The sequence below is a fragment of the Nycticebus coucang genome, chromosome 22 (assembly GCF_027406575.1).
Source record: "Nycticebus coucang isolate mNycCou1 chromosome 22, mNycCou1.pri, whole genome shotgun sequence".
Classification (NCBI taxonomy): Eukaryota; Metazoa; Chordata; class Mammalia; order Primates; family Lorisidae; genus Nycticebus; species Nycticebus coucang.
The window spans coordinates 20484701-20627580 of record NC_069801.1 but is presented as its reverse complement, the minus strand read 5'-3'; the positions used below and the strand labels follow the sequence as shown (position 1 = coordinate 20627580).

Genomic DNA, 142880 nt, shown 5'->3' with positions numbered 1-142880 from the left:
TGGCCACATATACCAGGGCAGGCAGGAAACTCGTACCAGGCCTGCTAAAAACAACAACTACAACAAAAAAATAGCCAGGTGTTGTGGCGGTCGCCTGTAGTCCCAGCTACTTGGGAGGCTGAGACAAAAGAATCGCTTAAGCCCAAGAGTTTGAGGTTGGTGTGAGCTGTGACGCTGCAGCACTCTAGCAAGGTTAACGTAGTGAGACTCTATCTAAAAAAAAAAAAAAAAAAGAAGAAGAAATCTGAAAGGGTAGTTATCAACAGGGAGTTATTCTTCAAAGTTTACTAGTAAAGCTCTATTTCTGGAGTCCTGGAGCAAATTCGACAAATAAAAGATAACATTAGTAAAATAATCTAAAGTGAAAATTTAAAAAACATATTGCCCACTATATTTTTAGAGAACACCTGCGAAATAGAGGCTTGAGCCTCAGTACCTGTAACTCAGTGACTAGGGCACCAGCCACATACACTGGGGCTGGCAGGTTCGAACCCGGCCTGGGCTTGCCAAACAACAATGACAACAACAACAACAAAATAGCTGGGTATTATGGCGGGCGCCTGTAGTCCCAGTTACTTGGGAGGCTGAGGCAAGAGAATCACTTAAGCTCAAGAGTTTGAGGTTGCAGTGAGCTGTGATGCCATGGCACTCTACCAAGGATGACATAGTGAGATTTTGTCAAAAAAAACAAACTAGAGGCTTGAGTAATGAGCAACTGATTTGTTTATATTTGATAAGGGACTTTGTCATATCTCAGCATTACCGTATACTATGACTGTACTCTGAAATAAATACTGTATCTTTTCTGCTGTAGTTATCTAACAGAAACAAGTGATAGCTGGAGAGAATTTTGCAAGTCTGTAGGTGATAATATTAGGGAACTAAGTATTGCTATTTTTATTAAGATAAAATCATAAGAACCATATACAATTATTAACAGTAGTTCCATTACTCTAAAGAGGTCCTTCTCTTCTACTTTTTGCAAATCAGATCTATTGATAACAGAGTAATTAGAGCTTGAAAAGGAAGAGATACATACCTATCTTTTCTCTCCAAAGGACCTCTATATCTTTGCCACAAAGGCTTAGTTTACATTTAAGAAGATGGTGGAGGGTTGGGCAGTGGTTTAAGCCAGTAATCCAAGCACTATGGGAAGCTGAAGTGGGAGGATTCCTTGAGTTCAGGAGTTTGAGACCAGCCTGAGCAAAAGTGAGATTCCCATCTCTGTGAAAAAGAGAAAAACACCTAACAGGGCGGGAGGCTGAGACAAGAGGATCCCTTGAGTCCAAGAGTTTGAGGCTGCTGTAAGTTTCGACACTGTGGTACTCTACCCAGGGTGACAGAGTGAGACTGTGTCAAAAAAAAAAAAGGAATTGAAAGTTAAGAAAAAGATAAGATGCGGGTGGCGTCTGTGGCTCAGCGGGTAGGGCGCCGGCCCCATATGCCGAGGGTGGCGGGTTCAAACCCAGCCCCGGCCAAACTGCAACAAAAAAATAGCCGGGCGTTGTGGCGGGTGCCTGTAGTCCCAGCTACTTGGGAGGCTGAGGCAAGAGAATCACCTAAGCCCAAGGATTTGGAGGTTGCTGTGAGCTGTGTGACGCCGCGGCACTCTACCGAGGGCAATAAGGTGAGACTCTGTCTCTACAAAAAAAAAAAGAAAAAGAAAAAGATAAGATGAAAAAGAGAGAGAGTGATAGACAAAAGTCCATATAATTGGTCTGGGCTGTAGAAAAATGAAGGGTCCAGACAGAATGTGGGTGCTGAGACAGAAAGACCACTACACTGGGAGTCAGAATATTGCATTCTTGCCGCACCTCTGAAATACCAGCTTTGTGATGCTCTGCAGGTTGTTCAATCTTTCTAACCTTCTGTATCCTCATCTGCCATATAAGGAGATCAGTCTCTGATATTCTATCTTTAACTTTCTATGAACCCCTGGAAGGCTCCCAGGTAGTGGAAGCTAATATGAGCCAAAATGGGAATTTGGAGGAATCTGAAGCCTAGCAAGAGTCTCACAGACATTGTCAGGATAGAACAGCCAGGGTAGGAAAAGAAAACTGAGAAGTTCAAGAGTTAAGAGCAGATGCCACGGGCGGTGCCTGTGGCCCAGTGGGTAGGGTGCCGACCCCATATACCAAGGGTGGGGGGTTTGAGCCTGGCCCCAGCCAAACTGCAACAAAAAAATAGCCGGGCGTTGTGGCGGATGCCTATAGTCCCAGCTACTCGGGAGGCTGAGGCAAGAGAATTGCCTAAGCCCAAGAGCTGGAGGTTGCTGTGAGCTGTGATGCCATAGCACTCTACTGAGGACAATAAAGTGAAACTCCGTCTCAAAAAAAAAAAAAAATAATAAGAGCAGATGCCACATGAGCCATCTTTTTTTTTTTTTTTTTTTGTAGAGACAGAGTCTCACTTTATGGCCCTTGGTAGAGTGCCGTGGCATCACACAGCTCACAGCAACCTCCAGCTCCTGGGCTTAAGCGATTCTCTTGCCTCAGCCTCCCGAGCAGCTGGGACTACAGGCGCCCGCCGCGACGCCTGGCTATTTTTTTTGGTTGCAGTTTGGCCGGGGCTGGGTTTGAACCCGCCACCCTCGGCATATGGGGCCGGCGCCTTACTCGCTGAGCCACAGGAGCCGCCCCACATGAGCCATCTTTAAGTGCTTCTACCAATGCAGTAAGAGAAGAGAAAATCTGCCATTGCCTCACAATATGATTATTGCTATTAGGTTGAACCATATAAAATTGCTGATATTCCATTTTTTTTTTTTTTTTGTAGAGACAGTGTCTCACTTTATGGCCCTTGGTAGAGTGCAGTGGCATCACACAGCTCACAGCAACCTCCAACTCCTGGGCTTAAGCGATTCTCTTGCCTCAGCCTCCCGAGTAGCTGGGACTACAGGCGCCCGCCACAGCACCCGGCTATTTTTTTTTTTTTTTTTTTTTTGTGGTTTTTGGCCGGGCTGGGTTTGAACCCGCCACCTCCGGCATATGGGACCAGCGCCCTACTCCTTGAGCCACAGGCGCCGCCCCATCCGGCTATTTTTTTGTTGTAGTTTGGCTGGGGCTGGGTTTGAACCCACCACCTCTGGCATATGGGACCAGCACCCTACTCCTTTGAACCACAGGAGCTGCCCCTGATATTCCGTTATTACAAAACTGGCGATTTCATATTGTTCAACTGAAAATTTTACATTATCTCCTTTGGAGACAAGGAGTCCTTACACTGATGACAGTTAATAATTAGCTGATCTACTACTTGGGAGGCTGAGGCAAAAGAATCACCTAGGCCCAGGAATTGGAGGTTGCTGTGAGCTGTGTGATACCACTGCACTCTACAGAGGCAATGAAGTGAGACTCTGTCTCTACAAAAAAACACAAACAAAAAAAAAAACCATTAGCTGATCTACACGGTAAGTGATAGATTTGATTTCTTAATTTTTTTGTTTTTTTTGTTTTTAGTCAGAATCTCACTCTGTCACCTGGGTTAGAGGGCCATGGCATCAGCCTAGCTCACAACAACCCCTGTACTCCTGATTCAAGTGATCCTCCTGTCTCAACTTCCCAAGTAGCTGGGACTACAGGCACCCATCACAATGCCCATGGCTAATCTTTTGTATTTTTAGTAGACAGGGTCATGCTGTTGCTCAGACTGGTCTCAAACTCCTGTGCTCAAGTGATCCTCCTGCCTCAGCCTCCCAGAGTGCTAGGCTTACAGGCATGAACCACTGTGACCACTTTTACTTCTTCATTTTTTGACAGGGGCTTGTATCACTTTACTTGTATTACTAGTAAAACTATTACCATCTATTACTGTGATTAGATTAATCTCTCTCCTTTTTTTTTTTTTGCAGTTTTTGGTCGGGGCTGGGTTCGAACCCACCACCTCCGGCATATGAGGCTGGTGCCCTACTCCTTTGAGCCACAGGCGCCACCCTAATCTCTTTATTTTAAGAACATAATTCTGAAATGCCATATTCTTCTTTTATTCAAGTGTTTTCTGTCTTTTCTACCAATTAAGGAAAATGAGTCACAGAATCTCAGAAACAAAATTCATACAATTATCTTAAGAGTAGATAATATTGAAGAGACCTTGAAATAGGGTGGCCAATGGAAAGTTTAAACAATAACACACCAGTCTATGGGAGAGAGGGGAAAAATAATATCATATAAAAGAAATCAATTGTGTGCAGGAAAAAAGTTGCCAATAAGAAAGATATTGAACCTGAAAGAGTAAAGGGATATTCCAAACTACGCAGCTCAAAAACTTCAAACCAATCCTTGCCTAATCATGAAGGAACTGAAAGAAGTATTTAGTTATGTTGCTAGGGTTCTCTAGTATAAGGAACTAGCTCTAAGGAACTAAGAAACTGAAAAAGAGAAGTAAAAAGGGGTGGCTCAACCTTTGCCATCCAAACACAAATACCAAAGGACTGATCTGGGTTTGAGCCCTAACCCTTCCACTTACTTGTTATGTGAGCTTGAGCAAATCATCATTTCAAAAACCTCTTCAAAGATGAGGGAGTAGAGCAAATGATCTAAGCAATATTATTTAAAATTTACAGAACATTTTCAAGAATAGTACAAGGAACTCCCATAAGTCCTTTATCCAAATTCATAAATTATTTACATTTTGCTCCATTTACTTTCTCTCTTTATATATAGTTATAAATATATGCACATTTTTTCCTGAACCATTTGAGACTATGAGACATCATATTCTTTTACCCCATGTGTATTTCTTAAGAACAAGGTTATTCTCTTATGTAACCACAGTATAGATATAAAAATCAGAACATTTAACATTGATATAATACTGTTATCTAATTCACAGCCCATATTAGATTTTTTCGGTTGTCCTAAAAACAATATTTATAGTTATTTTTTTTCTGGGCCAGAATCAAATCCAGGATCACACACTCATTTACTTGTGATGTTTCTTTTGTCTTCCTTAATCTGGACCAATACCTCAGCCTTTTCTTTTTGTTTCCTGACCTTGATATTTTTGAACAGTACGGGCCAGTTGGACTCAATTTGAATTTGTCTGACATTTCTTCATGATTAGATTCAGTTTGTGCATCTTTGGCAGAATCACTACTGAAGCAATGTTGTGTCTCAGTGCTTCTTACTAGGAGACACATGTAAGTCAGGTTGTCTCAATATTGGTGATGTTAGGTTTAGTGACTTGGTTAAGGTAGTGTTAATGAGGTTCCTTCAATATTTTTCCTTTGTAATTATGAAGTAATTTATGGAGAAATACTTTGCCATGCAAATATCCTTCTCCTCATCAAAAAAAAATTTGTTTTGTCGCCCTTGGAAGAGTGACTTTGCGTCATGGCTCACAGCAACCTCAAACTCTTAGGCTCAAGCAATTCTATTCTCTCAAGTCTCCCAAGTAGCTGATACTATAGGCACCCACCACGATGCCTGGCTATTTTTAGAGATGGCGTCTCACTCTTGCTCAGGCTGGTCTCAAACCCGTGAGCTCAGGCAATCCCCCCACCTCAGCCTCCCAGAGTGCTAGGATTACAGGTGTGAGCCACCACACCTGGCCCTCCTCATCAAATTTTCAACCACTAGTTTCAGCATTCATGAATGAGTTTCTCATTCCATCATTGTTTTTCTTGGGGGGAAAGGGGAGCAGAGTTTCACTTTGTTGCCCAAGCTAGAGTGCTGTGGCATCAGCCCAGCTCACAGCAACTTCAAACTCCTGGGTTCAAGTGATCCTCCTGCCTCAGCCTCCTGAGTAGCCAGGACTACAGGTACCTGCTACAATGCCTGGCTATTTTTTTTCTTTTTTTAGTAGAGATGGGGGTCTTACTCTTGCTCAGGCTGGTCACAAACTCCTGACCTCAAGAAATCCTCCTGCTTCAGCCTCCCAGAGTGCTAGGATTACAGGCATGAACCATTGCATCCAGCTCCATCTTTCTATTATTTATTAGTTGTCATCCTATTGCAGGGGTCCTCAAACTATGGCCCGCAGGCCACATGTGGTGGTGTGATTGTATTAGTTTCCGTTTTGTTTTTTTACTTCAAAATAAGATATGTGCAGAGTGCATAGGAATTTGTTCATAGTTTTTTTTTAAACTATAGTCCAGCCCTCCAGTGGTCTGAGGGACAGTGAACTGGCCCCCTGCTTAAAAAGTTTGAGGACCCGGGTGGCGCCTGTGGCTCAGTCGGTAAGGCACCAGCCCCATATACCAAGGGTGGCAAGTTCAAACCCGGCCCCGGCCAAACTGCAACCAAAAAATAGCCGGGCGTTGTGGCAGGCGCCTGTAGTCCCAGCTACTCGGGAGGCTGAGGCAAGAGAATCGCTTAAGCCCAGGAGTTGGAGGTTGCTGTGAGCTGTGTGAGGCCACGGCACTCTACCGAGGGCCATAAAGTGAGACTCTGTCTCTACAAAAAAAAAGTTTGAGAAAAAAAAAAAAAAGTTTGAGGACCCCTTTTGTAAGGAAAAACTTTCCCTTTTCCTATATTTACATAATTATTCACCTACTTATATCAACTCACAAATTCTTATATTATTCATTGGTTTACAATGCATTACTATCACTTATTTTTATTAAACAAAGGGTTTTTGTTTGTTTGTTTTGAGACAGAGTCTCACTATGTCACCCTTGGTAGAGTGCCATGGCGTCACAGCTTACAGCAACCTCCAACTCTTGGGCTTAAGCGATTCTCCTGCCTCCGCCTCCTGAGTAGCTGGGACTATGGGCGCCCACCACAACGCCCGGCTATTTTTTGTTGTTGTTGTTGCAGTTGTCATTGTTGTTTACCAGGCCTGGGCCGGGTTTGAACTCGCCAGCTCTGGTGTATGTGGACAGTGCCTTAACCGCTGAGCTACAGGCACCAAGCCAGGGTTTTTTTCTTTTTTTTTTTTTTGAGACAGAGCCTCACTATGTCACCCTTGGTAGAGTGCCATGGCGTCACAGCTCACAGCAACCTCAAACTCTTGGGCTTACACAATTCTCTTGCCTCAGCCTCCCAAGTAGCTGGGACTACAGGCACTTGCCACAATGCCTGGCTATTTTTTTGTTCTTGCAGTTATTATTAAAGGGTTGTTTTTTTGTTGTTGTTATTGCAGTTTTTGGCCAGGACCAGGTTTGAAACTGCCACCTCCAGTATATGGGGCTGGCACCCTACTCCTTGAGCCACAGGTGTCACCCAAAGGGTTCTTTATTTGAGACAGAGTCTCACTTTGTTGCCCTCAGTAGGGTGCTGTGGCATCATAGCACACAGGAATCTCAAACTCTCTTGGGCTCAAGAAATTCTCTTGCCTCAGCCTCCTGAGTAGCTGGGATTATAGGCATACACAACAATGCCTGGTTATTTTTAGAGATGGGGGACTCACTCTTGCTTAGGCTGGTCTTGAACCTGTGAGCTCAGACAGTCCACCTGCCTCAGCCTCCCAGAGTGCCAGGATTACAGGCATGAGCCACCACACTGGTCTAAACAAAGGGTTCTTAAACCTTTTTTGTACTATGGACCTCTATGGCAGTGTGGAGAAGCCCATAGACCTTTCCTCAGAGTAATGTGTTTAAATGTATAAAATACTTATAGAGAATATTACATAGGTTTACCAAGGAAACCCATTATGCTAAAATAGTTATCAAAATATTTAAAAATTATGAATAATAGTGTTACTCATTAGTAATTCAATAGTAAACTATTATGAATAATAGGGTTTTTTTTTGGGGGGGGGGTTTGGTGGTTTTGGCCGGGGCTGGGTTTGAACCCACCACCTCTAGCATATGGGACTGGCACCCTACCCCTTTGGGCCACAGGCACCACCCCTGAATAATAGTTTTTTTTTTGTTTGTTTGTTTGTTTGTTTTTTTGAGTCAAGAGTCTTACTCTGTAACCCTGGGTAGAGTGCCATGGCCTCCTAGCTCACAACAACCTCAAACTCTTGGACTCAATCAATCCTTTTATCTCACCCTCTTGAATAGCTGAGACTACAGCCACCCACCACAACGCCTGGCTGTTTTTTCTACTTTTAGAAGAGATGGGTCTTGCTCATGCTCGGGTCTTGAACTCCTGAGCTCAAGGGATCTTCCTGCCTTGGCCTCCCAGAGTGCACGCCTGGCCAGTGCTTCTTTATTAACACATTAAAAACCAAGGTCTAGTAGTGATGAGTGGAAATTGGATCAATGTGCCTGTAATAACTGCAATGTGATGTGATTTCTATTGGTGATAAGTACTGTACTGCTAACACTGCTGTAGTTTGTTGCTTACACTTATACTAAAAGGAAATGCTAAATTTCAATTATAAATTAGTGAAATGAAGATGTAATTTTTCTCCCCACCCATGTTCATGGACCAAATTAATTCTATTTTAGGTGATGAGTTAAGAGCCCCTGATGTAGTCTCTTTGTGCTCTTACCTCTGTAAGGCCCTAACTTACCATCACATTATTTTTCAAGTCCAAAATTTCAATTCTCTAGTGTAAAAGGTCTCTCATCAATGTCTAAAAACTAAACAAGACTCAAAAGGATACAGACTTGAGTAAAAAAAAGAAAGTGCTTTGAAACTTCAGAGTCCAACAGGACGAAGGCAAAATGCCACCACTGAAGCCTTCAATGATCAGGAGCTAATTGTGAGTCCAGCAAGACCCAATGTAGAGAAACTAGAGCCCAAGTAAGAGGAAGGACTTCCGCAGGATCCCACAAAGAATGGAGTCAGAGGTAGTGGCTAGGAAAGTCTTCGTTCAAAGGCTTGGAGATGAATAAGCTTAATTAATGGGTGTCTACTCAAGACATGGCTTCTAGAATGACTGAAGATTTGAGCTTGAAGATTTCCAGTTTGGGCTAGAAGCAGTGGTTCACATCTATAATCCCAGAACTTTGGAGGCCAAGGTGGAAGGATTGCTTGAGGCCAAAAATTATTATTATTATTATTATTTTGAGACAGAGTCTTACTACATCACCCTCAGAGGGAGCGCTGTGGCATCACAGCTCATAGTAACTTCTAACTCTTGGGCTTAAGCGATTCTCTTGCCTCAGCCTCTCAAGTAGCTGGAACTACAGGTGCCCGCCACAATGCCCAGCTGTTTTTATTTTTTGTTGTTGCTGTTGCAGTTGTCGTTGTTGTTTAGCAGCCTGGGCCGGGGTTGAAACTGCCTGCCTCAGTGAATGTGGCTGCTACCCTAACCACTCAGGTACGGGCACTGAGCCTGAGGCCAGGAATTAGAGACCAACCTAGGTAACGTAGTGAGACCCTGTGAATGTTTAAATTTAAAACATTTAAAAAGAGATGGCTGGGCGGGGAGGCTCTTGTCTGTAATCCTAGCACTCTGGGAGGCTGAAATGGGAGGATCCCTTGAGCTCAAGAGTTTGATACCCAGACTGAGCAAGAGTGAGACCCTATCTCTACTAAAAAAGTAGAAAAACTAGGCAGGCATTGTACCAGGCACCCGTAGTCCCAGCTACTTGAGAGGCTGAAGCAGGAGGATCACTTGAACCCAGGAATTGGAGATTGCTGTGAGGTAGGCTGACATCAGGTCACTCTAGTCTGGGCAACAGAATAAGACTCTATTTCCAAAAATTTAATTAATTAATTAATTAAATCAGGAGAACTGGTAATCTTTACACTTAAATTTCTCTTTCCTATTATTCCTAAACTCTTATTTTTCAATACTGGACTGCATCATTATTGGTTTTTTGTTGTTGTTGTTTTTGAGAAAGTCTCACTCTGTTACCCTGGGTAGAATGCGCTGGCATCACAGGTCACAACCACCTCTAACTCTTGCTCTTGAGGGATCCTCTTGCCTCAGCCTCCCAAGTAGCTGAGGCTGCAGGCATGTGCCACCACACCCAGCCTCCATAATCATTCTTTTTGTTTTTCTGTATTTGTGGGGGTTTTGTATCATCATTCTTTTTTTTTTGTAGAGACAGAGTCTCACTTTGTGGCCCTCGGTAGAGTGCCGTGGCCTCACCCAGCTCACAGCAACCTCCAACTCCTGGGCTTAAGCGATTCTCCTGCCTCAGCCTCCTGAGTAGCTGGGACTACAGGCACCCGCCACAACGCCCGGCTATTTTTTGGTTGCAGTTTGGCCGGGGCCGGGCTTGAACCCGCCACCCTCGGTATATGGGGCCGGCGCCCCACCGACTGAGCCACAGGCGCCGCCCGCATCATTCTTTATATTCCTATTAAATCCTCGCCCACTCCTGTTTCTTCCTATTTAAACACTTCTTAGCTATTCATTGTTCTCGTCTCTTAATCTTTACGTTCAGAACCTAAGAACTGCACACAAAGAGAAAATAGCATTTGGGGAGCCTACAAGTTTGAAGCTGCAGTGAGCTATGACCATGCCACTGTGTTCCAGCCTGGAGGAAAGAGCAAGACCCTGTCTTAAAATACAGTGTATATATACATACACTGTGTATATGTGTAATTTAAGTGATAAAATAGTGAAATAACAATGAATTTTCACTAATTTTAGCCTGTGGTGAAGAGGAGTTTCATCTCTACAGTTTGCTTCTTAAAAATTGTCTTGTTCAGGCTGGGCACGGTGGCTCATGAATGTAATCCTAGCACTCTGGGAGGCAGAAGTGGGTGGATTGTTTGAGCTCAGGAATTCAAGACCAGCCTGAGCAAAAGCGAGACGCTTGTCTCTACTAAAAACAGAAAAACTGAGGCAGGAGGATTGCTTGAGTCCAAGAGTTGGAGGTTGCTATGAGCTATGACACCATGGCACTCTACCCAAGGCGACTGCTTGAGTCTCTGTCTCAAAAAATAAATAAATAAAAAGAATTGTCTGTCTTGTCTAAACTGGCATACTGGTTCACACCTGTTATCATAGCACTCTGGGAGGCCAAGATGGGTGGATAGCTTGAGCTCACAAGTTTGAGAACAGCCTAAGGAAGAGTGAGACCCTATCTCCACTAAAAACGAAAAACTGAGGCAAGAGGATCGATGGCTTGAGCCCAAGAGTTTCGGGTAGCTATGAGCTATGAGGCCACAGCACTCTACAGAGGGTGATAAAGTAAGACTGTCACAAAATAAATAAAGAACTGTTTTGTCCAACTTTAGATACCACCAAAGACCTAACATAGCGCTATGCTCATACAAAGGTCCATTTACAGAATCAGTGTTCAGAAAATGTTACTGTGCAGTACTCTGTTTACTCAAGAAAATCATCTTGTAAGGAATCGAGACTGTTGCTTCACAATATCCTCATGCTTAAAAGACATCAGCCCAATAAGTGAATTGGGGACATTTACAGTAGAAAAAAATCATGATTTAAAAAATCCTGTCATTTGGGCGGCGCCTGTGGCTCAGTCGGTAAGGGGCCGGCCCCATATACCGAGGGTGGCGGGTTCAAACCCAGCCCCGGCCAAACTGCAACCAAAAAATAGCCGGGCGTTGTGGCAGGCACCTGTAGTCCCAGCTACTCGGGAGGCTGAGGCAAGAGAATAGCCTAAGCCCAGGAGTTGGAGGTTGCTGTGAGCTGTGTGACGCCACGGCACTCTACCGAGGGCCATAAAGTGAGATTCTGTCTCTACAAAAAAAATCCTGTCATTTAAAACTAAACAACACCGAACAAAAACGGACCCACATGTACAATGTTTGGAATGAGATCCTCCAAACATTCAAATCTGAAATAATGGATCTCTGAACGTACATAAAATAACACGTCTCCTGTTTCCTGGAATTCCCGGTTATAGTTTTTAAGTTTGTGGTACACAAAAGGTTCACAGGGGAGGGGTTTCAAGATTCTCTCCGGCATCCACCAGCTTCCTCTTTCAAAGCTCATGGCAGGTAACTTTAATCAGAGATGAAGCCCAAGGAAGAATGACTTAGGGGGCTGGCGGGGAGAATTCAAGATAAAACTGTCAACCCTATTAACGAAAAAGACCCGTATGGCTTTCAAAATAAAATGGCAGGGCCTCTTTCTGCTTTTTGTGGATGGGACAATTTTGTGAAAATATTTTGAAAATCGAAAAAATGGTCTCGAGTGGGAAGAGGAAATGAGAGACTCACAGGCTCTCAGAGAAGGCACTGCGCATCGACTTCGCGCTGAACAAATAACCCGCCTCACCTCCGAAAGCCTGCGGGCCAGCTACAATCTCTAACTGGCCCTCTAACGTAGTCACCGCCACGGGGCTGATTTGGGGTAAACGGTTTCTATGGTTTTGGTAACTGGGCTGTTGTGGTTTGGCCTGAAGGAGGGTCCCAAGAGGAAAGGTGTGGGGACGGCTTCCCAAGGGTGCTGGAACTGCCCCAAGCCGGGGCTTCTTCCTGCCAGCAGCAGTTACCGCGCTTGATCTGGGGAACGACTCTAAGAACCTTTTAAGGGTCAGCCCGTCAAAGCACCTGTAAAATGGAGCAAGCAGACGCTACCCCGAGGAAGGCAGGAATACAGGACTAGAACCCGGGGCCACGCCAACGTGCGAGCAGCCATCCAGCCCGGGCGAGGAGGCTGAGGCGCAACGAGGAGCGAGAACAGGGCAGTTTGCAGGAAGTGCTTCAGGGTTGGGAGGGGAGACCACGGGCGGAGGCGGGAATGTGAAAGCCGAGCTCTAGCAGCGGAGTTTGTACCGAAGCTCAGGAGAGGCGGGGCGAAACCGGGGTGAAGGGGTTAGTCAGTGGATGGGCAAGACGGGCCACCTCCCCCGGAAAAGAGAGAGCTGGGTGAGGGGGAGGCTCTGAGGTGGCGGATGAGGAACGTGGGGGGAGGGGAAAGAAGAACACACTCTGGAGAAGGGCGGAAAGCGCGCGTTCACAGGACGCATGCGCGCGCCAGCGCCTCCAGCCCGCAGGCCCGGGCTTCTGACCGCGCGCCCAGCGCCGACGGTGCGGACGTTAGAGCTGGAGGAGCCGCACAGCCTCCCCCGGCCCGCCGGGATCTGAGCGGCGGCAGCGCGCCCCTCGAGGTGGTGGGCGGTCACCCGTTTCTTCCGTGGTGATTTACGAAGCTGGGGAAGGGTACACGTTCTTCGTTCCCCTCCCCGACGAAAAATGGGCCAGGAGGTCCTGGGCGTGTCGGACAGAGTCCGCTCCGGGTTTTCCCGCCCACTTTAACTCTGTGAGAGCTTCGACCGCGCGGCGCTTCACTCCACCGGGCGCGCCCGAACCCTCCGCCGGAACTCGTTCCGCCTCCCCCACACATCCTTCTCCAGGAATGGAAAGTGGGACCTCGGACTTCTTTCCCTGGGAACCTTCTAGCCGGGCCGCTACTCTCTATCTCTTCGTGGTTCCAACTCCCATAGCCCTTGGCAGCTCGGATTCCCCTCTAACACGGTCGCTCTGAGGGACTACTTGATGTCTCCGTGCGCTGGGTGGTGCGGCCGCGCTCTGAGCTCTTCCTGGAAACTCCCGCCTCGGGGAGCCAGGAGAGCCGGGCTGGAGGGGAGGGGTGCGGAGGAGACGCGCACGCCCCCAGTCCCGGGGGAGGGCTGCGAGCCCCCGCCCTTCTCCCCGCGGAGGGGAGCGGAGGCGCGAGCTGGGGGAGGGGAGGGCGAGGGGCGCGGAAACCGGGGGGGCTGCTTCCCGCTCCACCCCCTGCCTCCAGAACAACGGGTTCCCGCTGCTGCCCCCTGCCGCCCACAGCGGCCCGCACCCCCGCCGCGCTCCGAGAGGGGCGTCTGGGGCGCCGCTGCTGCTGGGGCCGTGGGAACCCGAGCTGAGATATGCTGGAACTGACCGGTTTCCTGTTAGAAAACTTGCAGTTACTTTAGAGAAGCCCGTTTCTCTAGCTTAGTGACCTCCCTTCTACTTTAAAACGGGGAGAAAGGTTGGGGGAAGCAGTCGGTTGATGAGACGAAGAGCAACACCACGGTGCTCTGCCTGACGCAAAGGAAATGAAAATACTGATTGTGGGGAATTTTTAAAGAGCTACCAACAGAAAGAACTCGGGTTTTTCGAGTGCTAGTTCCCCCACCCGTATGTACACAAAGATGTAAGTCATGGGAGTTAGTTACAGCAGTACATTTGCTCGTAAGCTTACTTGAGTTTGTGGTTTAAAAAACCTCGTGAACTTTTAAAAAGAGAGGCGTTTGTTTACGAATCCAAAAGGAAAAAAACCAATTCGAAAGAGCCTGAAAAAGTTCACTTAGAATAGCAGCCACATTTCAACATTTCCCAGATTTTGCAATATTAAACTGTAAGGGTTTGTGCCAGATTTTAAGGCAAGAATTCTTACTGCCAAATTACAAATTTCTCAAAATGAGGGGTGATCAACCAAATTGCTGCCAGACCCCATAACAGGCACTAACAGCACTGCTATAATTACACCTTATTATCTCCCTCGAAGCCTTATTTGATTCACTGCCGGATAAAATCCTCATCCCGGGTGTCAGTAGCTGGCCTTTTTTCTGGGGCTGAACAATCACACACCTCCCATGCCGCTGTTCATCCAACAAGCTGTATAACCCATCACCCTCTCCAGTCCATCTCTTCCTCAAATGCAACACAGATGGATGATTTTCACCGCAGCCTCTACAGGGGCTGAAAAATGAAGAAGATGAAAACAAACCTATCAGAATCACAAAAGTTGCTTTGAAGAAAAAGGTTTAGGCCAAGAAACCAAATTTGTTGTTTAACTTGAGCCCCCTAAGGGGATGTAGCATAGTGGGTTGAATGCAGTTAAACCAGCTTAATCACTTTCTTTGTTCCGGGCGTTTTGCATTTATTTAATGTTGTATTTTAACACGATTTGACACAACCTAAACTGATTTTTAGGTTAGTGTAGTGTCTATACTGGTGTAGACCATAAAACGCAACCAAACATGACTTTATGTGAAACCTGACATTTTGTAAAATTCTGTGCTAAACTGCTAGTTAACCAAGATTTAAAAAGTGGAGTGGATGTGGTACTAGGAGGTCTTGTTTTTTTGTTTTTAATCAGAGATATTAAAAGCACAAAAGATTGGCTATGTAGACCACTTAATTCTTCTGGTAAGATCTGTTGGGAGCCACATTTACTCATTTTTATCTGCAAGACTTTTTTTCAGTGGGGAGAAAAGGAAGAGATCATGCTGGATCTCATCTGATAGATTCTAATTCTTCTAGCCTTTACTCTCCCTGTTAAATAACAATTCTACCCAGCTTCTCACCAGCCACAGATTGAGGGGCATTCATTCACAAATGACTCTTGAGCCCCCTTCTGAATGTCTGCTTCCTAATAAAGCCAGAACCTCAATACTAATGCTTAATGAATCAAGGCTTGTGAAGATGCAGACAGAAAACCCAAGTGCCTGGAAGAAATAATCTCTTTTCTTTTCTACCTTTAAATTCTCTTACAACATACAGGAGTTGTGGGCGGCGCCTGTGGCTCAGTCGGTAAGGCGCTGGCCCCATATACCGAGGGTGGCGGGTTCAAACCGGGCCCTGGCTGAACTGCAACCAAAAAATAGCCGGGCGTTGTGGCGGGCGCCTGTAGTCCCAGCTACTCGGGAGGCTGAGGCAAGAGAATCGCTTAAGCCCAGGAGTTGGAGGTTGCTGTGAGCCGTGTGATGCCACGGCACTCCACTGAGGGCGATAAAGTGAGACTCAGTCTCCACAAAAAAAAAAAAAAAAAAAAAAAAAATACAGGAGTTGTAATAATAGCTGTTCTTTACTATGTGTGAGCCAAGCGCTGTTTGTTCTAAATTAAACCCTTTATGAATTAACTCCTCACAACAGGCCTAAGAAGTGGATACAATTGTTGCCACTATTTTACAGATGAGGAAATTGAAGACACAGAGAATTAAGTAACTGGTCATATCACCCAGTCTGGAAGCAGCAAAGCTAGGACTTGAATCCAGGCTGTTTCCATTATGCTTTTCATCACCCAGGCTGGTTATAAGTTTAACTGACCGTGGCGTATAAAATCACCTTACCAGTAGTTCACCACATTTTGTATTCAGAAAGTCCTTCATGTGACCAAGTCTTGGGCCATATTTTTCTCTCTGGAACTCCAGTAAAGTGAAATTTGTTGAGATCTACGTAGGGAAAGCATTCCCAAATCAGATTACCATCTTGAAAGCCAGCCTCAGACCATCAGCATATGTACTGCAAGTGCTAACCAGGACAGACAATCCAACCTCACTGGATGTGAATGTTTCAGAACATTCCTACCTCATGTTATAAAATGAGGCACGATGGCTAGAAAGCAATCTGGATTCTCTGATGTTGGACAAGGTAGAAACCAGGAGGTGAAGTGGGAAGAGAGACAGCAATGGAAGGAAGCCGAGAGAAAATAAATGTAACACATGGTGCACATGGAGAGATCGGTACCACACTGCAAAGAATACTGATCGAGGTCATGCAGAAGAGGAGTGTGCAACTGTCTGATGACAGAACTAGAAAAGGAGCATGAACATGAAAACTGAGTACATAGCAAGAGGAGGTGGTGGGGAGTAATGACATTTCCCCGCACTCCCCATGTAGAGCATCAAATAAATTAAGTACAATTTTACGCTGGATCAGTAGAAATACAGCTCCAGTTAATTCTTTGTCAGATTACATCTAAGTGTATCTCTTTTATATCTAAGGGATATAATAAACAGAACAACCGGGGCGGCGCCTGTGGCTTAGTCAGTAAGGCGCCAGCCCCATATACTGAGGGTGGCGGGTTCAAACCCGGCCCCGGCCAAACTGCAACCAAAAATAGCCGGGCGTTGTGGCGGGCGCCTGTAGTCCCAACTACTCGGGAGGCTGAGGCAAGAGAATTGCCTTAAGCCCAGGAGTTGGAGGTTGCTGTGAGCTGTGTGAGGCCACGGCACTCTACTGAGGGCCATAAAGTGAGACTCTGTCTCTACAAAAAAAAATAAACAGAACAACCAACCAAGATCATGAGGGGACTTGCAACCCTAACTTAAAAAGTAGAGTTGAGGGTGGTGCCTGTGGCTCAGTCGGTAAGGCGCCGGCCCCATATACCGAGGGTGGTGGGTTCAAACCCGGCCCCAGCTGAACTGCAAAGCAAAAAAAAATAGCTGGCCGTTGTGGTGGGCGCCTGTAGTCCCAGCTACTCCGGAGGCTGAGGCAAGAGAATCGCTTAGGCCCAGGAGTTGGAGGTTGCTGTGAGCTGTGTGATGCCAAGGCACTCTACCGAGAGCGATAAAGTGAGACTCTGTCTCTACAAAAAAAAAAAAAAAGAGAGAGTTGAAGAATTCATGAGCCATTGAAGAGCCGTCTTGAAACACCTCATAGGCTATTGTGTAAAAAAAAGGAATAGACTTGCACTGGAAAGCTCCAAGGCTGTAGAAGTGATGGGTAGGAATTTCAGTGACACATCTGGAATATGGAAGAAGTCATATAAATATGAAACAGACTGCCTTAGAATGTAATGAGCTCAACATCAGTGGAGGCATTCAAAGTGCTCATTGTTACTGGCTTATATAATGTTTAAGGTGCCTTTCGTCCTTCCTTTGTTTTCCACCTAGACAGAAAAGCACTTAGCATGGCAATAGTGAGCACTTTGTAAAAGTAAGCAGTTAATAACATTCCTGAATTTCGAAGGTTTAATCTCAGTAATTATATCATCTTATGTTTTTAGATCACTTTTTTTTTTCTTTTTTTGGTGAGACAGAGTCTCATTATGTCACCCTCGGTAGGGAGCTATGACGTTACAGCTCACAGCAACCTCAAACTCTTGGGCTTAAGCAATTACCTTGGCTCAGCCTCCAGAGTAGCTGGGACTGCAGGTGCCCACCACAACCCCCAGCTATTCGGGCTGGGTTCGAACCTGTCAGCCTCAGTTTATGTGTCTGGCGCCCTACTCACTGAGCTACAGGCACCAAGCCTAAATCACTTTTTTTTGCCATTATCAATATTATCCTGAATGGGGGCTTTGGTATCATGTAGCATCCTTAGATACCCTTGTGTACCTAATACTTATTTAGTAGTGTCCAGGGAGCAGTATTGTGATTTCTACACCACTAGGATCTTTTTTTTTTTTGAGATAGAGTCTCATTTTGTCAGCCTTGGTCCTTAGCTCATAGCAACCTCATACTCTTTTTTTTTTTTTTTTTTTTTGAGACAAAGTCTCACTTTGGGCTTGGCACCATGGCATCACGGCACCACGCCCAGCCCACAACCTCATACTCTTGGGCTCAAGTGGCTAAGGTGCCAGCCACATACACCTGAGGTGGCAGGTTCGAATCTAGCCTGGCCCGCCAAACGACGACAACTGCAACCAAAGATGGACCTTGTGGCAGGCGCCTGTAGTCCCAGCTACTTGGGAGGTGGAGGCAGGAGAATCGCTTGAGCCCAGGAGTTGGAGGTTGCTGTAAGCTGTGATGCTACAGCTTCACCCAGGATGACAGCTTGAAGCTCTGTCTCAAAAAAAAAAAAAAAAGTCTCACTTTGTAGCCCTTGGTGGAGTGCTGTGGTGCCATAGCTCACAGCAACCTCAAACTCTTGGGCTTAAGAGGTTCTCTTACCTCAGCTTCCCAAGTACCTGGGACTACAGGAGCCAGCCACAACACCTGGCTATATTTAGAAATGAGTTCTCGCTCTGCCTCAGGCTGGTCTCGAACCTGTGAGCTCAGGCAATTCACCCGACTCGGCCTCCCAGAATGCTAGTATTATAGACATGAGCCACCGCACCCAGCCCATAACCTCATACTCTTGGGCTCAAGCGATTCTCTTGCCTCAGTTTTTCTATTTTTAGTAGAGACGGGGGTCTTGCTTTTTGCTCAGGCTGGTCTTGAACTTGTGAGCTGAAGCAATCCATACGCCTTGGCCTCCCAGAGTGCTAGGATTATAGGCGTGAACCACCACACCCAGCCAACACTCAGCTATTTTTTTTTTTTTTTTAAGAGACAGAGTTTCACTTTGTCACCCTCAGTAGAGTGCTGTGGCATCACAGCTCCCAGCAACCTCCAGTTCTTGGGCTTAGGTGATTCTCTTGCCTTAGCCTCCCGAGTAGCTGGGACTACAGATGCCCACCACAATGCCTGGCTATTTTTTTGTTGCAGTTTGGCCAGGGCTGAGTTCGAACCCGCCACCCTTGGTGTATGGGGCTTGTGCCCTACTCACTGAGCCACAAGCGCCACCCAACACCCAGCTATTTTTTAGAGACGAGTCTCACTCTAGGTCAGGCTGGTCTCAGAATTGTGAGCTTAGGCGTAAGCCACCATGCCCAGCCTGAGTTGATAGTTGAAAAGCAATAGCAACTGAGGTCAGTCTTATATTTCACATATAAGAATCAGATGAGGGGCGGCGCCTGTGGCTCAGTGAGTAGGGCGCCGGCCCCATATGCCGAGGGTGGCGGGTTCAAACCCAGCCCCGGCCAAACTGCAACAACAAAAAAAAAATAGCCGGGCGTTGTGGCGGGCGCCTGTAGTCTCAGCTGCTCGGGAGGCTGAGGCAAGAGAATCACGTAAGCCAAGAGTTAGAGGTTGCTGTGAGCCGTGTGACGCCACGGCACTCTACCAGAGGGCGGTACAGTGAGACTCTGTCTCTACAAAAAAAAAAAAAAAAAAGAATCAGATGAAATCTTGCATCTTGGGCAAAAAGTGTCTTGAAGCCCATGAAACCAACTGGAAAAGCTGGGCACTGGGAGATGAAGACAGGCCAGCCAATGAGTTGGTTACTAGCTCACTTGGGGAAACTAGTTCTGTAATGACTGCTATTCCATGGAGAATAAGGCTTGAAATCAGTAGCATCTTCGAACAAAAACAAAATACACACACATGACTGTTAAAAGGGACAATGAAGGGGCGGCGCCTGTGGCTCAGTGAGTAGGGCGCCGGACCCATATACCGAGGGTGGCGGGTTCAAACCCGGCCCTGGCCAAACTGCAACAAAAAAATAGCAGGGCGTTGTGGCGGGCGCCTGTGGTCCCAGCTACTCGGGAGGCTGAGGCCGGAGAATCGCCTGGGCCCTGGAGTTGGAGGTTGCTGTGAGCTGTGTGACGCCATAGCACTCTACCAAGGGCGATAAGGTGAGACTCTGTCTCTACAAAAAAAAAAAAAAAAAAAAGGGACAATGAAGTTGTCTTAGGAATCAATCATTTAATCTTGGTTCCTCAACTCAAAAGGGAAAACTGAGAGGAGGCAGTACGGCCTGGCTACTGCTGAATGACTAGAGCAAGTGGCTTTACCTCTCTGGGCCTTAGTTTTCCCATCTATAAAAGTAAATAATATCACTAGACATTAAGAGGCTTGGAAAGGCTCGGCGCCTGTGGCTCAAGCGGCTAAGGCGCCAGCCACATACACCTGAGCTGGCGGGTTTGAATCCAGCCCGGGCCCGCCAAACAACAATGACGGCAGGAACCAAAAAATAGCCAGGCATTGTGGCGGGTGCCTGTTGTCCTAGCTACTTGGGAGGCGGAGACAGGAGACTTACTTGAGCCCAGGAGTTTGAGGTTGCTGTGAGCTGTGATGCCATCGCGCTCTACCCAGGGCGACAGCTTGAGGCTCTGTCTCAAAAAAAAAAAAAAAGAGGGTTGGAAGGCTCGGCGCCTGTGGCTGAAGCGTCTAAGGTGCCAGCCACATACACCTGAGCTGGCGGGTTTGAATCCAGCCCGGGCCTGCCAAACAACAATGATGAATGCAACCAAAAAATAGACAGGCATTGTGGCAGGCGCCTGTAATCCCAGCTACTTGGGAGGCGGAGGCAGGAGAATCGCTTGAGCCCAGGAGTTGGAGGTTGCTGTGATCTGTGATGCCACAGCACTCTACCCAGGGTGACAGCTTGAGGCTCTGTCTCAAAATAAATAAATAAATAAAAATAAGAGGGTTGGAAAAAAAAGAAAAAAGTGAATGATAACATGTTATTGCATTGACCCAAAAAATATTTGATATATTAAGTGTAAAGTATACTTAGCACTGTGGCTGATGTAGTGCTCAGGATATTATCAGAATGAAGTTTTATTGGAAAGAAGGAAGAAAGTATGGCTATATAAGTATTTGTGATATAGACTCTGCCATATAGAGGTAGCAACATTATACAAAGGGAATAGAAAACCATGACCCCCACAGAAGCCTCTTGTCTTGAAGTCCAGCTGAAATGGAATTGTAAGTGTCCTTGCTCCAAATGCAAGGTAAATTATTTCCCTTCTTTCTCCTTTGGTTCTGTTTTTCTCTTCATGCTTTAATCATTTTGACACCAAGCTGTACAAAAGTTAATTTAAAATTAACATGTCTGACACTTGGTAGCTAGCAGAACCTAATTCTGAACCCTGCCTCCTCTCCAGGGCAGCCAAAAGTTATTTTTCATTGGCTACTGGTCTTGCAGCAGCTGATCAAGGGCCCAGGAAAACACATCCAACAATTAATTTGCTAATTTAGTTTTCTGTTTAATTTGAAACCAGAAAATCCTCAATCACCAAGGAGCTTGGTTTTCTGGCTAGAGCCCTGGCTTCTGAAACTTCTTGTTTAGTAGTGAGCAAAAGAAACAGAAGAGAGAGAAAAAGCTTACTTTCTTAGATACAGAACCATAGTCCCTGTGTCCTTATGTCCTCAAAATGGTTTTTCTATAAGATCACAGTTCACAAATCCTTTCACCAGGAGAATTGAGAGCAATATATTTATACTCAATGTAGGTAAACTGCTCCATGAACTATGAGGAATTTCCAGACCAGTATGTGTTTAGGGTTTAGAAAACTACCCTAGGGTTGCAGCCAGACCCAGATGAGTTTCTGGCATTAGAAATAAGCATTGCTGGGTGGCTCCTGTGGCTCAAGGAGTAGGGCGCCGGTCCCATATGCCAGAGGTGGCGGGTTCAAACCTAGCCCCGGCCAAAAATCCAAAAAAAAAAAAAAAAAAAAGAAATAAGCATTGCTTTTTTTTTTTTTTGAGACAGAGTCTCACTTTGTGCCCCTCAGGAGAGTGCTGTGGCGTCATAGCTCACAGCAACCTACAACTCTTGGGTTCAAGAGATTCTCTTGCCTCAGCCTCCCAAGGAGCTGGGACTACAGGTGCCAGCCACAACACCCTGCTATTTTTAGAGATGGGGACTTGCTCTGGCTCAGGCTGGTCTCCAACTTGAGAGCTCAGGCAATCCACCGCCTAAGCCTCCCAAGTAACTGGGACTACAGGTGTCAGCCACAATGCCCCACTATTTTTAGAGACAGGGTCTCCTTCTGGCTCAACCTGGTCTTGAACCTGTGACCTTAGGCAATCCACCTGCCATGGCCTCCCAAGTGCTGGGATTACAGGTCTGAGCCAAGGCACACCAGCTTAAGCATTGCTTCAGATTGTGAAGCAGATTGCAGCTGCCTTGGTAACTTTTCTGCTGATTTCAATAGGAAGCAAAGCAATGAGTTATTTTTTTTTTTTTTAGAGACAGAGTTTTACTTTATGGCCCTCTGTAGAGTTCTGGGGCATCAGCAACCTCCAGCTCTTGGGCTTAGGTGATTCTCTTGCCTCAGCCTCCTGAGTAGCTGGGACTACAGGTGCCTGCCACAATGCCTGGCTATTTTTTGTTGCAGTTTGGCTAGGGCCAGGTTCAAACCCACCACCCTTGGTATATAAGGCTGGTGCCCTACTCACTGAGCCACAGGCACCGCCCAAGTAATGAGATTTGTATTTGAGAGTTGGACAAGAAAATAGACAATAGGTACTCTTTCATAGGTCCCTCTAACAGCTTTCCCTTAGTGGAAATAACTCAAGAAGAGGGGATAGGCTCAACTCTAGTGTGCATCAGAACACATTTCCTTTCTAACAGGGTGTATTTTGGTGGTTTGATTTTACTTTCTATTTTCCTGTCTCAGACAGATTAGACTTTTCTGCCTGACTTCTAAGACCTTGTATAATCTGGCCCTATTAATCATTCTTTTTTTTTTTTTTTTGAGACGGAGTTTTAAGCTGTCACCCTGGGTAGAGTGCTGTGGCGTCACAGCTCACAGCAACCTCAAACTCTTGGGCTTAAGCGATTCTCTTGCCTCAGCCTCCCAAGTAGCTGGGACTACAAGCACCTGCCGCAATGCCCGGCTATTTTTGGTTGCAGTTGTCATTGTTGTTTAGCAGGCCTGGGCCGGGCTTGAACCCACCAGGCTCAGTGTATCTGGCTGGCTCGCTACCCACTGAGCTAGGGGCGCCGCCCATCAATCCCTCATTCTAACTCTTCATCAAAGTGTGCATTCTAATTTGGCCAGACTCAATGTTTTGAGAACATTCCACTATATTCCTGTCTCTGAACCTTTCTTCAATTTTCTTCCACATGCTTCTCACTCCTTTTTTAAAATATTATCTGAGGTAGGCATGGTAGCTAGGACTTTAGGAGGCTGAGGTGGGAGGTTCAATTGTGGCCAGGGATTGGAGACCAGCCCAAGCAACATGTGAGATCCCTATCTCTACAAAAATATAGAAAAATTAGCCCGACATATGGTGTATGCCTGTAGACCCAGTTATCTGGGACTATCTGGAGGCCGAGGCAGGGGAATTGCTTCAGCCCAGGAGCTTGAGATTGCAGTGAGCTGTAGATGACACCACTGCACTCTAGCCAGGGCGAGGCTGAGGCAAGAGAATCTCTTGAGCCCAAGAGTTTGAGGTTGCTGTGAGCTGTGACGCCACAGCACTCTACCAAGGGCGACGTAGTGAGACTCTGTCAAAAAAAAAGTATATACTTACTTATATCACATGGTAATCTCATGGAAGGACATTCTACAACCAAATCTAAGCCTCAGGAAATAAGTTGGAAGCAGATAACCTAGTTTACCTTCTGTGGCACCAATTTGGCAATAGAATCTTCTCTAGGCTTTATGATATCTTGGTAATTACAATTGCAAAGGAGACCAGGTTGATAGAATTGTATCTGGTTAAAGACAGAATTGTTTCCTATCTTCCTCTATCAGTTTCAGTCTATAGCATTTGTTTGTGGTGTGGTATGTAGGGGCATGGAGACTTTGGCATGTGAAAAAGCTGGTCAGATTCTGACCCAGGCACTACAAAATTAGTTAAATGAGAAATCCTGCTCATGTCCTAAATCCAACTCAAGTGTTAAATGATGAAGGATTAAGCTGTGATTACTCTCCTGGAGTACTTGTGTTTCAGAGGGAATCCTCTGGAAGTGAGAGAAGAGGATTATCTTAATGACCCCCAGACCTTATTTGACAGGCAGACTGCCCAGAACCCAAAATTTGGGAGAGCCTTCTCACAGAAGAGCTCCTAGACACTGCTCTGCTTCTTCCTAAACTCTCCCATCTTCAAGAAAGTAAATATTGACCCAAAAAGTTTTCATTGTTCCCAGAGTTAAGAGAACAGGACCTTTCAGTTTAAATGTGGACACGCTGCTCCGCTATGGGGGGGGTGTTAGAAGAGGCATCAGAAATATCTGGGTCAGAGTTCAGAGTTCCATCCCTGTGTTGCTGAAATACTATGTTCTGGATCCATTTTCCTACACTATTACCTTCAAAGAGAAAACGCATGAAGTGTTCTTTTATTTATTTTTATTTATTTATTTGTTTGAAGTTTTTGGCCAGGGCCAGGTTTGAACCCGTCACCTCCCGTATAGGGGGCCAGCACCCTACTCCTTGAGCCGCAGGTGCCGCCTGTTCTATTATTTATTCAGCAAATATTAATCGAGTGCGTATTATGTCTCAACTATGGTCCTATATGTTACAGATACTACAATGAACAAAGAAAATTCACGGAGGTTATATTGTGGAGGGGGATGGGATGGTAAAGGAGTGAGATATATAAGCAAATTAAATAATCATGTAGTATGTTAAACGATTAGTGCTGTGGTGGAAAAATAAGCAGAGAATGGAAGCGAGGAGTGTTGGTGGTTGTTCACATTTTACACTGAATGGGCAGAGAAAATCTCATTGAAAAGGAGACACTAGTGGGGACCTAAAGATCAGGAAGCAAGCAAACCATATATGGGAAAGGGAAATTCCTACTCACTGATTTAGTACCTCTCAGATCCTAGGTTAAGACTCAAGATTTGTAAATTCTAGCCTAACTCTAGCACAATTGCTAAATACAGAGTAGTTTCCCCTTTAAAACCTACTCAGTCCTCAGCCCAGTGCCTGTGGCTCAAGCAGCTAAGGAGCCAGCCACATACACCTGAGCTGGTGGGTTTGAATCCAGCCCAGGCCTGCCAAACAACAATGACAACTGCAACCAAAAAATAGCCGGACGTTGTGGCTGGCGCCTGTAGTCCCAGCTACTTGGGAGGCAGAGGCAGGAGAATCGCTTGAACCCAGGAGTTGGAGGTTGCTATGAGCTGTGATGACACAGCACTCTACAGCTTGAGAGTGACAGCTTGAGGCTCTGTCTCAAAAAAAAGCTACTCAGTCCTCAAAATGAAAAAGTCTTAGCTGAAAATTTTTTATTTTATTTCACTTTATTTATTTTTACTTTTTTTTTGAGACAGTCTCAGTATGTCACCCTCGGTAGAGTGCCATGGTGTCACAGCCCATAGCAACCTCAAACTCTTGGGCTCAAGCGATTCTCTTGCCTCAGCCTCCCAAGTAGCTGGGACTACAGGCACCCACCACAATGCCTGGCTATATTTTTTGTTGTTGTAGTTGTCATTGTTGTTTGTAGTTGTCATTGTTGTTTAGCAGGCCCAGGCCGTGTTTGAACCCACCAGCCCCAGTGTTTGTGGCTGGTGCCCTAACCACTGGACTACAGGCACCAAGCCTTTAGTTAAAAAATTTGTATCAAAAACTTAATTTTAGCCGGGTGCAGCGGCTCACGCCTGTAATCCCAGCACTGTGGGAGACTGAGGAGGGAGAATTGCTTGAGCTCAGAAGTTGGAGACTCGCCTGAGACCCCGACTCATGAAAAAAATGGAAAAACCCAGCCAGGTGACGTGCCTGTAATCCCAGCGGCTTCCGGAGACTGAGGCAGGGGGATGCCCACAGCCTGAGTCTGAGGTTGCAGTAAGCTATGACACCCACTGCACTCTGCTCAGGGGCATAGGGTGGGACTCTGTCTCAATAACAACAACAACAAATCTTGATTTTATTTATTTTCTTTGAAAGCCAAGTAGTACTACCATAGTCACTTTGAGGTATGAAGTCTTCCCTAAAACAAAACAAAATAAACAAATAAAATTCATGGGCATTTTTTTTTCTTTCTTTTTTTTTTTTTGAGACAGAGTCTCGAGCTGTCACCCTGGGTACAGTGCCATGGTGACTCAACTCACAGCAACTTCAAACTCTTGGGCTTAAGTGATTCTCTTGCCTCAGCCTCCCAAGTAGCTGGGACTACAGGCACCCGCCACAATGCCCAGCTATTTTTGGTTGTAGTTGTCATTGTTATTTGGCAGGCCTGGGCTGGATTCTAACCTGCCAGCTCCAGTGTACATAGCTGGCATCCTAACCACTGAGCTACAGGCGCCAAGCCAGAATTTTTTTTTTTTTCAAGACAGAATCTCACATTATGTCACCCTTGGTAGAATGCTGTGGTGTCACAGCTCACAGCAACCTCAAACTCTTGGCTTAAGCAATTCTCTTGCCTCAGCCTCTCAAGTAGCTGGGACTACAGGTGCCCGCCGCAATGCCGGGCTATTTTTTTGTTGTTGTTGTAGTTGTCACTATTGTTGTTTAGCAGACCTGGACCAGGTTTGAACCCTGCAGGCCCGGTGTATGTGGAGGGCATCCTAACCACTGAGCTATGGGCCCAGAGCCTCATGGGAATTTTCAGATGAAAGATTCTTAATTTATGCTAATTCGTTATTTTATATTTTATTTATCCAGAAGATAATTAGTTATTTTAACTAAAAATAGTCAGAGGTATAATTAGACATTGGATTTTAAGTGTACCATTATTTTTCTTTTTGGGACGAGGTCTTGCTATGTTGTCCAGGTTGGCCTAAAACTCCTGGAGTCAAGGGATCCTCCTGGCTCCAGAACAGCTGAGCCTACAAGCATGTGCCACCAACCCCAGTTTGGGACTATTTGTTGTTAAAAATTAGAGAAAAAGCTTCTGTAATTAGGTTCTTAGAACAACATTGTGAAATATGCAAGGTTAGCATTATGTTTGCTTTAAATTGGGAAAACAACTACACCAAAGTATTGGCTTACAGAATTTAATCAACCTCTAGATGCCTATGAAACGATATCCGTCATATAAAAGAGAATTATCAACAGCATATTGGAAAAGCGAGTTATAAAGTTAAACTTAAAACCAAAAGGACAGCAAGGTGGCACTGGTTCCTACGGTGTAGGTCTTAAAGGGTAGAAGTCTAACTCACAGCAGAAATATTATCCTTTTCTACCACTGGGCTTTCCACCTTGGACAGAGTAGATGGTGAGCATTGTTCCAGTTAGTACTAACATTTACCAATACTCTAATTCAGGCAAAAGGAGATAAAGGTAAAGAAAAAGCAGTTATGTTTCTTGAATTTGGTCCTTTTTCTCTAATTCCAAAACTAGTCAAGGTCCTCGTCCCTTATTCCTTATATTTCTGTAAAAGTCTATTATCTGGTTCTCTTGCCTCTGTTTCTCCGTTTTTCCTAACCTCCCTTTTTCTCTCCCAAAACATTGTTGAACATTCTCCAGATTAACCTTCCTGAAGTACTGTCATTCATTCACATAAAAAAAAAATTTTTTTTTTTGCAGTTTTTGGCCGGGGCCGGGTTTGAACCTGCTGCCTGAAGTATATGGGGCTGCACCCTACTCCTTTGAGCCACAGGCGGCACCCCTCATGTAAAAACTTTTTTTTTTAATTTTGCTTTTTTCTTTCACATAAAAATTTTCTTCTTTTTTTTTGAGACTGAGTCTCACTATGTTGCTCTTGGTAGGGTGCTCTGGCGTCATAGCTCACAGCAACCTCAAACTCCTGGGCTGAAGCAATTCTCTTGCCTCAGTCTCCCAATTAGCTGGGACTACAGGTGTCTGCCACAATGCTTGGCTATTTTTTTGTTGTTGTTGCAGTTGTCACTGTTGTTTAGCTGGTCTGGGGTGGGTTTGAACCCACCATCCTTGGTGTATGGGACTGGTGCCGTAACCACTGTGCTATGGGCACCGAGCCATCACATAAAAACTTTTTTTTTTTTTTTTTTGTAGAGACAGAGTCTCACTTTATGGCCCTCGGTAGAGTGCTGTGGCCTCACACAGCTCACAGCAACCTCCAACTCCTGGGCTTAAGGCAATTCTCTTGCCTCAGCCTCCCGAGTAGCTGGGACTACAGGCACCTGCCACAACGCCCGGCTATTTTTTGGTTGCAGTTTGGCCAGGGCCGGGTTTGAACCCGCCACTCTTGGTATATGGGGCCGGCGCCTTACCGACTGAGCCATAGGTGCCACCCAACACATAAAAACTTAATGGCTCCAAAGTGTTGCTCATTCAAGAAAATTCAGCTGGGCATGGGTGGCTGTAATTCTAGCACTCTGGGAGGCCAAAGCTGGTGGATTACTTGAGCTCAGGAGTTCAAGACCAGCCTGAGCAAAAGCAAGACCCCTGTCTCAACTAAAAACAGCAAAACTAGGTGGCACCTGTGGCTCAAAGGAGTAGGGCACCTGCCCCATATACCGGATGTGGCAGGTTCAAGCCCAGCCCCGGCCAAAAACTGCAAAAAAAAAAAAAAAGAAAGAAAGAAAGAAAAAACAGCAAAACTAGCCAGGCATCATGGCATGAGCCAAGTCCCAGCTACTTGGGAGGCTGAGGCAAGAGGATCACTTGAGCCCAAGAGTCTGAGGTTGCTGTGAGCTATGGCACCATGGCACTCTACCCAGGATGACAGAGTGAGACTCTGTCTCAAAAAAAAAAAAAAAAAAAAGGAAAAAAAAATCTTCCGTAAAGAAAGCTCTGGGCCCCGACTGTTTCATTGGTGAAGAAAAACCAATCTTACACAAATCTTTTGTTGTTGTTGTTGTTGCAGTTTGGCCGAGGCCTGGTTTGAACCTGCCATCCTTGGTATATGAGGTCAGTGCCGACTCACTGAGCCACAGGCTCCAACCTTATACAAATCTTTTCAGAAAATATGGGAGGAGAAGGCTGGGCACAGTGGTTCACGCCTGTAATCCTAGCACTCTGGGAGACCGAAGTGGGTGGATTGCCTGAGCTCAGGAGTTTGAGATCAGCCTGAGCCAGAGGGAGACCTCATCTCTAAAAATAGCTGGGTGTTGTGGTGGGCACCCCTAGTCCCAGCTACTCAGGAGGCTGAGGCAAGAGAAATGCTTGAGCCCAAGAGTTTGAGGTTGCTGTGAGTTGTGATGCCATAGCACTCTACCAAGGGCAACAAAGTGAGACTCTGTCTAAAAAAAAAAAAATATGGGAGGGAAAAAACATTTCTAAGTCATCAGACCTTATCTAACCAACCTGATCTTTGCCATACCAAAAACTGTATGTGAAGAGAAGAAAAACAAACCCATATGTGTTAGTTATACCCTACACAACGTGCTGCATCCCTTTGGTAGCCTTATTTCCTTTCTTAGAATGCTGTCCCTCCCCATTCCCTTTGCCTATGCAAGTCCTTCAGATGGATGAATAAGGATTCTCAGATGATCTGAAGCTTAGGTCCTATTGTTTTGTCACCTAACATTATTATTTTTTTTTATTAAATCATAGCTGTGTACACTTAACTGTATTTTTTATTTTATTTTTTATAGACAAACTCTCACTTTGTTGCCCTGGTAGAGTGCTGTGGTGTCATAGCTGGAGCTCACAGCAACCTCAAACTGTGGTGCTTAAGCCATCCTCTTGCCTTAGCCTCCCAAGTAACTGAGACTATAGGTGCCTGCCACAATGTCTGGCTTGTTTCATTTCTATTTCTTTTCTTTTTTGAGACAGAGCCTCAAGCTGTCACCCTGAGTAGAGTGCCATGGCATCACAGCTCACAGTAACCTCCAACTCCTGGGCTTGAGCGATTCTCCTGCCTCTGCCTCCCAAGTAGCTGGGACGACAGGCGCCCGCCACAACGCCTGGCTATTTTTTTTTTTTTTTTGGTTGCAGCTGTCATTGTTGTTTGGCAGGCCTGGGCTGGATTTGAACCCGCAAGCTAAGGTGTATGTGGCTGGCGCCTTAGCCGCTCTAGCCACAGGCGCCGAGCCCTCGTTTCATTTCTTTCCTTCCTTTCTCTCTTTCTTTTCTTTCCTTCCTTTCCTTATTTCTTTTCTTTCTTTTCCTTCCTTCCTTCCTTTCGTTTCTTTTATTCCTTTCCTTCCCTCCCTCCCTCCCTCCGTCCCTCCCTCCCTTCCTTCCTTCCTTCCTTCCTTCCTTCCTTCCTTCCTTCATTCATTCCTTTTCTTCTATTTTTAGTAGAGATTGGGGTCTCACTCTTGCTCAGGCTGGTCTTAAACTCCTGAGCTTAAGCAATCCACCTGTCCTGGCTTCCCAGAATGCTAGTATTACAGGTATGAGCCACCACATCCAGCCATTGTCACCTAACTTTAAAGACAAGTACAGTTGGGCTTGGTGCCCGTAGCACAGTGGTTATGGCGCCAGCCACATGCACTGAGGCTGGTGGGTTTGAGTGCAGCCAGGGCCAGCTAAAGCAACAATGACAGCTGCAATAAAAAAATATGACTGGGGCAGCACCTGTGGCTCAAGGAGTAGGGCACCAGCCCCATATGCTGGAGGTGGCGGGTTTAAATCTGGCCCCAGCCAAAAAATATATATATATTGCAGCCAAAAAATAAAAAAATTAATGACTGGGTGCCTATAGTCTCAGCTACTTGGGAAGCTGAGGCAAGAGAATCACTTAAGCCCAAAAGTTTGCGGTTGCTGCGAGCTGTGACACTACGGTACTCTACTGAGGTGACACTACGGTACTCTACTTTTTTTTTGTGAGACTATGTCTCAAAAAAAAAAAAGAAGACAAGTATAGCCTTGAGAATTGAGCACACACACACAAATAGAACAAATCTGTATTAGTACTATACATTGACATTAAACCCAGTACAGTGTTGTGCATAAAATAAGAGTCAAAGAAAAAAGTCAAAGGCTTTTCTGGTTCAACAGAGAAAAGTGTTTTTATTCCACAGTGAAATATAATATTGAACTGTGAAAAACACAGATAAAATGATTGTGTGTTGTTGTTTTTTTTTTTATAAGTAAGAAAACACCAGCAAGTGATTAGGAATAAGAGCCTTATATGGCAGTTGGTATTTCTTTCTTTCTTTTTTTTTTTTGTTAGAGACAGAGTCTCATTTTGTCACCCTCGGTATAGTGCTATGGCATCACAGCTCACAGCAACCTCTAGCTCTTGGGTTTAGGTGATTCTCTTGCCTCAGCCTCCCGAGTAGCTGGGACTAAAGGCACCTGTCACAACGCCCAACTATTTTTTTTGTTGTTGCAGTTTTGGGGCCAGGTTCGAACTGCCACCCTCGGTATATGGGGCCAGTGCCCTACTCACTGAGCCATAGGCACTGCTGGCGCTTGGTATTTCAATAAACATTTATTGAAGGCCAGGTGCAGTGGCTCACACCTGTAATCCTAGCACTCTGGGAGGCTGAAGTGGGTAGATTTCTTGAGCTCAGGAGTTCTAGAACAGCCTGAGCAATAGAGAGACCCTGTCTCTAATAAAAATAGAAAAACTAGGGTGGCGCCTGCGGCTCAATGGGTAGGGCGCCGGCCCATATACCAAGGGTGGCAGGTTCAAACCCGGCCCTGGCCAAACTGCAACAAAAAAATAGCCAGGTATTGTGGTGGGTGCCTATAGTCCCAGCTACTCGGGAGGCTGTGCCAAGAGAATTGCCTAAGCCCAGGAGTTGGAGGTTGCTATGAGCTGTGATATCACAGCACTCTACTGGGAGCAATAAAGTGAGACTCTGTCTCTACCAAAAAAAAATAGAAAAACTAGCTAGGCATCGTGGTTCATGCCTGTAGTCCCAGCTGCTCAAGAGGCTGAGGCAGGACAATCTTCTGAACCCAGGAGTTTGAGGTTGCTGTGAGGTATTATACCATGGCACTCTAGCTGGGGCAGCAGAGTGAGACTCTGCCTCAGGAAAAAAAAAAATCAGTAAACATTTATTCATAGATGGGTGAATTGCTTGAGTTCAGGAGTTGAAGACCAGCCCGAACTAGAGTGAGATTCCCATCTCTAAAATATAGCCAAATTGGGCGGGGTGCAGTGGTTCATACCTGGCTCATAACATACACCAAGGCTGGCAGGTTTGAACCCGGCCTGGGCCAGCTAAACAACAATGACAACTGCAATAAAAAATAGCCAGGCATTGTAGTGGCACCTATAGTCCCAGCGACTTGGGAGGCTGAGGCAAGAGAATTGCTGAAGCCCAAGAGTTTGAGGTTGCTGTGAGCTGTAATGCCACAGCACTTTACTGAGGGCAATATAATGCGACTCTGTCTCAAAAACAAAACAAAACAAAACAATTTGGCTCATAGAAGGTGCTCAATAAATGTGGAGGTTTTTTGTTCATTTTTTGTTTGTTTTTTGAAACAGAGTCTTACTTTGTCATCCTCCGTAAGACTGCTATGGTATCATAGCTCACGGCAACCTTAAACTCTTGGGCTCAAGTGATCTTCTTGCCTCAGCCTTCTGAGTAGCTGGGAGTATAGGCGTCCACCACAATGCCTGGCTATTTTTTGTTTTATTTATTTATTATTATTTTTTTGAGACAGACTCTTACTTTGTCACCCCTGGTAGAATGCTCACAGCAACCTCAACATCTTGGGCTCAAATGATTCTCTTGCCTCAGTCTCCCAAGTAGCTGGGACTACAGGTGCCTTCCACAATGCCCAGCTATTTTTTAGAGATGAGGTCTCGCTCTGGCTCAGGTTGATTTCGAACCTGGGAGCACAGGCAATCCTCCTAAGTGCTAAGGATTACAGTTTTGGGGCCAGGTTTGAACCCACCACCCTCAGTATATGGGGCCGGTGCCCTACTCACTGAGCCACAGGCACTGCCGGCACTTGGTATTTCAATAGCCACTGTGCTCCGGGTGCTGAGCTGAGCCAAGTATTATACACACCTAGGCATTGGCTATCCACATGGTGGTCCCTGCCTTCATGGCACTTACAGTCTAGCAGAAGAGATAGGCAATAAACAGAATTATAAATTATGATTAACTTTTCTAAATGAAAGGATCAAATTCTAGAAAGAGAGAATATTGGTGGGAACCTATTTTAAAATTAATGGCCAGGAAAGGCAACTCTGAGGAATTAATATTTCTTGCAAGATGAAAAGGCACCAGTCATTGGGTGAGGTCATTCCAGGCAGAGAACATAGAGTGTGTGATAGTTCTGAAAATGGAAAGTTTACAGGTTCTGTTAGCAGTCAGTCAAAAGGTCAGTGTGACTGGTAGCTTAGAAAGGTAGGTAAGGCTGGTCCCTGTAGGGCATTCTTGGACCTAGAACTAGTTTATGTTTTATCCTAAATACAGTGGGAAGCCATTAGAGAATGATGAATTAATGAAGAGAGAAAAACCCGAGAGCTGCAATATTTCAAAAGGCATTATTTGCTGCCAGATTCAAGTGACATTCATTGAACATCTCCATGCCAGGTATTCTAAGCATTTCCACATCCTGTTCAATTCTCCTTAGAGATCTATGAGAGGGGTACTACTGTTACCACCACCACATTCTTACCGATGGAGAAACTGATGCTCAGAATCAGTGACTTGCCTGAGATTACACAATCCATAGCCTTGGAATTAAGATTTAATCTCATAGTCTCAGATTCAAGGCCTCTATTCTTCCTGTTAGAATTTCTAATAGTTGGGCGGTGCCTGTGGCTCAAAGGAGTAGGGCGCTGGCCTCATATGCCGGAGATGGGGCGTTCAAACCCAGCTCTGGTCAAAAACTGCAAAAAAAAAAGAATTTCTGGGCGGCGCCTGTGGCTCAAGGAGTAGGGCGCCGGTCCCATATGCCGGAGGTGGTGGGTTCAAACCCAGCCCCGGCCAAAAACCAAAAAAAAAAAAAAAAGAATTTCTAATAGTTGTTTGGGCCCAAACCTTCATGATATTCTTGAATCCTCTCTGTTTGTCTTTTTTCCCTCATATATCCATCAGCACTGCTACCTCCAAAATCTGACCACTTGTGACCACCTCCACTGCTACCAGCCTGACCCAAACCACCATCATTTCTTACTTAGATTCTTGCAGTTGCCTCCTAACTAGTCTCCTGGCTTTGCACTTGCACCCCTATCACCTATTTTCTTTCTTTTTTTTTTTTTTTTTTGAGTCTTACTTTGTCGCCCTCAGTAGAGTGCTGTGGCACTACAGCTCACAGCAACCTCCAACTTTTGGACTTCAGTGATTCTCTTGCCTCCGCCTCCAGAGTAGCTGGGACTACAGGTGCCTGCCACAATGCCCAGCTATTTTTTGTTGCAATTCTCGGCATCCTACCCACTGAGCCACAGGCACCACCCATACCACCTATTTTCTATTTTTTTTGAGATAGACTCTCATCCTGTCGCCCTGGGTAGAGTGCTGTGGCATCACAGCTCACAGAAACCTCTAGCTCTTGGGCTTAGGTGATTCTCTTGCCTCAGCCTCCCAAGTAGCTGGGACTAAAGGTGCCCGCCACAATGCCCGACTATTTTTTTTTTTTTTTGGTCGGGCTGGGTTTGAACCCACCACCTCCTACATATGGGGCCTGCACCCTACTCCTTTGAGCCATAGGCACCGCCCATGCCCGACTATTTTTTTGTTGCAGTTTGGCCGGGACCGGGTTCCAACCTGCTACCCTCTGTATATGGGGCCAGTGCCCTACCCACTGAGCCAGAGGCGCCGCCCCACCACCTATTTTGTATATGGCAGCCAGAATAACCCTTTTAAAGCATTAGCCATATTTATGACTATTATGTACCCATAAAAATTTTCTAAACACGTAAGTCAGTCTTCTACTACAAACCCTCCAGTGGCTTCTCATCTCACTTTGAAAAAAAAAACATATACCCTATAGTGATTTAGAAGGCCTAAGAAAGTCTATGCTCTCCAAACCCAATTCCCTGACTTACCTATTCCATCTCTGTCTTGGCTTGTTCTATTCAGCCACACTGGTCTCCTTTAACAAGGAAACTCCTGTGTCAGGACCTTTGAATTCACTTCACCCTCTGTCAGCAATCTTCTTCCTCCTGCTTGTATTTATGTGGCTTACTCCTCACCACTTCTTTTATGTCTCAGCTCAAAATCATCTCATCAGCGAGTCCTTTCTGACTTCCCTCTTTATAAACTAAAAACTCTGCCCTGGCCAGACACGATGGCTCATGCCTGTAGTCCTAGCACTCTGGGAGGCTGAGGCGGGCGGATTGTCTGAGCTCACAGGTTCAAGACCAGCCTGAGCCACAGCGAGACCTTGTCTCTGAAAAATAGCTGGGCATTGTGGAGGGCACTTGTAGTCCCAGCTACTTGGGAGGCTAAAGCAAGAGAATCGCTTAGGCCCAAGAGTTGAGATTGCTGTGAGCTGTGATTTCACAGCACTCTACCGAGGGCGACAGCTTGAGACTCTGTCTCAAAAAACAAAACAAAACTGTTTTCAGCTCTGATAACACTGCCTGGCACATAGCACATGCTCAATGACTAGAGGCAGGTGACCGAATAACAGTACATATGTATTCAATGACTGAAGATAAGAAAGCATATTGTAAGTTTATTGCTTCCAGTTGGTTCTTTGCTTTCTAAGCCTTAAGACCCCCTTTGAAAATCTTAACTAAATAGAGAGACTCAAATGGTCTTGGATGCAGGCAGTGCTGTCTCTTGGTAGGCCACCAACTACATAACTGAGCATTGTCAGGGAACCCAGACTTGCCATTCTTTTCTTTCTCAGGTTCACCCGCAAAGCCTGTGAGAACCTCTTGATCCTTTCGAAGGCACCCTTGCATGCCTTTGGCTTTTTAGAGTTTTTATTTTGGCCAATGGCTGATGCCCTGTCTGTAGTGGGGATTCTATATAGGGAAAGTCATTCAATTAAATCAAGCAGTATTGAATTCTTAATTGACACAAATGAGACAGACAGACAGCTGGAGGAGTGGGGGAGGGACAGGGAGCAGGTGCCCTGCATAATGGACAAAGAAGAAGGGCAGAATGTAAATTCAGATTGATGGTGGAGAAGCTCACTTGTGAGTCTAGATTTTGTACTGAAAGGAAAGTATACCATAGCTTACTTTATATTGAGCAGAAAGGGTCTAGTGGTGTCTTTGCCAAGAAGGAGGCAACAGGTTCCAAAGAGGCCAGGTCTGTCTCTTTTCAGGCACTGTCATTTGTTCTTTTGTTTGTTTGTTTGTTTTCTTGAGACAGAGTCTCACTTTGTCACCCTTGGTAGAGTGCCAATGGCATCACAGCTCACAGCAAACTCAAACTCTTGGGCTTAAGCGATTCTCTTGCCTCCCAAGTAGCTGGGACTGCAGGCGCCCACCAATACACCTGTCTATTTTTAGAGAGGAGTTCTCCCTGTGGCTCAGGCTGGTCTCAAACCTGTGAACTCAGGCAATCCACCTGCCTCAGCCTCCCAGAGTGCTAGGATTAAAGGCATGAGGTACTATACTGGGCCAGGCATGTCATTCGTGAGAGTCACTCTTGGCAAAGTCCTCATTCTGGTTTTTTTCCCCAAAATAAATGTATCAGATAATGTTTGAATAAAAGAAACCTGTTTTTAAATTCCATTTATCAAACAAAGGGATTTGAGACAGTGTCTTGCTGTCACCCAGGTAGAATCTGGTGGTGTCATGCTAGCTCATTCAAATTCCTGGGTTCAAGTGATCTTCCTGTCTTAGCCTCCCACTTCAGCCTCCCAAGTAGCTGGGACTATAGGTGCCCACTACAACACCTGGCCAATTTTTTCTATTTTTAGTAGAGGCAGGGTTTTGCTTTTACTCAGAATGGTCTCCAGTTCCTGAGCTTAAATTATTCTCCTGCCTTTGTCTCCCAGAGTGCTAGGATTACAGGTATGAGCCATTGCACCCAGCCTCAGTCAAAGGATTCTTTTTTTTTGACAGAGTCTCACTTTGTTGCCTTCAGTAGAGTGTTGTGGCATCACAGCTCACAGCAACCTCCAGCTTTTGGGCTTAGGCGAGTCTCTTGTCTCAGCCTCCCGAGTAGCTGGGATTATAGGTGCCCACCAGAACACTCGGTTATTTTTTTGTTGTTGTTGCAGTTTGGCCGGGGCTGGGTTTGAACTTGCCACCCTCAGTATATGGGGCCTGTGCCCTACTCACTGAGCCACAGGAACTGCCCCAAAGGGATTCTTTTTTTTTTTTTTTTTTTTGCAGTTTTTGGCCAGGACTGAGTTTGAACCTGCCACCTCTAGCATATGGGGCTGGCGCCCTACTCCTTTGAGCCACAGGTGCCGCCCCCAAAGGGATTCTTAACACGTGAGTTAGGAAGGTGAATGAAAGGATGTTTCCACATCTTTAAATGCCAGATGGAGAGGGCATTCCTGCAGAGAAGACATCTCTCTTATCAACTCCGGAATTTCCTTGAAGAATGTTGGGGGGCTTTTTCCCCTCTCAGCCTCCTTCTTGAACAGAGCTTTGACTCCTCTGCTCAGACAATTCCTCTCTGTATCCATGGGAATTGCTCCCATAATTAGTAGTGTCTCCTGCCTGGAACACAGACAAGTAAATGTTCAAACCTGGCAGCCGATCCTGGGAAGGAGAGCTGATTAAATCTTTCTTGTCGAGAGGCACCTTTTTAATTTGAATGTGACACCTACATCCCTTACCTTAGGTCTGTCTGAGGGAAGCAGTTTCACCCATACCTTCATAACTAATATTTTAAAGACACATTTAATCTTAAAAGGAGCACGCTGGTTTCCTAGGTTAAGTAGCAGGAAAGAGCAATAGGCCTTTTTCCTCTCTCCTGGCCTTTTCTCCACTAAACACCACCACCCTGTATTGGGTATGACGAAAGCTCTTATTGCACAGGTATCATCAAATGCCAGGGACCTGGAGAAATAAAAGGAATACAGAACACCACTAAGTACACATAAGTATTAACTACAAATGGAAGAGCAAGACAGCAGGCAAACTATTTCTTTAGAAGTTTTGGTAAGACAGGCTGGAACCATCAAGCCGCAAAGTGAATACTCTCGGTGATATTTCATTCCAGGAAAGCTTTCTACAGGCGGAGGTGTGTTCTTATCTGGATGTAGCTAGGATTATGTACTACCATTCAAACACGTTTGGGGAGAGACAAGATCCATTTTCCTACTGACATCAAGGCAGCCTTTTAAGTTTACCCAGTTTTGTTTTGGTTAGTGCAATAAAAGAGCAGGGTTGGAGAACTATGTCTAACAAAAATAAAGCCATTGTATGCTTAAAATTTCCCACTGAAAGCTGCTTTTAAAACAGTTTGCTATTCCTCAGCTCCAATCACCTCCGCAATACTTGCATTCAGGCAGGTTGGCTGTGAACAAAGCAAATTTGCTTCACATGCAACAGCCCTAAACCTCCACTCTTAGGACAAAAGTCTTCCTTAGCAATGTTTTCTACATGGCTCTGGTTAAGGGCCATTCACTTACCTCCAACCTCTTTCTCCTGGGAGACAAAGGCACCTTTGGGCTGAAGTGACACAGGAGAGTTAGAATCAGATTTGTTATCGACATTGCAGCCTTCAATTTCAGTAAGAGGCTAAATCTGTCTGCTCCAACTACAGGAAGGCAATCTTTATAACCCCTGGAGCACTTGGTCAATTATGCACCTGCAAATATACCATACAGGACATTTCAGGTTCCTAAGCACTTTGAAAACCGATACTTAAACAATCTCAAGGGATCCTATCACCCACCTCAAATAATAGCTGCTTTGGAATCTGTTATTGGCACCAGAAAAGAAAGAGTCCTCTGAAGTCATTCTAAAGCCATTTTTATTGTGCATTTTCAAACAAAGAAGCTCACCAAAAGAACTTCTGTTACAAAATCGGGGTAGAAAGTCAAACTCATCTCATCTAAGAGTCAATTACCCTGGCGATTTTGTGAAGGGATGGGAAATGAGTGTTAGGGGAGAGGATTGTGGGGAGGGGGTGGGATTGGCTTTTTAAATCCCCTGGGTGAGAAGGGTGTTCCCAGTGACTCTTAACCCTAACAATTACAACAGAAGGGCCTCTGTGACTTTCTCGCTATAAACTTTTAATGATTATTAACTGGGGAAATCTAGAATATGTGGAATTTTAACAATTGGCTTTCAACCTCCATTTGCTTCTTTCTGAGAAACTTGTTTTTGCACAGTGTAATAACCTAAGGCTCAGAATTTGTGTTAGCTACCTTGATATTCCTTGCTGAAAAGCTGCCTTCTTTTATATCTTACTTTCAATAAAGAAGCAGATGCCCTGCATGCTGTTTATCTCAGCAAAGAAATACATGTGGGAAAAGAAGCAATTTTCTTCTCATTGAAATTAAATTAAATCATGACCACCTGTTGTGGGATTATCCTGCCATCTGCTGTTCAAAAGAAAAACAACAGCAGAGAACAGGACAGAGGTGGCAAAATGTTGGACAGCTTTGCTTCCAAAAGATGTCCATCAGTTGATAAACCATATCTGTATAGTTAAAATCTTCCTCTTCTTTTTTTTTCTTAGTGTCTCACTATTTTTTTTTAAAGTGAGGTAGAGCAAATATGGTTAACAGCAAGAATGCTCACAGAAGGGTCCAAGAAATGTGGGCATAAGCTTTTTGAAAACAGCAATCTTGCATCAAGATTCTTAGAATGGCCATGCTTAGTGGTTCATGCTTGTAATCCTAGCACTCTGGGAGGCTGAGGCAGGTGGATCACTTGAGCTCAGGAGTTCGAGACCAGTCTGAGCAAGCAGGAGACCCCATCTCTACTAAAAATAGAAAAACTAGCCGAGTGTTGTGGCAGGTGCCTATAGTTCCAGACAGTCAGGAGGCTGAGACAAGAGGATTGCTTGAGCCCAGGAGTTTGAGATTGCTGTGAGCTGTGACATCATGGCACTAAATCCCAGGGCAAATAAATGAGACTCTGTCTCAAAAAAAAAAAAAAAAGATTTCTAGAATGTCATTACCTTTGATCTAGTCATTCTATTCCTGGAAATCCGTTCTAATAGATGAATCCAAAATCCATGTGGAAAAGCCCATGTGTGCCAAGATGTTCATCATAATTATTATTTATTTATTTATTTTTATTTTTACTTATTTATTTATTTTGTTTGAGACAGAGCCTCAAGCTGTCACTCTGGGTAGAGTGCCATGGGATCACAGCTCACAGCAACCTCCCACTCCTGGGCTTAAGCAATTCTCTTGCCTCAGCCTCCCAAGTAGCTGGGACTAGAGGTGCCCAACACAACACCCAGCTATTTTTTTGTTGCAGTTGTTGTTTGCAGGTCTGGGCTGGATTCGAACCCGCCAGCTCTGATGTATGTGGCTGGCACCTTAGCTGCTTGAGCTACAGCAAAGCTATTTTTTCTATTTTTTGAGACAGAGTCCCACTATGTCACCCTAAGTAGCGTGTCGTGGCATCACAGTTCACAGCAACCTCAAACTCTTGGGCTTAAGCGATTCTCTTCCCTCAGCCTCCTGAGTAGCTGGGACTATAGGCGCCCACCACAATGCCTGGCTATGTTTTGGTTCCAGTTGTCATTGTTGTTTAGCAGGCCCGGGCCAGGCTCGAATCCGCCAGCCTCACTGGGGCCCTACTCACTAAGCTATGGGCGCCGAGCCAATTTATTTTATTTATTTTTTAGAGACAGAGTCTCTGTCACATAGGCCAGATCATAGCTTACTGCAGCAGCCTCCAACTCCAGGGCTCAAGTAATCCTCCTACCTCAGCTTCCTGATTAGCTGGGAGTATGGGTCACACTCGGATAATTTCTCTATGTTTTGTAGAGTTAAGTCTCGCTATATTGCCCAGGCTATCTTGAACTCCTGGGCCCAAGTGATCCTCCCTCCTCTGCTTCTAGAATTTCTGGGATTACAGGCTTGAGCCCCTGTGTCTGGCTCACAATATTTGTTTTATATTTATTGACTAAAAATTAGCAAATGGTTAAAAGCATCCATGGGGTAGAATATTTTGATTCTATTAAAAATAATTGGCTCGGCGCCTGTGGCTCAAGTGGCTAAGGCGCCAGCCACATACACCTGAGCTGGCGGGTTTGAATCCAGCCCAGGCCTGCCAAACAACAACCCAAAAATAGCTGGCAGTTGTGGCGGGCGCTCGTAGTCCCAGCTACTGGGGAAGCAGAGGCAGGAGAATCACTTGAGCCCAGGAGTTGGAGGTTGCTGTGAGCTGTGATGTTATGGTACTCTACCCAGAGCGACAGCTTGAGGCTCTATCTCAAAAACAAACAAACAAAAAAAAAAAACCCACAATTATATTGGAGTGACGCCTGTGGCTCAGTGAGTAGGGCACTGGCTCCATATACCTAGGGTGAGTTCAAACCCAGCCCCGGCCAAACTGCAACAAAAAAATAGCCGGGCATTGTGGTGGGCACCTGTAGTCCCAGCTACTCGGAGGCTGAGGTAAGAGAATCGCCTAAGCCCAGGAGTTGGAGGTTGCTGTGAGTTGTGACGCCACTGCCCTCTACCAAGGGCGATAAAATGAGACTCTGTCTCTACAGTAATAATAATAATTATTATATTAAATTTTTTTTGTGTGACTATATGATAAAGTATTTATAATGCAAAATGAAAATAAAAATGGAGACCGGGGCTCAGCGCTAGCCATATATACTGAGGCTGGTGGGTTCAAACCTGGCCCTGGCCAGCTAAACAACAACAACAAAAATAGCTGGGCGTTGTGGTGGGTCCTAGCTACTTGGGAGGCTGAGGCGAGAGAATCGCTTAAGCCCAAGAGTTTGAGGTTGCTGTGAGCTGCACTCTTCAGAGGGCCACATAGTAAGACTCTGTCTCAAAAAAAAAAAAATGGAGGCTGGGTGCAGTGGCTCAATCCTAGCATTCTGAGAGGCCGAAGCAGGTGGATTGCCTAAGCTGAGAAGTTTGAAACCAGCTTGAGCAAGATGAGACCCTGTCTCTAAAAAATAGCTGGACATTGTGGTGAAGTCCCAGAGAATCACTTAAGCCCAAGAGTTTTAGGTTGCTGTGAGCTATGATGCCACAGCACTTTGCCAAAGGTGACAAAGTTAGGCTCTGTCTCAATTAAAAAAATAAATAAATAAAATAAAAATGGATACAGAGAGCACAAAAATATATACTTTTTGGAAATAAACAACCGCGGGGCAGCGCCTGTGGCTCAGTCGGTAAGGCGCCGGCCCCATATACCGAGGGTGGCGGGTTCAAACCCAGCCCCAGCCAAACTGCAACCAAAAAATAGCCGGGCGTTGTGGCGGGCGCCTGTAGTCCCAGCTACTCGGGAGGCTGAGGCAAGAGAATCGCTTAAGCCCAGGAGTTGGAGGTTGCTGTGAGCTGTGTGAAGCCACGGCACTCTACAGAGGGCCATAAAGTGAGACTCTGTCTCTACAAAAAAAAAAAAAAAGAAATAAACAACCGCCACAGTAAAATACACCATCAGTTGTTTATGAGGTCATGAGGGTCTCAACACTTTATCCTATTTTTTTTTTTTACAGTTTTTGGCCGGTGCTGGGTTTGAACCCACCACCTCCGGCATATGGGGCTGGCGCCCTACTCCTTGGAGCTACGGGCACCGCCCTATCCTATTTTTTGATCTTTTCCAAATTATCAACTTGTATAATTGAGAAAAACGTTTTTCCCTTAAAAGATGCCTGGACTGGCTCAGTGCCTGTAGCTCAGTGAGTAGGGTGCTGGCCACATATACAGAGGCTGGTGGGTTTGAGCTCGGACTGGGCCTGCAACCAAAAAATATTGGGTGTTGTGGTGGGCGCCTGTAGTCCTAGCTACTTGGGAGGCTGAGGCAAGAGAATCACTTAAGTCCAAGAGTTTGAGGTTGCTGTGAGCTGTGATGCCATAGCACTCTACCAAAGGTGACATAGTGAGACTGTGTCTCAAAAACAAAAAAAAAGATGCCTCAGCCTCCCAAGTAGCTGGGATTACAGGTGCCCGCCACAACACCCAGTTATTTTTTTTTTGCCGTTGTTGCAGTTTGGCTGGGGCTGGGTTTGAACCTGCCACCCTTGGTATATGGGGCCATGTTCTACTCTCTGAGTCGTAGGCGCCACCCTTTTTTTTTTTTTTGAGACAGTTTCACTCTCTCGCTCTGTCTAGAGTGCTATGGCATTCTAGCTCACAGCAACCTCAAACTTTTGGGCTGACACGATCCTTTTGCCTCAAATTTTCATTTTTAGTAGAGATGGGGTCTCACTCTTGCTCAGGCTGGTCCAGAACTTCTGAGCTCAAGCAATCTGTCTGCTTCAGCCTTCCAGTGTGCTAGGATTATAGGTGTGAGCCACTCTGCCTGGCCCATGTGATTTATTATTAATTTATTTGTCTATGGGTTTTTGCCTATCTTATCCATATCTCTGGGTTTTTTCCTAGAATAGAGAGGGAAAATACAAAAACCTGAATTTCTCCTCACTCTTGGCAAAATAATAAGAGTTATAATCTTGTTAAAAGGCATGTCCTGGCTTGGTGCTTGTTGCTCAGGCGGCTAGAGCACCAGCCACATACACTGGAGCTGGCGGGTTCGAGTCCAGCCCGGGTCTGCCAAACAATGATGACAACTACAACCAAAAAATAGCCAGGTGTTGTGGCGGGCACCTGTAGTCCCAGCTATTTGGGAGGCTGAGGCAAGAGAATCACTTTTTTTTGATACAGAGTCTTAAGCTGTCACCCTGGATAGAGTGCTGTGACATCACTGCTCACAGCAACCTCCAACTCTTGGGTTTTAAGTGATGCTCTTGCCTCAGTCTCCCAAGTTCTTGGGACTACAGGTGCCCGCCACAACGCCCAGCTATTTTTTTGGTTGTACCCTGTTTCCCTGAAAATAAGACATCCTCTGAAAATAAGACCTACTTACAGGAAAGATAAGACGTCCCCTGAAAATAAGACCTAGCGCATCTTTGGGAGCACATCTTAAAATAAGACATTGTCTTATTTTCGGGGAAACAGGGTAGTTGTCATTATTGTTTGGCAGGCCCGGGCTGGATTCAAACCCACCTCTGGTATATGTGGCTAGTGCTTTAGCCGCTTGAACTATAAGGTGCTGAGCCAAGAGAATCGCTTAAGCCCAAGAGTCTGAGGTTGCTGTGAGCTGTGATGCCACAGCATTTTTCCAAGGGTGACAGCTTGAGACTCTGTCTAAAAATTAAAAAAAAAAAAAAAAAAAAAAAGGCCTGTCCTCCACTCAGTGATCCAAGTCACAATGGGTGCTTCCCTTGAGTTCTTGATTATCTACCACTCTAATTGCTTCTGATCTGGTCTCTTCCTCCAGGACATTGCTCACATCACTGCAAGGTTAGTTGAGCTATTCCCCACCTCAGAATCCTTCAATAGCTCCCATTGCTTTATGGGATTAAGTTAAAGGTTCTAGTCCTAGCATATAAGGCCTCTGTGTTAAATTTAAGTCCCCAGATATATCAGGGTATTGGATATCTCTTTCATTTTGCTTGGGCTATTTCCTCTGCCAGGAATGCCCTTCTATTGTTTGGGCGGCTTAGATGTCAGCCCCTCTTGAAATCTTCCCTGATTCTCTGGTAGAACTGACCACACCCTCTGTGCCACTGACTCCCCTCCCCCACCATGCTTTAATAACATCACTTATCGTACAGTCTTGTCATTTTCTGTTTCTTTATCTGACTCCCTCACTACAGTAAAGGTTCCTTAACAGTTCATGAATCTCGTTTTAAGCTGAGTATCCTAGCACCTAGTACTGTGCCTGATTTATAGTAGATGTTCAGTAAATGTTTGTTGACTAAATAAAAGACTCTATCTATTTTAACTTCCGGAGGGTTTTCATCCTTTTTGATTACGTGAGGAAGTCAGAGCAGGTCTTACTGTCACTATTTTGTGGGTGAAGAAAGGGAAACTAAGTAGATAGCTGGTAAGTGACAAAGCAAGAATTTGAGCCCAGCTTCTCTCAGAGGAGAAAAACAAAACAAAACCAAAAAACTCTGTAGCAGATACTATTGCTCTGCTCAGATCCTCTCAGATTTCTTACTAGTGCCTCCTGCCCTTTTCTTGGCTGTTATTTGCTTTTGCTTCTGAGACTCTTCAGAGGAGGAAGGTCCTCAAGTTACTGGAAATCGCTTTGATCCTTTCCCTCTTCCCCAGTCTCTAGCAAATGACTGATTAGATGTGGGGAGTTTGAAAGCCCAACATACTTGCTTCTGGGTAGAATTTATACCCCTGAGATCCCTTAGGGATTAAGTTACTTGAAGGATTAAACTACTCTCTCTGGGACGTTGCCTGAAATCTCATCTTTGTTTGACTTTTCCCCTTCCCAGTCCTGCTTCCCCTGTGTCCTCACCGACCTCTCCTTGGAGCATTTCCTTCATAAATCTCTTACCTGGGAATGCTTGTTCCATGGTCTGCTTCTGAGGTTCTCCAGAACTAAGCAAATAAGCATATGCTTATGCTTATAGCTCCTACTATAAATCAGAACCTATCAGGGGCTTTTACAAAAGCTAGTTAATAGGGGTGTCCATAGCTCAGTGGTTAGGGCACCAGCCACATGCTCTGGGGCTGGTGGGTTCGAACCCGGACTGCACCTGCTAAACAAACAAACAAACAAAAAATAGCCAGGTACAGCCTAGTAGCTATAGTTCCAGCTACTAGGGAGGCTGAGGCAAGAGAATCAATTAAGCCTAAGAGTTTGAGGTTGCTATGAGCTATGAGACCATGGCACTCTATGAGATTCTGTCTCAATAAAAAAAAAAAAAAAAAAAAAAAAAGCTAGTTTATTTACACTTTGCAAACTCTCTAGGAATAAAGTGCATATATTTAATTGTTTTACACCCGAACTAAGGCTCAGACAGTTGGTTAATTTACCCCATGTCATAAAACTGTTGTGAAAGTCAGAATTTTGAACCTAATCTTCTTTACTCAAAAGATATGTCCTTTTCCTTTTTTCTTTTTCTCTCTCTTTCTTTTTTTTCTTTTATTAAGGGCACCAAGACCAATGATCACCAGCTACCCATGTACCAAAACATTATGCTTCCTGAAATCTCTTGATGTCAACTGGACACAAAGAGCAGTCAAGTTGCCCTACACATGCCACTCATGAGAGAAGTTCATTTGTTTTCCTTTTCAACATCTCTTTTTTTTTTTTTTGTAGAGACAGAGTCTCACTGTACCGCCCTCGGGTAGAGTGCCGTGGCCTCACACAGCTCACAGCAACCTCCAACTCCTGGGCTTAAGCGATTCTCCTGCCTCAGCCTCCCGAGCAGCTGGGACTACAGGCGCCTGCCACAACGCCCGGCTATTTTTTTTGGTTGCAGTTTGGCGGGGGCCGGGTTTGAACCCGCCACCCTCAGTATATGGGGCCGGCGCCTTACCAACTGAGCCACAGGCGCCGCCCTCAACATCTCTTGATACCTCTCCTAACTTCATATTTACTACAAGGTGTCCTGAAAGTAATCCTTAAAGTTGCCATACATAGGGAAAATGAGAAATGGTGACTAAATGTACCTTTATGGGGGCCGGGAGCAGCGGCTCACTCCTGTAATCCTAGCAGTCTGGGAGGCCCAGGTGGGTGGATTATCCAAGCTCAGTAGTTCAAGACCAGCCTGAGCCAGAACGAGACCTCATCTCTACTAAAAATAGCCGGATTTTGTGGTGGGCACCTGTAATCCCAGCTACTTGGGACGCTGAGGCAAGAGAATCAGTTGAGCCCATGAATTTGAGGTTGCTCTGAGCTATGACACCATGGCAGTCTACCGAGGGCCACAAAGTGAGACTATGTCTTAAAAAAAAAACTACCTTTATGTACACAATATTCATTATAAAAATTTAAAAGAGATGGCCAGAACATAGAGAATATTTTATAAATATGTTGTAATGAATATTTGGGGGATTTTTTTTTTTTTTTTTTTTGGTATAACAGAGTCTCACTCTGTTGCCCCAGGTTAAGAGTGCTGGGGCATCTGCCTAACTCACAGTAACTTAAAACTCCTGGGCTCAAGCAGTCTTCCTGCCTCAGCCTCCAGATAGCTGGGACTATAGGTGCCCACCGTGATGCCCAGCTAGTTTTTCTATTTTTAGTAGAGACAGGGTCTCACTCTTGCTCAGGCTGGTCTCAAACTCCTGAGCTCAAGGCATCCTCCTGCCTCAGCCTCCCAGAGTGCTAAGATTATAGGTGGAAGCCACTGTGCCCAGGCAGTAAGTACCATTGCTACTCATACACAAGTTATGCTTCAAAAGGCTCTAAGTTCTTTAGTTCATACCTGCGTTATAGTGATCAACCTCAGAAACGCAGGATGGTCAAAACACTAACACTGGGTCACGCTCATAAGCCCTGGATAGAAGGAGCTGCTTGCTTAAATACTGATACCGTTAGTTCCAAGTGGGTACATCAGAACTATTACTGAAATGTCCTCACAAGCCACAGGAGTAAAATCCTATTCCCTCTGGTGGTAACTCCTAGAATTACCATTACCTTTTTTGTTTTTTTTTTTTTGCAGTTTTTGGCCAGGGCTTGGGTTTAAACCTGCCACCTCCGGCATATGGGGCCGGCGCTCTATTCCTTTGAGCCACAGGCACCACCCTACCATTACCTCTTAAATCATAGATCCTAGAGCACCAAATTTACAAAAATTCCACTAAGAAATCACACTTAGTTCAGAGGCTCCCAAGCTGGAGTTCCATGTCAGAGAAGGTGGTAATGAATACTTTCAAAATGTGTAGTTAAAATCATTCAATTAGGCTTGGTGCCTGTGGCTCAAGTGGCTAAGGTGCCAGCCACATACACCTGAGCTGGCAGGTTGGAATACAGCCTGGGCCTGCCAAAAAACAGTGACAGCTGCAACCAAAAAATAGCCAGGCGTTGTGGCAGGCTCCTGAAGTCCCAGCTACTTGGGACGTGGAGGCAGGAGAATCACTTGAGCCCAGGAGTTGGAGGTTGCTGTGAGCTGTGATACCACATCACTGTACGCAGGGCAACAGCTTGAGGCTCTGTCTCAAAAAAAAAATCAATTACTTGTAAAAGAAAATATTTTCACTCATATTAACCCTTTTAATCCTCATTACAACCCTTTGAAGTAGGTACCACATTATTTCCATTTTACAGATGGAGAAGTTGACTTACAGAGACATCGAATAATTTGCCCAAGGAAACAAATAGCAGAGATGGGTTTGAATCCGGGTAGACTGACTCCAGGGCCTGTACACTTAACTATCCTGCTGTATGTTTGCAGTTAATATGAACTCTGTTTCCCCAGTGCCTTCTGTGTGCCAGGTCCCCAGCTAAGCTCACATGGTACTTTCTCACAACTGAGCTGTTCTTTGCAGATGGAAAAGCTCAGACTTAAAGGGGACTGAGGAAGATTTTGAGGGTGATGAATACGCTCGTTATCTTTATTGTGAGGATGGCTTCATAGGTGTATACAAACATTAAAACTCATCCAACTGTTGGGTGGTGCCTGTGGCTCAAAGGAGTAGGGTGCTGGCCACATATGCTGGACGTGGTGGGTTCAAACCCAGCCCCGGCCAAAAACTGCAAAAAAATAAAAAAAATAAAAAAAAAACTCATCCAACTATATCCTTTGAGACCAGATGCGGTGGCTCACGCCTGTGACTCAACATTTGGGAGGCTGAGGCTGGTGAATTGCCTGAGCTCACAGGTTTGAGACCAGCCTGAGCCAGAGTTAGACCCTGTCTCTAAAAATAGCCAGGTGTTGTGGTGGGCTACTCAGGAGGCTGAGGCAAGAGAATCGCTTCAAACCAAGAGTTTGAGGTTGCTGTGAGCTATAACGCCATGGCACTCAACCCTGGGGCAACTGAGTGAGACTCTGTCTCCCTAAATATATAAATAAATAAATAAAAACGATGCAGTAACAACTAGATAGCCATAAGGAAAAAACAAATCTCAACTCTTGTCGCCTACCCTACTCACATGATATATGTTTCATACAATAAAAAGTGAAATTGAAATGGATCATAGACATAATCCTAAGAGCTAAAAATCTTTGAGACCTTAGGGTAGAAAAATCTTTTTTGTTTTTTCAGTTTTGGGCCAGGGCTGGGCTTGAACCCACCACCTCCAGCATATGGGGCTGGTGCCCTGCTCTTTTGAGCCACAGGCGCCACTCGGAAAAATCTTTCTTCACACTTGATCTTAGCCAAAAGGCTGAGAAGCTATGGGAAAAATCTTTCTTAAAACTAAAAATAAAGAGCAGCACCTGTGGCTCAAAGGAGTAGAGCTCAGGCCCCATATGCCGGAGGTGGTGGGTTCAAACCCAGCCCCGGCCAAAAACTGCAAAAAACAAACAAACAAAACAACTAAAAATAAAATTAATTGTAAAAAAAAACTTGATAAGTTGGACTTTATTGATATTAAATCTACTCTTCTGTAGACATCATTATGAAAATGAAAATGGAAGCCAAGCTATAGACTGGGGAAAGTATTTGTAATATGTATTTCTAAAAACAGACCTGTATCCAGAATATGGAAAGAATTTGTGAACTCAATAACTAGACAACCCAACAAGAAAGAGACAAAAGATTTGTACATATGCTTCTCGAAAGAAGATATGTGAACAATCACCAAGCGCATGAAAAGATGTTCAGCATCATTAATCATCAGGCAAATGCAAATTCAAATCACAGTGAGATATCTGTACACATCCGTAAACAGACTGATAATACCAAGTGCTGGTGAGGATGTGACGCAACTGAAACTCTCATGTTTCTGGTGGGATATAAAATGGTATGTATGCTACTTATGCAATCCTCTTGCCTCAGCCTCCTGAGTAGCTGGGACTACAGGTGTGGGCTACTCGGGCTGGCTAGTTTTTCTATTTTTTTTTTTAGTAGAGACAGGGTCATTCTCTTGCTTAGGCTGGTCTTGAATTCCTGATCAGCCTCCCAAAGTGCTAGGTTCTTTTCTTTTCTTTTTTTTGAGACACAGCCTCACTTTGTTGTCCTCGGTAGAGTGCTATGGTGTCACAGCTCATAGCAACCAACCTCAAACTCTTGGGCCAAGTGATCCTTTTTTTTTTTTTTTGTAGAGACAGAGTTTCACTTTATTGCCCATGGTAGAGTGCTGTGGCATCACACAGCTCACAGCAACCTCCAACTCCCGGGCCTAGGCGATTCTCCTGCCTTAGCCTCCCGAGCAGCTGGGACTATAGGCACCCGCCACAACACCCGGCTATTTCTTTGCTGCAGTTTGGCTGGGGCTGGGCCTGAACCCGCCACCCTTGGTATATGGGGCCGGCGCCCTGCTCACTGAGCCACAGGCGCCGCCCCAAGTGATCCTTTTGTCTCAGCCTCCCCAGTAGCTGGGACTACGGGTGCCTCCCGCAATGCTCAGCTATTTTTAGAGACTGGGTCTGGCTCTTTCTCAGGCAGGTCTCCAACCCCTGAGCACAAGCAATCTACCCACCTCGGCTTCCCAGAGTGCTAGGATTACAGGCATGAGCCAGTGCACCCGGCTTCTTCTATCATTTGATAGCCTTTGTTTACCTGGTGGGAGTACAGAGAATGAAAGGGTCTGGAATGAGGCCTTCTCGGGTCCACAAAGATAGATCCTGGGTGGCTGAGAGGCTATGGATTGCCCAAAGTGGAAACAGACTTTTCATTGATCTCTTAAGGTAGTATTTACTACTACAGCAAAGAAACCCACAAAACAAGTTTACTTCTTGCTAATGTAAAGTCCAGAATCTATATCTCTGATTGACAAGGGACCTTCTGAGTAGTGATTCAACAAGCCAGACCCCTTCCACTTCATGACTTATATGACTTCTAAAGTGGCCATACTTGTCAAAAGAGGAAGGAGAAAGAGCACAGGGAGTGTGCTTGGGAGGATCTTGTAGACAAGTCATGTTTGCTCACATCCCTTTGGCTAGAACTCACCCACGTGGCCACACTTAAGAGCAAGGGCACTTGGAAATGTTCTCTAGCTGCGTTCCCAAGAAGAGGAAACAGACTCAGAGGAAGCACAGGCAGAAGGGGCCTTGCTCACAGCACTTGAGAAATAAAATAATTAGCACTGACTGGACATCTGCTTTGTGCCAAACCTGGTGCTAAGGCACTTTACTTAATTAACTCAATCTTCAACTACACCTCTTCAACGTAGATATGGAGAATGACAGAGAAAAAAACTGAGGTTCAGAAAGGTTAGGTCATTTTTTAAAAATCACACAGACAAGCTCAGCACCTGTAGCTCAGCGGCTAGGGCGCCAGCTACATACACCCAAGCTGGGAGGTTTGAATCCAGCCCAGGCCTGCCAAACAACAATGACAAGTACAACCAAAAAATAGCCAGGCATTGTGGTGGGTGCCTGTAGTCCCAGCTACTGGGGAGGCTGAGGCTAGAGAATCGCGTAAGTCTAGAGTTTGAGGTTGCTGTGAGCTGTAGTGCCATGGCACTCTACCTAGGGCAACAGCTTGAGACTCTGTCTTAAATAAATAAATAAATAAATAAATAAGATAAAATCACACAGCCAGTGGGTGGTAGGGCCGATATTTCAAACCTTGATCTCTCTGATTCCAGAGCTCAGTCTAGTCATGAGAATGGGATTCTTTATTACCTGTGGTCCTTATTTGTATTTATATCTAATCTTTAGAAATCACTTAAGAAAAGCAAATTCTCTTCTTTTTTTTTTTTTGAGACGGACTCTCACTCTGTTGCCCTCAGTAGAGTGCCATGGTGTCATAGCTCACAGCAACCTTAACTCTCGGGCTCAAGAGATCCTTTTGCTTCACCCTCCCCAGGAGCTGGGACTACAGGTGCCCACCACAACCCCCATCTAGTTTTTGTAATTTTTTTTAGTAGAGATGGGTCTCTCACTCTTGCTAAGACTGGTGTTACTCTTTTTTGTTTTTTAGAGACAGAGTCTTCACTTTGTCACCCTCGGTAGAGTGCCATGGCATTACAGCTCACAGCAAACTCCAGCTCTTGGGCTTAGGCGATTCTCTTGCCTCAGCCTCCTGAGTAGCTGGGACTACAGGCACCCACCACAACACTTGGCTATTTTTTTGTTGCAGTTTGGCCGGGGCAGGGTTCGAACCCGCCACAGGTTCAGTAAGTATGGGGCTGGCAACCTATTCACTGAGCCACAGGTGCTGCCTAAACTCTTTTTTTTTGTTTGTTTGTTTTGAGAGAAAGTCTCACTTGGTCACCCTTGATAGAGTGCTATGGCATCACAGCTCACAGCAACCTCAAACTCTTGGGCTCAAGCGATCCCCTTGCCTCAGCCTCCTGAGTAGCTGGGTATATAGGTGCCTGCCACAATGCCTGGCTATTTTTTTTTTTTTTTTGTGGTTTTTGGCCGAGGCTGGGTTTGAACCCACCACCTCCAGCATATGGGACTGGCGCCCTATCCCTTTGAGCCTGGCTATTTTTAGAGACAGGGTCTCACTCTTGCTCAAGCTGGTCTTGAGCTCCTGACCTCAGGCAATTCAGCTGCTTCAGCCTCCCAGAGTGTTCGGATTACAGGTGTGAGGCACATTGCCCAACTTAGAACAAATTATTCTTTTATGCACTCTCGAATACCTAGTATATGTTTTTCATATCATTAATGACTAATAATTTTTTTGGATAGAATAATAAATGTGAAAATTGTTTTAAAGGTATACAAATTCCTTTCATGCCTTTAAATCAATCCTGTGAGATGAAAGAGTTGCCCCAATTTTATTCATTAAAAAATTTAATGCTGGCTTGGCGCCTGTGGCTCAAGCGGCTAAGGCACCAGCCACATACACCTGAGCTGGTGGGTTTGAATCCAGCCTGGGCCTGCAAAACAACAATGACGGCTGCAACCAAAAAATATCCGGGCATTGTGGCGGGTTCCTGTAATCCCAGCTACTGGGGAGGCGGAGGCAGGAGAATCTCTTGAGCCCAGGAATTGGAGGTTGCTGTGAGCTGTGACGCTACTGCACTCTACCCAGGGTGACAACTTGAGGCTCTGTCTCAAAAAAACCTTAATGCTAAAAAACAAAAGTAAAGCTCAAAGCTGTCCAGTCAGTGGCTTGCCCAAAATCACAGTGTAAAAACAAGATATGAACATGGTTTGTTTAAAGCCAAGTCCAGTGGGTGACATGGAGTAGGTAATTTAATCTCGTACTCATGAGTAAAGTGAGTATAATCAAAGCCTTCACTCCACAGGTAAATAAGTAAAGGCAATGATATATAGCAAAGCATTTATTACAGTGCATGGCATTTATAAAGCACTCAATAAACGTAAACTATTAAGGGATTTATCTGGGAGGCCAAGGCGGGTGGATTGCTTGAGCTTATAAGTTTGACACTAGCTTGAGCGAGAGTGAGACCTCATCTCTACTAAAAATAGAAAAACTGAGGCAAGAGGATCGCTTGAGCCCAAGAATTGGAGGCTGCTGTGAGCTATGACACCATGGCACTCTACCCAGGGCAACAGCTTTAATTTAATTTAATTATTCTCAAGAATATAAATAAATAAATTAATTAAATATTTAAAAAACTATTAAGAGAGTTAAGTTCTTTTATATTCCATTTGATTTAAGTTCCATGATAGTCCATTTTTTCATTTATTTATTTATTTATTTTCTGAGACAGAGTCTCACTGTGTCGCCCTTGGTAGAGTGCCATGGCGTCACAATAGCTCACAGCAACCTCTAACTCTTGGGCTCAGGTGATCCTTGTTCCTCAGCCTTCCAAGTAGGTAGGACTACAGGTGCCCACCACAACTTGCAGCCTAGTTTTTCTATTTTTAATAGAGACAGGGTCTCACTCTTCCTCAGACTGGTCTCAAACACCTGAGCTCGAGTAATCCACCCTCCTTGGCCTATTTCTCTCTCTCTTTTTTTTTTTTTCATAGAGACAGAACCTCACTTTATCGCCCTTGGTAGAGTGCCATGGCGTCACACAGCTCACAACAACCTCCAACTCCTAGACTTAGGCAATTCTCTTGCCTCAGCCTCCCAAGTAGCCAAGACTACAGGCGCTCACCACAACACCTGGCTATTTTCCAGTTGCAGTTTGGCTGGGGCCAGGCTCGAACCTGCCACCCTTAGTATATGGGGCCAGCGCCCCAGCCACTGAGCTCCAGGCGCCGCCCTGGCCCATTTCTCTTAAGAGGTATAGCCACTTCACTCCTGCCTGGGCAACACCATTAACAGGCACTATCACAGGGACTACGTCATCGAACTCCCGGGTTCAACTTATTCTCTTGGCTCAGCCTCCCAAGTAGCTAGGACTCCAGGCATGCTCCACAGCACCTGGCTGACAAAGGTCTTATATCCAGAATACACACAGAATTCTTTATAATCTATAAGATAAACTAAAGTTTTCTGATGGGGCAAAAGCTTTGAACAGATAAAAGATTACATAACAATAGTCAATGAGCACATCAGCTCAGTGGGCAAAAAAATAGCCAGGCATTGTAGCAGGTACCTGTAGTCCCAGCTACTTGGGAGGCAAGAGAATCGCTTAAGCACAGTGGTTAGGGCTCCAGCTACATACACCCCGGCTGGTGGGTTCGAACCCAGCCTGGGCCTGCTAAACAATAATGACAACTACAACAAAAAAATAGCCAGGCATTATGGTGGGTGCCTATAGTCCCAGCTACTTGAGAGGCTGAGGCAAGAGAATCACTTAAGCCCAAGAGTTTGAGGTTGCTGTGAGCTGTGACGTGACAGCACTCTACCAAGTGACATGGTGAGACTCTGTCTCCAAATAAATAAATAAATAAGCACATGAAAATATGCTTAATGTCATTAGAAAAATGCAAATTAAATACACCAGAGAAAACCACTTCCTACCCACTAGAATGACTAAAGTTAAAAAAGACTAATAATAATAATACCAAAGATTGGCAAAGCTACCAAGCAACTGGAACTTTCATACATTTCTGGTGAGAGTGTAAAATAGCACAACCACTTTGGAAACCAGTTTAGTAACTTTTTACATAATTAAACATACACCTATTGTGTGACACAGCAATACCACTTCTAAATATTTACCCAGAGAAAGGTAAACATCAGTCCACACAAGGGTTCCTGCATGAATATTCGTACTACCCCCAATCTGGAAAAACATAAATGTCCATCAACAGATGAATGGATTATAGGAATGTGGCATATTCATTCAATTGAATACTACTCAGATATTTCCACATGCCTGGGAATGCCATGGACCCTAAGTAAAGATCCCCTAGTTCCAGAAGGTCTCACTTGACTCTGAAGATTCTTGCAACTTTGTTATGCACCTGATCTCTGGCAGAGCCTTTACTCTCATTATTTCTTTTGGTCTCCTCCACAACCCTCTGAGGATAGTTTGTAGGTGAGAGAAATGAGGCTTAGAGAGACCAAGTGATTTGCACAAGATCACACAGCTAGTAGTGGCTGGTGTTGAGATTTGACCTCATTCGTGCCTGCTGGTCCCAACGCCCTACTTGTTGAAGCATCGAAGTCCATGCAGAGGGCCCAGGAAATGTAACACTCCATAGCAACAGCAGGACTGACTTTGCCCAGATCCAGCCCTGGCAAGAAGATTCTGCAATGGATGAGTGACCCCGGGCCCATCCCAGGTGCAGGCCTCATGCCCTGCTCAGACATGTGTCATCCACCCCTTGATTTCTCAACTCAGCCCACAGCCTAAGGGGTAGGTGTGGAGTGGAAGAAGGAAAGAGAAACAGAGGAAATTGTAAAAGGAAGTTTCAGATTGAGTCACAAACAGGAGTTATAACTCAGAGAGAGGTTCTGGGGCAGGTGGGGAAAGAGAGAAAATCTTTAGAAGAGGGCTCCCCCTTTTCATGGGGCAAGGATGTTTAAAAGAGCCAGCTTCTGTCCAAGCTCACAGGTGGTTCCCTCTTCTTAAAACGGGGGTGGGGGGGGCGGGGGAAAGAGAAGTGGGAGGTTGGAGTCTGTGCTCTCAGAGGAAGGAGGGGTAGTTGCCGACATATGTTAAGCACTTACTGTCTCGGCCCTGTGCTGTGTGCTTCCCACACACCACCTTGCTCCAAAAAGTAGACACCGCTTTTAACTCCTGCTTTAAAGATGAGGAAATTGAAGCAGAGAGGTTAAATGGCTTGCCTGAGGTCCACAGGCAAGCGGCCAAAGTTGAATTCTAAGCCAGGACTGTTTGCCATTCAACAAAAAAGTTAAACAACAAAGCCAGGACAGCCGAACTCCAAGCCTGCACTTCACCACCACCCTAGCCTGCTTCTCCATCTGGTTGCTGTTTCCTTATAACTGAGCAGTTCTGTGCACGCTTCACACACCTTCCCCTTTAATGCTCACTATGCCTCTGTTTGCCAGTTGAGGAAATGTGGGAGCAGTGAAGCGTCTTGCCCAAGTCACACAGCAGGTCAGCATTGGGGCTGGGGTGTGATTGCAGGCCCGGCTAACGGCGTGTCTGGCACTCTTCCCACTATCCACCGCTGCCCTCCCAGGTGCAGGAATACAGGCAGGAGGGAACAGGTGGGGCCGTTGCAAAGTCCAGGAGATGAGGGCCCATGAGGCCCTCCTGCTTGCCTCTCTGGGTCTTTCCCTCTCCTTGGCACAGCCTTCATACCCCTCCTTTGCCTGTCACCTGCAGCCGCCCTCACTGGGGGTGGGGTGCTCAGTTAGATTTCCTTCCTGCTACTATTGAGTCATTTCTTCTCGAGGCCCCAGGAGTTAGTGGGAACCCCCACAAGAAATGGAGGCTACACGGAAGACCCCGATTCAAAGTGGAGGAACTTCCCGACAGTGTGGGGACACTGCCTTGTGATGTGGTGGATTCTCTGTCACTGGCGGCATTTGATCAGAAACTGGATAACCTTCTATTCCCGTAGTGGGCGGAGGCTGGGCCTAGGGGCCTTCAGAGCCTTTCTGGCTGTGAGATTTTATGAGTCATTGTGGGGTGAAATTTAGTGTGTGCATCATGGTTGAATAGGACGTGTATGAGCTTTTGAGCCAGACAGAGCTGGGCTCACGACCTGGGTCAGCTTGCTTAGGGACTGTTGTGGGCAAGTTTCCCCCCTTAACCTCAGTTTCCTTGTCATAAAATGGAAAATTGTTTTTTTTTTTTTTTTGTAGAGACAGAGTCTCACTTTATGGCCCTCGGTAGAGTGCCATAGCCTCACACAGTTCACAGCAACCTCCAATTCCTGGGCTTAAGCGATTCTCTTGCCTCAGCCTCCCGAGTAGCATAAAATGGAAAATTGTAACAACTACTTCATGAGATGGCTTCGAGTGCTAGGAGGACGTGTGTACTGTATATACACTGGTATAACCTAGGAACTGAGTAAATTATGCAAATGGCAGGTCATGGATCATCACATTCTTTGGTGGCCTTTCATTCCAGGGTTGAGTGAATTAAATTCATGTTAACCAAGGTACTAAATATTTGAATACTTAAGTAGGGAATCCACCATTTCTCTGAGGGTTCCTGTCTCAATCAAGGAAAACATAACACAAAAACGGGCAAAACACAAAAAATGTTCAGGAATTTTGATGTCTGTGCCGTCAATTGGGAATCTGACTCTCTTACCCAAAGGGGACCATGTGAGATCCCCTAAGTGAACAAAAATCTCCTCTAAGACCTTGACAAAGCTGGGCCAGGTGGCTCACACCTATAATCCTAGCACTCTGGGGGGCTGAGGCAGGTGGATTGCTTGAGCTCAGGAGTTTGAGACCAGCCTGAGCAAAAGCAAGACCCCCTCCTCCCACTAAAAAAATAGAAAAACTGAGGCAAGAGAATCGCTTGAATCTAAGAACTTGAGGTTGCTGTGAGCTATAGTGCCATTCTAGACAGGGCACCAGAGTGAGACTCTGTCTCAAAAAAAAGAAAACAAGAAGAAATGGGCCGCACCCATAGCTCAGTGGGCAAGGACACCAGCCACATACACCTAGGGTGGCAGGTTCGAACCCGGCCTGGTTCTGCTGGGCAACTATGACAACGGAAACCAAAAAATAGCTGGGCGTTATGGCGGGCGCCTGTAGTCCCAGCTACTTGGGAGGCTGAGGCAAGAGAATCACTTAAGCCCAAGAAGTTTGAGGTTGCTGTGAGCTGTGATGCTACAGCACTCTACCTAGGGTGACAGCTTGAGACTCTGTCTCAAAAAAAAAGACCTTGATGGGCGGCGCCTGTGGCTCAGTCGGTAAGGCGCCGGCCCCACATGCCAAGGGTGGTGGGTTCAAACCCAGCCCCGGCCAAACTGCAACCAAAAAATAGCCGGGCGTTGTGGCGGGCACCTGTAGTCCCAGCTGCTCAGGAGGCTGAGGCAAGAGAATCGCTTAAGCCCAGGAGTTGAAGGTTGCTGTGAGCTGTGTGAGGCCACGGCACTCTACCGAGGGCCATAAAGTGAGACTCTGTCTCTACAAAAAAAAAAAAAGACCTTGACAAGTTGTCACTAATTCTTTGTGTGTGCTACGCAGGTTTGTGTGGAATGCTCTGCCTGCTGAGACTGTCTGTAGGAAACTACCCAAATTTATCACTTGTTTTGTACTGTTTGCCAGCTTGGAAATAGAACTTTCTAACAACTATGTCCTCTAACCTAGACTAGACCCCAGTATCATAGGAACTTTATGACCACATGGGCAGCTGAGGGGAAGGGTAACCAGACAGATCTGTGGAACACGTAAGCAGGTCTTGGACATTCTCAGGGGCAGAGATGAGACAGAACGCTGGTGAAGAGGGAGTTTCAGAATCACAGAGCTCTCGATTTGAGTTCTGCTCGGCCACTCAGCTGTGTTCTTGGAGGTCACTTAATCTCTGATCCTCGATTTTCTTTCTTTTTTTTTTTTTGAGACAGTCTTCCCCTGTTGCCCCAGGTTAGAGCAGCCTTGCTGCAGCCTAGCTGACAGCAACTTCTGACTCCTGGGTTCAAGTGCTCCTTCTGCCTCAGCTTATGAGTAGCCAGGACTACAGGTGCCTGCCACAACGCCCAGCTATTTTTTTCCCCCTATTTTTAGTAGAGATAGGGTCTTGCTCTTGCTCAGGCTGATCTTGAATTCTTGAGCTCAAGGAATCCTCCCCCTTCGGCCTCCCAGAGTGCTAAGATTACAGGTATGAGCTACCACTCCTGGCCTTCAATTTTCTTGATTCTCTTATCAGAATCAAATGAAATAAAGCATAGATTCAGTGTGCTGCTAATTCTACAGATTAAAAAAAAAAAAAGGCGGCTCCTGTGGCTCAAAGGAGTAGAGCGCCAGCCCCATATGCTGGAGGTTGCAGGTTCAAACCCAGCTCTGGCCATAAACTGCAAAAAAAAAAAAAAAAAGAGGCCAGCACCGTGGCTGATGCCTATAGTCCTAGTACTCCAGGAGGCTGAGGCAGGTGGATTGCTTGAGCTCAGGAGTTCGAGACTAGCCTGAGCAAGAGCAATACCCCATCTCTACTAAAAACAGAAAAACTAGCCAGACATTGTGGCAGGCGCCTGTAGTCCCAGCTACTTGGGAGGCTGAGGCAGGAGGATCGCTTGTGCCCAGGAGTCTGAGGTGTTTTTTTTTGTAGAGACAGAGTCTCACTTTGTTGCTCTGGGTAGAATGCCATTGCGTCACAGCTCACAGTAACCTCTAACTTCTGGGCTTAGGCAATTCCCTTGTAGCTGGGTCTACAGGCGCCCACCACAACGCCTGGCTATTTTTTTGTTGCAGTTTGGCTGGGGCCGGGTTTGAACCCGCCACCTTTGGTACATGGGACCGGCCCCCTACCCACTGAGCCACAGGCGCCACCCAGAGTCTGAGGTTTCTATCAGCTAGGCTGACGCCATGGCACTCTAGCCTGGGCAACAGAGGAAGACTCTGTCTCCAAAAAACGAATAAATAAATAAAGCACTTGGCGCCCAGCACTCCACATAGTAATCATTTGAGCACCAGTATTTCATGAGAGGGGACATTCTGTGGGGTGGGAGCTCAGGATTGTTATTTAGGGATCAAAGGGAAGAGTGACTCTGGAACCTGGGGGACATGTGGATTTGTTTCCCCAAGATGTTAGTGGGTTTTGTCCATGGAGCTGGCACTCAGGGAAGTTCACATTGGAGATGCTGGTGGATGAGAACTATGTTTCACTGTGTCTGGGGTCCAGAGAGTTCTTGCAGGGGATTGTCTTGACCTTGTGAAAACTAGAACAAGCTTAACCATACAAGTGTTTTACCTTCCTAAACACATTCATAGTCACTCAGTTGTTCAATCTTTAAGTGACACTGTGAGATGGGCAGGAATTATCCCCATTTAGCAAATGGGGAAACTGAAGCTCAGAGAGGTGAAGTGGGGGTTTGGCTACTGAGGAATCACCTGTAGACACCCATCCCTAGTCCCTAACCCCATCCACTAGCATTTCTTGGTTCTTTTTTTTTTTGCAGTTTTTAGCCAGGGCTGGGTTTGAACCTGCCACCTCCGGCATATGGGGCTGGTGCCCTACTCCTTGAGCCACAGGCGCTGCCCCATTTCTTGGTTCTTGAATCTTCCCTATGGTGCCTGGGAATGCCTCTGAGCACCAGCTTCTCTTCCTCCTCCCCAGATGCCTTTCCAGGCCCCAGGTCTGTGCTTCCTGAGCACCATCAAGTCCAATGCTCCTGCATTCTCTTTCACTCACCCATTCAACAGATACTAGCCAAGGTCCAAACTATTGAGTGCCAAGCACATAAGATAACAGAAACGAACAAAGCACAGCCTACACCTTCAGTTCACAGACCACTGGGGAGAAAACACATCATTGGCTATTTCCCAAATAGTGTGGTGCACAGAGATGGGGTATGGGGGTGTCTGAGGACCCAAAAGGAGGGACACCAAACAGTTCGGGTATCCTAGTTGGCGTCCTGGAGACATCATTTGAATTTTCCCAAAAGGATGAGAAATTAGCCAGGCAAATGTGGCAGCATAATTCAGGGGAGGCAGGAGTGTGGAAGATTCAGGTCTTGTGAGTAGTTTGGGGACAGGTTACCAGAGCTGATACTGGAGCTCCATCGGGGGCCAGATGACACAGGACAGTGAGTCTAGGCGAGGATGCCTCATCTCTATCTTGTGGACAGTGAGGAGTCACTTCAGGACAGATGCTAAGTTAGATTTGTAACTCTAAATGAAGCATGTTTGGGACACACAGACTGGAGAGAATTATAGACTGCTGGAAAGAACCAAAATATGAGAAGGGCAGGGAGAATGGAAACCAGGGGATGGATCCCAAAAATATTTAGGAAGCAGAACCAAGGGGGCCAGGATGCAGACTGCATGGGGAAGTGTGGGGAGTGAGGATGATGCTTACAATCCTAGCTGGAGTGATGGGGTCCAGGGTGGACAACTTTGGATAGTGGACAACCCAGGAAATGTTACACAGATTGGGAAACTGAGTCTCAGAGAAGTGAAACACATATGACACAGGCCAGGGGCTCAGTACCGTGTGCCACTGGGCCCCAACACCACCCTCACTGCTCCTGGGGAAGCCTCCTGGGCTCAGAACCTTCCCACCTGAAGCCAAGCTGCTGTTGAAGGCCAGAATCTCCTTCCCTCCTAACCGGACCTATTCATGCTCAAGGCCCTGGCTTTCCCATCTGTAATGGGGAGGCTGAGAAGTAATGGGAGCAAAGGCCCTGGTTCATAAGGCTTCGAATCTTGCTGGAGTGGCCAATCCTCACTTTCTGGCTGTCATCCCTGTCTTCCTTGCCAGCCCCAGTCCTCCACTCCATCTTTAAATGCCGTGTGCACCTGGGCTCAGCACAGGCCTCCCTTCTTTCTCTGCTCATCCCTAGAACAGCACATCTCAACCTTTAAGTGCACACAAATCACATGCATATCTTGTTACAATACAGATTCCTCTTGATCGTGTCTGGGGACAGGTGGGCCTGAGATTCTGCATTTCTGTCAAGTTCCCAGATGATATCAATGATGCTGGTCCATGAACCACACTTTGAAAAGCACAGTCTTTTGGATTTATAAACTTTCTCCAAGCCAATGATTCCCACACTTATATTTCCAGGGCAGACCTCTCTCCAGAACTCCAACTTCTTTTTTTTTTTTTTGAGACAGAGTCTCACTATGTTGCCCTCGGTAGAGTGCCGTGGCATCATAGCTCACAGCAACCTCAGACTCATGGGTTCAAGTGATCCTCTTGCCTCAGCCTCTCAAGTAGTTGGGCCGCCACAACACCCGGCTATTTTTTGTTGTTGTTGCAGTTGTCATTGTTGCTTTAGCTGGCTCGGGCCAGGTTCGAACCCACCAGCCTCAGTGTATGTGGCCGGCACCCAGAACTCCAACTTCTAATTGCAACTCTTTTTTTTTTTTTTTTTTTTTTTGTAGAGACAGAGTCTCACTTTATGGCCCTCAGTAGAGTGCCGTGGCATCACACAGCTCACAGCAACCTCCAACTCCTGGGCTTAAGCAATTCTCTTGCCTCAGCCTCTCGAGTAGCTGGGACTACAGGTGCCTGCCACAACACCCAGCTATTTTTTTTGTTGTTGCAGTTTGGCCGGGGCCGGGTTTGAACTCGCCACCCTCCGTATATGGGGCCGGCGCCTTACAGACTGAGCCACAGGTGCCGCCTTAATTGCAACTCTTATTTGACATTGCCCTTTGGATGCTTAAAAGGTGTCTCCCACAGGGCTCCAAAGATTTCCCTTAAACACACTCCTCCCTGGGTGGCGCCTGTGGCTCAAAGGGGTAGGGTGCTGGCCCCATATGCTGGAGGTGGTGGGTTCAAACCCAGACCTGGCCAAAAACTGCAAAAGAAAAAAACAAACAAAAAAAACCCACTCCTCCCCCCAAACTTAAGAGATATGCTTGAATCTCCTTTCCTTTTTGTTTTTGAAACAGAGTCTCTTACTCCTGAGCTAGAGTACAGTGGCATCCACCATAGCTTACACCAATCTCCAACTCCTGGGTTTAAGTAATCCTCCTGCCTCAGCCTCCTGAACAGCTAGGAGTATAAGCGTCACCATCATGCCCAGATCATTTTTTTTTTTTTTGGCCGGGGCTGGGTTTGAACCCGCCACCTTCGGCATATGGGACCGGTGCTCTACCCCTTTGAGCCACAGGCGCCGCCCATGCCCAGATCATTTTTAAAAAACTTCTTGTGTAGGGCGGCGCCTGTGGCTCAGTCGGTAAGGCGCCGGCCCCATACACGGAGGGTGGCGGGTTCAAACCCGGCCCCGGCCAAACTGCAACCAAAAAATAGCCAGGCGTTGTGGCGGGCGCCTGTAGTCCCAGCTACTCGGGAGGCTGAGGCAAGAGAATCTCTTAAGCCCAGGAGTTGGAGGTTGCTGTGAGCTGTGTGATGCCATAGCACTCTACCGAGGGCCATAAAGTGAGACTCTGTCTCTACAAAAAAAAAAAAAAAAAAACAAACTTCTTGTGTAAAGATGGGGTCTTACTATGTTGCTCAGGCAGGTCTCCTTTTTCTCTTATCCTTATACCCAAACTGCCAGCAAGTGCTGCTGCCTGCTTTACTCCAGAGCACATCCCGACTCTGTCCTCTCCCTCCCCCTCTCCACACCACCATCCTAGGCTAAGCTCTTGCCTGGGCTACCGCAGCAGTCACCAACCTGGTCATCCTGCTTCCCCCCAAACCTCCACCACATCAATTCTCTACATAACAGTCAGAGTGATCTTTTTAAAATCAAATCATAACTTGGATATGTAAATCAAATCATATCACTTTTCTCCCTAATTAAATTCTTTTAGGAGTTTGTATTCCACTTAGAATTTTTTTTTTTTTTTTTGAGACAAGTCTCTCTTTGTCACCTTGGTAGCCTCTCTGGTAGAGAGCAATGGCATCATCATACCTCACAGCAACCTCAAACCCTTGTGCTCAAGTGATCTTCTTGCCTCAGCCTCCCAAGTAGCTGGGACTACACGTGCCCCCCACAACACTGGCTATTTTTATATATATATATTTTTGTGTGTGGTTTTTGGTCGGGGCTGGGTTTGAACCCACCACCTCCGGCATGTGGGACCGGCGCCCTACTCCTTGAGCCACAGGTGCCGCCCAACACTGGCTACTTTTAGAGATGGGGTCTAGCTCTTCTTGCTCAGGGTGGTCTCAAACTCCTGAGTTCGAGTGATACATCCACCTTGGTCTCCCAGAGTGCCAGGATTACAGGTGTGAGCCACTGGGCCCAGGTATCCCAGTTAGAATTAAACCCACACCCGATACTGGCCTCCAAAGCTCTGCATGACTGGCCCTTGCCTCCTTTCCACCCTTATCTTATGAAACCCCCCGGCTCTGAGGTCATAGGTACATCAGCCTCCTCTCTTGTCCCTGCACACACCCAGCCTGTTTCCCCACCAGGGGACTTTGTCCTGACTCTGCTCTCTGCCTCCCAGCCCAGCAGTCATTTTGAGATTGCAGGGAGCTATGATGATGCCACTGCACTCTAGGTAAAGAGACAGAGAATGGTGGCTCCATCACAACATTCAGATTTCTGGATTATCTCCTGAGTGGCCTTCTACACTGCCCAATCTCCCACCTCAATTTATTTATTTATTTTTGAGACAGAGCCTCAAGCTTCGCCCTGGGTAGTGTCATGGCTTCACAGCTCACAGCAACCTCCAACTCTTGGGCTCAAGCGATTCTCCTGCCTCCGCCTCCCAAGTAGCTGGGACTACAGGCGCCTGCCACAACGCCCGGCTATTTTTTGGTTGCAGCTGTCATTGTTGTTTGGCGGGTCTGGGCTGGATTCGAACCCGCCAGCTCAGGTGTATGTGGCTGGTGCCTTAGCCGCTTGAGCCACAGGCGCCGAGGCCTCCCACCTCAATTTAACTCTGCACATGTCATCAGTAGCTGACCTGGGTTTGTTAATTGTCCATTTCCTCTACAAGGAGGTAAGACCCATGGAAACAATGACCTTGGTTATTGTTTTTCAACTGACTTTTCAACTTTACTTGGTTACCAGCACCTAGAGCGGGGCCAGAAAAGGTACTCAGAAAGGATTTATTCCCAGAGAAAATGTCATTCCCTTCTCTGAGCCTCAGTTTTCCCATCTATAAAATGGGGATAATAACACAATAGCATCTACCTCACAGAGGTTAGTGTTAGATGAGAGTATACACACAGAAGGCCAAGGCACAGTGCCTGATACTCTGTCACCAGTGATTAACAACTCTGTTATTGTTTTTTTTTTTTTTTGAGACAGAGCCTCAAGCTGTTGCCCTGGGTAGAGTGCTGTGGCATCACAGCTCACAGCAACCTCCAACTCCTGGGCTGAAGCAATTCTTCTGCCTCCACCTCCCAAATAGCTGGGTCTACAGGCGCCTGCCACAACGCCCAGCTATTTTTTAGTTGTAGTTGTCATTGTTGTTTGGCAGGCCCGGGCTGAATTCGAACCCACCAGCTCAGGTGTATGTGGCTGGCGCCTTAGCTGCTTGAGCCACAGGCGCCAAGCCAGTAACTCTGTTATTGTTATTGATCCCATGATGGACCAGGTGCAGTGGCTCAGACCTGTAATCCTGGCACTCTGGGAGGCCAAGATGGGTGGACTGCTTGAGCTCAGGAGTTCGAAACCAGCCTGAGCAAGAGCAAGACCCCATCTCTGCTAAAACCAGAAAAATTAGCCAGGTTGTAGAGGACACCTGTAGTTCTAGCTACAGGGGAAGTTGAAGCAAGAGGATTGCTTGAGCCCAAAAGTTTGAGTTTGCTGTGAGCTATGATGATGCCATAGCACTCAACCCCAGGGCAACAGAATGAGACTCTTGCTAAAAAAAAAAATCCATGATGGAATCCCCTGGCAGGAACATGTGGGCACTGCCAGGGGGATTTCCACACACTCCCCAAATGACCTGAGTTCCGAGCAGCTGGGCTAATTGGCTCTGTCCCATTTCTTGTCACTGCCAAAGTCTTCGGCACCAGATAGCAGAGAGGGGACAAATTCGGGGAGGAAGAGCATGCTTTAACGCAACTGTAGGTTTATTAGAAAGGCCATGGACAGATGAACCCTGAGTTACCAGCTGAGGAAGAAATGAAAAAAGCCCCTGCCCCTCACGGGCCACCCCACTGGCCTCCCGTGGACTCTGTCCTGTGGCGGATCCCAACAGAAGTCGGCCAAAAAGTGCTTTCCATATCCTCTCCCTGGGGCTGCCCAACCTGACCGCAGGGGACCCACTGGCAGGCTGATGTAGACGCTGGTGCCTGGAGCTGGGAGCCAGCAGGGTGTGGGTCCTCCCCTCTAACAAAGTGGTTCTAGACCTCCCAGCAGAACAGAACGAAAAAGACGTTGTGAGGATAGAGTGAGTTCTGCAAATAGCCAGAGGTTCTAAAGTGACACTGGATCACCCTGGAGGTGTGTGCAGAGGCTACAGATGGCCTGTTGTGGGGGTCCACATGGTGGGATCCCAGAGCTACTCTAAGGAGTCTCAGCCACAGAAAGTCCTAATGTGACTCGATGCCCCTCCTGGGGCTGCAGTGGCTATTTCCACTCCCAGAAAGGCAAATGGATCTTGTAAAAAATCCATGGTGTCTGATATCATTTTTTCCTTAAAAAAAAAAAAAAAAAAGAGTCTTTACAGTGAATCACTTTCAACTTGGAGAGCCTGAGCCGAGAAGAGTCCGTCCTGGGGAAGAAGGCACTTCTCACACCCTCACTAGGGGTGATCTGGGCTGGCTGCTTCCCGGGCCCTTTAGCGTTCCAGTTCCCTCTGGCCCTGTGGCTTGGGCCTGCTCCCACTGGGAAGGATGCTGTGTCCGTCAAGCTAGCATTGCCTGTGGCCTGACAGCTCTGGCCCCTCACAGGGTGGTGGATGGCAGCTTCCTCACTCGCCGCTGGGCCAGGATAGATGACTCGATGGGCTTTAGCTGCGGGGTGGGCTTCGAGCTGTTGAGTGCGGAGTATGTGGCTGCCATGGCTCCCTGAGAGAGAGTGGTGCGGGGGAGGTCAGTTCACAGTGGTGGGAGGTGCAAACCCATACCATGTTCCACAGCCCACCCAACCCACTGTTAATCCAGCCTCGATGGTCCTTTGTGGTCATTGGGGCTGTCTCCTCCTTCAAAATGGAGGCTTCAGAGGTCAGGAGCTGTGGCCTCCAAAGGACTGGTGGCCCAAGAGTGCACTGTGACACAACTGCATGTTAACCTGGGGCTCCCTGAGGGCTGTGTCTTTTCCTCTGTCTCACCTCCAGGCGCCTGATACAGACATGGCATCTCCTGGCTCTGCCACCTCAAGTGTGTGCTCATGCCACCTTGGCCCTACCCCCGCAGGTGCCCAGCACCCAGCTAGATGGCCATACCTTCACAAGCTGTAGGTCCTGGTGGGACAGCTGGCTCTGGGGAAGCTTGTCTTTCTGGGTGATCCATGGATGCTGCAGGACCTGCTTGGCTGTGAGGCGCTGGTGGGGGTCCACATGCAACATCTTAGATACCAGGTCCTGGGGGCACAGTGGGCAAGGAGGTGGTGGGAGGGGCAGCAGGAATCAGACAGCTGTGTCCCATTGATGGGGACGGGAAGACAACCATCTTCTGCTTGCACAGCCCCTGCACCTCACTCCCCATACTGCTCCAGGCTCCCAACACCGCCAAGACATTCCTTTCTTTGGGCCTTTGCTACTCTAGGCCTTTCTCCCTGTCCCCTTCACCTTCAAAAAGTCATATGGGAAAGTGGGAAGAGCCTAAGCTTTGTAGTCAAGTAGACTCATGTTCAAACGCTGACTTTTCAACTTGTCAAGTGAGTGCCCTGGATGGGTTACTTCAACTCTCTGACTCTCCGTTTCCTCTCTGAGAAAAAGGACTAGCAACACCTGCCTCACAGGCTGCTGTGAGGCGCCGCTGTTCATAAAGTGCTCAACCCCGCGTCTGGCACAGGTTCCCAATAGCCAGAAACTTTGCTGATACTCACGTGTTACCCCCTCTGACAAGACACTCTGCTCAGCAGGGCCAATTGCCCTGCTCTGTCCACTGCCTGTGCCCCTGGCCTAGAGGACTGGTCTCCCTGTGGCCTGGCATCTCTGTTCCTTGTGTGCAGCCTGTATCTGCCACCACACTAAGTGTCTATAGGCAGCAACTGAATTATGCAGCCCTCTGCCCCCCATTGGCCCAGAACAGGAGAAGGGTCAGTGAATGATCACCAAGTTATTCAATAAGGTTGGGGGGTCGGGCCCAGGGGCTCACACCTATAATCCTAGCACTCTGGGAGGCTGAGTGGGAGGATCCCTTGAGCTTAGGAGTTTGAGACCAGTCTGAGCAAGAGCAAGAGTCCATCCCTACTAAAAATAGAAAGAAAAAAAAATTAGCTGGGTGTCTTGACATGCACCTAGTCTCAGGTACTCCAAAGGCTGAAGCAGGAGGATCCCTTGAGTCCGAGAGTTTGAGTTGCAGTGAGCTACAATGATGCCACGGCACCCCACAATGTCTACATGGGGTGACAGAGTGAGACTCGGTTTCAACAAACAAAACAAATCTCCCCAAAAGGCTGGGGGGCTATCAGCCTGAGAACCCTCTATTTGGAGAAATACAGCAACAGGGGATATTCCACTTGGAGAAACGAGGCTACAGGAAACCTGTTCATGAAGTGCTGGAAAGCTCAGGGATGGGCCCTGCCTACTTCTCCAAATGAGCCCCCGTAGGCCTCGCAGGCTCACCTTGGCTGCCTCTGAAACTGTGTTCCAGTTTCCTCCGCTGAGCGTAAACTTCCCACTGCCGATCCGGGTCAGGATTTCCTCTGGTGTGTCACTGGGCCCGTTGGCAAACGGAGTGTATCTGCAGAAAAGCCCACACAGTCTGGGCACGGACTCTGGCCTCCTTATTAGTGCTAGGGGTGGGGCAGGAGACTGTGTCTTCCCCTCAGGCTGGGAGCTCTCAAGGTAGAGGTCCTAACAGCAGGCTCATGTCTCTATCTTCAGACCCTCCTGTCACTCAAGCACCACCCACCCAAGCCAAAATGCAAGGGCTGGAGCATTGAGGAGGAGCCCAGGCCAGGGGCACTCACCCCGCCAGCATGGTGTAGAGCAGAATACCCAGGCTCCAGATGTCACACCCTTCGTCATAGCCCTGGCGCTTCAGCACCTGGCAGCAAGGCAGGGAGGGCAGTCAGTTTAAGGGACACACCTGGCCACATATGCTTGCCTGCTACTCCCCAGAAAGGGAGCATAAGGGTCTCAGCCGGGGGCTGCATCTTCCATTGGCACCCGGGCCAACGTCACAGAGCCCTTGCCGGTGTGGGTTTCTGGGAGGGGCACAGCCTCTCCCACTCTTACAGTTGAGGAGGCTGGGCCACTGACCTCGGGTGCCACGAAGTTGGCTGTGTAGCAAGGTGTCATGAGGAGCCCATTCTCAGCCCGCAGCTGTTTGGCAAAGCCGAAGTCACAGATGCGTAGGCACTCGGGATTCCCCGACTCGTCCACGAACAGGATGTTGCTGGGCTTGAGGTCCCTGTGCACAACCTAGGGGCGGAGGGCTGGGGTCAGTTCTCAGTGTGGGGAGGCTCCCAGTGGCCCAAATCAATTGCTAGAGATTAGAAAGTTACAAAGACAGGGCACAGAGCGAGGGAGAGACTGTACCAGAATGTAAAAGTATGAGGACGGGCTAAAATGGGGGTCGTGGTGCTACTGCTTACTTGAAATCTCTATGTAGATGTTTACAAGGTGTCTCTAACTTAACCTGTCCCAAACTGAACTCCTACCTTCTCACCGAAAATCTACTCATCACATCATCTTACCTAGTGGCAACTCCATATTCTGGTTGCTTATGTCAAAATCTTAAGAGCCATTTTCTTTTCTTATTGAGACAGACTCTTACTCTGTCACACTGGGTACAGTGCTGTGGCATCATCATGGCAACCTCAAACACTTGGGCTCAAGTGATCTTCCTACCTCAACCTCCCGAGTAGCTGGGACTACAGGCACCTGCCACAAAGCCCAGCTGGTTTTTCTAATTTTGGTAGAGACAAGGTCTCATTCTTGCTCAGGCTGGTCTCGAACTCCTGAGCTCAAGGGACACTCCTGCGTCAGCCTTCCAGAGTGCTAGGATTACAGGCATGAGCCATCATACCTGGGCTCTTATTTCCTCATATTCCTCAAACAGTAAATTCATCAGTAAACTTTGCTGGCTCTGCTATTAAAATACATCTATCCAGGCTCAGTGCCTGTAGCACAGCAGTTAGGGCACCAGCCACTCGGGAGGCTGAGGCAAGAGAATCTCTTGAACCCAAGAGTTTGAGGTTGCTGTGAGCTATGATGACACAGTACTCTACCGAGGGTGACAAAGTGAGATGCTGTCCACACCCCCCCAATTTTTTTTTTTTTTGAATGAATGGATTAATGACACTACTGAGGCAGTTAGCAAATGACTTTCCTCTGGACCCTCTTTGCTCATCTGTAACCTAAAAGAGCTGAACTACTTCACTTTTCATTCTTCCCCTCTCCCTCTGTATGGTTTGATTTATAGACTACCCTCCATCACCTAATATTACCAACATCCCTCAGATCTCCAACCCACAACTTTCTTATTCCACAAAGCCTCAAACTCAACATATCCCAAACTCAACTCACGTTCTCACCTTCCTGCTTCTCCTCTCATGAGCTAATGGACCCTCCCCGGGCACTGTCAAAAACCTACTATCTGCAAGATAGTAGGTCCCGAACTATCTGTTCAAGCTTCATCATCCACTGCATCCCCTCAGTAACCCTGAGCCCAGGCCACTGGGGGTTCCTTTGGTAATGACCATAACCACATCTGTCTGTGAAATGCCTGTTCACCTCCAGCATCCGGCACAGGATCTGGCTGAGCCAAGTGCTAAGTGGACTTTGTGCAAGAAATAACAAATCACACCCTGAAACACATGGGGTTAGATTAGCGAGTATCACAGATTTTTTTTTTTTTCTTTTGTAGAGACAGAGTCTCACTTTATGGCCCTCGGTAAAGTGCTGTGGCCTCACACAGCTCACAGCAACCTCCAACTCCTGGGCTTAAGCGATTCTCTTACCTCAGCCTCCTGAGTAGCTGGGACTACAGGCGCCCGCCACAACGCCCGGCTATTTTTTGGTTGCAGTTTGGCTGGGGCTGGGTTTGAATCCGCCACCCTCGGTATATGGGGTTGGTGCCACCCGCGAGTATCACAGATTAACTGGCTTTATCAAGATGGTCCTTTCATAGTCCAGTTGAGCCCTGAGCCCTCCAGCAGGGGCTTGTGGAGGGGACAGATGAGAGAGTAGACATGGCCCAGCACAGTCCGCCTCCAACAGATGGAAGAGTGCAGGCAGATGAGAGAAGAGCCAACTGACAGGGCAGCCCCAGCAGCACACTTCAAACCATATCCAAGCCTTAGAGCAGTCCCTTGGACGCTCTCCCTCAAACACAATCATCCAGCCTCGAGCACAACCCTAAGCCCTGAGCTTTTCCTCACTGAGGGCCGAGCTAAGCGTCCTAAAGGTCAGGGATGCTCAGCTTGGCTGAGGACACCAACTACCCTGTACAAGTGAATCCCCAGTTTACAAAGTACAGTACTTTCCCCGTCATGAGCTCACTGGTGTTGCCCACTGAATCTTGGTATGTGGGCAGGCAGGCATTATTTTACAGAGGAAACTGAGGCTATGTGAGGATACTTGACTTGCTTGTGTAAATTAGAGGCAGAGGCAAGACTTCAATCCAGTTCTTAATTCTATGGTCTTTCCAGTTTAGTGGGACACAAATGACACCTTTGGGAAACAGGTATATGGAAGTTTTTGACCTTCATCTTGCCCTAACACAACAAAGAGAAACACATTCCTATAGGAAACCAAGTCTCACCACTGCCAGTAGCTGAATAGCAGGGAGGGGGAGAGGGAAGCATAGAATATCAGAGGTGATTCTAACCCCTGATCCTGAGGTGCATATGCGGGGAGGCGGGAACACTCTCACATCTTACTGCTCAACTGGCTGGGCAAGCAAGGAGGGAAGCCGAGTGGAGTTAGAATTGTGCCAACCAGCCCAAAAGAGCAGCTGCTACTTAGCTCCAGCAGACAGTCACCATATAGTAACTTGGACCCAGTTTTTTGAAAAGCAGTCAAATTTCCAAACCTTATCGAACCAGACCCCGAGCCAAAAAACATCACTCGTCTCACAAGCAAACAAAATCTGTTTGTAGGTCTCATGTAATCACTGTGTCACAGGCCACAACCTCTAGCAGAGTTGTGATCTCAGTCACAGGAAAGAGTCAGGCAGAGTGTGGGTCCTGGCTTTACCATCGATCCAGAGCTGCGTGGTCATGGGCATGTCCTTTAACCTCTCCAGCCCTCAGTTTTCTCACCTGTAAAATGGGGCTGATAATGGTGCTCCACCCCCAGGGTGGAAGGGAAGAGGTGGAAAATTTAACCCAGGACTTGGGAAATAGGAGCTGTTGTCACAGTTGTCACCATAGAACTGTCTGGAGCTGAATCAACCCTACTATCATCCTGGATGTTAAGATAGAGTGAGTGCTTGTGAAGAAGCATTAAAAATGACAGGACAGGGGGTGGCGCCTGTGGCTCAGTGAGTAGGGCGCCAGCCCCATATGCCCAGGGTGGCGGGTTCAAACCCAGCCCCGGCCAAACTGCAACAAAAAAATAGCCGGGTGTTGTGGCAGGCGCCTGTAGTCCCAGCTACTCGGGAGGCTGAGGCAAGAGAATCGCATAAGCCCAAGAGTTAGAGGTTGCTGTGAGCCGTGTGACGCCACGGCACTCTACCGAGGGCTGTACAGTGAGACTCTGTCTCTACAAAAAAAAAAAAAATGACAGGACAAACGACTGGACAAGAAAATTAGAGGATAGATGCTGTGCAAAGTAGCATCTGACCACACACACTCAGCCTCCGGAGCTAGATCAGCTGTGAGTCTTTGGGTGAGTTACTGAAGCACGCAGAGCTCCACTTCCTTCATTTATAAATGGAGATAATGACAATACCTTCTTCGCAGGTTAAGGGGCACAATTAAATGAGTTAATATGTAGAGTACGGAGTCCCCTGCCGGGCCTGTGGCAGGGGCATCCAGTGTTAGCTGCCATTAACAGCAGCAGCAGCAGAGCATGTGCATTTGGGCACCTGTGACCAGCCAAAAACAGAGGTGGAGGTGTTCGGTAGGAATCATCTGGTTAAAGAGAGGAGCCGAAGCCAGGGCTAACACAGCCCACGGAAACAGCCCAGGGACTTGAGGGGGCTCCATATATCCATATATGAAATAACAACCTCCTGCAAAATACCATGAAAAAAGCACACAACCCAATTTTTTTTTTTTTTTTTTGCAGTTTTTTTTTGGCCGGGGCTGGGTTTGAACCCACCACCTCCGGTATATGGGGCCAGGGCCCTACTCCTTGAGCCACAGGCACTGCCCCACAACCCAATTTTTTTTTTTTTTTAAAGACAAAAGACTGGAACAGGCATTTCACAGACAAGGCTGTCTAAATGGCAATAAATATAAAGAAGTGCTTAACTTCATTCATCAGCAGGGAAATGCAAATTAAAACTACAATATGAGACTACACCACACCTACCAGAATGACTATGATTAAAGAGTGGAAAATACCAAGCGTAGGCGAGTACCGGAACTCTCCTATACTATGACCCAGCAATCCCCGTTAGCTGTACAAATAACCCTAAAATGTACACGTGTTCACCAAAAGACAAGTACTAAAATGTCACGTAGCCAAAAACTGGTAACAATCCAACATCTTCTACTGGTAGACTGGACAATTAAATTGTAGTCTGTTCATATAGCAGAATTTTATACAGCAATGAAAATGAATGAACTATAGCCACATAACAACATGGATGAATGTCAAAGACACCACTGAGTGGCAGAAACCAAATACAAAAGACGAAGTTTAGCTGGGTAAGGTGGCTCATGCTTGTGATCCTAGCACTCTGGATTGCTTGAGCTCAGGAGTTCAAGACCAGCCTGAGTAAAAGCAAGACCCCATCTCTACTAAAAATAGAAAAACTACCCCGGCATTGTGGCGGGCATCTGTAGTCCCAGCTACTTGGGAGACTGAGGCAGGAGAATCTCCTGAAGCCAGGAGTTTGAAGTTACTGGGAGCTATGATGCCATAGCACTCTACCCAGGGTGACAGAGTGAGTACTCTGTCCTAAAAAAAAAAGACAATGTTTATATAAAATGCAAAACTAATCTATTAGAAGTTAGCTTAGAATGATTACCTTGGGGAGGGGGAGCTTTGAGGAACTGGTAATGTTTTGTTTATTGATCTGGGTGCAGGTGACATGGCTATATTCATTTTTCATAAGTTTATTGACTTGTACATTACGATTTGTGCACCTCTGTGTATTTATACAATACTTCAATAAAAAGATGATATTAAAACAAATAGAGAGGGCCCCAGGCGAAGTGACTCATGCCTATAAATACCAGAACTCTGAGTCTGAGACAGGAGGATCACTTGAGCTCAGGAGTTTGAGACTAGCCTGAGTAAGAATGACACCTTATCTCTATTAAAACTAGAAAAATTAGCCAGGAGTTGTGGTGGGCACCTATAATCTCAGCTATTTGGGAGGCTGAGGCAAGAAAATCACTTGAACCCAGGAGTTGGAGGTTGCTGTGAGCCAGGCTTATGCCTCAGCACTCCAGCTTGACAACAGAGTGAGATTCTGTCTCTAAATAAATAAATAAAAATATAAACAAACAAACAAATAGGAATCCCTGTTTCCTGTCACCTCTTTCCCATCCCTCAGCTACTGTGGGATTCCTAACTCACAACCACAGCTACTGCTGACACCAAATCAACCCAAATCAATCCCCTCCAAATATCTCAACAAGAAGAGATTCCTATTTCTTTATCATCTGCTCCTGGTATTCAGAAAGGGCCAGAAACTTTGGAGACTCATGGACTCTTGGTTTTGGGAAGGAGAAAATTTCCTCCAGTAGCAACCCCACCAAGCAGTTGTCTGTTACTTGGAGCTTGAATACCCCTAGTGGAAGGAGCTCACTACATTTGGAGGCAGCTTGCCACTGTAGAAAGTTCTTCCTTGCTCTGGGCTTCAGGAGACCCACTGGTAACTCACTGGCTTGGCTGTCTTCTAGCCTTCTTGGAGGTAACTTTAACTAGTATTCACTTAAGAATAAAACAGGAAAAAGAAACACATTTACACTCTGACCTGACATGTTAAATATTAGTCTGTTTGCATTGGCCACTTCAAAAACCAAAGCCAGCACCTACGGTGCATCTTACAAGGGTACGTGTGAAACTTACTAAATGTAGAATATAAATAACTAAGAAAATGCCAGGAAGGCTATGTTAACCGGTGTGATGAAAATGTGTCAAACGGTATATAAAACCAGGGTATGGTGCCCCATGATTACATTGATGTATACAGCTATGATTTAATAATAATAATAATAATAATAATAATAATGATAATAAAAACTCAAAGCCTCTTCAACCATGACCATTAAAAGCACACACGGTAACCAAATAGAAGCTTTGGTTATGAGATGATGTTCTTTTTTATAAAATCATTCCTCCTAATACATTAGACATAAGCAGGCATCACCACTTTTACAAACCCTAATGAAATAACTGATTAAGGCAAAGATCCTGAAAAGATGAAATCATTAGATGAGGATTTTCACAGTGAAGAGATCAGTCCACTCGACTGACTGATGGGGGTGGCACCACGTGATGTGGGCTCACAAATGTGATGCAGTGTAAACTGGACTGCACACCCCACGGAGTGGAAGAACTTGGCCCATTCTACCTCAAAAAGTTGAAGCTGAATCTAATAGACAATAGAGCCACTTGCAGGTTACAGGAAACACAGGCAACAGAGAAACTATGTAGATGAGACAGACAAATCTAGAATGTCGAACTTTTCACACAACTGATCTCAAGTCAGTGGCATAAAAAATGAAGTCTAACAGTGGAGGTAATGTGGGTGTACACATTTAACAAAATTCATTGAACTGTACACTTAAGATCTATTGTGTGTAAACTTTACTTCAGTTTAAAAACAGAGATTTAAGAGCTATATAACAACTGAATGAAATACATGGACCTTGCAGAGATTGTGATCCTAATAAACCAATCACCTACAAAACCCCATATTTTTGAAAGGACTTTAGGGGAAATGTGACTCTGGACTGGGTACTATGTGAAAACAAGTAAATGTTAATTTTATTAGTTGTTAATAAAAGAAAATATTCACCGCTTTTATTATTTTTATTTTAAAATTTTTTTAGAGCTGGGCATGGTAGCTCACGCCTGTAATCCTAGCACTCTGGGAGGCCAAGGCTGGCGGATTGCTGGACACCTCGCCTAGTCCAGCCTCAGCAAGAATGAGACCCCATCTCTAAAAATAACCAGGTGTTGTGGTAGCACCTGTAGTCTCAGCTACTCGGGAGGCTGAGGAAAGCAGATTGCTTGAGCCTAAGAGTTTGAGGTTGCTGTGAGCTATGATGCCCCAGCACTCAACCCCAGGGCAACGAAGGAGACTTTGTCTCAAAAAAAAATTTGGGGGGAGCGGTGCCTGTGGCTCAAAGGAGTAGGGCGCTGGCCTCATATGCCAGGGGTGACGGGTTCAAGCCCAGCCCTGGCCAAAAACTTCAAAAAAAGAAAAAAAAATTTTATTTTAATGTTTTAAGAGACAGTGTCTCAGCTCAGCATCTGTAGCAGTGGTTACGATGCCGGCCACATGCCCCAAGGCTGGTGTTGTAACCACTGTGCTACGGGTGCCGAGCCCTGAGTCTGCAATCTGCTGGGAGACACTGGAGAGAAATTCATGTTAACAAGTTTTACAGGCTGGGCGCAGTGGCTCATGCCTTTAATCCCAGCATTTGGGAGGCCAAGGCGGGTGGACTGCCTGATCTCCCACGTTCGAGACCAGCCTGAGCCAGAGTGAGACCCCCGTCTCTAAAAACAGCCAAGCACCTGTAGTCCCAGCTTCTTGGGAGGCTACGGCAAGACAATTGCTTAAGCCCAGGAGTTTGAGGTTGCTGTAAGCTGTGATGCCACCACACTCTACCGAGGGCAACAAAGTGAGACTCTGTCTCAAAAAAAAAAAAAAAAAAAAAAAACCCAAAACAAGTTTTGTTATACCCCTACGAACTTCTCTCCCTCCTTCAGCTCTGCAGCCTTGGGCCCAATGTCATCTAGGGCTCCCTAGCCCTTGCAACAACAATAAGGCCATGTTCTGCTGTCTGGACCTACACTTCTTTTGCAGCACTTCTGTGTTTCTAGCAGCATTTCCTCCTGCATCCACTTCCTCTACCTTAGCAATCAAACCTAAGGTCAAGTTCATCTCCCTGAAGCTCCACAGTGATCCTGCCACTGTGTTCCAAAAAATTACTCTCCCTGCACCTCCCCACCCCATTCCTCAGTCTGACATTCTGGCTCCATTCTCCCTTGGCTGTGTGACCTTGGGCAAATGGCCTTACCTCTCTGAACTTCAGTCTTCTTACCTATAAAGCGGGACCTGTAACAGTACCTACCCCAGGGTGGTTGTAAAAGTCAGTTGAGATATGGTAAGGAAAGTTCACCTTACATTAAACCTTAGCATGGTGCCTGGCACACGGTAAATACTGAATAAATGTTCCTTTTCACAATGTGGCTTCATCTCTCCCTCTCTCCCTTCCTTGCATCTACCTGCCCACCCCTCTAGTTTCCCCTGTGTCTGGCTGGTTGGGGACTGCCACTCCAGCCCTCTGTTCGGGCTTCCTCCCATTGCCTCGCCTAGTCCAGACTCACCCCCTGTGAGTGCAGATATTCCACAGTCTTGCTGATGGTGTGTAAGACACAGCTGGCCTCCCGCTCAGAGAAGAACTTCTGCCGCAAGATCTTGTCCAGTAGCTCCCCACCCCGCATCAGCTCCGTCACCAGGTACACGTGTTTGCCATCATCGTACACCTACCAAAGACCTCACCATCAGGACCCCTCTCCCCAGTACCAGGCCTGGGCCCTGGTCACCAGCTCCAGGGACCAGCACCTCCGTGCCCCTGGCAGGACCTTCCCCTATCTGGGCTCCTGCCCAGATGGGGGATGCTGGCCTTGGTCCTCTGATAAGCATGGACTCAGCCAGTTGGATGAGTCTATTCTGGAGAATGCCTATGTCTGAAGTAGAAGGCCTTTGGGGTCTGGCCAGACTGGAGGGACCAAGGGTCCTCCTCCTCTTCCTGGGAGTGCTGGGAGAGGGACCAGAAGCCAAAGGAATGGCAGCCCCGAGACAAATCCGAGAGCACTACGTGTCCCAGCACCCACCCAGTCTCATGGATCCCACTCACATCTTTCAAAGTGATGATGTTGGGGTGCTGTCCGTACCGCAGAAGAATTTCAATCTCTTCTGAGGGATCCCGTTTGCTCTTTTCGATGACCTGAAGAAAGGAGTGCTTCTGGGTGACAGACTCCAGTGGCCTTCCCTGCCACAGAACTATACTGCAGGTCCTAGAGTTTTCCCAGAGCTTCAGGCACCACCCCTCCCTACCAGAGGGCCATAGCAACATTGGCCTCACCCCCAGCCTGGCAGCCTTGGCCAGGACGCGGTCAGGAGGCCCACCTTGACAGCATACTCCATGTTGGTGGCCTTGTGGACACAGCGCTTGCACACAGAGTAGGAGCCCACACCGATGGTTTCCTTTACCACGTAGCCGTCGCTAAAAACCAGGTTCTTCCCATGGAGTTGCTGCAGGAAACCAAGATGTGGCCCTGACCCCTTGCTCCAGAGTGCCAAGGGTGACCCACAGCCTCCCAGCCTGAGCTCAGTGGAGATGGAACCAGGGAAGAGCCAGGAGGCCTGGGGTAGAGTGTGGGTCATGGGGCACCTGCCCCTCGCTGAGCCTCCGTTTTCTATGCTATATGATGGGCATACTCGCTGACTCCCAGACTGCCTGGGCTGCCCTAGTCTGTGGTCAGGCGGCGATAGAAGAGATGGGCAAGAGAATCACCACACGTACACTGAGAGGTCTGTGGTTCTGAGAAGTCTACACAGGACTGAGAGGGACACAGGAGCCCTGAGCTGGGTCCCTACTCTGCCATTTACTATAGCTTTGGGTAAGTTGCCTTTCCTTTCTAGGGTGTCATGGCCCACATCATGGCGCATCTCAAGGTGTTGAGACAGTAACAACAGCAAATGCTCACATGGTGCCTAGTGTGTGCTGTGTGACAGGCACTATTCTAAGCACCGCCATCTGGTGAGCATAGGTCCCACGGACAGTCCTGGTTCCTGTCTACTGTACTTCCATCTAGGTTGGTTTAATTTTTTATTTTTGGAGAGACAGGGTCTTGCTATGTTGTTCAAGCTGCTCTTGAACTCTTGGCCTCATCAATCCCTCACCTTACACATATTAACTCACATAATCCGCACAACAACTCTAGGAAGGCAGAGTCTATCATTAACCCCATTTATAGATGAGAAATCGAGGCACCAGGAAGGCAAGTGTCTTGTAAGCTCTAGACTCAGGAGTCTCTCAATGCTAAACTTTCCAGGGAGCAGTGAAAGTACACACATAGGAGACAAGTGTGAGGAGGCACAGTCCCCTGCCACCTAACCATTCCCGTTAGGGAACTGCCAGCCAGCCACCATTACCCTGGGCAACCCCTAGCATTACCCAGCCCCTGGCTCTGTGTCAGGAAATTTACATCCATGTTGTTGGTCAATTATCAGAGCCACTGTAGGGGGTAGATATCATCATCCCCACTTTACATATGAGGAAATTGAGGAGGCTGGAGGCCCTGTGGGTCCCATGGCTTGAACCCAGGCCTGTCTGACCCCAGAGCCTGTTCTCAGCTGCCTGCCTTGTGGTTTCCAGGTGGAAAAGCATGACAGAGCAGCAGTCTCCACTTCCCTCACCTGCACCACTGAGTTCAGTGGCGCCTGGGTGGCTCGAGGCTTGCCGTCATCCTCCATCAGGCCAGTGGCCACAAAGCTGAAGCCACGAAAGAGTTGATGGGCACCAGCGCTGGGGGGGATGCCTGGAGAATCTGTAGGGACAGGAGGGGGATGTGAGCCTAAAGAGGTACATGTGATCCCAAAGCAGCCCAGCAAAGGGGGCCCATGGGCTTTCAGACCTGCCACAGTAGCTGGCTGTGGTGACAGCACACGCAGGGCCCAGCCACCCCGGCCTTAGCCCAACTGCTCCTGTGTGTTTAGACCAGCCCAGTCCCAATGCATGAGGAACATAAAGACTCCCACATCCTGCGTCCAGCCCAGGCCAAGATAATCGCCCCCTTCCTGGATGCCTCCGCCCCAGCCTGCTGCCTGAGATCTGCCCCTTCAGGTCCATCTCTGCACAGCAGCCAGAGGCATGGTTCCAACCTCACACCTGCTGTCCTGCCTGCATCCTTCAAATGCTCCCCTCTGCCCTCAGGAGTGAGTCAGGGTCCTTAGTCTAGTAATTGAGGTCCTTGTAACCTTAGTCTCCTTCCCTACACAACAGCTGAGCCACACTGGACTTCCCACATCCTAACTAGATAATCTACCCCTCACCTCCCCATCAAGGCTCAGCTCACACACTCCCTCCTCTGAGAAGCCTTGCCTGGTGCTGCTTCTCTGGCCCCTGCCCTCTCTGAAGCTGCATTTGTCACACTGCCCAGCAACTATCTTCATGCCTCTCTCCCAGTGGTGGCTGAGCTGCATGAGGGGAAGCCCTGGGTCTGTCTTGTTCACTGTCAATACTCCTGCAGCTGGCACACAGTAGGGACAGACTATCTGGAGAAGTGGTGAGCTCCCTGTCATCAGAGGTGTGTAAGCTGCAATGAAAAGAAGCACCCCTTCTGCTAAAACATGCCCAGAACCAACATTCCACTCCCCATCCACTGCCAAAATCTGGTCAAAAGTTAAGATTTACCAAGTTCCCTCCCAGAAGCCCCCTCAAAGTCTTCTTATAGCAACCCCAAAGAAAGAGTGGGTTTGTGGCTACGCCCATGTTCCAGATGAGCACACTGAGGCTCAGCAGTCAGAACAGCCAAAGCCACTTCTCATGCCTGCCCCTGACCTATGGGTGCTATCATCTCTGCTCAGCCAGACTGTCTCCACCACACAGTGTTGCTGGGTCAGATTCTTTATCCCTGACGTGGGGGTGAGCCTGATGTATTTGGTCTTCCCAGTGGGGTGAAAGATACCCAGGGCAGGGGTCCTGACTTTTCTATTGTGGCCTCAACCACCCACATAACCCCCACTCTCTCATGCAGACACAAAGAGGCCCACAGAGCCCCAGAGTGGAAGAGTGAGGCCAGGACAAAGAGTCAGAGTCCCTCAGAGCCAGAAACTCACCCGCCTATCTACCCACACACCTGGCCCTGCCAGAGTCCCCAGAGGCCCCTGACTCGCTGCCTCCCCACTGCACCAGCCCAGGACAGAAAAACCCAACAAGGAACATACCTCTGGGTGTGCGGGATGTGAACTCAGTGTCAAAGTAGAAGGTATCATCAGGCTGAGCCACGGCTGGCTTAAAAGGAGGCTTGATCTCACGGCGGTAAAGCTTCTGTAAGGGGGAGTGGGCACTCTGGTCACCAGAGCAGCCCCAAGAGCCCACCAAGAGCCTCATGCAGGCCAGTCCTTGCCTCCAAGGGAAGGCCATCATACTTTGCTCCTGCATCTGAGGCCCTTGGCAGAGCCCCCTTCCCATCACCCTTCCTGTGGCTAGCATGGCTGGAGCCTGGCCAGAGCCCTCACTTGCATGGACACTCACATTCCAGTCAATGGTGGAGTAGAAGACGTGCCGTTTGATTTCCTCTGCCCCATCAGGGCCGGAGCCTGAAAGAGCCCAAATGAAGGGTCTGCCTTGGATGGTCCAACCCATAGACATGGCCCTGCCCGCCCAGCAGCCTCACAGTGTTCAGGACCAGCTGCTGGAGCAGAGCAAAGGGTAGGCTCACCCTGTCTCGAATCCACACAGCCCTATTGCCCACTCAGCATTTCCCACTTTCTGGGGCCTTTAATGATCAAGCTCCAATGTACTGATGGAAGAAGAAAGACCCAGAGAGGTCAGGCAACTTCTCCAAGGCCATACAGTCAGGATAGAGTCTGGACTTGTTCCAAAATCTACTGTGGGCCCCTAACCACTCCCAACGTAGGCCTCATCTTTGTTCCTCTTATCTACTGCTCTTTAAACTACTTGACCCCAGGACCTGGACTTGACCTTACAAAGCCAGTCATGGACCAGGTGAACTCAGAAGCTAGGGAAGCCAGCATATACTGAAACGCCAGGCATGTTCATGTACCTCATGTCAACAGAGCCCAGAGTTCAGAATCATCATCTCCCATTGAGATGAAGCACCTGGGGCTCAGAGAGGTGAATCACCTGCCTTGGGTCACCTAGCTCATAAAACACATTCATTTATCCAACAAATATTTATGGAGGGACTGCTGTGTACCAACACAGAGCCGGGGCTAGGACCTGAGTCTTCTGACTCCTGAGCTCATGTTCTTTCTATTGTGCCAGCAGCCTTGGCGGAGGAGCTGTGTGGGGGCCTCTGTCCTTGTCCCCAGAGGGAATAAGGATGACTCAGTTCCTGCCTTCCCCCTACACACAGGTCAACCCCCCGCCACAACACCACACATGGAGCCAGAAAACAGGGTGGCCTGCAGCATTGTCTGCCCACACAAAGGACAACAGCCCTTTTCAGCCCCAGATGTAGCCCCGTGGCCCAGGCTGCAGCTGGACCCTGCTCCCACCGCCATACTCCGCCCCTGAGCTGGGGTTGCTTACCGAGCCGGTTGGCAGGATTCCGCTTGAACAGGGCCCGCAGAAGGCTCTGGGCTTCCGTGCTCAGAAACTGGGGCATGCCCAGCTTTGCCCTAAAACAGCCCCAGGGCTTGTGAGGGCTGAGCCCCGCCCCAGAGGTCCCACCTGCCCTCCCCTTCTGCTCAAGTCTAACTCAGCTCAGACAAGCCACCCACTAACTCACCTCCTGAAGGCTGCATGGATCCCTCCCATAAGCCCCAGCGGATAAAAAGGCACAATGTTTAACCCAGGGGAGTGTCTCATTGATGAGGGAATCTGAGGCCCCCAAACCGGGTCCGGGCTGAGAGTCTGGGCAGAGCTGTGCTTACTTCAGAATTAGCGTCATGGTCTCCTTCCGGTCCTTCCCCTGGAACGGCAGGGAGCCCGTCAGCATCTCGAACTGCAGAGGACAAGGGTCTATCAGGCTCTGGTCCCTGTGTTCCACACCTCCTGCCTCCCCCTATCCAGGCTTCTCAGCTCCAGTCCCAGGGTCCTTGCTGGTCTGCCGTACATTCAAGTCCACCTTGAGCAAGAATTATATCTGCCCCCTACCCCGCTGCAAACGCAGACCACAAAAAGAAACAGGATGGGCCGCCTGATGCTAGGAAGAGGCCCAGAGCCAAGTTAGGGGCATCCCAGGTAGGGTCAGGCCAACCTGGCTGTGAGAGGAGAGCAGGAAGTCTCAGAGAAGATTAACCCCTCACTGTACAGAAGAGGAAAACTGAGGCCAGAGGCTTGGGCTGGATCCTTTACCCCTGCCTGGGTACTCACCATCAACACCCCATAGGACCACCAGTCTGCACTGTGGGTGTGGCCCTGGCGGTTGACCACTTCAGGGGCCATGTACTCCACTGTCCCGCAGAAGGAGTAGGCCTTCTTCTCGTGGTCAATGGCCTCCTTGCTCAGGCCAAAGTCTGCAGCAAGCAGGGCACGAAGACATATCCTCAGGCCCCAGCTTTCCTTGCTGCCACCCTTGGGGCTACATACCCACCCCGCTACCCACAGGCCTGAGGGCATCACCACCATGGCATTCGGTAGGAAGCTAAGGCACAGACAAGTTGGGGGACTTGCCCCAGGTTAAACAGTGGGGAGCTGGGATTCAAATCCAGGGTGTTCCAAGTCTGGGGCCTGGGTTTCAGAGCACTTCCAAGTAGCTGGCACTGCCTCGCAGAAAGAATGAGACCCTGGCACTCAGTCAAGATGGATCTGGGGCCCACAGGGGCAGGTCCCCTCTACTCACCTGTTAGCTTGATGTGGCCCTCTTCATCCAGAAGGATGCTGTAACAGAGAGATGGGAGTCAAGGCTGCTCAGCTGTGATCATTGTGTCGGTTCTGGTGGCACCACAGGGCTGTGGGAGTTGAGTACCACCCTCGGCACCTACCCGCTCAACCCAGATCTACCTGCTGAGCAGATGGGTGCCGAGGCAGTGCCATGCAGGTGTGTTGTCTACCATTTTTGCTAATCCTTGAAACAACAGTGTTTGGTAGGTACTATTATGGTCCCATTTTACTAACAGGGAAACTAAGGCTCAGAGGGGTTAAGTAACTCCCTTCAGCCACAGAGCTAGCAGCTGGTGGAGACAGGATTTGAATTCAGGTCTGGCTAATTCTGAAGTCAGATCTCATTCCACCCTACCCCCTGCTCCCACGATACCATTACGAGGAAATTTAGACATTAAGGGAGATTCTAGAGAGGGCCGTATCAAGGAATGATCTTTAAAGGTAGCATCTCAGATGTCACACTAGATTAGAAAAAAAGGTAGGTAACACACCTGCATGGAAAGTACCTAGACCTTGATAATGGCAACGTTAGCAACCAGGCAGCCCTCTAGATGAGCCTGCCCCGCTGCCACCTACTCCACTCATCCATTCCTCAGACTGCCCATGAGAAGGGGACACTCCTGGGGAGAGCCACACCTACCTCATCAGGATGACCTTGACCTAGAAGAGGCCTCCCTGGGGAGGTGTAGGTAGGGATGGGGGCTCTACTCACTTCTCTGGCTTAAGGTCTCTGTAAATGATTCCCAGGCTGTGCAGGTGGTCCAGGCCCAAAGCCAGCTCGGCCAGGTAAAACTTCACGTCCTCCTCCGTGAACATAACCTGCAACAGGCAAAAGGAGCTTCTGCTGGGTCCCCTTCTTCCTCAGGAGCTAGGGTGCTGGGCAGTCAGCAGCTCCCCTGTGCTGACAATCTAGCCCAGGAGGAACCATGGAGACTTCAGTGCTACATACCCTTCTTGCCATAAAGGAATTTGAAGTAACTAGTGTACAAGTCACTCGTCGTGTCATTGTTTGGAAATAGCAAAAGGTTGGAAACGGCCCAAGGGGCCAGGAGTAGAAGATTGGAATAAACAGTCTTTCCACATAATGAAGAGCTTCGCTGCCATAAACTAGAACAAGGAGTTTCTCCATGTTCTAATGTGGAATGATCTCCTAGATAGCCAATCTTAAGAAAAGCAAAGTACTGAACAATGTATACAGAACAGCACTTTTTACGGAAGAAAGTGGAGATACGGATTCAGAATATACATCAGATTTGTTTGCAAAAGAAACATGGAAAGGTTTAACAAGAAACCAATAAAGGGTGGTGCCCATGGCTCAGTTGGTAGGGCACTGGCCCCATATACCAAGGGTGGTGGGTTCGAACCTGACCCCAGACAGCTAAAACAGCAGTGACAACAGCAACAACAACAACAAAGAAACCAATAAAAATGTTTATCTGTGGGAGGAGCGGCTGGAATAGGAGAAAGACATCTTGATGAATATTTTTCTTTTGAATCATGTAAATGTAATATATATTTTAAAAAAAAAGTTTTTTAAAAGGCTGAGTATGGTGGCTCACGCCTGTAATCCTAGTACTCTGGGAGGCTGAGGTAGGTGGATCACTTGAGCTTAGGAGTTCGAGACCAGCTCGAACAAGAATGAGACTCGTCTCCACTAAAACTAGCTGGGTGTTGTGGTAGGCACCTGTAGTCCCAGCTACTTGGAGGCTGAGGCAGGAGAATGGCTTAAGCCCAAGAGTTAGAGGTTGCTGTGAGCTGTGATGCCACAACACTTTACGGAGGGCACCACAGTGAGACTCTGTCTCAAAAAAAAAAAAAAGTTTGGTTCTCTTTAAAGTTTGAACTGTATTATTGTTTCCATTTTTCTTTTTTCTTTTTTTTTTTTTGTAGAGACAGAGTCTCACTTTATGGCCCTCGGTAGAGTGCCATGGCATCACACAGCTCACAGCAACCTCCAACTCCTGGGCTCAAGCGATTCCCTTGCCTCAGCCTCCCGAGTAGCTGGGACTACAGGCGCCTGCCACAACGCCCGGCTATTTTTTGGTTGCAGTTTGGCCGGGGCCGGGCTTGAACCCGCCACCCTCGGTATATGGGGCCGGTGCCTTACCGACTGAGCCACAGGCACCGCCCTGTTTCCATTTTTCTATATCTGGCTGAAGTTCTTCTATATCAGTTCAAAATCCTTTTGGTTAATATGTGGAACAAGAATGCTAAAGTCGCTAGCTTTCCGGGTAGATCTGGGCTTCTCCCCACTCTTCATAGCCAGCCTAGGGCAGCTCTGGAAAAATGGAGGTAGAGAGGTGAGAGATACCCTCAGCTCCCTGGAATCAGGGTAGCATCAGATGGTCCAGGGCCTATTCCTCCTCAGCCCATCTTGGGAGAAACTCTCAGAGCCTCTATCTGGGTTGCTCCAGGTCCAGGCCACACCTGACACATTTTTTATAGACCCTCGGACTGGAGGCCTTGTAGTCAGTCCCCTTGGCTCCATTCTGGTGTCCTCTGGCAGTGGGATGTCAGCTCACCTCTTTTGAGAGCCGTGTGAAGAGGTCTCCCCCACGCAGGAAGTCCAGAATGAGATAGAGTTTGCCCTCGGTCTGGAAGGCTGAAGACAGGGGAAAGGCAATGCTAGAGTTAGCTGGGCCCCTCTGGGCCTGGATCCCTTGACTTGCCAGGCGGAGGGGTCATTATGTATGGGGAAGGCAACAGAACATGGGCGAGGGAAAAGGCTGGGCAGGGCAGGAGCTCCAGAGGGGCCTGCGATCTCACCGTAGTGCAACTTCACCACAAATGGGTGGTTTACATCAGCCAGGATGTCTCTCTCCATCTTAGTCCGAACACGGTCACGCACTAGCCAGAGGAAAAAGGAAGTCACCAAGAGTCTGGACATCCACAATAGCTACTCCCAAGCCCCAACTAAGGGCTCTCTTTCCACTCCTCCAGGCCTGAGCCTCCTCAGTTCCGTCGCTGGGTTTCAAGGATATTCAATCTTTAGATTCCTTCCCTCCTTCCCAGTCTGTTTCTGGCTCCACAACCTGCCCTCCATCCCCAACCCTTGGGGCAGTGTCTGGGCCTAGGCACCCTGCCCATCTCCCCAACATCCCATCAAGGGTCATTCAATCCAGCCAGTCTGGGCAACCCACTGCCATGCTGTGCACTGTTGTCTCAGGTCCCCAGACTTTGCCTCTGCACCTCCTCTCATGCCTTCACCAGCCTCTCTCCACCTGGCACAAAGCCAATCTAGTCCGGGGCCTGGTGACAGTGGCTTCCTGAGAGCTAAAGAGGCAAATTCCCTAGGCCTAAATTTCTGATTCATGGATCTAGGTGGCCATTCCTCACATACTTTGTTTTTGGAGACAGGGTCTCATTCTGTTGTCTGGGCAGTAGTGTCATAGTAGCTCACTGCATCAAACTCCCAGGCTGAAGGGATTCTCCTGCCTCAGTCTCCAAAATAGCTGGGACTAGAGGCACCTCACTTTGCTAGTTTTTCTATTTTTTGTAGAGACGGGCTCTTACTCTTGTTTAGGCTAGTCTCCAGCTACTGAGTTCAAGTGATCCTCCTGCCTCAGCCTCCCAGAGTGCTAGGATTAGAGGTGTGAGCCACTATGCCTGGCCCCTGCTCCCCTCACCACATTTTCTGGAAAGCAACTTTTTTTTTTTTTGAGACAGAGTCTCACTATGTTGCCCTCAGTAGAGCGTAGTGGTGTCACAGCTCACAGCAACCTCTAACTCTTGGGCTGAAGCAATTCTCTTGCCTCAGCCTCCCAAGTAGCTGGGACTATAGGCGCCTGCCACAATGCCCGGCTATTTTGTTGTTGTTGTTGTTGTTGCAGTTGTCATTGTTGTTTAGTAGGCCTGGGCCAGGTCCGAACCCACCTGCCTTGGTGTATGTGGCTGGCGCCCTAGGCACTGAGCTGTGGGTGCCGAGCCTTTTTTTTTAAAGAATAAAAGTTGCCAGGCCATTCTAAATACTGGCAGGTTGTTTTTTTTTTTTTGAAACAGAGTTTCACTATGTGAAACCCTCAGTAGAGTGCCATGGCGTCACAGCTCACAGCAACCTTGAACTCCTCGACTCAAACGATTCTCTTGCCTCAGCCTCCCAAGTAGCTGGGACTACAGGCTCCTGCCACAATGCCCAGCTATTTTTTGTTGCAGTTGTCATTGTTGGTTAGCTGGCACAGGCCGGGTTTGAACCTGCCACCTTTGTTGTATGTGGCTGGTGCCATAACTACTATGCTATGGGTGCTGAGCCTACTAACAGGTTCTTTAACTCAGTTCAGGCCTCAGCTCCTTCAGAATGATTCCTTCACCTCCCAAGCTGTGTCAGGGCCTCTGAGCTCCTATAGCACTTGGGCTTCCACTTCGGAGTAGCTCTTATCCTCTATTTTAATTTTGTATTTCCCTCGCAAGACATGGTAGGGACTATACTGGAGTTAACCTTTCTCTTTTCTTTTTTTTTAGAAACAGCGTCTCACTTTTTCGCCCTTGGTAGAGTGCCATGGTGTCACAGCTCACAGCAACCTCCAGCTCTTGGGCTTAGGCGATTCTCTTGCCTCAGCCTCCCGAGTAGCTGGGACTATAGGTGCCTGCCACAATGTCTGGCTATTTTTTTTTTTATTGCAGTTTAGCTGGGGCTGGGTTTGAATCCGCCACTCTCAGTATATGGGGCTGGTGCTCTACTCATTGAGCCACAGGTGCTGCCCGAGTTCCTCCTTCCCAGGTTACCCTTCCTCTACCATCTTTTGTCTGGAGAAGTCCTAACTCATCCTTCAAGGCACAACTCACATGGCTACTCCTTAAGTGTCCCCTACACCACTGAGTTTACCCTCTCCAAGGCTATATCCCCCACCCCATGCTCCCTGGCCCCCTGGACATCCATGCACAGCAGTCACAGTACAGGCTACACCACATGACCAGGGCGTGTTTGGCCTCTCCTGCCCAGCCTGTGAGTTCTTAACAGCAGGGACCAAGTCTTGATCTTTCTCCTCCCGCTACAACTCCCACCATCCCTCCTGAAGGATGGCTCCCATAACCAGCAGGCTGGCCTTGGGGCACCAAAGCCACCTGTGACATCCTAAGGCCAACACTGCCTATTTCTGCCCCTCCCTCCCCCAGCCAGGACTTTGCTCTGACTCCCAGGCCAGTCAAAGAATCCAACCCAAAGCCCACCACCAACTACCCTCACACTCTGCCTAAGTCCCCAGAACTCTAGACATGGCTCAGGCCTCACCTCTGGACCGCTCTGTCATCCAGCTCCACGGCACTGCTTTGACTCACCTTCCCTTACCTGGGCCAGTGATCAGCTGTCTACTGGAATCCCTGCCTCTTCTCCCACGCCCTTCTCTGCCCTGAGCAAGGACCATAGACATCTCCCTCAGACTCTTCTATCATTGTGAAGCAAGTCTGCTGATAGTCAGTTGTTTCTATCTGACCCACTTGGGATCTGAGGCCATACTGTCCCCACAAGCACATCACATTAACCTACTGGCTCCTTTCAGACACTCATAGCCATAGTCACTGGCACTTGCCTGTGGGGGAAGGGTGCGGGTCAGAGGGGGCTGAGAATAGGCCTGTTTTTCCACATTCAAACTAGGTGCTCCTGGCTGGGCATGGTGGCTCATGCCTATAATCCTAGCACTCTGGGAGGCTGAGGCATATGGATTGCTTGAGCTCAGGAGTTCAAGACCAGACTGAGCAAGAGTGAGACCCTGTCTCTACTAAAAATAGAAAAACTAGCTGGGCATTGTGGCAGGTACCTATTGTCTCAGCTCCTTGAGAAGATCTTGAGCCAGGAGTTGGAGGTTACTGTGAGCTATGAGGATGCCACAGCACTTTACCCAGGGTGACAGAGTGAGGTCTGGGCTGCCTCCCTCAGTCCTGCACCCGGCTTGGACTCTGCACAGAGAAGTGTCCCTACTCACCTTTTAGGGTCGCCTTCTTCAGCACTTTCATGGCATACAGGTGCCCACTGTCAGGCCGGGTGACCTTCCGCACCAGGAAGACCTGAGAAGGCAGAGTGGGAACCAGGGAAAAGCTGAGGGGTCTGAGCCCACTGGTTCCTATCCTCCAGGCTCTATGCTGACCTATAACTTCCTGGAGCCCCAAGTTGACCTTTTGCTCTCCCTGGGTACCAACATGACCTCTCACTCTTGCCTTATCATCCTTTAGGCCCCAAGATGACCCATGACCCCCACCTCCAATAAGACCAGTGCTTCCCTCCCAGCTGTGGGCTCATGACTTACTTTGCCAAAGGATCCCTGGCCTAGAACTTTGAGGAGCTCAAAGTGGGATGGATCGGCCTTCTCAGAGCCAGCCTTGACATGATGTGTGATGGCGATCTCCTTGAGGATGCCCTCATCCTGGTGGAGGGATATAGCTATGGGTACAGTGGCAGCAAGGGACATATCCCCCCACCTGACCTCGGCAAACAGGCCTATTAACCACCTGATGGGGCCAGCCTCCAGGTTCGTTGGCATCAAAAGGGTCTCCAAGCCTGGGGAGGTCAAACCAGACAAGGAGCACTACTGCTGCTCCTGCCGCTCCTGCCTGGCCAAAGGGATGCCCGAGCATGGCCAGGCAGAGCAACCCCAGGCTCCGGCTGAGGCCCAGACACCTGCCCCAGGTCTACCTCCCCCTACTGCTTCATTTTGCCACAATAGGAAGTAGAGTTTGTTCTCACACAGGGATGCAGAATTGGGCCTTTGTTCTTGGTCAGGATGAGATGAGGGGAGCCCTCTATCCTGTAGGATGGGGTTCGGATACACAGAGACCCAGAAGTCACCTGGATACCCCCATTGTCAGTCTGGGGTAGATTGAAGTTAAGGCCAGAGACTCCATGACCACTTTCCCAAACTTCCCTCATACAAGCTGACCTAAAGGCTCTTGCGAGGTCCCAGCTGTTCTAGGACTCTTCTGCCCTACCTCCAATCTACCAATATTGTCCTGAAGCCCTGAAGTGCCTCCTTACTTCCCCAGGAGGCATGTCTGGACAGCGGCCAGTCACCCAGCAGAGCCAGACCTGAGCCAGGAGAGCCCAAAGCCAGCTTAGGCCAAACTGGCCTCCTAGGTACCTGCTCCAAGGGCCACAGCCAGGCTAGGACCAGATAACTGGACACACTCACCGAGTCCTGCTGAGGGCCAGAGCCAGGGCCAGGGGCAGGTAGAGAGGTCTGGCTGATCCTGGACCGCTGCTTCCTGGGCAGCCAGGGGAGCAGGGCCCAGAGCCGCAGACGGGGCGGCTTGGGATCCTGCTCCATCCGCCCAGCAGGGCCACGGCACCATGGCAGGAGCAGGCAGCGTCCGGGGCTGCTGCGGAGGTGGCCGGGCCCAGGGCGGATGTGCAGGGTAAGGGCGGGGGCTGGGCCCGGCCCAGGACAGCCAATCACCCAGGGCCTGTGGTTTCCTAGCTCCAGGCCTACACCCTCACTACGTTCCCTTCCTCTCTGTTTCCCCATCCCCAGTGCCTGAGGGCTGCCCTCTGGCTGGCCCCCCATCCTCCCTGTGGGCCTCCAAAGGGGAAGCCCCATGTCAACCCAGCTGCTGAGTAGACAGGTACCCAATAGGCAGAGGCAGGCACCAACATGGAGAGGCAGATAAGGAGAGACACCCAACAGGCAGAAGCAGGCACCCAACAGGTAGAGACAGATAAAGACTCGCATCCAACAGGCAGTGATGGGTAAGGACGCGTACCCAACAGGCAGAGGTAGTAGGAAGAGATATCCAATAGACAGAGAGAAGGGAGGCGCCTGTGGCTCAGTGAGTAGGGCGCCGGCCCCATATATCGAGGGTGGTGGGTTGGAACCCAGCCCCGGCCAAACTACAACAAAAAATAGCCGGGCGTTATGGCGGGTGCCTGTAGTCCCAGCTACTCGGGAGGCTGAGGTAAGAGAATCGCCTAAGCCCAAGAGCTGGAGGTTGCTATGAGCTGTGACACCACGGCACTCTACCGAGGGCGACAAAGTGAGACTCTGTTTCAAAAAAACAAAAAAAATAGACAGAGAGAAAAGGGGACATGTACCCAACAGAGGGAAGCAGAAGGGTACTCTTAGCTAACAGAGGTGGACACAGATTTGGACCCAACATGCAGAGGCAGACGGTGATTCAAATCCAACAGGCAGTGACAGAAGGGGACAGGAACTCAACAGGCAGAGAAAGAAGGGAGTACCAACCAAACAGGCAGAGACAAAAGGGGACATGAACCTCACAGGCAGAGACAAATGGAGACAGGTAGCCAACAGGCAGAGACAGATGGGGACAGGTATCTACCAGGCAGAGACAGATGGGGACATGTATCCACCAGGCAGTGAAGGAGACAGGTACCCCACAGGCACAGACAGATGGGGACATGTATCCACCAGGCAGTGAAGGAGACAGGTACCCCACAGGCACAGACAGATGGGGACATGTACCCAACAGGCAGAGACAGATGGAGACACACTCAACAGGCAGAGACAAATGGGGAGACAGCCAACAGGCACCCAACATGTGACATGTACCCAACCGGCGAAGACAGGCACTCATCGTGTAGAGACTGAGGCAGGAACTCAACACCAGAGACGGGTGGGCAGCAGAGAGAGACAGTCAGAATCAGTGAGGCCCGAGCAGAGTGGCAGACACCCAGGGCAGAGGGGTCTGACACCTGGCACACAAGCAGGCAGCAGGACAGGATCCCCAGGAAAGGGTTAAGGGCAGAGCTGTGGGGTTTGGCTGGTGTATGTGGGGGTGGGGACACAGTCTACAAACCCCTCGCACCCATCTCTGAGGTCTTCCATTTCCCTAGGATTTTCTTCCCATCCTAGGGCCTGCAGTGGCTTTCTATTAAGTGCAGCCTGATGGCTTTGACTCTGTTCAAACATCCTAAAACATTATCCCCATTTCAGGAACAGGAAATTGAGGCCCAGAAGATAGTGACTCACCCAGGCTCAAAGCAAACCAGTGGCAGAGCCAATCTTAACCAAAGTACCTTCCTTTGTCACTGCCTGGCTTGGGATCAGCAGGCCTCAAGTGCTGGGAAAGGGTAGGCAGGTGAGTTGGCCAGAGCCCTTCCTGCTCACCCAAGCCCACTCTCTCTTGGTCTTACAGTCAGCCTGGAATTTCCCACTCTAGGTCTGTACCCTCAGAAACACAATCCGATCTTCAGGGGACCCTCCTTGACCAATGGGAGAGTGGATGTAACAACCCTACAAAAACCCAAACATCTGTGGCTAATCAAACCCCTGAGTGTAACCTTCTGGTAGGACAGGCAGGAAGCCTGGCTCAAAGAGGGGTGGAGGTAGCCCAAGGCCACACAGCAACCCCTGCCCACCCCACCCTGAGACCTGAGCCTCCACCACATGTGTCTGCCGCTGACTGAGAACACTCCCTGGGGAGAGGCAGCCACCGGAAACCCCAGGGGACAGAGTCATCCCCAAACCCATTCCTTGCCTAGAATCAAGAGGACAGATGCTGCTGGAGGCAGGCCATCCTTCTGCTCACCTTTCTGGGACAGGGGACCGAGTCTCTCTCAACCCTGGGGAAATCTGCTGGGGTCTGCATGGTGGGCCCCAATCCAGTGGCCAGAGGCCTCGTTACTCCTCTTACTTCTGCTTTTCTTAGCCTGCCTGGCCCAGAAAGCAGAGTCCTCGGTCCCCTTCCTTCTCACTTCCCCTCTGCAGGGAGGAGGGACAGATGGGCCAGACTCCCCTGCTGAGAAGGGCACAAGCAGACCCCAAGCCCATGACCCTAGGGAGGCCCAGGGTACACCTCTCCCTATCTCCTTTGACCTGAATGAGGGGAGAAAGGAACAGAGACAGAAGGCACAAGAGGAGGTGGTGACACAGGGGGCATCCTAACACCCAAAAACATTTCCTGCAGGGAACACTTGCTTTCCAGAAGTCAGCAAGGCCACAGTTTGACTGCTCCAGCCCAGAAGGACAGCCCAAAGGGCAGGCACCATTAGACCAAACCCTGCCTCTGCTCAGATGCCCTGACCACACTTGCCAGTCCAGAGTCCCCAGGTGGACAAAGGGGCAGAAGACTGTAGCAAGTAGCTAGGTGAGGTGGCACTTGGGGAGGCTGAGGTAGGAGGATCACTTGAGTCTGGCAGTTTGAGACTGTAGTGAGCTAGGATGACATCCTTGGACTCTAGCCTGGGTGACCGACAGACCCTGTCTCATAAAAAAGAAGGCAGCTGGCTCAGCACCCGTGGCACAGTGGTTATAGCATCAGCCACATACACCATGGCTGGCGTGTTCAAGCCGACCTGGGACTGCTAAACAACTATGATAACTGCAACCAAAAATAGCTGGGCGTTGTGGCGGGCACCTGTAGTCCCAGCTACTCGAGAGGCTGAGGCAAGAGAATTGCTTAAGCCCAAGAGTTCGAGTTTGTTGTGAGCTATGACGCCACAGCACTCTACCGAGGGCAACATAGCAAGACTATCTCGAACAAAAAAAAAAAAGGCAGCTGGTGGCGCCCATGGCTCAGTTGGTAGGATGCTTGCCACACATACACCAATGCTGGTGGGTTCGAACCCAGCCCGGACCAGCTAAAACAACAATGTCAGCTGCAACAAAAAAATAGCTGGGCATTGCAGCAGGTGCCTTTAGTCCCAGCTACTTGGGAGGCTAAGGCAAGAGAATCGCTTAAGCGCAAGAGTTTGAGGTTGCTGTGAGCTGTGACGCCATGGCACTCTACCCAGGGTGACACAGTGAGACTCTGTCAAAAAAAAAGGCAGCCGTAGTGAGGACTTCAGGGAGGCCCGAGAAGAAAAGGAGCCAGTGGTTTTAGTGCAGGGGGTGGCCAGGCCCAGCCCCCTGCATGGCCTCACCCCCTCACTCACACCAGCACACCACAGGAACTGACAAGACACACACACTCAGGGTGATGATCGGAAACCCTTTCCACAGACGCCCCCTATGGAGAAACACACGCCCCCACATGCACATGGACTTCCCCTTCCCTGTGCTTGCCGGGGCCACTGATAACAGTCTCTATGGGGACATGGCTGCCGGGAATTGCGAAAGAGGCCTGCCTAGACTGAGCCTCTCAGTATTCCCAGCTTCCTCAAGCCAGGTTTGTAGGCTGAGGCAGCCCTGGGAAACTCAAGTGCGCTCTGAGGGGCCAGCACCAGCTCCCCCCGCAACCTCCTGGTACCTCAGACACAAAGGAAGAACCTCTGTGGCTATCAAGGTACCAGAAGGGGCAACAGGAAGGAAACAGTCTCAAAACTGCCTTTGCTGAAGGGTGTGTGGGGTCTGAGGCCTCTGGTGACAGAAGCGGGGAGGACAGCCACCAGCCCACATCCCTTGGTCCCTGCCCATCCCCCAACACTTCCTCTTTATTCACTTCCTCCCACAGGGCAGCTGGGAGAAGCCCAAAGCCCCTCGGTTGGATCCCTGGCCCCTCGGGTCCCCACCATGGGCCTTGCTCTGCCAGCTGTGGCCGAGCACACCTGCCAATCCCTGGCCCTAACGGACACCAACAGCCCCTTCCCCAGCAGGCAGCATGTGCAGCTCCGCGGTGCTACCCTCCCTGGTGGGACATGGGTGCTTAGATGCATCTCCCAGCATACCTCTGGGTAGCTGAGAAGGGGATCCACAGCTCTCAGGCATCCCTGAGGGGATGTAGGCCTCAGTACTAGGTCAGGACCACTGGGCATGAGGGTAACTGTGTCTCCTGCTTAGTGTACATGGCCATTTTTTCCTTTAACCTCTGCTAATGTGGATTCTGATGTGTGTTTGGCACTGGGTCTTAGCTTCAAGGGAGGTACTGCCATCCCCATCTCAGAGGTAAGAAAACTAGACTCAGAGAGAAAGTGACTTGCCAAGCAAGGCCACATGGATAGAAAGGGGGTGATCCAAAACCAAAATCAAAGTCTGTTTGCATCCAGAGCCTATACTCTTCAAGCATTTCATCAGCACTGTCCCTGCCTCCCCTTGGACGTCCATCACTTACTGCTCCTGGCCCCCTGCTCTGTCCCAGGCCAGGAACACATAACTAGGAGGCACAGATGTTAAGGCAGATCCTGGCCATGGCTTCAGACAGCTCTGAAAAGAAATACATGATAACAAAATACAACTGTCCTGTGACATCTGCAATCAAGGTGTTGTGGATGCCCAGAGGTGATGACTGTCTCCCAGGGGATGAGGTCTAGAAAGACCTTCCAGAGAGGGGCAGTGCAGCTCCATCCTGAGGATGAAAATAGGTGTCGGCCAAGCAGAAGGAAGAAAAAAGACCCCTCACTCTAGGAGGCCAAGGCAGGTGGACTGTCTGAGCTCACAAGTTGCAGACCGCCCTGAACCAGAGTGAGACCTCGTCTCTAAAAAACAGCTGGGCATTGTGGCGGGCGCCTGTAGTCCCAGCTACTTGGGAGGCTGAGGCAAGAGGACCGCTTGAGCCCTGGAGTTTGAGGTTGTTGTGAGCTCTCTACTATGGCACTCTACCTAGGGCGATAAAAAGTGAGATTGTCTAAAAAAAAAAAAAAATGACCCTCCAAATAAAGAAAGATCAGCATGAGCTGGGGATTGGGGCCAGAGGTGGAGGGTGGGAAGTCCAAGAACTGGCAACTTCCTGCTGAATGTTTCCAGGCAAATCTCTTTCCCTGTCTGAACCTCAGTTTCCTCCTCTGTAAAATGAATGTTGAAACTACATGCTCCACCCTTGAAAGGCTTTTCTAAAAGCAAAATGGCCACAGGGACAGAGGACTTGGTGAACAGAACTTCTCCCTGGTTTAGTTAGATAGTCTCACTATTGCAGGGTCTCCCCTGGGCAGGTCCTAGGGCCTCAGGTGCAGGGAGGGTGGGCTGGTCTGCTCTGGCCAGACCAAGGGAAATTCCTCCCAACACCTGAGGCTGCCGAGGCTCCCTGAAGTTCACAGTCACATCCTGCCTAAGCTCTGGCCAGGGGAGCATGAGGGATCCAGGAGGGATCAGGGTTTCATAAACAGGAAGAGTGAAGGGGGGGGGGGGCGCCCAGCTCTCAAAATAGACCTGCAGGCACTTCAAAGGGGTCCAGCTCCCGAGACAACCAGGGGGAGGAGGCCTGGGGTGCCCAGTCCACTCCCAGGAAGGGAGAAAAATCAAATGGTACCCCAGCATGCCTGAGGATGTCAGATGCACCCAGGTGCTAAAGGAATCCAAGGAGTAACCCCTATTGCTGCTAAAACTCAAATACCCCTTTTAACCTGAAATGAATAAAATAAACAAGCATTAAAAACTAACATTGTGCTATATACTTTAATTTATACCAACCACATTCTTTCCTCCAATGGCCCTGAGAGGTGGGCTCTATTCTCCTTTTATTCATTCATTTATTTATTTATTTATTTTGAGACAGAGTCTCACCGTGTTGCCCAAGCTAGAACTACATGGCATCAGCCTAGTTCACAGCAATCTCAAACTCCAAGTGATCCCCCTGCCTCAGCCTCCTGAGTAGCTGGGACTACAGGCATCCACCGCAATGACTGGCTAATTTTTTCTGTTTTTAGTAGAGATGGGTCTTGTTCTTGCTCAGACTCGTCTCGAACTCCTGAGCTCAATCAATCCCTCCCAAGCTCCTGGTATAGTGCCAGGCATGGAAAAGAAAGCTTTCTCTTCCTTAACGTGGCACTGAAGACTCCTTGTCCCATCCATCACCTCATCTCCAGTTCCACCCCAGGGTCTTCTGCTTTAGGGCAGGAGTCATAAGCTTGGGAGCAAATGGAGGTTACCTGCCTGGGTAAGCTCCTGCCCTTCTCACCTATTGCTCTTAAAGGTGAGAAGCTATACTCACTAAAAGCTGCCAGCTCCTCTGCAGACTCTGGGACCTAAGCCCCAAGATCTGAACACTCTGGTTCTTTACTAAGGACCTAAAGCACCTTTGTTTTGTTACTAAGCAACCAGAGGTAGCTACTTTGGGGGAGGAGATTCTTCACACTTAGGCTGTGATAAGTCAAGGGGCTCAGTCTACTCTACTTACTGGGCTCTGAGGGCCCAAGGTTGCCACAATAACCGATAGAGGGGAGAGGAGTCTATTTCCCTGCCCCACCCCCACCTAGATCAGTTACCTTATCTTAGGAAGCTGAGTCAAGGTAAACATGAGGACCAACCCTGAATCCATCTCAAAGGTCAAGTTTATAGCAGGTCTCGAGCTTAGGCTGAACCCAGGCCTGGAAGGCAGGGCCACTGATATGGAGCTGAGCCACACACCAGGGCATCCATATTGCCAGTGCTGGAGGCACTGTGTGCTAGGCAGTTACCACCTCATCCGTCCTTCCCATCACAACTTACAGATGGGAAAACTGAGACTCAGAAGGGAAAAGAGCTTCTGGTCAAATGGTGGAGGCAGAGCTAATACTTGAACCCAAGTTTGCACTAAGGCCAGAGTCCATGCTCTGCCCCTGATGGGGTGGATTCCACAGTTCCACAACCAGTATCTCCTGTGACTTGTGAAGGGGATGTGGTCTGTCCCACTGTAGAGATGAGAGGAGACAGGGACACACCCAAAGTCATACAACTGTCACCCAGTCCCTGACACTTTCAGCAACACACAAAACCAGCAACAGGGGATGAGGGGCCACCAGAAGGAGCCTAGGGGAAGCAGAGATAGCAGGAGTGTGGGAACAAGCCTCCAGCTGGGAGCTGGGAGTCCCGAGAAATGGCATAAGGCCACCAGGTTCCCCACCAGCACCATATTCCCAGCTTACATGGCCAGATGCTTCTGGGCCCCATCAGGTCCAGCTCTTCTAAGGGGAGCAGCATGACTGGCCTGAGCCTCTTCTACAGCTCTTTAGATAGAGCCAGCACTAATCTCATGAGTAAATAAACCAGAGAAGTATCCTAGGCTGGGTGACAATTAACCAGAGTTCTAGCTTAGATTCTGCCACTGACCCCTTCTGGGCCGCAGACCCCACACCTACAAAATAGGAAGGTTGGGGGAAATGGTTGCTACCTCCAGGGCTGCCACGAGGACTCGGTGGAATAAGAGAAGGATGGCTGAGCTGGGCAAAGGGGTCCTTACCGTCCTCCAAGGCCATACAAATAACAACCTCTACAGTCCCCAGCCTAGGACACTGGCTCTGGTCCTCACCTTTGATGGCTGAAGTCCAGCTTCTTCTCCTGAGGTCTGTCCATTCTGGAAAAGAAAAGAGAAATTGGAGGAGTATTATCAGAACCTACCAACATGAAACCTACCTACCTGTCAGAACCTACCTACCTCCATGGAAGGCCATCAGGATCAGGAGTTCTGGATGTGACCTCTCCGTCTCTATGGTCATGGTGAGGGTGCAGGTACCAAGTACCTTCAACTCAGGCAGAATTTTCCCAAGGCCAACATTCCCTCCCTCATGTTCTCTGCTGGCAAACACTTTATCTTTGAAGACTCAGGTCAAGTATCACCTCCTCCAGGGTCATGTGTAGTTCCCAGATCCACCAGAGACAAATTATGTTACCTTGTATAAACTAATCAACTATGAGACCTCAGTTTCCCCATCTGTAACATGGGAGTACTAACACTGACCTCCCAGAACTGCTGCAAGGGTAGAAGTAGTCAAAGTCCACCATCCAGAGATGGTGGCTGCCTTGCTCTGCCCCACTCTGGGAAACCTCCACTGCCCCTGCCAGACAGAATGACTACTGCCTCCACTGCACCCCTGCATTTCTTCACTGTACCACTTGTCACACTGTAGGGACTGTCTACACACAGGCCAGCTTTTCCTAACAGACAGGAGTCCCGGGAGGGCTTGGTGCTAACAGCTGCTCTCTTCCAAGCCCCTGCCACATGCCAAGCACTGGGCTCAGTGCCTCGCACCTGTGGTACTGTGTAATCCTCAGGACAGCCCTGGGAGCCCTGGCTCCATTTGGCAGAGGAGGAAACTGAGGCTCAGAGGCACCTAGTGATGGCATCTAAGGTCACACAACTGATAAATGGGGATTTAAAATCTAGTCCAAAATCTAGGAGGTACTCAAAAAGCTCAGATGAAGAGCAGCCCACACCCCAGCCAGGGGACTCTCTTCAGGGAAAGGCAGGTACTGGACCCACCTCTGGCTATTCCTGCCTTTTCCTGCCCCCAGACCTCACCCTCAGGTGGGAAGTAGATGCTCTGGGCGGTACCAAACTCAGCCCATTTGTTTCCTATGTGATGTGAGGTGAGTAACTTACCCTATCTGGGCCTTGGGAAGCTGAAAGGAGCTGTCCCCACCATCCAAGCAGGGCAAGAGTGTGGTGAGGCAAACAGGAGATTCCTTTTTTTTTTCTTTTATGAAAGTTTTTTATTGGCGAGGGAGGGATGCTGCAGAGCAGCACCAAGGAGGAGAGAGAGAGGGGAGAAAAAAGAGAGAGAGGAAAGTGGGGGGGAGAGATGGAGAGAGAGGAGAGAGGAGGGAGAGGCCTTTTTTTTTTCTTTTATAGAGACAGAGTCTCACTTTACCGCCCTCGGTAGAGTGCCATGACGTCACACGACTCACAGCAACCTCCAGCTCTTGGGCTTAGGTGATTCTCGTGCCTCAGCCTCCCAAGCAGCTGGCAGCTGGGACTACAGGCACTCTCCGCAACGCCCAGCTATTTTTTTGTTGCAGTTTGGCTGGGGCCGGCTTTGAACCCACTACCCTCGGTATATGGGGCCAGCGCCCTACTCACTGAGCCACAGGCACCGCCCATACAGGAGGTTCCTAATGGCTAGGAAGATCCAGCCTAGGGCAGGCCAGGACTTTGGAGCCAGGAGCTGGGTCCACAGGGCAGCTGTAGCCTTGCCTGGCAGCAACAGGGACAGCTGTGCTCTAACCATTACATAATCTCCCTGCCCGTAGAGCAGCCTTCCCCTGCCCCTCCCAGGACATCCTGCCCCCTGAGCCCCTTTAATGCCCCTAATCCCCCCAGGGGCCAAGTGTTCTGCAGGCCCCTGCACACACACACACACACACCCATCTCCCAGCAGCCTGGGGAGGGACAGTTGATCAGGGCCCAGTATTTGTAGATTGAGTTCCATTTTACCCTGTACTCTAGCCACAGACAAACAGAGCCTACCTACCAGCCGCCTCCCGGCTCAGCCTTCCCCACTCCAAACTCATCCTTCCTAAAATCCACTCATTCATCCACTCACTTACTCAGTATTTATTGAGAACCTTCTCTGTACCAGGCACCAAACCCTCCTATGGCTCCCCACTGCCTGTAGAATAAAGTCCCAGGTCCTTAGTATAGATTCAATGCCATCATCACTAACTGCCCAGCACAGGGAATAAGAATGTGGGTTCTGTAACCAGGCATGGTGGCATATGTCTATAGTCCCAGCTACTTGGGAGGCAGAACCAGAGGATCACTTGAACCCAGGGGTTTGAGGTTACAATGAGCTATGATAGAGGGAGCCACTCACTGCACTCCAGCCTGGGTGATAGAGTTAAACCCTGTATCTTAAAAAGTATAGTGTCTGGAATCTGACCTTGTGGATTCAAATTCTGTTTTTTTAACATTTGTGTGACCCTGAGACACAAGTCTTCATTTCCTTGTTTCCTGATCTGTGAAATGGGGATAAAAGTAACATACCTCATTGGGTGGATGCAAGAAACAAACAAAATAATGCCCATGGGCTTGGCCCCCATAGCACAGTGGTTACGGTGCCAGCCACATACACTGAAGCCTGGCAGGTTTTGAACCCAGCCAAGGCCAGCTAATCAACAATGACAACTGCAACAAAAAAATAGCCGGGCATTGTGGTGGGTGCCTGTAGCCCCAATGACTTGGGAGGCTGAGGTAAGAGAATCACTGAAGCCCAAGAACTGGAGGTTGCTGTCAGCTGTGATGCCATGGCACTCTACCAAGGGTGACATACTGATACTCTGTCTCAAGAAAAAAAATAAATAAATAAAAAATAATGCAGGCAGCGCCTGTGGCTCAGTGAGTAGGGCGCCGGCCCCATATACTGAGGGTAGCAGGTTCAAACCCGGCCCCGGCCAAACTGCAACAAAAAAATAGCCAGGCGTTGTGGCGGGCACCTGTAGTCCCAGCTACCCGGGAGGCTGAGGCAAGAGAATAGCCTAAGCCCAAGAGCTGGAGGTTGCTGTGATGCCACAGCACTCTACCGAGGGCAACAAAGTGAGACTCTGTCTCTACAAATAAATAAATAATAAAAATATTTTTTAAAAATAAAAAAATAAAAAATAATGCCTATGAATGCATACACTTGGCATGTAACTGGTCTACAAACAATAGCCATTTTCAGTATCAGGCCCTATTTTTGAACTAAACTGAACAACCTGAGACTGAACAGAACAGATTGTTTCATATCCCCAAGCCTCATGGTGGCTTCCTCTTCCCTGCCTTGTCACTTTGGCAAATTCCTGGTCTTCCCTAAGGAGTGAATTTAAACGTCTCTTTCTTGGTCCACACATCTTCGAGTTCTTTCCTCCTTCCCTGGTCCCCCTATAGTACTGAGCACAACACAGGTTACTCAGGAAGAAGCCATGGCTTATCTATCGTCATCTCCGTGGCACCTGTAGGGTCTAGCATGTAGTCTGTCAAATGAAAGTTTAATCCAGCAGACAGCAAGGAAGCCAGACCAAGTTCTATTACTCTCATTTGTTTTTTTTTTTTAAGACAGAGTCTCATTCAGTAGCCGTGGGTCGAGTCCTGTAGCATCGAAGCTCACAGCAACCCAAATTTGGGTGTGAGCAATCCTTTTGCCTCAGCCTCCTGAGGAGCTGGGACTACCGGTGCCTGCCACAATGCCCAGCTAGTTTTCTATGTTTAGTGGAGATGGGATCTTACTCTTGCTCAGGCTGATCTCAAACTCCTAAGCTCAGCCTCCCAGAGTGCCATTTTTCTTTTTTTTTTTAGAGACAGAGACTTACTTCATTGCCCTCGGTAGAGTGCCATGGCGTCACAGCTCACAACAACCTCCAACTCCTAGGCTTAGGCGATTCTCTTGCCTCAGCCTCCCCAGTAGCTGGGACTACAGGCACCCGCCACACACCTAGCTATTTTTAGGGACGGGTTCTCACTCTGGCTCAACTGGTCTCGAACCTGTGAGCTCAGGCAATCCACCAGCCTTGGCCTCCCAAGTGTTGGGATTACAGGCATGAGCCACCATGCTCGGCCAAAGATGTGGGTTTCTGAAGCAGTAGCCTGGATCACTTAGGGGACCCCACAGGCCCTCTCTGGCTGCCTACACTCCCTAGGTCACTGGCCAGGGTGCCATCCTTACAGAACCCCATACCTGTAAGAGCTGATGCAAAGGCCCCTATAGGGATATGGAGCATCCCTGGAGAAAAGACTATGGGGGAGGGCACAGGAGGACTACAGATGAGCTTTCCCCTCAGAGCCTGGGTTCTGGGAAGGCAGGGGTCATCTGCCCCTCTGGCTTGACTACTGCATGGGATGGTGGAAAGAACATAGCTACACAGCCACAAAGACACCAGCCACCAATCCTAGCTCTGTCAGCCGCTCACTCTGACCTTGGGTCTGTCACAGTACTTTCTGAAGCCTCAGTTTCCTCATCGGTATCATGAGGGCAGGTTTGTTTACTGACAGCTGCACTGATCTTGTTGCTTGGAATAGTACTCGTCACATAAGTGCTGAATAAATAAGTAACTAACTGAATGGGGACAATGACGCTCACCTTGCAGAAGACTGAATGAAGGACCTTGTCTAAAGAGCCTTTCGGCCTCTGAGGCACCCCCTCCTTCTTCCTCAGGGCATCGCTCATGAGGACAGCCACACAAGACTCCCTTCCCAGAGATCAGAGATAGGTTCCTCAGGCATCCTTCCTTCCTACCCTGGTAGCTCTGTCTTGGGGAACAAGAGCAGCGTCTAGAGAAGCTGGGCAGCAGGTGGAGGAGGACAGCACGTGCCCTGCAGGCAGGAAGCAGCCCCAGGAGCTGGGTTCTGAGCCCAGTATTGGCAGCCCTGCATATTGCTGGAGGCTGGGGGCCAGGTGCCAGGGCTGGCTGGCACTGCCGGTCCTCCACAAAGACTGGACAAGAGCCCTGTGGAATGAGAGTCTGCCAATATCCGGAGCCTCTCTTGGAGTACCTTCCACTGTGTTCAGTATGATGCCAGCAATTCCCCATCCTTGAGCCTCTTCTACTTGGTAGAAGACAGAGAGAGATCTGGGTTCCAATCCTGGGCTCTGACATTAATTCATATGTCTCTCTGAGTTTAGTCATCCCATCTAAATATGGGGGTAATAATCTCTACCTGAAGATGCTGTATGAAAATTTGAAAAGGGTGACATGGGTGAATCAGGGTGGGTGGCGCATAGTAAAGCTCTGTATGTGGCAGGACTGGGCCCAGGGATAAGGCTCCTGTTTTCTGTTTTTTTTTTTTTTTTAGAGACAGAGTCTCATTTTACGGCCCTCCGTAGAGTGCCCATGACATCACAGGACTCACAGCAACCTCCAGCTCTTAGGCTTAAGCGATTCTCTTGCCTCAGCCTCCTGAGTAGCTGGGACTACAGGCGCCTGCCACAATGCCTGGCTATTTTTTTTTTTTTTTTGTCGTTATTGTTGTTGCAGTTTAACGGGGCCGGGTTTAAACCTGCCACGCTCGGTATATGGGGCCAGCGCTCTACCCACTGAGCCACAGGCGCCGCCCAAGGCTCCTGTTTTCAACAGGGCAGGGAAGACCAAGGCAGAGAATCCTCACCCAAACTTCCAAAACCTGGGCCACAACCTCAGCAGGCTCTTCCTCCCAGCAGCCCATTTTCGGCAGCATCATTGGAGGGCAGAGCAGTCCAGACCCCAGGTCTTTGCCAAATGCCTGTCAGTTCCTCGCCTGCCTCTTTGCTGGCGGCAGCACCTATACCTGTGGGTCAGGCAGCTGTATCACTTACGTGTCACCTGGGCTAAGAACAGCAAGGCCCTGTTCTCCAGTAAGAACAGCCCAACCCGCATCCTGGCTGTCCCGTGGCTCTTGTTACCCAAACAATAACACCCAGTTGTAGGGCACCTCCAAGAATGGGGGAGAGGGAGGGAGAAGATAGGCAGCAATACCCAGGGCTCTGTACCCTTGTAGGCCCAGGAGGCACAGGCTAGAACTCAGCCCTTGCACTAGAGAAACAGAGGCTCAGATGGGCTCAGGACTGGCTGAGGTTCTCAGCCCCCTTTCCCACCAAGTCTGGGAAATAACCAGTCTTCTCCTGCCACAGAGTTCTGGTACAGTGGGACTCAAAATTGAGATGAGTTTCCCAGTTAAACCTGGCCCCTGCCTCAGGGTTCCCTAAAGGGCAGCAGGAAGTGGCGCCCTGGACCAGGAACCGGGAATCAAGTTCCTGGGTATCTTCTCTCCCTACTAATATAACCCAAGGGAAGTCTGTGGGTTTAGTCTCTCCCCACCCTCTCCCAGCACTACCTTCCTCTTGGAGGCCTAGATCCCAGGGGCGTGCCTGGGCAAAGGAATCCATCTCTGAGCACCCCCCAGGCCCTTGTGCCCCGGTCCTATGTGTGGGGGGTGTGTGTATAGGGGCTATAGAGGGCACTGTTCCTCACCTCAGAGGGTGAGTCAGCCAGAGAACCTCTGAGCAGCCTAGCAGTGCCTGTAAAAACCCCATGGCAGGAATCCCAGAGCAATTTACTCCAAATTGTGCCTTCAGGTTGGTTACCTAATCCTGCCGCGCCCACCCTCCAATAGCCAGTCTACGGGCCTTCCCTTTAAAGGGGCAGCACACCCTGGTTCTCACCCTGATCTCAATCTGTGGTCCTGAGAGACAGGACACATGGGGGCTACCCTAGTGAACTAAGAGAGGACAGAAGAGAGGAACTAGGCAGGAGCTAGAGGCCCAAGCCAGGAGAAAATCACCTTGGCTCCTGGACTCAAAGGAGGTTTTCCATGCCCTCCTTGCATACCCCAGTCTCCTTGGAAGGGGAGAATCACCTGCCTCCTTCCCAGCAAGAGGCTAAGGGGGAAGTTTTTGACCTGCTGGTTCAGTGACTTGACCTTGACCCTTGGGGGGGGGTCAAAAGGCACAGAAGAGCTGGTCTTCTGCATGCTTAGGGTGTGGTACCATAGAGCCCTCAAAGGAGGATAGGAGCTGCTTCTGGGGCAGAAGGAGCAGGGTTGTCTAGGCTGGTAGAGGCCAAACTCAACAAGGGCTCAGCCCTTCCTATGGGAGAGGGCACAAGAAAGAAGAAAAGCAAGCAGCAACCTCCCCTGCCCACCATAATCTTAACGATGTCTAAGGGTTCTTTCTCCTCTACACCGTCTAGGGTAGAGGACACAAGTGACCTCTGGCCTAGCCTCCGGGCAAAAAAGCCCAGGCGTTCCAGCCGCAGAGGGGCGGTGCCATCCCACATTCCAAAACCGTCAGGGGTCAAGGGGGGCAATCCTTCCAGGGTCAGGAGAGGTGAACTGAGAAGCAAGGAGCTCTTGCGAGAGGCACTGGGAGGAGCGGGAGGGGGAGGGGTCCCACGACCCTTGTCTCTGGTAGAATATCACGCATCTGGTACCCAAGCCCTGCCCATCTGCACTAATGGAGAAGCTCAACAGCTCCCAACAGATGCCAGGACCTGTCCTATACAAGTGGGGTGCAAGGGGCCAGATCTCAGCGCCCCACAGGATCACCTCTCCTGGCTATGGCGGGAGGCATGCGGTGCCTGGCTGAACTGTCCCTCGCATACACACACCCGGGGAATAGGGGGGCGGAGCCGGACAGTGGGCAAGAGATCCGAGGGTACACGCGCCCTTACCGGCGCCCGCCTGGCTGCAGCAGTGTCGCGGGCCGCCCCGCCCCTGTAAGGATCCGGGCTCGCCGGCCGCCGGCGCCCGTCCGCCGCCCGGCTCACTCACCTCCGGGTCGAGCGGCACTAGCTCCATGAGCGGCCAGGGCTCCTTGAGCTGGGCGAGCGGCATCGCGCCGCCGCCGGACAGCCTGCGCTCCTCCGGCGACCCCGGCTTCGCCGCCTCCCGGGTGCCAGGGTCTCAGGTGCTGCACCCCAGAGCCTTCGCGGCCCCCAAGCCCGTGGTGTTCGGGCTGGGCCGTCCGCCGCCGCCGCGGCAGTAGCACTTCGACTCGCTCCGTCACCCAGCGCCGCCGCGCCCATTGGCTACCTGCGCGGGGGCGGGGCCGTCGAAGCCCCGCCCCAGCCCCCGCGGCGCGGCATTCCCTGCGCGGACCCCCGCCCCCGCCGCACCAGGAGCGCAGGCCCCGCCTCCACCATGAGCCCCCAGCCCGCAATCAGCTCCGCCCAGAAAAGGCCCTGCTGGCTCCTCCCTCCCCAGTCGCGTTCCCCTGTGCAAATTACTCCCTGGCCACTGCTCAGTTCATGTGGAATACCAACCCAGATGTTCGTTCTACGAACAGCGAGTGTGTGTGTGGGGGAAGTCCTCTGTCCTCACCACCCTTCCACACAGTCACACAGGGTGTCTTAGCCTTGATTGTGGCGGAGACTTGAAAGGAGCCTGTGCTCTGTTTCCTGAAGGCCTTCACCTTATTAGGCCCTAGAGATCCCATCCCGCACAAGTTTCTGCCTGGCTGGGAAGCCAACACTGGATTCCCAAGGTGATCTCCGTGCCCCTGCCCCATGTTGTTCCAATTCTTCTGTCACCACCATTAGGACTCATAGCCTCCCCAGAGTGATTTTTAAATACCCATCTGTGCTGAGCTCTTAATCACTTAAGGGGGCTCCTTTCAAGCTCCCTCCTTGGAGTCTCTTCAGCTGCAGGCCCAGCTCTGAGCCAGGTTTGGGCTTTCGTCCCTCTAAGGAAAGCAGGGACCAGACTCTCAGGACCGACCATACTCGCGGTAGGACTTGGAGCAAAGGTCTAGGGAGAGGGATTCCCGCCGGGGAGACAAAGCCTCCACCTAAAGACATCTTAGGGGTCCAGGTGTGGTGAGATTCATTCACACACGATGGCAGAGGGACAGGCTTGCTACTTTTCCAGGCAGGAGAACTGGTCAGTTATTTGCAAAGCTGTTTCAAAGCAGGCGGGGTGGCGGCGGGTGGGAAGGAATGTTTATCAAAAGCCTTCAACGAACCAGGCTCCACCAACATGTGATTTCCTTGAGAGCTCACCACCAACTACTTTACAAATCAGGCTCAGGAAGACAAAAGGGACTTCCCCAAGGTCATGTAGCAGGTTGAGAACCAACTGGCACTGAAAAAATCAAAGTGGGTGAGCATTTCTCCTGAATCCCCATACTTCTGGTACATGTATTCCGTGACTTCCCCAGAGTAGAACCTCAGCTATTGACCTGAGTTCTGGGTAGAAAGGACTTTGGAACCCAATAAATTTGAATATGAATCCCAGCTCTGCCACCTCTTCAACCTTGGGGAACTCATTTTATGTCTCTACACCTCGGTTTTCTCATATGTAAAACGGGAATTATAATATCAATCCTTCAGGTATATATTGACTAAATTCATTTTAATTCATGAAGTTATTTATGGCTACATATTATACACCAGGCCCTCTTCCTGAACATGCGTTGTAAGCCAGGACTTCTAATGTGCTGTGAGAGAAACTTATGTGTGCCTCAAAAATTTTAAAGATCTGGCCAGGCATAGTGGCTCATGCCTGTAAAGCTAGTGATCTGGGAGGCCAAGGAGGGTGGATTGCTTGAGCTTACAGGTTCCAGACCAGCCTGAGCAAGTGCAAGACCCTGACCCTAAAACTAGCCAGGCATTGTGGCAGGCGCCTATAGTCCAGCTACTCAGGAGGCTGAGGTAAGAGAATAACTTGAGCCCAAGTGTTTGAGTTTGCTGTGAGCTATAATACCATAGTACTTTACTGAAGGTAACAAAGTGAGACTCTGTCTCAAAAAAAATTTTTTTAAATCATTAATTAATTTATTTTTTTTGAGACAGAATCTGACTTGGTTGCCCTGGGTAGAGTACCATGGCATCAATCTAGCTTCCAGCAACCTCAAACATGGCTCAAGTGACCCTCCTGCCTCAGCCTACAGAAGGGGACTACAGGCACCCACCACAACACCCAGGTAGTTTTTCTATTTTTAGTCGAGATGGAGTATCACTCTTGCTCAGGCTGGTCTCAAACTCTTGAGCTCAAGTAATCTCCCACCTTGGCCTCCCAGAGTTCCAGGATTACAGGCTCGAGCCACTGCACCAACCATTTCTGCTCTTTTTTTTTTAATGAATATAATTTAAGTGTGACACGGAAGTTTATAGGTTCAAGTGTGCTGTGAGATCAAAAAGTTTGAAAAACACTGTTGTAGATTTTGAGAATATAGCAATGAATTAAACAAAGTCCTTGTGTGTGTATGTGTTTTTTTTTGTTTGTTTGTTTTTTGAGACAGAGTCTCACTTTGTCACCCTCAATAGAGTGCTATGGCATCATAGCTCATAGCAACCTCAAACTCTTGGGCTCAATCAATTCTCTTGCCTCAGCCTCCCAAGTAGCTGGGACTACAGGCACCCACCACAATGCCAGCTATTTTTAGAGGCAAGGTCTCGCTCTGGCTCAGGCTGATCTGGAACATGCGAGCTCAAGCAATCCACCCTCCTCAGCCTCCCAAGTGGGATTACAGGTATGAGCCACCATACCCAGCCCCAAAGTCCTTGTCTTCATGAAATTTATATTCACTCTGGTGTGATTAAATAAATAATTACAGCTAACACTGGTGTTCCAAGCACTTTACCTGCATACACTATGATTCTCTTAACCTTATAAGGTAGGTGCTATTATCTCCATTGTACAGATGAGGAAACTGAAGGCAGAGAAGGTAAGCATTCCATTTCTTGGGCACCTCCAGAGTCACACAGCTGGAAAACAGCAGAGCTGAGAGACAACCTAACAATCAGCTCCAGAATTTGTCCTTTTGTTCAGTCAGTCTCCACCTCCCTGATGAGAAGAGGTGAGGATGAAGGCCAGGTACATCATCTTGCTTGAGGACTAATTCCAACTTTATATGAATAAGGTCCACTTCCTGTGTCCCCTCTCCCATGGGTGTTGGAGAGGCAGTGGGTCATACTGGCAAGAGAAGATCCCAGATGTCCTCTGGGCTCTACCTGGAGAACTTGAGCAGGTCAGCTTGCCTGTGCTAGAGCAGGGACAGCAGTCACTGAGCAGAGAGGGATAGCGACCACACCATAGCCGGCAAAGTGCTGCTGCTGCCTCTCAGCTTACACTTCTCTCCTCCTCTCTCTAGGCTCCAGCCACTCACATTTCTCAGTTCTCCTGCTACAAGGCTTTTGCACATGCAGCTCCTTGTACTTGAAAAAGTACAAGGCAGCTCAGCTGCACATCGCTTCCCTGGGGATGTCTTCCCTCACCTCCTGTTACACACCCCCATAGCAATGGATTCTCCATAGTGCTCCTCACACTTACACTTTTACATGTGATCATGTGATTACTGGTTAATATTTGGCCCTTTGATTTGACTATAAACTCTTGGGTCTTTCTTTTTTCCTTTCTTTTAAATTTTTTGAGACAGAATCTCACTCTGGCCCCCTTGGTAGAGTGCTGTGGTGTCATAGCTCACAGCAACCTCAAACTCTTGGATTTGAGGTTGCCTCAGCCTCAGCCTCCCCAGTTAGCTGAGACTACAGGTGCCCACCACAACACCCGGTTATTTTTAAAGACGGGATCTTGCTCTAGCTCAGGCTGGTCTCCAACTTGTGAGCTCAGGCAATCCACCCTCCTCAGCCTCCCAGAGTGCTGGGATTACAGGCATGAGCCACTGTGCCCAGCCAGCAGTTGGTTCTCACTAGCTCTTCATTGTCTCCCTGGCACCCTGCCTGGCACATAGGGCTGGAAAAGGCTAAGTGATATGCCCAATATCACCCAGCTACAAAATGGTAAACCTGTAACACATGCCTGGGCAATCTAATCCCATCCTGTGAAAGGTGACATTCTGAGTGGTGGATAGATGTTATCCGCGTTAATAATAGTAATAATAATGGGGTTAGAACAGGCTGTTCTGGACAGTTACTAGGGGTATTTGTTAAATGAATGAGTCACGAGTGTGAAAGGGCTTTTTGGACACAAGTGAAGCCATCATTCTGAACCTGTTGAAGAGGTTATTCTGACAGAGAGTCAGGAGCTGAACTGATAGGAGCAGAAGGCCAGTCTTTGGGTCCCTCTGCTGCAGCCTGGGATGTGTTTGCTGTCAAGAGCCCAGATTCTGGATGGGCCCTGCACTGGGGGAGAAGGTCTGTCATTAGTATTTTTTCTTGGCCTCCCAGTAGAGAGGAGCCTTGGCACATGTGTACTCTGGCAGCAGGTAGAACGGGTGAGGGGAATAATCATAACGGTAGTTACCTTTAACAAGTGATTACAAAGTGCCAGCACTGGGCAGAGCATTTAAAAAAAAATCGTCACCAACTATGAGGGTTTATTGAGAGCACACTGTATGGCCTGCCTGGAGCTGAGTATTTTACGGGCAAGAGGTCATCAAATCACTCAACAATTCCATGAGACAGAAATTACTGTCCCCAGTTCCAGATGAGAAAACTGAAAATCAGAGAGGGACACACCATGTAAGTACTGTACCTGGGTTGGGAACCCCCTACTCTCAGACCTGAAAGTCAGTGCTCTTTTTTTTTTTTTTAGAGACAGAGTCTCACTGTGTCGCCCTCGGTAGAGTGCCGTGACGTCACAGCTCACAGCAACCTCTATCTCCTGGGCTTAGGCGATTCTCCTGCTTCAGCTTCCCGAGCAGCTGGGACTACAGGCGCCCGCCACAACACCCAGTTATTTTTTGTTGCAGTTTGGCTGAGGCTGGGTTTGAACCCACCACCCTCGGTATAGGGGGCCGACGTCCTACCCACTGAGCCACAGGCGCTGACTGAACGTCAGTGCTCTTAATCACTGCAGGACACTAAGCCCAGAGGGGATTGGGGGTTCTCGGTGTGCACACAGAGGGCAGCGGTGGTGGCATGAGGAGCTGGAGTCTCTTGTCTGTCTCATCCACATCTGAGGGATGGCGGTGCTACCTCCTTACTTGAAAGCCTCCGATGACTTCTCCACCACACTTCAGAAAAACTAAATTCTGGGCGGCACCGGTGGCTCAAGGAGTAGGGCGCCGGTCCCATATGCCGAAGGTGGCAGGTTCAAACCCAGCCCCGGCCAAAAACCAAAAACAAAAAAAATATATATATATATATATATATATATATATATATATATATATATATATATATATATATATATATATATATATATATATATATTATATATATATATATATATATATATATATATATTTATATATATATTTATATATATATATAAATATATATATATATCTACTCGCTGGACATGCCAGGTATACTCCCACTCAGGCTTTGTTCCTGCTGTGCCCTCCACCTGGAACATTCTTTCTTCATCTCTGAGTTCACTCCCTCACTTCATTTATACCTCTACTCAAATGTCACCTTCTCAGAGAGGACATTCCTGATCCTATCTAAACTAGCTCCCCATCAGTGGTATCACCTCTGTTCTTACGGCATGCCTGTCTACTAGCAATCAGATTGCCTATTTACCTGTTTCCCCCCATGGGGCAGGACTTGTCTATTTTGTTTGCTGCTGTACCCCTAGATATACCTGACATGTTATAGGCCCTCGGAATATACTTGTGAATGGAACTATGCTGACCTGGGCTCTATCCTGGCCCTGTGACCTCCTAGCTGTGTGACGCTAAGTATTTTAGTTAACTCCTCTGAGCCTCAATTTCTGCATCTATAAACTAGGGGTAATTATGAATATTGAGATCAGGCAATTAAATACTTGAGTCCTGGCGCATGATAAGTGCTCAATAGAAATGGCAGATAGCAATCGCAGACTCTCTTTGCCCTGCAGAGGAACGGGCAGGCTAGAGACTGAGGCTTGAGGTTCACTGGCGGGTTCTCCATTGATGAGAGATGAAGACATGAGGAGAGGCCTCAGCTTGGAGGGGCTCCCCTGACCGTGATCTTGGGGTTGGTAGAATGTTAGGCCAAGGGAAGTGATCAGAGAGGAAGAAGAGGAACAGAAGCATGCAGGTGAATAGTCCCAAAACGCAGAGGGTCAAGGAGAACGAGACAGGAGCATTGCTCCATGGGGCAGTGCCACTGACTTTGAGACTAGGAGTTAGGCAGACTCTTGCTGCTATCATTAGAGATGCCAGGATGTGATGGTGGAGAGGGCACAGTAGCAGGAAGAGAAGGAAATGGAATCGAGAGTTAGAAGGGGCAGAAGAGGAGCAGTTGGTCAACAAGAAATAGTTACTGGGCACCACTCTGGGCTACCACAGAGCAGTAGACAGGGTCTCTGCACTCTAGGATGGGGGTGGGTAAGCTATAGCCCACAGGCCAAATCTAGCCTACTATTTGTTTGTTTGTTTGTTTTTGCATTTTTTGGCCAGGGCGGGGTTTGAACCCACCACCTCTGGCATATGGGGCCAGCGCCCTACCCCTCTGAGCCACAGGCGCCACCCTGGCCTACTGTGGTGTTTTTTTTTTTTTTGAGACAGAGCCTCAAGCTGTTGTCCTGGGTAAAGTGCTGTGGCATCACAGCTTACAGCAACCTCCAACTCCTGGGCTTAAGCGATTCTCCTGCCTCTGCCTCCCAAGTAGCTGGGACTACAGGCGCCTGCCACAACCCCTGGCTATTTTTTTTTTTTTTAGCTGCAGCCATCATTGTTGTTTGGTGGGCCTGGGTTGGATTCGAACCTGCCAGCTCAGGTGTATGTGGCTGGTGCCTTAGCTGCTTGAGCCACAGGTGCTGAGCCTGGCCTACTGTTTTTACTGCAAACTAAGAATGGTTTTTACATCTTTTTTAAACTCTGAGACAGAGTTTCACTCTGTTGCCCAGGATAGAATGACATGGCATTATCAGCTCACTGCAACCTCCAACTCCTGGGCTCAAGCAATCTTCCTGCCTCAGTCTCCTGAATAGTTGGGACTACAAATGCATTCCATTTCACCTGGTTTGTTTTCCTATTTTTAGTAGAGATAGGGTCATGTTCAGCTGGTGTTGAACTCCTGAGCTCAAGTGATCCTCCCATCTTGACCTCCCAGAGTGCTAGGATTACGGGTGTGAGCCACTGTGCCCAAGCTACATTTAAAAATTTTTTTTTAGAGACAAGGTCTTGCTCTGTCATTCAGGCTGGAGTGCAGTGGTATCATAGCTCACTGTAATCTTGGACATGGGCTCAAGTGATCCTCCTGCCTTAACCTCCCAAGAGTGTGGGAATACAGGCATATACCAACACATCCAGCACATTTTTTAATTTTTTTTTTTTTTTTTTAGAGACAGAATCTCACTTTGTCACCCTCAGTAGAGTGCGGTGGCCTTACAGCTCACAGCAATCTCCAACTCCTGGGCTTAGGCAATTCTCTTGCCTCAGCCTCCCAGACGCCCGCCACAACACCCGGCTATTTTTTGGTTGCAGTTTGGCCGGGACTGGGCTTGAACCCGCCACCCTCGGCATATGGGGCCAGCGCCCTCCTCACTGAGCCACAGGCACCGCCCCCATTTTTTAATTTTTTGAATAGACAGGGGTCACATTACGTTGCCTAGGCTGATCTCGAACTCCTGGCCTCAAGCAATCTTCCTGCCTTGGGCTCCCAGGGTGCTGGGATTACAGGCATGAGTCACTCCACCCAGCTACATTTCTAAATAATTAGAAAAATCGGAAGAAGAATATTTCATGACATGTGAAAATTATATGAAATTCACATTTCGGTACCCATAAATACAGTCTTATTGGAACACAGCCATGCTCCGTTTACGCATCGTCTATGGCTGCTTTCTCACTACAACAGCAGAGTTGAGTAGTAGCAACACAGACCATATGGCCTGGAATGCCTAAAATATTTACTCGCTGGCTCTTTAGAAAAGAAGTTTGTCAACCCCTGTTCTAGGAACTTCCATTCTATTCCAAGGAGCCAGACAGTTAAGCAGATACACTCTTTTCAGGGTATTTGGGAGGACAGGAGCCCACTGGCATCCGTGTTTCCTCACACCCTGCTTCTCAGCCACCTTCCCCTGAAATAGATCTGCCCCAGCCAGCTGGGCTATGATATAGCAGCATAGCAGCAGGGTCACTTTGATCAGCCCCCAGCCTCAGGGCCAGGAGAATCTGGCCTTTTCCTGGAAGGAAAAATAACCACACTCAGTGATTTGCAAAGTCCAGCACCCACCAGATCCCTTTCCCCTCTCCCAGATCCTGGGCCAAGGAACAGCCTTGGATGAGAGCTTCTGGATGACTTCAGAGGAACGATATCACCTTCGTCAAGGCTTGCCATCTGTGTACCTGCACCTGTGTAGTGCCTCCCTCTTTACGAAAAGTCTGCCCACACTGCCTCACGGGACCCTCAAAGGGGTAAGACCTGGGTAGGGATGGTTGGTCACATTTCCAGATAAGGAAACTGAGACTAAGAGAGAAATGACACAATTTACCCAAGATTATGCAGTTTGAAATTGCATGTGGAGCCAAAATGAAAAGTAGTGGAATGCCAGCTTTGGAAGGGGCCTTTGGGATGGTCTTAGCAAGGGATGAGAAACTGTGGCCTGATGCAGAGGAGGTGGATCGGGTAAGGATAGTGGAGTGTCTGCATGCACAAGAAATAAGGCATGCACTGTCTGTAGAGAATTTAAAAACATTCATAAAACTGGCTAGGTCTGCTTCTTTTTTTTTTTTTTTTGTAGAGACAGAGTCTCACTGTACTGCCCTCGGGTAGAGTGCCGTGGCGTCACACAGCTCACAGCAACCTCTAACTCTTGGGCTTAGGCGATTCTCCTGCCTCAACCTCCCAAGCAGCTGGGACTACAGGCGCCCGCCACAATGCCCGTCTATTTTTTTTGTTGTTGCAGTTTGGGCGGGGCTGGGTTTGAACCCGCCACCCTCGGCATATGGGGCCGGCGCCCTACTCACTGAGCCACAGGCGCCGCCCTAGGTCTGCTTCTTAATACCATGGCTTGGCAATTCTAAACAATGTCAGTGATAAGTTGTTTTTCCCAAAGAGATCATTCTGATGGTCAAAGTTCTAAATAATTGCTGTGGTTACTGTGAATTTTAAGAATATAGGCTGAGGCCAGGTGCGGTGGCTCATGCCTTAATCCCAGCATTTGGGAGGCTAACGCAGGTAGATTGCCTGAGTTCACAGGTTTGAGACCAGCCTGAGCCAGAGTGAGACCCCATCTCTAAAAAACACCCGGGTGTTGTGGCGGGTGCCTGTAGTCCCAACTACTTGGGAGGCTGAGGCAAGAGGATCAATTGAACCCAAGAGTCTGAGGTTGTTATGAGCTAGAGAGCATGGCACTCTGACAAGGGTGACCAAGTAAGACTCTATCTCAAAAAAAAAAAAAAAAAGAATACCAGCTGAGCATGGTGGCTGACATCTGTCATCCCAGCACTTTTGGGCTGACTTGAGCTCAGTAGTTTGAGAATAGCCTGAGCAAGAGCGAGACAGATTCCCTCCCTCTCTTCGTTCCTCCCTCTCTCTCTCTTTCTTTCTTTCTTTTTGAGACAGTCTCACTTTGATGCCCTTGGTAGAGTACTGTAGCATCATAGCTCACAGCAACCTCAAACTCTTGGGCTCAAGCTATTCTCTTGCCTCAGTCTCCCGAGTACCTGGGACTATATGCACCTGCCACAATGCCTGCCTATTTTTTAGAGACGGGGGTCTCACTCCTGCTCAGGTTGGTCTTGAACTTGTGAGCTCAAGCAATCCACCCACCTCAGCCTCCCAGAGTGCTAGGATTATAGGTGTGAGCTGCTGAGCCCAGCCTGAGACCCTGTTTCTTACAAAAAATACAAAAACTAGCCAAGTGAGGTGCCTGTAGTCCCAGCTACTTGGGAGGCTGAGGCAGGAAAATCAAAATCACTTGAGCCCAAGAGTCTGAGGTTTCAGTGAGCTTTGATGACGCCACTGAACTCTAGCCCAGGCAATAGTGAGAGACTCCCATCTTAAAAAAAAAAAAAAAGAAAGAAAAAAGAAAGTAAGTTACAAGTTAGTACATTTTTATTACCTAACCTTTAAAAATTAAAATGTTCTACACAGTAGTGAATTTGGAGAACTCTACATTGTTACACAATTGGCCCCCAACACACGGGGACTCAGCTACATTAAATACTTTGGGTTTGAGATTTAGCTCTCAGCGGGTCAGAATCATTCATGCCCACTTCAAGAACAGTTTATGTCCCCATGGCCCTGCACTTAAAGAGCAGATTTGAAATCAACCAACAATAGCACCGTGATTGTAAATACAAGGGAACAAAACTTGAGTTACTTTAATTCTCATCATTCTCTACAAATAATTCTTTGAACCCTGCCAAGTTCACTTTTTGGAGGTGTTCTTTTTGTGAACGTGCCTGTGTTCATTTGTAAAATATTCCATAAATGTAACTAAAAACTACTAGTCCATTATTTTTTCCCTTTTGAACTGTAATTTTTATTTTATTTTTAAGACTTTTTTCTTTTCTTTTTTTTTTTTTTTTTTTTGCAGTTTTTGGCCAGGGCTGGGTTTGAACTCACCATCTCCAGTGTATGGGGCCAGTGCCCTACTCCGTTGAGCCACAGGCGCTGCCCAATTTTTAAGACTTTTTTATTAGTATGAATATATATATGAAGTTTAATAAAAGAAAACTTTCTTTGTGTTGACTTTCTAACCATTATGATTTGCTTTGTATGTCAAATACACTAGGTACGGTGGCGCCTGTGGCTCAATGAGTAGGGTGCTGGCCCGATATACCGAGGGTGGCAGGTTCAAACCCAGCCCCGGCTGAACTGCAACAAAAAAATAGCCAGGCGTTGTGGCGGGCGCCTGTAGTCCCAGCTGCTCGGGAGGCTGAGGCAGGAGAATCGCGGAAGCCCAAGAGCTGGAGGTTGCTGTGAGTCCTGTGATGTCATAGCACTCTACCGAGGGCCGTAAAGTGAGACTCTGTCTCTACAAAAAAAAAAAAAAAAAAATACACTAGGTACACTATTGGCCTAAAGACAGAATAGGACCCAATGTACAGATGCAGACATTTTTATCTTCTCCATTGTAATCATCATTATTACTTTGTTGAATACCTGTTTGGTGCTGGACACTGTTCTAATGATTGAGATGTATAATCTTTTTTTTTTTTTGAGACAGAGTCTCACTATGTTGCCCTTAGTAGAGTGTCGTGGTATCAGACCTCACAGCAACTTCAAACTCTTGGACTTAAGCGATTCTTTTGCCTCAGCCTCCCAAGTAGCTAGGACTACAGGTGCCTGCCACAATGCCCAGCTATTTTGTTGTTGTTGTTGCAGTTGTCATTATTGTTTAGCAGGCTGGGTTCGAACCCACCAGCCTCAGTGCTTGTAGCTGGTGCCATAACCACTGTGCTACGGGCACTGAGCCTGAGATGTATCATCTTATTTAAAAATTTAAATACAGAAAGGATCCCATAGGTGAGGCAAGTAAGGCCAAGTCATGTGCAAGGTCAGATTCTTTATTTAAAATGTTGACAATTTGTTCATCATGCATTTTGTGCATTATTTTTGACTTTTAAAAAAAAGTTTGTATTTTTTTTTTGAGACAGAATGTCACTTAGTCGCCCTGGGTAGAGTGCTGTGGCATGATTGCTTACAGCAACCTCAAACTCTTGGGCTCAAGTCATCCCCTTGCCTCAGGCACCCGAGTAGCTGGGACTACAGGTGCCCACCATAATACCTGGCTATTTTTAGAGACTGGGTCTCACTCTTGCTTAGGCTGGTTTCAAACTCATGAGCTCAGGAGATCCACCCGCCTAGGCCTCCTAGAGTGCTAGGATTATAGGTGTGGGGCACCACACCCGGCCTTGCCTTTTAAAAGTATTACATTATATTAATCTAACAATATCACTTAATTGTTCAAAGTTACAGATTGAACTTCCTGTTCTACTCTTTTGCCACCTTCTCACTACTGCACTTGACTAGTCTTAAAAATACGCATATATGGGCGGCGCCTGTGGCTCAGTGAGTAGGGCGCCGGCCCCATTTGCCGAGGGTGGCGTGTTCAAACCCAGCCCCGGCCAAACTGCAATAAAAAAATAGCCGGGCATTGTGGCGGGCGCCTGTAGTCCCAGCTGCTCGGGAGGCTGAGGCAAGAGAATCGCGTAAGCCCAAGAGTTAGAGGTTGCTGTGAGCCGTGTGACGCCACGGCACTCTACCCGAGGGCGGTACAGTGAGACTCTGTCTCTACAAAAAAAAAAATACGCATATACAAGGTGCCTATACAGAGGTAAGCGTATATAGAGGCTATCCTATTTATGCCTGTCACATGGTCACACTAACATTCATTTGCTTAAGACCATCTTTTGAGTGAACATCAAACCACATATTGTTACACTACAGTAATTCATTTCAACTTTGAAAAGTAATACAGAGGCTCGGCGCCCATAGCATAGTGGTTATGGTGACAGCCACATATACCAGGCCTGGCAGGTTTGAACCCGGCCCAGGCCTGCTAAAAACAACAATGACAACTACAACAAAAAAAATAGCCGGGCATTGTGGTGGGTGCCTGTAGTCTCAGCTACTTGGGAGGCTGAGGCAAGAGAATCACTTAAGCCCAAGAGTTTGAGGTTGTTGTGAGCTGTGATGCCACAGCACTCTACCGAGGGTGACATAGTGAGATTCTGTCTCAGAAAAAAAAAGAAAGGTATACACTTTTTTGGCACCCCCCCATATATATTAATTATCTTGATTATTTAGTTTTTTGGTGCCCCCTTAAATTTTGTACCTAAGTCAAGTGCCTCATTAAATCCACCCTAGCCTTACCCATATAACTTTCACAAGGATCCTATAAAGAAGGGACTGTGATTACTCCTATTTTACAGATAAGAGAAATGAGACACAGAGAGCCTGAGTGCTTTGGACAAAGATATACAGTATTAACTGGTAGAGCTGGCACATGAATTTCTCTTATTTTATTATTATTATTTTGTTGTTGTTGTTGTACTTGTCATTGTTGTTTAGCTGGCCTGGGCCAGGTTCAAACCTGCCAGCCTGGGTGTATGTGGCTAGTGCCCTACCCACTGAGCTATAAGTGCTGCCAAATTTCTCATATTTTAGAGCCCATGCCCTTAACCCTACTTTATACAAGCATACTTCAGAGATATCACGGATTCAGTTCCAGACGATCACAATAAAGTACATACTAGGATTAAGTGAGTCACTGGGATTTCTCTGGTTTCCCCGAAAAGTTGTGTTTACACTATATTGGATTCTATTGAGTATGCAACAGCATCATATCTACAAAAATGATGTACATACCTTAATTTAAAAATACCTTATTACTGTTGGCGGTGCCTGTGGCTCAAAGGAGTAGGGCGCCGGCCCCATATGCCGGAGATGGTGGGTTCAAATCCAGCCCCAGCCAAAAACTGCCAAAAAAAAAAAAAAAAAAAGATACATTATTACTAAAAAATGTTAACAATTATCTGAGCCTTTCTATGGATCTCAGCCTTCCTAATGCTGCAACCCTTTAATACAGTTCCTGTGGGTCATGACCCACAGGTTGAGAACCGCTGCTTTGGAGAGTCATAATCTTGTTGCTGGTGGATGGTCTTGCCTTTATGTTGATGGGTACTGCCTGGTCAGGTTGGTTGTTGAAGACTGGGAAGCCTATAGCTCTTTCTCAAAATAAGGTAAAAATGAAGTTTGCCGTATCAATTGACTCTTTCTTTCACAAAAGATTTCTCTGTAGACTTGGCGCCCGTAGCTCAGTGAGTAGGGCACCAGCCACATACACTGAGGCTGGAAGGTTGGAGCCCTGCCTGGGCCAGCTAAACAACAATGACAACTGCAACAACAAAATATAGCCAGGTGTTGTGGAGGATGCCTGTAGTCCCAGCTACTGGGAAGGCTAAGGTAAAGTCTAAGCCCAAGAGTTTGAGGTTGCTGTGAGCTGTGACACCATAGCACTCTAATGAGGGTGACATAGTGAGACTCTGTCAAAAAAAAAAAAAAACCCACAAAAACAATGATTTCTCTGTAGCATGCAACGCTGTTTGATATCATTTTGCCCACAACAGAATTTCTTTCAGAACTGGAGGCACGTGCTGCGAGTGGGCATGCTGGCTGCTCAGAGGAAGGGGCAGGAGCGAGGACCCAATGAGGGGTGGATGAGGCTGCAATGGCTTCCGCTGGAGGTGGCCACTGTGAGGGCACTGTGCCGGAGCCTGACTGTTCCACCAGCAGCCCTTCTTGACCAGGGTGAGCAGCGGCACTGATTGGGAAGTCAACTGTGTGTGAGAAGAGTATGGAGCTGCTGGGACAGAACAAGGTGGACCATCAGCAGCGCAAGCTGGTCGTTCTGAGCCAGGATAGGTTCTACAAGGTCCTGATGGCAGAAGAAAATGCCAAGGCTTTGAAGGGACAGTACAATTTTGACTACCCAGATGCTTTAGATAGATAATGATTGGATGCACAGGACTCTGAACAACATCATGGAGGGCAAAACTGTTGAAGTCTCAACCTATGACTTTGTGACCCACACAAGGTTACTGGAGAACACAGGGGTCTACCTGCGGATGTTGTGTGTTCTATAGTCAGGAGATACCAGACATGTTCCATCTGTGCCTCTTTGTGGAAACAGACTCTGACATCGGGCTGCCCACAGAGTTCTCTGGGACATGCCCTGGGGGAGGGACCTGGAGCAGATTCTGACCTGGTACACCACCTTTCTCAAACCAGCCTTCAAGGAGTTCTGCCTGTTGACAAAGAAGTATGCCGATGTGATCATCCCTTGTGGGGTTGACAACATGGTGGCCATCAACCTGATTGTGCAGCACATCCAGGACATCCTGAATGGTGATACGTGCAAGTGATACTGAGGAGGGTCCAATGAGCGGAGCTTCAAGAGGACCTTTTCTGACCTAGGAGACCACTCTGGGATGCTGACTTCTGGCAAATGGTCAAACTTGGAGTCCAGTAGTAGACCCCACCAAAGGGGTGACAGGTGGTGCTCCCTGAGCCTCCTGAGCAGGTCTCCTTATAGGCACATGTGTTCAGGGACTGGGCCTAGAGATGCCACCTGCCCCTGGGAGATGCACCCACCGCTTCCTCTCAGTGTACATCTGAGGGCGGCATTAGGACCAAGGCCTCCCTCTTGAGTAGAAACCTGTACATGTCATTCAACCTGAGTTTGCTAAGATACTGACAGGGCATTCCTGAAGTTTCCACCTGCTTCCTTAGGTTTCAGGAGTTTTGAAAATCACTTGGGTCTGCCTGTATTCCTAGCACTCTGAGAGGCTGAGATGGGTGGATTGCTTGAGTTCACAAGTTCAAGACCAGCCTGAACAAAAGCGAGACCCCCATCTCTAAAAATAGCCGGGCACTGTGGCGGGTGCCTGTAGTCTCAGCTACGTGGGAGGCTGAGGCAAGAGAATTGCTTGAGCCCAAGAGTTTGAGGTTGCTGTGAGCTGTGATGCAACGCACTCTACTGAGGGTGACATAAAGTGAGACTTTGTCTCAAAAAAAAAAAAATGGGTCACTGAAAAATGCCAAGAATATGTAGTAAGCCTGCTTGCTTCTGCAAGGAATGCCAAGTCACGTGTTGTTGGGGAAACCGAGGAAATAGCCTAGACACCGTGGCTGGCTGGTGACGTTTTGAGTGATCCCAGAGACAGGTTTTCTAGTGGGATATAGTTCACACATATGTGTAACTAAAATGTTTTATGCGAGAAGTCTTTCCTTTTTATGTTATACCTCTTAATGTTTTCTATTTTATTCTATATCATAGCACAAGGCTGGTTGTGACCTATGAGCCTAATTTCATGGTTGCAACCAAGAGTGGCAAACACTGATGTGAGAAGCCACAGGGAGATGTCTTCCTCCCTCCTCCTCCCCCATGTGTCAAGGGCAGAGAGGAGGCAGGGCTCTTGGGGGAGGCCTGGAGCAGTCAGGTCTCCCAGCACAGTCCTGCAGGGGGTAGGTGACAGGCCCTTCCACCCACCAGCAGGAGCCCCAGGCCAAGGTGCTGTGTGTGCATGGGCTGTCCCCAGGGTGGCTCAGAGCCACACCCAGAGCATGTGCTGGACCACAGAGACTCTAGTTAGTGTGGCTGTCCGTACATGGCCAGTCTGCCTCACACCAGTCCTGAGCTCACAGCCCTCACAGACGATCTCTTGTGTCTGTGTCCAAGTTCGTTTTCCCTCCCACATGATAGCCATTTCTCTAAAGTATCTTTTGTCATTGTCACCAGCCAAACTGCACAGGCAGCTCTGGGCTTCTTTCTGTCCACTGTAACTTGTAATTATGCAGACTTGCACCGAGGTGTGCTCTAGAGCTGATTTCTGAAATTGTTAACAGTTTTGTCAAGGTAGGCCCTTTTAGAAGGGAACCAATAAATAACAGCAAATATGGAAAAAAAAAACACCCAATATTGGAGCCAATCCTCTCAAACCCTGCTGCTGCTTTATCAACTAAATTTATGTAACATCTAAATCTTTTGTCCTCACTTTAACAATGTTCACATCAGAAGTATATTCCATTTCTTTCTTTTTTAAAAATTTTATTGCAAGATGTTGGTTTCCCCCACCCCACCCAGGGCTGGGCTTGAACCCACCACCTCCTGCATATGGGGCTGGCATTCTACTCCTTTGAGCCACAGGTGCCACCCAGTAGATTCCATTTCAAGAAACCATTATCTTTTCTTTCTTTTTTTCTTTTTTCTTCTTTTTCTTTTTCTTTTTTTTTTTTTTTTTTGTGGAGACAGAGTCTCACTGTACCGCCCTCAGGTAGAGAGCCGTGGCATCACACGGTTCACAGCAACCTCTAACTCTTGGGCTTACGCGATTCTCTTGCCTCAGCCTCCCGAGCAGCTGGGACTACAGGCGCCCGCCACAACGCCCGGCTATTTTTTTGTTGCAGTTTGGCCGGGGCTGGGTTTGAACCCGCCACCCTCGGCATATGGGGCCAGTGCCCTACTCACTGAGCCACAGGCGCCGCCCTTTCTTTTTTTTTTTTGAGAGATAGTCTCACTTTGTCACCCCTAGCTGTGGCATCATAGCTCAAAGCAACCTCAGACACTTGGGTTCAAGTGATCCTCTTGTCTCAGTCTTCTGAGTAGCTAGGACTACAGGCACCTGCCACAACACCTGGCATGTATGTGTGTGTGTATATATATATATTTTTTTCTTTTTTTTTAAGAGATAAGAGTCTTGCTCTGGCTCAGGCTGGTCTTGAACTCCTGAGCTCAGGCAATCTACCTGCATTGGCCTCCCAGAGTGCTAGGATTACAGTTGTGAGCCACCATGCCCAGACCAAGAAACCACTTTCTTTCTTTCTTTTTTTTTTTTAAGAGACAGAGTCTCAATCTATCGCCCTGGTGGAGTGCCGTGGTGTCACACTTCACAGCAACCTTTAACTCCTGGGCTTAGGTGATTCTCTTGCCTCAGCCTCCCCAGTAGCTGGGACTATAGGCGCCTAGCACAACGCCCGGCTATTTTTTTTGTTGCAGTTTGGCCTGGGCCGGGTCTGAACCTGCCACCCTTTGTATATGGGGCTGGCGCCCTACTCACTGAGCCACAGTTGCCGCCCAAGAAACCACTTTCTTTACTCATTCATAAGAAGCAACTCCTCAACCATTAAGATTTTATCATGAGATTACAGCAATTCCATCACATCTGCAGGCTGCACTTCTAGTTCTCCTGTTAGAGAGATCTAGCAGTTATTTCTTTTACCGCAGTCTTGAACCCCTCAAAATCATCCATGAAGGTTGGAATCAACTTCTTCCAAACTCCTGTTAATGTTGATATTTTGACCTCCTACCACAAATCATGAATATTCTTAATAGCATCTAGAATGGTGAATCCATTCCAAAATTTTTAAATTTACATTGTCCAGATCTATCAGAGGGATCACTATAGCAGCTATTTCCTTGCAAAATGTATTTCTTAAGATAATATGACTTGAATGTCTAATTATTCTTTGATCCATGGGTTACATAATGGGTATTATCTTAGTGGGCATGAAAACAATATTAATCTCCTTGTACATCATCAGAGCTCTTGGGTGACTAGGTACATTCTCAATGAGCTGTAATATTTTGAAAGGAATCTTTTTTTCTGAGCAGTAGTTCTTAAGAGTGGGTTTAAAATATTCAGTCAACCATGCTGTAAACAGATGTGCTGTCATCCAGGCTTTATTGTTCCCTTTATAGAGTGTAGGCAGAATAGATTTGGCATAACTCTTTTTATTTTTTTTTTTGAGACAGAGTCTCAAGCCATCACCCTGGTTAGAGTGCTGTGGTGTCACAGCTCACAGCAACCTCAAACTCTTGGACTTAAGCTCAAACTCTTGGACTTAAGCGATTCTCTTGCCTCAGACTCCCAAGAACTACAGTCCTTGCCACAATGCCTGGCTATTTTATTTGTTGTTGCAGTTGTCATTGTTGTTTTAGCTGGCCCTGGCAGGGTTCAAATCCACCAGCCTCCAGGTATGTGGCTGGCATCCTACCCATTGAGCTATGGGTGCCACCCTAGATTCAGCATAATTCTTAAGGTCCTAGGGTTTTCAGAATGATAAATAGCATTGGCTTCAACTCAAATCGCCAGCTGCCTTAGCTCCTAACAAGAGTCTGCCTGTCCTTTAAGGCTTCAAAGCCAGGCACCAACTTCTCCTTTCTATCTATGAAAGTCATAGATGGCGGGCAGCGCCTGTGGCTCAAAGGAGTAGGGCGCCGGCCCCATATGCCGGAGGTGGAGGGTTCAAACCCAGCCTCAGCCAGAAACTGCAAAAAAAAAAAAAAAAAAAAAGAAAGTCATAGATGGCATCTTTTTCCTATATAAAGCTGTCTTATGGGTGGCACCTGTGGCTCAATGAGTAGGATGCTGGCCCCATATATCGAGGGCAGTGGGTTCGAACCCGGCCCCAGCTAAACTGCAATAAAAAAATAGCCGGGTGTTGTGGGGGGCACCTGTAGTCCCAGCTACACGGGAGGCTGGGGCAAGAGAATTGCCTAAGCCCAAGAGCTGGAGGTTACTGTGAGTTGTGACGCCACCGCACTCTACCTAGGGTGACAAAGTGAGATTCTGTCTCTAAAAAAAAAAAAAATAATAATAATAATAAATAAAGCTGTCTTGTTGCCCGGGTACAGTGGCTCACACCTGTAATCCTAGCACTCTGGGAGGCAGAGATGGGTGGATTGCCTGAGCTCACAAGTTTGAGACCAGCCTGAGCAAAAGCAAGATCCCATCTCTACTAAAATAGAAAAACTGAGGCAAGAGAATGATCGTTTGAACCCAAGAGTTGGAGGTTGCTGTGAGCTGTGATGCCATAGCACTCTATCCAGGGCAACAACTTGAGACTCTGTCTCAAAAAAAAAAAAAAAGAGGCCTGGTGTGGTGGCTCACACCTGTAGTCCTAGCGCTATGGGAGGCCGAGGCGGGTGGATTACCTGAGCTCAGAGGTTCAAGACCAGTTTGAGCCACAGTGAGCCAGAGTAAGACCCTGTGTCTACTAACATCAAAAACAGCCGGACGGGGCGGCGCTTGTGGCTCAGTCGATAAGGCGCCAGCCCCATATACCGAGGGTGGTGGGTTCAAACCCGGCCCCGGCTGAACTGCAACCAAAAAATAGCTGGGTGTTGTGGCGGGCGCCTGTAGTCCCAGCTACTCGGGAGGCTGAGGCAAGAGAATCGCTTAAGCCCAGGAGTTGGAGGTTGCTGTGAGCTGTGTGATGCCACGGCACTCTACCAAGGGCCATAAAGTGAGACTCTGTCTCTAAAAAAAAACAAACAAAAAAAAAAACAGCCGGACGTTGTGGTGGGCATCTGTAATCCCAGCTACTGGGGAGGCAACAGGAAAGAGCATCGCCAGAGGCAGAACATTAAAAAAAAAAGAGAAGAAAATCAACAACAACAACAAAAAGTACTTCAAACGAAGAAGAATGAACAAGCAAGCTGAAATTAAAAAGAAAAAGAAAAAAAAAGTATGTTATCCACATTGAGAATCTGTCGCTGAGTATACCCATCTTCATCGATGGTTAGCTAAATCTTCTGGACAATTTGCTGCAGCTTCCACACATATTAATACATTAGCGCTGGCTGGCTGAGGTGGTTCACACCTGTAATCCCAGTTCTCTGGGAGGCTGAGGCGAGAGGATTGCTTGAGCTAAGGAGTTCGAGACTGAGAAAGAGCAGGACCCCCATCTCTACTTAAAACGGAAAAATGAGCCAGGGACTGTGGCACATGCCAGTAGAACCAGCTACTCAGGAGTAGTCCCAGCTACCCAGAAGGCTGAGGAAGGACGATCGATTTAACCCAGGAGTTTGAGGTTGCTGTGAGCTAGGCTGATTCCACAGCACTCTAGCCTGGGGCAACAGAGTAAGACTCTGTCTCAAAATAAATTTAAAAAAAAGAGTACATTAGCATTTGCTGCTTTACCTCTCACTTTTATGTTATACTTTATTATTATTTTTTTTGCAGTTTTTGCAGTTTTTGGCCGGGGCTGGGTTTGAACCCACCACGTCCGGTATACGGGGCCGGCGCCCTACTCCTGTGAGCCACAGGCACCACCCCACTTTTACTTTATAAAGAGGACTTCTTTCTTTAAACTTCATGCACCAATCTCTGTAAGCTTCAAACTTTTTCTTTATAGCTTCCTCACCTCTCTCAGCCTTCCTAGAATTGACAAGAGTAGGGCCTTGCTCTCCATTAGGCTTTAGCTTTGGGGAATATTGTGGTAGTTTGGTCTATCCAGACCACTCAAGCTTTCCTCCCATCAGCAATAAGGCTGTTTCACTTATCATTCATGCATTCACTAGAGTGGCATTTTTAATTTACTTTAAGAAATTTTCCTTTGCATTCACAACTGGCTGTTTGACACAGAGGCCTAGCTTTCTACCTATCTCAGATTTCAACATGCCTACTCACTAAGCTTAATCATTTCTAGCTTTTGATTTAAATTGAGAGACATGTGACCATTCCTTTCACTTGGACAGTTAAAGGCCATTGTAGGGTTATTAAATGGTCTAATTTCTTTTTTAACAAATTATTTGAATAATTTCTGAATTACATTTATTTTATTTATTTATTTGTTGACATAGGGTCTTGCTCTGTCCCCTGGGCTAGAGTACTATAGCATCATCATAGCTCTCTGCAGCCTCAAACTCCTAGGCTCAAGAGATCCTCTTGCCATGGCCTCCTGCATAGCTGGGACTACTGGCATGCACCATTACACCGGCTAATTTTTTTCTATTTTTTTGGTGGAGACAGGGTCTCACTCTTGCTCAGGGTGGTCTCAAACTTCTGAGCTCAAATGATCCTCCCATCTCAGTTTTCTTTTCTTTCTTTTTTTTTTTTTTGCAGTTTTGGCCGGGGCCAGGCTTGAACCTGCCACCACTGGTATATGGGGCTGGTGCCCTCTCCAATCTCAGTTTTCCTAAGTGCTAGGATTACAGATGTGAGCCACTGGGCCTGGCCTGGCTGATTTATTTGAGACAGAGTCTCACTTTGTTGCCCTCAGTAGAGTGTCGTGGTGTCATAGCTCACAGAAACCTCCAACTCCTAGGCTCAAGTGATACTTTTATCTCAACCTCCCGAGTAGCTGGGACTACAGGCGCCTACCATAATACCCTACTATTTTTAGAGACAGGTCTCACTTTTGGTCAGGCTGGTCTCAAATACCTGACCTCCAGCAATCCACCTATCTCAGCCTCCCAGAGTGCTAGGATTGCAGGTGTGAGCCACCACGACCGACCTATTTATTTATTTTTGAGACAGGGTCCCATTCTGTTGTCTAGGCTGAAATGCAGTGGTCTCATAATAACTTACTGCAACCTTAAACTCCTGGGCTCAAGTGATTCTTCTGCTTCAGCCTCCCAAGTAGCTGAGACTACAGGCCTGTACCACTGCATCAGGCCTTGGCCTAATTTCAGTATTATTATATCTCAAGGAATAGGGAAGCCTAAGGAAGTGAGTCAGTGGAGCAGTCAGAACACACACGTTTAGGGCGGCGCCTGTGGCTCGGGGAGTAGGGCGCCGGTCCCGTGTGCCGGAGGTGGCGGGTTCAAACCCAGCCCCGGACAAAAACCACAAAAAAAAAAAAAAAAAAAGAACACACACATTTAATATGTTCACCATCTTATATGAGCACAGTTTGTGGTGCCTCAAAACAATTACAATCGAAACATCAAAGATCACTGATCACAGATCAGTGTAACAGATGTAATAATACTGAAAAAGTTTGGCCTCTTGGTATGACAGGGAGCCCATTCATCATCTGTGGCAAATGTATATTGCTATTGCTCCATAAACCTATCTTGCTCTCCCTCAATAAGCCTCATTTTGTGCTTTTTTTTTTTTTTTTTAGAGACAGAGTCTCACTTTATCACCCTTGGTAGAATGCCACGACATCACAGCCCCCAGCAACCTCCAACTCCTGGGTTTAGGCGATTCTCTTGCCTCAGCCTCGCCAGTAGCTGGGACTACAGGCACCTGCCACAACACCTGGCTATTTTTTTTTTTTTCTTTCAGTTTGGCTGGGGCTGGGTTTGAACCTACCACCATCGGTATATGGGGCCGGCGCCCTGCTCACTGAGCCATAGGCGTCTCCCTCTCATTTTGTGCTTTAAAAAATAATGAAAAATTGGAATATCATGAGAAATACAAATTACAAAATGTGACATAGACACACAATGAGCACCTGCTATTGAGGAAAATGCTGCTGGTAGCCTTGCTTCAGGCAGGGTTGCCACAAACCTTCAGTTTGTTAAAAACAAAATATCCAGGAAGCAAAATCAAGCAAAGTGCAATAAACCAAGGCACGTGTTTTGTTTGGTTGGTCTACACAGGTTGTTAAATATCTCAAAGTACTTGCCATCATTTCCTTTTTCAGAGTTTCATTTTGTCACCCTGGGTTGAGTGTTGTGGTGTTGTGGCTCACAGCAAACTTCAAACTCCTGGGCTCAAGTGATCCTCTTACCTCAGCCTCCCAAGTAGCTGGTACTATAGGTGCCTGCCACAACGCCCAGCTATCCTTAGAGATAGGGTCTTGGCAGCAGTGGTGGCTCACACCTGTAATCCTAGCACTCTGGAAGGCCGAGGCATTCAAGACTAGCCTGAGCAAGAGTGGGACCCTGTCTCTAAAAATAGCCAGGCTTTGTGGTGGATGCCTATAGTCCCAGCTACTCAGGAGGCTGAGGCAAGAGAATTTCTTGAGCTTAAGAGTTTGAGGTTGCTGCAATCTATGATGCCACAGCACTTTACAAAGGGTGACAAAGTGAGACTCTGTCTCAATAAATAAATAAATAAATAAATAAAAATAGAGATGGAGGTCTTGCTCTTACTCAGGTTGGTCTCGAACTCTTGAGCTCAATTAATCTGCTGGTCTTGGCCTCCCAGAGCGTTAAGATTACAGGCATGAGCTGTATTTTGAAATTAAAATACAGTCTTCCAGCTTCTCTAAAAACATGGCCGGCTGGGCTTCATTCCTGTTCTAGAACCATTACCAGGAACAGAGCAGCTTCCTCTTCTTTTTTTTTTTTTTGTAGAGACAGAGTCTCACTTTATGGCCCTCGGTAGAGTGCCGTGGCCTCACACAGCTCACAGCAACCTCCAACTCCTGGGCTTAAGCGATTCTCTTGCCTCAGCCTCCCAAGTAGCTGGGACTACAGGCGTCCGCCACGACGCCCAGCTATTTTTTTTTTTTTTTGGTTGCAGTTTGGCCAGGGCCGGGTTTGAACCCATCACCCTTGGTATATGGGGCCGGCGCCCTACCGACTGAGCCATAGGCGCCGCCCGCAGCTTCTTCTTCTACAAGAGGCTCATCAAACCTCACCAGTCCCTATTGTCTGACCTCCTCACCTATGTCATTTATCTGTGTGACCTGCATACTCCTGTTGGCATTTGAATTTGGACTGCTTATCTGGCCATTTTACAAACTCAAGAATCTAAGTCCCAGAGAGGAAGAAGTCTGCCAGTTCCCATAGCAGCTTTGTGAGAAAGCTAGGTTCCAAGCCACATCTCACATACCCCCTCATGGACAGGAGACAATTGTATCCTTCAATGTGACAGGAGTTCAGAAGGGGACTCAGATCTGAGCTAATTCCTATTTCTTGAGTACCTCCCAATAGCTAGCACCATGGTAGACATATCTCCATCACATCTCATGTGGTCCTCAAAATAATGCTGACAGATCAGTGTTAACTACCTCTCTTATGGGTGAATAACTCTGGTTCATGGAGTTTATATGATTTTCCCAAGAACTTTATATGATTTTTTCCAGGTCTACCTAACTTCAATTCGTAAGACCAGAGGAATCCACCTCCCGCTATCTTCCCAGGGCAACTCCTCTCACTCCCGCTAGGATTTTCTTGAGTTGAGACTAGAGTCATCTCTGGCTAAATTTCCTCTTTTCCAGGAATGCTGAGATAGCACAGCCTGAGAGCCAAGCAAGGATTGATTACCTTGGAAGTGAGAACAATGTAATCTAAAAATTTGTACCCTCCTATTAATTTGAAATTAAAAAAAAAAGAATTAAAAAAAACTACTATATGCCAGGCATGTGCTAGAGATGCTTTTCACAAGATTTATATTCTCTCCTTTGGGTTTATGTCCATTCTCTAAATTTTCCTCAATTAATACATTTTTAAGCCTGGCGAGGTGGCTCACGCCTGTAACTCTAGCACTCTGGAGGCCAAGGTGGGTGGACTGCTTGAGCTCATGAGTTTGAGACTAGGCTGAGCAAGAGTAAGACTATGTCTCTACTAAAAATAGAAAAACTAAGGCAAGGGGGCGGCACCTGTGGTTCAGTGAGTAGGGCGCCGGCCCCATATACTGAGGGTGGTGGGTTCAAACCCAGCCCCGGCCAAACTGCAACAAAAAAATAGCCAGGCGTTGTGGAGGGTGCCTGTAGTCCCAGCTACTTGGGAGGCTGAGGCAAGAGAATCGCTTAAGCCCAGGAGTTGGAGGTTGCTGTGAGCTGTGTGATGCCACGGCACTCTACTGAGGGCCATAAAGTAAGACTCTGTCTCTACAAAAAAAAAAAAAAAATAGACAAAACAAGTTAAAATACACTACCAGAAAGCAATCAGCCAAATCTTTTGGGATATGGGAACTTTTACAGGATAAATACTCTGGTTTCTTCCACAAATAAATAGCATACAAAAAGAAAGAAAAGAAAATTGGAATTGTTATATCTTAAAAGTTACTTAATAAATCTATCACTGAAATACCATCTTTTTTTTTTTTTGTAGAGACAGTCTCACTTTATGGCACTCAGTAGGGTGCGGTGGCATCACACAGCTCACAGCAACCTCCAACTCCTGGGCTTCAGCGATTCTCTTGCCTCAGCCTCCCGAGTAGCTGGGACTACAGGCGCCCGCCACAACGCCCAGCTATTTTTTTGTTGCAGTTCAGCCGGGGCCGGGTTTGAACCCGCCACCCTCTATATGGGGCTGGCGCTTTACTGAGCCACAGGTGCCGCCCTGAAATACCATCTTAATGTATGAAGTTACTTCATAGATACATCAACTATTTGTAGATTCAATTTGAATACCAATTGGAACAAACCAACTAGTAAAGAAATTTGAACATGGACTGGGTATTAAATGATTTTTGGGGAATGTGTATTAATTTTGTTAGATGTATAGTGGCACTGGAGTTGTATTTGAAAAAGCCCTATCTGGGCGGCGCCTGTGGCTCAAGGGGTAGGGCGCTGGTCCCATATGCCAGAGGTGGCGGGTTCAAACCCAGCCCGGGCCAAAAACCAAAAAAAAAAAAGAAAAAGCCCTATCTGTTAGAGATAGATGCTGAAATAAATTCAGATGAAATGACATGATGTCTTAGATTCTGTTTAGAATACTTCAAAGAGAGGAAAAAATGGGGAGGTAGATGAAATAGATTGGCAAATGTTGATAATTACTGAAGGTGGGTGACAAGTACATGACGACTTATTATTCTCTCTACTTTTATGTATGTTTGAAATTTTCCATAATAAAAAGTTAAGAGCTAAAAGTAAACAATTGGCTAAGGCACAATGGCACAATCCTGTGTTCCAGCTACTTGAGAGGCTAAGCGGCAGGATAACTTGATTCCAGCACTTCAAGACCATCCCAGGCAACATAGCAAGACCCTGACTCAAAAAAAAAAAAAATAAATAGGGCGGCGCCTGTGGCTCAAAGGGGTGGGCGCTGGCCCCATATGCCAGAGGTGGTGGGTTCAAACCCAGCCCCAGCCAGAAACTACAAAAAAAATAATAATAATAATAAATAAATAAATAAATAAAATAAAGTAAAGTAAATAATTAAGAAAATTAGAACAAAGAGAAAGTACAGATCAAGAAACACAAAGGGGCTCGGTGCCTATGGCTCAAGCAGCTAAGATGTCAGCCACGTACACCTGAGCTGGTGGGTCTGAATCTAGCCCAGCCCCGCCAAACAACAATGACCGCTGCAACCAAAAAATAGTCTGGTGTTGTGGTGGGTGCCTGTCGTCCCAGCTACTTGGGAGGCAGAGGCAGGAGAATCACTTGAGTCCAGGAGTTAGAGGTTGCTGTGAGCTGTGATACCAAGGCACTCTACCCAGGGCGACAGCTTGAGGCTCTGTCTCAAAAAAAAAAAAAGAAAAAAGAAACACAAAGGTTCTGAGCTTCTCAGCAACCAAAGCAAAGTGGAAAAAAACGAGTTATGCTAGTTAAGAAATTTATACAAACAAATAATCCCACAGTTTCTTATAATCAAAGGATTCTGGGCCAGGCACAGCAGCTCACATCTGTAATCCCACCATTTTGGGAGGCCAAGGTGGCAGAATCACTTGAGGTCAGGAGTTTGAGACCACCCTGGGTAACATAGCCAGATTCCCATCTCTACAAAAAATTAAAAAATTAGAGGGACGTAGTGGCTATCCTGTAGTCCTAGCTACTCAGGAGGCTGAGGTGAAAGGACCACTTGAGCCCAGGTATGTGAGGATGCAGTGAGCCATGATCATGCCATTACACTCTAGACCAGGCAACAGAACAAGATCTGTCTTAAAAAAAAAAACAAAAAAGTGCTTTTTTAAAAATAAGATGCATGCATTATTTTTTACATTGCATTAAAAAACCTGGGAAAAGCCAGGGGCAGTGTCATACACCTGTAATCCTAGTACTCTGGGAGGTCAAGGAGGGTAGATTGTTTGAGCTCAGGAGTTTGAGACCAGACTGAGCAAGAGGAGATCCTGTCTCTAAAAATAGCCAGGCGTTGGGGTAGGCACCTGTAGTCCCAGCTACTTGGGAGGCTGAGGCAAGAGAATCACTTAAGCCCAAGAGTTGAAGGTTACTGTGAGCTATGATGCCACAGCGTTCTACCAAGGGCGAAAATGTGAGACTCTGTCTCCAAAAAAAATAAAAATAAAAATAAATGCTAAACACTCGGTGCGTGTGGCTCAAGCAGCTAAGGTGCCAGCCACATACACCTGAGCTGGCAGGTTTGAATCCAGCCCAGCCCATCAAACAACAATGACAGCTGCGACCAAAAAATAGCACGGTGTTGTGGCAGGTACCTGTAGTCCCTCCCTACTTGGGAGGCAGAGGCAGGAGAATCTCTTGAACCCAGAAGTTGGAGGTTGCTGTGAGCTATGATGCCATAGCCCTCTACCCAGGGCGACAGCTTGAGGTTCTGTCTCAAAAAAAACCAACCAACCAACCAACCAACAAAAATAATAAATAAATAAATGCTAAAAAAAAATAAAAATAGCTGAGCCTTGTAGCAGGCACCTATAGTCCCAGCTCCTCCAGAGGTTGAGGCAAGAGGATTGCTTGAGCCCGAGAGTTTTGAGTTTGCTGTGAGCTATGATGTGATGGCACTCTACTAAGGGTAACAAAGTGTACTCTGTCTCAATTAAAAAAACAAACAAAAAAAAAGCCATCAAACCTAGGGAAATACTGGCAGGGAGTTTTTTGGTGTTTCAAGGCTAGACCAGTGGAACAGAAAAAAGGGAAGAAAGAAAAGGACTCCAAGGACTCTCTACTTCAGTCACCTGTCCCTTTGCAGTATGTCCTCTACCCTGCTACTAGATTGGAAGGTAGGAGTTAAAGCCTCCCTCAGTCTTCAGCCCTCAAAGTGCCCTCCAGGTCATCACCCAGGTCCTCTTTAGCAAAGACTGTGAGAGAAAGGAGCCAGCTGAGGTTGTCCTCCACTCCTCCTCAAGGGACCACTCTAGCATGTCCCTTATGGAGAGTAAGGTTTGTCGGAACTATGAAGACTTGGTCAGGGAGAAGGCCCTGCCACGTGGACATTTTCCTAGATGTGGCTGGTGGTTCCTAAGCTCATCCCATCCCCCAATCTTCTTTTTTTTCTTTTTTTGAGACAGAGTCCATGTCGCCCTCCCTAGAGTACATTGCCGTCACAAGTCACAGCTCACAGCAACCTCAAACTCTTGGGCTAAGCGATTCTCTTGATTCAGGCTCCCAAGTAGCTGGGACTACAGGTGCCCACCACAACACCCGGCTATTTGTTGTTGCAGTTGTCATTGTGGTTTAGCAGTCCCGGGCCGGGTTCGAACCCGCCTGCCTCGGTGCATGTGGCCGGCGTCCTAACCAATGAGCCCCGGGCCCCACCCAGCGCCATCCCCCCAATCTTGTAGATGAAAAGAGGGGCTGAGGGACCACACAGCCTTGTTCTTAGACTGGGGCCGTCCTTGCAGTGTGGCGGGAAGCAGCTGCTGAGTCCCACACACTGGAAGGACATGCCTGGGCAATTCCTGGAATGTGGGGGAAATGGCTGCGCTGACACACCGAAGGGCCCTCTCAGCCCATGTCTATAAAAACCGTCCCCTCCAGTTCTAGCCCCCCGATCGAGTCCCAGGATTTCCTGACTGGTTCCAAGAACTCGGCCCGGAAAATGGGCGGGGTTCCTGTGTCCTCTTCCTTCCCTCCTCGGCCCGTCGTGTTACGGTATTTGGGACCCAATCCCGGAGCCAGCACCCAGGACTAGCCGGCCTCACGCTCACTCGAGCCACTCCCGGATGTCTAGCCCTCCAAGCCCTACAGCCCCCCGTTTCCGCAGAGTTCCTACTCCCGTCACCTCACGCGCGGCCTCGCGCTCCTCCGCGGGGAGAACTGGAGCTCGCCGGCCCCGCCCCCAGAGAGGCCCCGCCCGCAGAGAAGACCCGCGCCAGCACGTGCGCGCGCGTGCTCTGTCAGCTTCTCTGGGCCTTCTGGACCATCCTTTAGGCGCTATCCCGGCAGCTATGAGACCTCGGTTTGGGGTCTGGGGACATCGTTCAGGGGAAGCTGGGGAAAAAACCCGGCCTGGAGGCGGAGGCAGATGCTTCTTTCTTTCCCTCCAAGTGGAGAGGACCTGGGGGAGTTAGGGCCGCAGAGCTGGAACCCACCTCTACTCCTTTCCTCTAGGCCGGCGCACTTGGGAGCCGGACGAGACTTTCGGCCTGGGCTCTGCGGGCTCGGAGTGGGGGTGGGCCCGAGTTGTGGGCTGACCAGGTGTCCGCCAGGTGCGCACCGCGGGTCTCACCGCAGGGCGGGGCCGCCCCACGCGAGGTCATGGGGGTGGAGGGTGAGCCATGTGAACGAGGGGAACATGTTTTCCCTAGGATCGGGAATACAGGGCCCACGGGCGGTATGGAGGTATGTTTTAGGGAACTTTCAGTTTCGGGCCCAGCGGCCCTCTCGGCCTGGGTGCTGTCACCTGCCCTGATAGGATCTGGGGAGCAGCCCAGGAGGCCCAACCTACCGGGTGCTGCCTACCCGTCGGGGAAGCGTGGCTTGGCTCTGCCACGCCACCTTATGGCCGGAAAGGGCAGCGCCTATTTGGCGCTCGGAAACTCCTTAAATCTGGAGGGGACCAGGCGACCCAGGCACGAGCTGCCCTTTGGGCAATCTGGTGTCGAGACCCCGCCCTCTTCCTAACGGTTTCGGGAACTGGATTGAGGTTGCCATGGCGACGACTGAGCGGTTGGTGCCTTCCTCCAGCCGTGGCGGGACAGGAGGTGTGGAAATACCCAGCATCAGCTTCCCTCCTGCTCCTTGAATAACCTGGAGTGGATGAGGATGGCCCCACCTAAAGTAGCAAGACCTCTGCCAACCAACTAGCTTTTCCTAAGCGTGTGCTGTGTGTAAGCAGTATCATCAGAAGGAGGCATACAAAGATGAGTATTTAAAATTAATATACGTGCTAGCCCTCTGGGAGTGTGAGGCAGGTGGATTGCCTGAGCTCACAGGTTTGAGACCAGCCCGAGCAAGAGTGAGACCTCGTCTCTAAAAATAGCCGGTCGTTGTGGTAGGTGCCTGTAGTCCCAGCTACTTGGGAGGCTGAGGCAAGAGAATCGCTCAAGCCAAAGAGTCTGAGGTTGCTGTGAGCTATGACACCATGGCAATCTACCGAGGGCTACAACATGAGACTCTGTCTAAAAAAAATTAACATTCGTGGATAATGAAAATAACAGGTAACATTTAAGGAGGGCTGACTCTATGCTAAGAACTTACTGAATGCTTTTATATGCATGATTCCATTGCATTTTCGCTATAATCCTAGGGATAGGCAGTTTTCTTCCCATCTAACGGATGAGGAAATTGAGATTCAGAGAGGTTAAGTAACTTGCCCAAAGTCGCACAGCTAACTGAGGATTGAATTTCTAATCCTTGGTTTTTAACCACAATGCCCATCTCCTACCCTTATTGAAGGCCATTCCCCTGAGGGAGGATTCAACAGGGACTTTGAAGAATGTTTAGAGGGGTGAAAGGGGTATTCCAGGCAGGAGAGTTGCATATATAAAAAATGTGGTGGGACTTTCACCAAATTGGTGAATTTGGTTTGAACTGGAGTTCCGAGATTTTAGTTAAATATTGCCTTCATAAAGTTCGTCCTAAGCAATAATAGCCATGAAATCATGGGCTTGATGTGCAAGTTTAAAATATCAATAGTGGCAAGAGGCACTTTGCCTAACAATTGCAATCAGTGTAACCTGGCTTATTGTACCCTCAATGAATCCCCAACAATAAAAAACATAATAAATAAAATAAAATATCAAGGGCGGCGCCTGTGGCTCAGTGAGTAGGGCGCCGGCCCCATATGCCGAGGGTGGCGGGTTCAAAGCCAGCCCCAGCCAAACTGCAACAACAACAAAAAAAATAGCCGGGCGTTGTGGCGGGCGCCTGTAGTCCCAGCTACTCGGGAGGCTGAGGCAAGAGAATCGCGTAAGCCCAAGTTAGAGGTTGCTGTGAGCCGTGTGACGCCACGGCACTCTACCGAGGGCGGTACAGTGAGACTCTGTCTCTACAAAAAAAAAAAATAAATAAAATAAAATATCAATAGTGGTGGCGTCTGTGGCTCATTGAGTAGGGTTTGAACCCCATCACCGCCAAAACTGCAACAAAAAAAGAGCCAGGCGTTGTGGTGGGCACCTGTAGTCCCAGCTACTCAAGAGGCTGAGGCAAAAGAATTGCCTAAGCCCAAGAGCTGGAGGTTGCTGTGAGCTGTGATGCAACGGCACTCTACCAAGGGCGACAAAGTGAGACTCTGTCTCAAAAAAAAACAAAAATCAATAGCGATAAATAATGTAACTATCACAATAAAAAGAATTTGATCACATACCATGAAAAATCATCCCTAGAGCCCCCAGTGGTAGTCATGCCCCAATCTCAAAAACACTACCATAGGGAATTACTGGAGGTGCCCCGGAAGAGGTAGGATGAGGCCATTATAATGAGCAAGGGATGTCTGTGTCCCAAGTAAGAAAGCTTGCTGCTTTTCATAATTCTTTCTGAGCCCCAGAAAGAATATGGTAGCAGCATATATGATATATAATCTTTCCTGCTGGCAACACTTCGGTGGCTCCCTGTTCTCTTCCAGATAAAGAGCAAATTTATTGGCCAGGGCCGGGTTTGAACCCGCCACCTCTGGCATATGGGGCCAGCACCCTACTCCTTGAACCACAGGCACCACCACTGAGCAAATTTGTTAACAAGGCTATTTAGGATCTTGGGATAGGTCCACTATGGCCCTATCAGGAAGAACTTCCTGGAAGAAGTGACATATGAGCTGAAATCTGACGGATTTGTGAGAGAGAACTGATGCAGGTGAAAAGGTTTCTAGGTAGAAGGAACAGCATGTGCAAAAAATGCCTGAGGCATAAAGGAACTTTTCTGCATATGAGCTTCTGAAAGAGACAGGCGGAAGAAACTGGAGGAGAGGAGTTTGTAGAGCAGTGGTTTTCAACCTTCCTAATGTTGTGACCATTTAATACAGTTCCTGTGGGTTGTGACCCAGGTTGAGAGCCGCTATTGTAGAACCAGATCCTGCATGCCCTGTGGCTCAGTAGACTGTGATCTTAATGCTGTGTGCTATGGGAATACCATTTAGGGTTTCAAGTACATGGATGATGTTTTTGTTGCAGTTTTGGCTGTGGCCGGGTTTGAACTCGTCACCCTTGGTATATGGGGCTGGCATCCTACCCACTGAGCCACAGGCGCCACCCACGGGGATGATTTTTATTAAATTACTTGAGCAAGGCCGGACCCTGTGGCTTATGTCTGTAATCCTAGCACTCTGAGAGGCCAAGGCAGATTGTCTGAGCTCACATGTTTGAGACCAGCCTGAGCAAGAGCAGGACCCTGTCTCTAAAAATACCCAGGCATTGTGGCAGGCGCCTAGAGTGCCAGCCACTTGGGAGGCTGAGGCAAGAGAATCGCTTGAGCACAAGAGTTTGAAGTTGCTGTGAGCTGTGATGCCAGGACACACTACCGAGGGCAACAAAAGTGAGTCTATATCTCAAAAAAATAAATTACTTGAGCAAACAACTTTTTGAGCACCTGCTACATGTAGAATGCTGGGGATTTTTTTTTTTTTTTTTTTTTTTTATAGAGACAGAGTCTCACTTTATGGCCCTTAGTAGAGTGCTGTGGCCTCACACAGCTCACAGCAACCTCCAACTCCTGGGCTTCAGCGATTCTCTTGCCTCAGCCTCCCAAGCAGCTGGGACTACAGGCGCCCGCCACAACACCCGTTTTTTTTGGTTGCAGTTTGGCGGGGGCTGGGTTTGAACCTACCACCCTCGGTATATGGGGCCGGCGCCTTACCGACTGAGCCACAGGTGCTGCCCAGAATGCTGGGGATTTTATAGTAACCAAACTCCTGTGGTCCCTGCCCTGGGAAGCACATAATCCTTTTTTTCTTTTTTAAACAGTCTCTTTTTATCACCCTCAGTAGAGTGCTCTGGTGTCATAGCTCACAGCAACCTCAAAGGCTTGGGCACTCAAGCAATTTTGCCTCAGCCTCCCTAGTAGCTGGGACTGCAGGCATCTGCCACAACTCCCAGCTATGTTTTTAGAGATGGGGCCTCCCTCTTGTTTTTTTAACCAAAGTTAGACACACAAACTTTATGGAGGTAACAAGTATTAGTGAGTTTTCTATGAAAACAAAAGGTTTCATTTTTCTATGAAATCAAAAGCCCCTATTTACACTTTCCCAGAAGCACCCATTTGCATCTCTTTCATTTACATTTATAAATAGTTTATCTTTATCTCAATTATCTTTTTTTTTTTTTTTTTGTAGAGACAGAGTCTCACCTTATCGCCCTGGGTAGAGTGCCGTAGCATCACACAGCTCACAGCAACCAACCAAATCCTTGGGCTTAGGCGATTCTCTTGCCTCAGCCTCCCAAGTAGCTGGGACTACAGGCGCCCGCCACAACGCCCGGCTATTTTTTTTTTTATTGCAGTTTGACCGGGGCTGGGTTTGAACCCGCCACCCTCGGCATATGGGGCCGGCGCCCTACCCACTGAGCCACAGGCGCCACCCTATCTCAATTATCTTTAAATAGATGTGCTTATTTTGCTACTTCTTGACATTTCAGTTTTAGGCACTATCTTATGATTTTCTACTATGGGAGATGATTTTAACTCTCTTTCCCCATTACCCCAACTGCCAACTTAATTATGGTTGGTTCTGTGTTGTTATATTATTATTATTTATTATTATTATTATTTTGCCTGGGGCCAGGTTTGAACCCGCCCCCCCACCCCCACCCCCACCCCGTATATGGGGCCAGCGCCCTACTCCTTGAGCCACAGGCGCCGCCCTGTGTTGTTATGTTATTACATGTAAGCTATGATTCCTCTACAACTTTTTGTTTTCCCTGGAGTTCATAATTGTCCTGTTTTCTCACTTGCTTAGTTTTTGTGTATTCCACTCCCCACCAGTTAATCTAAATTTCTTCTCAAGAAGTGTGGACAAATCATATATTTCAGGTTGGTCTCACTGGAAGGCACATGGAGGAGGAAATGTTTGTTAGGGATCAATACCTATGAAAGGAAATGGGAGGAGGCCGCATTGGGTGGAAGAAGTTGAACTGCAGTGCAGGCCTGAAAAAAACCTAGGTCAACCTGGCAGAGAGTTCTGGAGTGACTATTGCCCATTAGAGTTTGCCAAGCCCAGCTGAAATGGCCAGGCCCTCATACTCCTGCCTGGCTCAGCCACCTGTTATTTAGGCTGCCATGGGGAAGGATGTGATCTTGGGCAAAGTATCGCTCTGCGTCTGAGACCAGTCCTGAAGAAACTGATAGCTGGAGGCTGTCTGCTGTCCATACTCCCCACAGGTGAGCAGCAAGCCCTTCCTTGAAAGAGCAGCTGGGGCTGGGTGCCTGTTGCTCACTGGTTAGGGCACCAGCCACATGCTCTGGGGCTGGTGGGTTCAAACCCAGCTGGGCAGGCTCGGCGCTTGTAGCTCAGCAACCAGGGCACAGGCCACAAACGCTAGGGCTGGCGGGTTCAAACCCAACCTGGGACTGCCAAACAACAATAACAACTACAACCAAAAAATAGTCTGGCGTTGTGGCGGGTGCCTGTAGTCCCAGCTACTTGGGAGGCTGAGGCAAGAGAATCATTTAAGTCCAATAATTGGAGGTTGCTGTGAGCTGTGATGCCACAGCACTCCACCCAGGGTGACATAGTGAAACTCTGTCTCAAAAAAAAAAAAAAAAAATAGCCAGGCGTTGTGGCAAGCACCGGTAGTCCTAGCTAGTAGGGAGGCTGAGGCAGGAGAATCACTTCAGCCCGAGTTTGAGGTGGCTGTGCACTCTACTTAGGAGGACAAAGTGAGACTCTGTCTCAAAAAAAAAAAAAAAAAGAGAGGCTGGGAGTGGCGCCTGTGGCCCAGTGAGCAAGGTGCTGGCCCCAATACCAGGGTGGTGGGTTCGAACCTGGCCCCGGCCAAACTGCAACAAAGAAATAACCGGGCATTGTGGCGGACGCCTGTGGTCCCAGCTACTCGGGAAACTGAGGCAAGAGAATTGCCTAAGCCCAGGAGTTGGAAGTTGCTGTGAGCTGTAACACCACGGTACCTCTACCAAGGGCGACAAAGTGAAACTGTCTCAAAAAAAAAAAGAGGGACTGGGAAGGAGGTGCATCTCCATGTGGTAGTCATACCACATCATGTACCCTATGAAACTGCATCTTCTTTTTGTTACCCACAGTAGAGTGTGATGGCATCCTAGCTCACAGTAACCTCAAACTTGGGCTCATGGCATCCTAGCTCACAGTAACCTCAAACTTGGGCTCAGGTGATCCTCTTGCCTCAGCCTTCCAAGTATCTGGGACTACAGGCACCTACCACAATGTCCCGCTATGTTTTTTGTTTGTTTGTTTTTTGAGACAGAGTCTCACTATGTCACCCTCGGTAGAGTGCCATGGCGTCCCAACTCACAGCAACCTCAAACTCTTGGGCTTGAGCAATTCTCTTGCCTCAGCCTCCCAAGTAGCTGGGACTACATGCGCCCACCACAATGCCTGGCTATTTTTTTGTTGCAGTTGTCGTTGTTTAGCTGGGCCGGGTCAGGTTCAAACCAGCCACCCTTGGTATACACCTGGCTGATTTTTCTATTTTTAGTAAAGATGGGGGTCTTGCTTCTGCTCAGGTTGGTCTCAAAATCAAGAGATCCCCCAACTTTGTCCTCCCAGAGAGCTAGGATTATAGGCGTGAGCCACTGCATCCAGCTAAGATCTAGATTTTTATAGGGTTTAACGCTTATACAATTGGAGGGTAAATTTAGGTATAATTTACTAAGCTTGGTAAAAAAAATCAGTAAGTTACTGGATTTTCAGTTTTCTTGATGACTTAGGACCCTTTCTTCTGAGCTCTCATTGGGCAATCTCACCTAATTGCAGCCTGGCTTCTGCCAACCTACAACCTCCTGCAGCTCCCAGCAATCACAGGGGTTGTGGAAGTGCAGGAACTTGGGTTGAGGCTTTCAGAGCATCTGAGTAAATCTGCCTGTGACCCTGGCCTGCCTCCTTCACAATCACCTGGGGATTCTCCTAGTCTCTTTCCTATGTTGGATTTCCTTGGGATTCCTTGGGATTTACTCCGTTCAGTAGTTTTCTGGAAAGATACTGTTGGAGGTGATAATTTTGAGACCTTGCACATCTGCAGACTTCTTCCACCCTCACCCTTAATGATTTTTTTTTTTTTTTTTTTTTTTGTAGAGACAGAGTCTCACTTTATGGCCCTCGGTAGACTGCTGTAGCCTCACAGCAACCTCCAAATCCTGGGCTTAAGTGATTCTCTTGCCTCAG

At 48.0% G+C, this 142880-nt stretch overlaps 1 protein-coding gene, 1 non-coding gene and 1 pseudogene across 4 annotated transcripts; 1 reads left to right on the top strand and 2 right to left on the bottom strand.

Annotated features, from left to right (window-relative positions):
• Positions 1 to 45705: 45705 nt before the first annotated feature.
• Positions 45706 to 45840, bottom strand: LOC128575716 (U11 spliceosomal RNA). The gene has a single exon (XR_008377127.1). It is a non-coding gene; the product is annotated as a U11 spliceosomal RNA (small nuclear RNA).
• Positions 45841 to 66134: 20294 nt separating this feature from the next.
• On the bottom strand, positions 66135 to 106491 carry RPS6KA1 (ribosomal protein S6 kinase A1). Of its 3 annotated transcripts, XM_053577045.1 has the most exons (22): positions 106266 to 106491; positions 98580 to 98624; positions 89777 to 89893; positions 89456 to 89537; positions 86304 to 86384; positions 86060 to 86139; positions 84250 to 84356; positions 83497 to 83534; positions 83028 to 83170; positions 82586 to 82656; positions 82242 to 82330; positions 81222 to 81286; positions 80912 to 81014; positions 79382 to 79512; positions 78089 to 78214; positions 77817 to 77906; positions 77284 to 77442; positions 68863 to 69024; positions 68571 to 68647; positions 68224 to 68341; positions 66877 to 67014; positions 66135 to 66499 (listed from the first exon to the last, which is right to left on the bottom strand). In XM_053577045.1, exons 1-22 carry the CDS (start codon positions 106326 to 106328, stop codon positions 66377 to 66379), a joined length of 2208 nt encoding a protein of 735 aa, XP_053433020.1. In that variant the 5' UTR covers positions 106329 to 106491; the 3' UTR covers positions 66135 to 66376. The 3 variants fall into 3 exon arrangements, with proteins under 3 accessions (XP_053433020.1, XP_053433021.1, XP_053433019.1); XM_053577046.1 differs by lacking the exons at positions 98580 to 98624; positions 106266 to 106491 and adding an exon at positions 93009 to 93153; XM_053577044.1 differs by lacking the exons at positions 98580 to 98624; positions 106266 to 106491 and adding an exon at positions 90656 to 91265.
• Positions 106492 to 120506: 14015 nt separating this feature from the next.
• Positions 120507 to 121187, top strand: LOC128575412 (uridine-cytidine kinase 1-like; annotated as a pseudogene).
• Positions 121188 to 142880: the final 21693 nt, after the last annotated feature.

What these genes read in the sequence shown, in the direction of transcription:
- RPS6KA1 (XM_053577044.1), bottom strand. Translation starts at nt 91,192, where the DNA reads ATGCGAGTCTTTATCTGTCTCTACCTGTTGGGTGCCTGCTTCTGCCTG. An exon ending in GGGCCACATCAAGCTAACAG is followed by an intron (nt 83,171 to 83,496) that starts GTGAGTAGAGGG and finishes TGCTTGCTGCAG; the next exon opens with ACTTTGGCCTGAGCAAGGAG. An exon ending in ACATGGAGTATGCTGTCAAG is followed by an intron (nt 77,907 to 78,088) that starts GTGGGCCTCCTG and finishes TCCTTTCTTCAG; the next exon opens with GTCATCGAAAAGAGCAAACG.